This window comes from Symphalangus syndactylus, chromosome 24 (assembly GCF_028878055.3).
Source record: "Symphalangus syndactylus isolate Jambi chromosome 24, NHGRI_mSymSyn1-v2.1_pri, whole genome shotgun sequence".
Lineage (NCBI taxonomy): Eukaryota > Metazoa > Chordata > Mammalia > Primates > Hylobatidae > Symphalangus > Symphalangus syndactylus.
The window spans coordinates 51,084,974-51,214,506 of record NC_072446.2 but is presented as its reverse complement, the minus strand read 5'-3'; the positions used below and the strand labels follow the sequence as shown (position 1 = coordinate 51,214,506).

General features: G+C 49.3%; 3 protein-coding genes across 10 annotated transcripts; 1 reads left to right on the top strand and 2 right to left on the bottom strand.

Moving 5' to 3' along the window:
• Positions 1–11,097: 11,097 nt before the first annotated feature.
• Positions 11,098–66,146, bottom strand: ACSS1 (acyl-CoA synthetase short chain family member 1). 5 transcript variants are annotated; one of them, XM_063633454.1, is made up of 15 exons: positions 65,033–66,137; positions 55,385–55,481; positions 35,769–35,968; positions 28,378–28,553; positions 27,854–28,006; positions 26,316–26,463; positions 24,936–25,073; positions 20,049–20,141; positions 18,873–18,985; positions 18,447–18,573; positions 17,654–17,781; positions 17,443–17,506; positions 14,107–14,225; positions 12,628–12,803; positions 11,098–11,993 (listed from the first exon to the last, which is right to left on the bottom strand). In XM_063633454.1, the coding sequence occupies exons 1-15, from the start codon at positions 65,361–65,363 to the stop codon at positions 11,951–11,953; spliced, it is 2,106 nt and encodes a 701-aa protein (XP_063489524.1). In that variant the 5' UTR covers positions 65,364–66,137; the 3' UTR covers positions 11,098–11,950. The 5 variants fall into 5 exon arrangements, with proteins under 5 accessions (XP_063489524.1, XP_055121635.2, XP_055121634.2 ...); XM_055265660.2 differs by having other exon boundaries at positions 11,098–12,803; positions 18,873–18,979; XM_055265659.2 differs by having other exon boundaries at positions 11,098–12,803; positions 65,033–66,134.
• A 9,203-nt stretch (positions 66,147–75,349) lies between these two features.
• Positions 75,350–111,094, bottom strand: VSX1 (visual system homeobox 1). Of its 4 annotated transcripts, none has more exons than XM_055265643.2 (5): positions 86,140–86,608; positions 83,909–83,987; positions 83,296–83,419; positions 82,154–82,334; positions 75,350–76,485 (listed from the first exon to the last, which is right to left on the bottom strand). In XM_055265643.2, the coding sequence occupies exons 1-5, from the start codon at positions 86,561–86,563 to the stop codon at positions 76,388–76,390; spliced, it is 906 nt and encodes a 301-aa protein (XP_055121618.2). In that variant the 5' UTR covers positions 86,564–86,608; the 3' UTR covers positions 75,350–76,387. The 4 variants fall into 4 exon arrangements, with proteins under 4 accessions (XP_055121618.2, XP_055121620.2, XP_055121616.2 ...); XM_055265641.2 differs by lacking the exon at positions 75,350–76,485 and adding an exon at positions 79,941–81,023; XM_063633878.1 differs by lacking the exons at positions 75,350–76,485; positions 86,140–86,608 and adding exons at positions 80,506–81,023; positions 111,046–111,094.
• Positions 88,540–93,668, top strand: LOC129474429 (V-set domain-containing T-cell activation inhibitor 1). The gene is given in 6 exon segments (XM_055265715.2): positions 88,540–88,617; positions 89,034–89,366; positions 93,059–93,261; positions 93,263–93,534; positions 93,537–93,610; positions 93,612–93,668. Coding segments are annotated over 6 exon segments (1,017 nt in total).
• Positions 111,095–129,533: the final 18,439 nt, after the last annotated feature.

The window sequence follows — 129,533 nt, the reverse complement described above, 5'->3', positions numbered from 1 at the left end:
ATTAATTTGATCAGGTTTCTCAGCACCACTGATATTTTGGGCCAGATAATTCTTTGTTAGGAGTCGGAGGGGGGCCTCTCCTGTGTGCTGGTGTTTCAGCAGCATCCCTGGACTCCGCCCACTAGATGGCAGTAGCGTCCCACCTAGTGGTGATGATAAAAAATATTGCCAGACATTGACAGATAGCCCACGGAGGACAAAACAGCCCTTGGTTGAGAAGCACTGAGTGAGAACAACCAGAACTCTGCTACACCCAACCCTGGCACTGAGGATGAGGCTCACTTCCATCGGAACACTGGCCCACGTGGAGGGCATTTATCTCAACAAAAGCAGGCTCTGCCAGCATGGAAGAAGAAGCACATGATGCTGGCAGGGAGCCCACAGTGTGCCTTGCAGCTCAAACCAGAAGCAAACCCGACTTCTAGTCCAGTGCTTTTTCCCAGTCCCATGCTGTTTCAACTCCTTCCACAGAGATCTCCTGAAAGCCTGCCAGGTGCCAAGTGCGGTGACAAAATGAGGGTGAAATACAGTGAGCCAGCCTGCGCAGGCGTTATCATCTGGGAGGGGAGAGAGGAAGCGTAACGAAGGACACTATAAAGCACTGCTGCAGAAGAGCTGCAAGGTGCCTTGGGGCTGCAAGGAGGAACAAGTGCCATCAGATGGGACTGAGGAGAGATGGCTTCTTGGAGGAAGGGGCTTTGCACCAAGACTTAGATAAATAAGATTATAATGGGGGGGGGGTTGGAGGATAGAGAAGGACAAGAAGCAGGCTAAGAGGGAAGAGTGGGGTGCCCAGGGATTGTTATACAAGGGGGTGATGATCAGGGATGGACATCAGGGTTATTGAGTGATCAAGAAAGAATAGCCACAAATATATACGCCTGTTATGTATCCACAAAAACAAAAAATAAAAATAAATTTTTCTAGCAAAGAAAGAATAGTCTGAAAAGGGCAAAGCAGGGCAGCAAGTAGCTGAACCCCTTCTTGCCCACAAGTCCAGGACAGCGCAGAAGGCGCTGCCAACTCGGAAAAGGGCTGCAAGGGAAGTTGTTCTGTCGTGGCGGGAAGCTCCGGTTTTAATTCAGGTGGGACAGTGGAGACCGTAAAGTTAGGCAATGTCTACTAGTTTGTTCACCGCAGGAAAAGCACCTTAGAGATCATGCAGCTACCAGAAACAGACATCCACCAAAGCTGGCGGAGGATGAGGGAGGGATACGTTGGAAGGATCTGGGGATACCTTATGGAACTCAGGCTCAGAAAGTACAGCCAGGCCTCACAGGGACTGGAACAAAGACCTGGGAACACAGGGGCAGAGTCACCCTCCGCCTCCTGGTGCCTCACACCGTCCTGTCTCTGCACCCCTCCGTACTCACATGGCACGACCTGCTGGACTGGCCCCTTCTCTTTTGCTGCCCTCCCCTGGAGAGCTGGAAGAGATCAGTGTTACTCATCCAGCTCTCAAAGCTAACACAGCCATAGGCAGTATTTTGGCACAAGATAAAAACAGAAATATAGGGACTATTTTGACCTTTAGGAAAGTTTTTCCATTTCTGATAAAAGGGACAAATGGGACTAGCACTGCCCCTTCTTCTCCTGCCTGGAACCCGAGAGTTAAGCATGGAGTAGCAGCATCTTAAGACCACAGGAATACACCTTGATGTCTAAAAAAACACACCCAGAACAGAAGAACCTAGGTCCTTAATGGTGTCCCTGAGCTGTTCACCACAGCCAGCAACCACCTACCTCTGGGCTGCCTATCACATGAGAGAAACAGTCCTTTATGCATTGAGGCAGCTGTCAGGGGAGCAATTTGCACTGCCCCTCAGGGCCAACAGGCTAGCATTGTCTACCTGGACATATCCATGGTGAAAAAGCATCGCCTAAGCCGAGCTCTCCCTGGCTCTCCCATTTCAAGTATCCCACACCAACTAACTATGGTCTCCTTCTCCAAGTCTAGATTCCTGGACTGAGAATCTGATGTTCCCACCTTTGGTGAGGTTGATGATCCATGTTAGAGGATAAGACCCCATGGCCCATTGACCATTCATTGGGAACAACACAGCAGCCTCCCTGTTGTAGGCAGAAGGGCAGGACAGGCTCACTGAATGCATGGTCACCCCGTGAGAAGCAGGGAGGAACAGAGGTGAGCACTGAAGAGAGGCTGGCCAGGAAAATTGCCCTAATTGCCCATGTGGAGGATTCTTAAGGTCGACCTAGACTTGGCAGGAAAACTGTTCAGGAGGAAAGACATTCAGCAGTCCCCTCCACCACGGGCGTGTACATTCCTGATTGTCTGTTGTTGAAAAGTGAATGGCCAGCCCCTTTGTTCCCTTTGGAATCTTAACACTGACATTTCGTGATTAGCACAGATCACTCATTAATCATGTTTTATTACATCCAGAAACCATCTCTTGAGAGTAACTACACTTGACCCTTGAACAACATGGGTTTGAACTACACAGGTGCACTCATAGGAGAATGTTTTTTCAATAAAAGTTACACCAGCCTCCCCTTCCACCTCCTCCACCTCTTCTGCCTCTGCCACCCCTGAGACAGCAACAACGCCTCCCCTCCCTCCTCCTCCCAGCCTACTCAATGTGAAGACAAGGAAGATGAAGACCGTCATGATGATCCACTTCACCTTCATGAACAGTAAAAATATTTTCTCTTCCTTATGATTTTTAATGGCATTTTCTTTTCTCTAGCTTAGTTTGCTGTAAGAATACAGTATATAATACTTAGGACATACAAAATATGTGTTAATCCAATGTTTACAGCTATCAGTAAGGCTTCCGGCCAACAGTAGGCTATTCATAGTTAAGTTTTGGGGGAGTCAAATGTTATATGTGGATTTTCAGCTGGACTAGGGGTTGGCACCCCCAACCTCCACTTTGTTCAAGGGTCAACTGTAATCATTTCCATTTGATGATTCCTGTCCTGCTTTTTTTTCTGTTGGTTGAATAAACTTATGCATATTAGTAAGAGTTCAATGTTTCTTTGGCTCTCAGTAATGAAGAGATGTGTTGTTTGGGTGAGGTAATGTCCTTCTTTAGGAAGGGAATTGGCCCAATGTGTTTGTTCATTCAGAAGGCTGTGTGGCAAAAGTTTGGATCTACAGGAACAGAGAGACTAGAAAACCCAAGATTAACCAACTGATGGCTCTTGCCAGAAAAGTTCCACCCTGTTGCAAAAGAAGTTGGCAATGTTAGTTTTCTCAAAAGGTTTCCAAACTCAGGTGTGTACTGGTAACATCCTAGAGTATGGGACACCCAGCTCTCTTCCATCTTCTACTTCTGGGTTTGTTTGGGATAGGCTTCTTGCCCTCTGGCTTGTCACCTCCATGGCCAGGGGTGGCTCCCTGTGGTCCAGTTCCATGGGCACTAACCAACAACTTTTCTTGTATCTGGAATAAAGACTGGCACAGGTGGGAGCCTCAGTTTCACGATTAGCAACAGACACTGGAACAGAACCAAGTGCAAACTCAGGCACCCACAAGTGGCAAGTTTGGAGGGTAATGGCATTCCTATAGGATGGCTGATAGGGAGCAAGTTGACAGGGAGGCCTCCACTCTCCCATGGCCTTAATAGAAGGAGAAGAGGCAGCTGGACAACTAAACAAAAGCATGACTCTTCTCCCCCAGACGGATAAACTGAGCCTGTCTTCTCTGTTTCTTCCCTTTCTGCCCTCCAGAGAGCAGGGTGGGTGAGGACACCCTCATTTCCTCACTCTGATGCTTGTGAGCCAAGGCAGCAGGCAGGAGGATTTTCATGTCCCACATAGGTCTTGCCTTCTTCATAGGTCTGCCCTGTGCCTTCATAGCAATTCATTCCCCTCCCTCCACTGCAGAACTCCAGAGCCTGAGCCAGCGCCTCCGTCCCCTGCCTTTCTCCACCAGGCCAAAGCTCTGTCCTTCCCATACATCAGCTAGGTCAGTGTGACGTCTGTTCACTCTTCATTCTACAGATATCACTGGGCACTTGCACATGCTGGGCACTGCTGTAGGCACTGGGGATTCGGATTGGTGTTATTCGCCGTGTTTATCAGTATGTGACTGCAGACGCAAGCTCTGAACGCTCACTTTCACTTCAGTAAGTGCCACGGTGCTCCTAAGTCTTTATAGGGAAGCAAATCTGGAATCCAAGTCATTTATGAACTCACAGGAGGAAGGTCTCCTGAACTCAGTAACTGACTAAAAGCATTTGCGTTTTCTCAGGGGCCAAGTTTCTCGCTCCACTCTTTGTTTACATGCACACACCAGAGAGGCAATCCTAAGGAGACAAACACCTTCTCCTTCCCTTCCCACGGCTCAGGTCCTGCTTCTCCAGTTTCCTTCCTCCGAGTGCCCTGTGCCAGGAGGCCCTGACAGTGTTGGGCTCCATAGTGAGTGTATGGGCACCTTCACAATGGCAGCAACTGGACTCAGAGGCATTCCATGGAAGGGAAGAGGAGCTGCGTATGCCAGGCAGCAGAGGCAAAGCTTCAACCGGGCATCGTGAATTGTGGCTGTGCTCGATTGTGTCACCCCAGAGGGGCTGAACTTTAAGACAGTGGCTCTCAACTTTGGCTGCATGTTGGAATCATCTGGAAAGATGCCTGTGTGCCACCCCAGAAATTCTGGTATCACTGGTCTGGGGTACTGCTTGTGCATTGGGAGTTTTAAAATACTTTTAAAAACTAAATTTGAAATAGATTAGCACTTTAAAAGCAAATAGGAAATAGAGAAATACGTACAGCATTCCAATTTGGGGAACCTGAGTCCAGTGACTCTAAGATTGGAGACCTTGGGGAATCACTGCCGTCACTTTGTACTGGGGACCTGAGGGACTGCCCGCCTGCAGGAGACACCTGAGAGGCAGCTCTGGGCTGGGAGGGGCTGCAGGGATGCAGGTGAGATGCTGACGAAACACCCCTCTCCTCTGCTGGGCTGGCACTCTGCAAGGCTGTGATTTAGCCGTGGGACACAGATTATGATCAGGAATGGGTGGGGGTGGCATCTGAAATGCTGATGTTTTGTGTCATGACCTTGGAGGGGGTTACCTGGGTTTTGTTTTCCATCAGCTTGTTTAGCTGTATATTTATGTACACTTTTCTATATAAGTTTGTACACTTGTACACTTTTCTGTGTAAGTTTGTTATATTCCATCCCCTCCCCAAAAGTCTAAAAAATAAAACAAAAACAAAAACAAAAAAACCTGTTGCCTAGTTTGAAAGTTCTCTCTATCCAGGTCCCTATCTTAAGTTGAAATAAAACTTAGGCTTGTTCAGTGATCTCGAAACGCTGGTTGACTGGACCAGGGCCTCGCTAACTGTGCAAAACACCTGGGGAGTTGTTAGAATGTACAGATTTGAAGACCCAGCCTCCTGAGAGTGGAAGGAGTTGAAACAGCATGGGACTGGGAAAAAGCACTGGACTAGAAGTAGGGTTTGCTTCTGGTTTGAGCTGCGAGGCACATTGTGGGCTGCTTGCCAGCATCATGTGCCTCTTCTAACACGCCGGCAGAACCTGTTTTTGTTGAGATAAATGTCCTCCACCTAGGCCAGTGTTCTAATGGAAGTGAGTGCCAGGGTTAGGGGTGGATTCTGGTTGGTCTAACCCAGTGCTTCCCAACCAAGGGCCATTTTGTCCACCAGGGGACATTTGTCAATGTCTGGCAACAATTTTTATGATCAGGACTAGGTAGGATGCTACCGGCATCTGTGGGGGGAAGGCCAGAGATGCTGCTAAACATCAGTGGAACATTATGCAATATTTTCCATTTAGATGATGACTAATTAGATAGACTCACACTCCCAAAGGGGACAACAATAAACAAAACATTTAAAGCATTTGCTTGAAGAAATCAGAGAGCCTGAAACTGGTGTGGAATTGCTGGACCAGGATCCAGGAACAACAGAGACCCAGGATGATGAGCCTGGTGTGTAACCACTTTTGTTTTTTCACACAAGGTCTCGCTCTGTTGCCCAGGCTGGAGTGCAGTGGCACAATCAGGGCTCACTGCAGCCTCAGCCTCCCAGGTTCAAATGATCCTTCTGCCTCAGCCCTCTGAGTAGCTGGGACTGCAGGCATGTGCCACCATGCCCAGCTGATTTTTTTTTTTAATTTTTGTAGAGATGTTTAGTAGAGGCCTGTGTTGCCCAGGCTGGTCTCGAACTCCTGAGCTCCACCAATCCTCCTGCCTCAGCCTCCCAAAGTGCTAGAATTACAGGTATGAGCCACCACATCTGGCCTTGTAGCCATTTTTCCCCTGGGTGTGTATGCAGCTTCCACAGGAGAAAGTTGAGATGCCAAGCCGTATTTCTTTTTTTTCTTTTCTTCTTTTTTTTTTATTATACTTTAAGTTCTAGGGTACATGTGCACAATGTGCAGGTTTGTTACATATGTATACATGTGCCATGTTGGTGTGCTGTACCCATTAACTTGTCATTTACATTAGGTATATCTCCTAATACTATCCCTCCCCCCTCCCCACAACAAGCCCCAGTGTGTGATGTTCCCCACCCTGTGTCCAGGTGTTCTCATTGTTCAATTCCCACCTATGAGTGAGAACACGCGGTCTTTGGTTTTCTGTCCTTGTGATAGTTTGCTCAGAATGATGGTTTCCAGCTTCATCCATGTCCCTACAAAGGACATGAACTCATCCTTTTTTATGGCTGCATAGTATTCCATGGAGTATATGTGCCACATTTTCTTAATCCAGTCTACCATTGATGGACATTTGGGTTGGTTCCAAGTCTTTGCTGTTGTGAATAGTGCTGCAATAAACATACATGTGCATGGGTCTTTATAGCAGCGTTATTTATAATCCTTTGGGTATACGCCCAGTAATCGGATGGCTGGGTCAAATGGTATTTCTAGTTCTAGATCCTTGAGGAATCACCACACTGACTTCCACAATGGTTGAACTAGTTTACAGTCCCACCAACAGTGTAAAAGTGTTCCTATTTCTCCACATCCTCTCCAGCATCTGTTGTTTCCTGACTTTTTAATGTTTGTCATTCTAACTGGTGTGAGATGGTATCTCATTGTGGTTTTGATTTGCATTTCTCTGATGACCAGTGATGATGAGCATTTTTTCATGTGTCTGTTGGCTGCATAAATGTCTTCTTTTGAGAAGTGTCTGTTCATATCCTTCACCCACTTGTTGATGGGGTTTTTTTTTTCTTGTAAATTTGTTTAAATTCTTTGTAGATTCTCGATATTAGCCCTTTGTCAGATGGGTAGATTGTAAAAATTTTCTCCCATTCTGTAGGTTGCCTGTTCACTCTGATGGTAGTTTCTTTTGCTGTGCAGAAGCTCTTTAGTTTAATTAGATCCCATTTGTCTATTTTGGCTTTTGTTGCCATTGCTTTTGGTGTTTTAGTCATGAAGTCCTCGCACATGCCTATGGCCTGAATGGTATTGCCTGGGTTTTCTTCTAGGGTTTGTATGGTTTTAGGTCTAATATTTAAGTCTTTAATCCATCTTGAATTAATTTTTGTATAAGGTGTAAGGAAGGGATCCAGTTTCAGCTTTCTACACATGGCTAGCCAGTTTTCCCAGCACCATTTATTAAATAGGGACTCCTTTCCTCATTTCTTGTTTTTGTCAGGTTTGTCAAAGATCAGATAGTTGTAGATGTGTGGTATTATTTCTGAGGGCTCTGTTCTGTTCCACTGGTCTATATCTCTGTTTTGATACCAGTACCATGCTGTTTTGGTTACTGTAGCCTTGGAGTATAGTTTGAAGTCAGGTAGCGTGATGCCTCCAGCTTTCTGCCAAGCTGTATTTCTAACAGCTCATTGTGAGTGGGTGAGTTCAGGGACATATTTTATAAGATTCCTCCTGAGTCCTGAGATGGAGCCCGAGTTGTGTGTCGCACCAGCTAACTCAGTCACATACTTGTATTGGTTCTTGCTCCTTCCCTGTTCCACACCCCTCATTCCTCACATTTGTTCCTAGAATCATATCCCTAAGTAATGTACCTGCATGCAAGCCTTTATATCAGGCTCTGCTTTCCAGGCAACCCAGGCTAAGACAGCAAGAGATACAGAAATTAGAATGTGAGAAATTTCATCATATGGGAAGTTGGGGTCCTCAACAAAAGAAGAGAGAATAGGCAAAAATGATATTTAAAGAGATAATGGTTGAGATATTTCCAAAATGATACAGACATCAATACAGATCTAAGAAGTCCAAAACTGATACAGACATCAATACAGATCTAAGAAATCCTGCAGAACCCAAGCAAGATAAAAAAAAAAAAATCAACAAAAAATAAAACTGCAAAAACCAAAGACAAGGAGAAATATTAAGAGCAGCCAAAGGAAAAGTGGTAGATTACCTTTAAATGACCATTTGTTAGTTTGACAGCCAACTACTCAACAGAAACATGGGAAAACAGATACCAATGGAAATGAGATCGTTGTAGTGCTGAAAAAAATAATTAACAGGCTAGAGTTATATACCAGTCAAAATATCGTTTAAAAGTGATCATGAAATAAATACTTCCAAGTAGACAAAAATTGAATGAATTTCTTATCAGCAGACCTTTATTAAAAGAAGTGACAAAAGTCCTTTCAGGCAGAAGGTAAATTATTCCAAATGGAAATTTGGAGGTATAGAAGAGATACCAAAAAATGATAAATATATGGGTAAATCTAAGTTAATATTGTCTATATAGAACAATAATAAGATACATACAACTATAATAATACTGCCTTGTAGAATTAAAATACAGAGAAAACTAAAATGCATGATTTATAAGTTGGAAGAAAGGTTTATATGTTGTTAAAGTGTGTTCTTAAAGTCTTTGTATTGATTGGAAATAGAGTAAGGTACCAATTAATATTGAAGGCTGCAACTTATAATCTAGGGTAACAATTAAAATGTTAAGAGTTTATAACTTCAAGCTAATGGGGAGAGGGCAAAAATTAGAGTAATAAAAAATAGTTACTCTAAAGGAAGGCAAAAAAACAGAACATAGAACAAACAGGGCAAATAAAAAGTACTGAGTTAGATGGTGGATTTAAACCCAAATATATAAATAGTTACATTAAATATAAGTAGACTAACTGTATCATTTAAATGACAAAGATTGCCAGAGTGGTTTAAAAAACCAAGGTGAAGCTACATGCTGTTTAAAAGAGACACATCAAAAACATAAGGCTATAATAAGATTAAAGTTAAAGGAATGATCCACTGGACAATGGTTTCCTCCTGTGGTCCCAGCTACTTGGGAGACTGGGGTGGGAAGATTGCTTGAGCCCAGGAGTTCAAGACCAGCCTGGGCAACACAACAAGACCGTGTCTCAAAAAAAAGGAAAGAAAAGAAAATTAAAGGGATGGAAAAAATATTCCACACAAATATTAACAAAAAGAAAGCGATTCTCCTGCCTCAGCCTCCCAAGTAGCTGGGACTACAGGTGCCCGCCATCACGCCTGGCTAATTTTTGTATTTTTAGTAGAGACAAGGTTTTACCATGTTGGCCAGGCTGGTCTCAAATTCCTGACCTCAGGTGATCCACCCATCTTGGCCTCCCAAAGTGCTGGGATTACAGGTGTCAGCCACCGTGCCTGGCCTATTTCTAAAATTTCTAAACATTTAGTTTTTGTTATTTTATAGTTTTTGTTATTGGTATTTAGCTTATTTGTGCTGTGGTCAGAGAGCATGCTCTCCTATGATTTCTGTGCTCTGAAGTTTGTTGAGGCCTGCTGTGTGCCTCAGCCTATCGCCAATTTTTAGAAAGGTCCCATTTGAGATGGAAAAGAAGTATTCTGTAATCATTGGGTAGAAGATTGTATACATATCCACTGGGTCAAGTTTGCTGATCATGTTGTTCAAATCCATGTTCCATCTCACTTTTACTCACTTGTTTCATCACTTACTGAGACAGACTTGACCCGGGGAGGTGGAGGTTGCAGTGAGCCGAGATGGTGCCACTACACTCCAAACTGGGTGACAGAGCAAGATTCCATCTCAAAAAAAAAAAAAAAATTAGAAATATTTTTCCAAACAATCCATGATGCAAAGAAGTCATAATGTCAAGTAGAAAAGCCAGAACTGTACCCCCAAAAGAGCAGGTACCTCTGCAAACCTGGCCCTGGCACAGGATATCTGGGAGCAGGTTGGACAGCCAGTCTGTTTGCTCTGCAGAAATTTCTTTGTGGAATAGCAGAGGGGTATTGCAGCAATGCCAAATAAACATAGAACAGGATCCTAGAAGCTGGAGAAGGAGGAACCCTTGCCCAGAAGCCCTGGAGCAGCTCTGTTTGTTATTTCTGTAGCAACCAAGGGAACGCTGGTGAGCACCCCACAGAGTAACCACAGGTCAGCATCAAAATAGGCAAGTAGCTGGCTGGCAGTATTTCACAGCATCTTTACTTTTCTTCCCAAATTTGCAGTTTGAGAGAGGCGGCTCACCCTGGGAACTCTGCTGGTAGGGCATCATGCAGCACAGTCCAGAATCACTTTCTTTTTTGTCACAACCTCTGTACAATATGAAGTAGGAAAGTTGTATTCGTTTGTATTCATTTGCTGCTGTAACTAAATATCATAGGCTGGGTGGCTTAAACCACAGAAATCTGTTTCTATGGAGGCCAGGAAGTATAAGATCAAGGGGCTGGCAGATGAGTGTCAGGAGCAGACCCAGACCACTGAGATTCCACCTCTGTGGCACTGATTCAGTGTGTCCTGATGAAGGACCAGCCCACCCTAGCAGAGGGATGACCCAGGGACCGGGCCTTGCTCCTCATGCACGCTACTCAGAGCCGGGTTGTCCCTCACTCTTGCCTGTGCTCTAGCCCAGCGCTGCCTGCGGCCTCCAAGTGATGGTGGCAGTGCACCTATCTGACCTGCTGTGCATGGCCTCTCGGCACTTGAAATGCAGCAACTGCAGACTGGGAACCAAATTTCTATTCTGTTTAAGTTACAGTTAAGTGGCCACATGTGGCTGATGCATCAGTGCAGTCATAAGGCAGGTGAGCTCACCAAGGAGCAGTCAGGGCCGTGAGTGTGAACCCCCCAGGAGAAACCCCTTCTAATTTTGTCTGTAGGATTATATTCAGGAAAAAAAAAGAGTAGCATTATTGGACCAAAAAAAATCACCACAGACAGAAAATGAACAAAATAAAGCTTTATTTGAACTCCCTCCCCTACAGATCATTCAGATGCCTGGGACCATGTCCAGGTTCCTTTCAGCAACATGGGAAGCTAAGCCGTTTCACAAACGCACAGCTGTAGCTACACTACAGCCCCCCATGCCCAGGGCACAGCTTTGTTGCTAAGCCTGTAACAAAAGACCACCACTCAGTATTTGTGTGCGCTGCAGTCAACACCACCTCCTGGGCATCACAGGCTCACTCACCCAAGAGGCCAGCACAGCCACGACCGAGTGCGTACTCAGTAGCCCAGACACCCCCCGAACACTGGCACTGCCACAAGGCCCTGAGGGGTAGACTGTGGGGCAAAGAGGACAAACTCTCCCTGCCCTAAGGGACCCGGCTCACTGGGCCTCCTTCCCCTGCCAACCCTCAGCCCCTGCATGCCCAGCAGGGAGATAAGCACCCACTGGCGTCACGATTTCCATTATCTTGCTAATGTTGACAGCACCTAAGTCACATTAAAACAGAGAGAGACTGGATCCAAACCTCCAAGTCTCATCACTGGACCTCAGTGGTTCTCACCGCCCCAACCACAGAGTGAAGGTCAGGCAGCGTTTGCCAGGATTTGGCTCTGACCAAGTTAGTGCTCTAACAAGTCACCTGAGTTTCTAGTAGCTTCCCTGAAGAGCCCAACTATTTGAAGCATGTTGCCTCTCCTATCAAGAGGCATCTGGGGGCACAAAAATCTTTCTGGATCACAGCTTGAAGAAACAGAACATGACTGGAGTAGCTTCAGAACTAAGGTGGCCACATTCACCCCACCGCTTAGGAGTTAGCTCCATTATACACAACCAAGCACAGGAGAAACACTCACCAGGAAAGGATGCCGGAGGCTTGGAAGTTCTCAAGGGAACTGTTTAGACAGAGGTACAAACATGTCCAATTCAGACTTCCAAATACACTAACAATAATTAAAACTGTGGCCTCTGATCCTCATGTTTCCCCACCAGTAGAGGCAAAAAAGGAGATTTTCATAACTACATGTTAAAAAGAACATGTTCAAGTAAATCCACACACTACATGTGAGTGTTGCATGCTGTTCTTCCACAATATAAAAGTATAAAAATAAGATTTCTGCCCTTTGTATCTAGACAGATCTGGAGAAAACACGGTTGCTACTAGCTAACTAGCTCTGTGTTATCTGAGCAGGCATGCTATCCCAGGGCCTCACCTTCCTGTGCTGGCTCAAGAGGGCAGAGAAATGGAGATGGCAATGCCTTTTCATTCCAGGAAATGAAACTCAGGATGGCAGAACCAGCCCTAGCCATGTCGCATAGCCTCTCCATGGGTGACACTCCTGGGACCTCCAATGGATGGGAGAAAGGGCTCTCAGTCCAGCTTCACGTGAGGGCGGTGTGGGTCATGTGTGGGGTGGGGGCTGCTTCTGGGACTTAGGAAGACGCCAACCTCAGGGGTACCTTCTGGGAAGGACAAGCCAGGGCGTGGGTGCCCGCCCATCCCAAGAGCCCCACAAGGTGCCAGCTCACTTAGCGGCAGCCTGCTTGTCCTTGCACTTCTGGTAGGCACTCAGGATCTCTGTGATGATGCTGGGGTCCTCCAAGGTGGTAGTGTCCCCCAGCTCCTGGGCCTCACTAGTGATGATCTTCCTCAGGAGCCGCCGCATGACCTTCCCAGACCTGGTTTTCGGAAGACGTTTCACCACCTGGCAAGGAACAGGCGTGGTGTTAGAGCATGGATGGTGCCCAGCCTCCGTGCTAGCGTGGACTGCATTGAGATCAGAAGGGCTCTGCTCAGGGGGGATGCCCTTCCGGGGATCCACAGTAGATGTCTAAGCCTCCACCCCAGAGAATGGTGAGGCCCGAGGTCTTGGCTTTATCCTTCTACTATCTGGACCTAAGCTGAAATCCACCCCGATGCCCTCCGCCAGGCAGGGTCCACCCAGGCTGGGTTCACCCCGTACTGCCGCCCGTCTGTCCTGCCACTGTGCCACGTGCAGGCACCCAGGTGGCAGCAGGTCCAAGCACCCACTGGGTGCCTCATCTCCATTCCCTGGCCTGGGACTTAGCAGGTTTTGTCTTACATCAGAGGTGAGAACCACTTAAGAGAAAAATGTTGTCTTAGTGTTTGAAAAGCTAACATGGAGCAGCTCAAACAACTACAGCCCATTCACTGCAAATGGCAATGCACTAAGAGCTGTGTTTGGGATCTTTGACAGTCACTCTGTCTTTTGAAATAGTTCAGTTCACCTAGGGTGAGTCCGGGTCTCCTGAAACTCTGGTCACTGGGCCAAATGTGTCAACTTTCGTAATACCAAGTGGAGCCTGGCCCTGCTGCCTCCGAGGGCTACCAAACCCAGAGTCACTGTGCGCAATGTTCATAAAGGAGGCAATGAAAAGCTGAGGGCTGAAGAGGCAGCCCAATCCTCCCCTGATTCTGGCTCCCTGGGTTGGGGGTCTGCGATCTCCCTCACTGCCACCAGGAAAAGTGCTCAAGAACCACACAGGGGCTGGAGAACCCTGGTACTGTCCCCATGTCTCTAATGAAAATCCCTAAGGTTCTTCGCTAGCAGCCCCATTTCTGTGACTAGCCTGCACATGCCAACATACGAGAGCAGAGGCCTGCCTAGGTGACCTCCTGGACAGGTGAGCTGGCTGAGTGTGGAAACCTGCCTAGGTGGCCTCCTGGACAGGTGAGCTCACTGAGCATGTAGGCCTGCCTAGGCAACCTCCTGGACAGATGAGCCCACTGAGCATGGAAACCTACCTAGGCGACCTCCTGGATGAATGAGCTGGCTGAGCTTTTGGAACTACATCTCCCACCCTCTCTTCTCCCTCTATGACAACACAGAGACCCACCATCCTCACCACCAGCCAGGAAAACCAAACAGCTAGTGTCGGTTTTGATGCTAATTGGAAAAGAGTAATATGCTCCTAAAAGATCATTGTCATTTGACAATCGTGGGAAGCACAGCAGCACAGCCCCACCTTTGTGGGAGGCCCACTCACCAGGATCTCATCAGGCACAGCATATTTGGCGATCTTGGTGGCCACCATGGACTTGAGCTCCTGCACCACCACATCTGAGTCACCCACACTATCTTTCAACACAATGAAGGCAAAGGCAGCTGAAAATAAAGCCAAGTTTGGGGATGTATTAAATACTAGACAACGAGCCAACTCCTGAGGCAGGGGTGCTGTGCACAGACTGCCAGAAATCCGAAGGGCTTTTGAATCCTATGTTAGTAACATTGTAGCAGCTGGTTTCTTTAGTTGCAAACCCAAAGATGCATTGCAGTTTCACGAAAAGTGGCAGCGATTCTAACAGCTCCACAGATGTTCCAGGTGAGTGCACATGTGTGGCTGAGAGCTTGGCATCTCAGCCCTAATGCTGACTGGCTGTGTGTGACCTGGGACATGGGACCTCCCCTCTCTGTGTCCTCATCTGTGAAATAACTCATAATGTGGTTTGATGGAATGAGACTTCCATGAGAAGGTGCACAGATGCACAGCAAGTGGGCACCACCAGCCTTTGGGGGCATGTGTGCGACATGGTGCCATGGGCCAGGGTAGCTATTTCAGTTCAATTAAATCAGCAGCTCCCCGGCTGCATGAGCCACACTTCAAGTGCCATGCAGCAGCACCATGAGCAGCCAGAGGCTGCCACCCTCCATAACACAGACAGCTGAGAGGCTGCTGAGAGTTCTGCTGGGCAGCACGGGCCAGCCCACATTTTAGCATAAATACTAGGTTTCATTTTTCAGTACGCTGGCATGTTCCAGGAAGGGTTCACACTGTGAAGAGGGATCTAATTTGATTGTTTTCCATATAAGGAGTTGCTCGTCCTGGTGCCATCCCTGATAGCCTGCCCGTCCCCACTGGCCTGAAAGATGCTCTGTCTGTCCCTCAAAGCTTCTATATACGTGTGGCTCTCCTATTGCTCATCTGCCCCAGCCCCATGCCACCTTCACCCATTCTTCCCCTGGCATGTAGCACCTAACTGACTGTGTCGTTTCCTTGGTGATCATCTTTCTTGCTCTTTGTCTGTCTCTCTCCTCTACTGGACCCCTCCAGCATGCTAGCTCTATGGCGTCAGAGACCTTCTCACTCACTGCTGTGTCCCCAGCATCTAGAACCATGCCTGGAACACAGGAGGTGCTCAACACATGGTTGTTAAGTGCATGAATGGATGACTGGTTTTCTGAACAAGCTACGCTCTGTAAAGACCTACAGCCTTTGCCTGAAAGGCCTTCCCATATCCATGTGTCAAACTCCTATTCATCCCTCGAGACTCAGTTCAGCCACCTCCTGCTCTGTGAAGCCTTTCCTGACTCCACCCATGAATCTAGTTTATGGCACAAGCTATGCGGGAACAGCCGTCAGCCCCCTTGCTGCCACCCCACTAGGCTGTTAGATCTTTGAGGAAAGAACACCGTTTTTCTCATCTTGGTCGTTGATATGGGATCAGAAGTGGGCCTAGACTGTTGAGTTCTGAGGATGGTGCTGGAGGGAGGAAACCTTCTACATGGGTGGAGGAGTCAGTTAAGAGCCAGGAGGAGGCAGGCAAGGCTCAGGACACTGGAGACAAGAGAGACAAGAGCCTGGCCAGCAGCACCAGAGGCTTGTTGGGTCTAGGTCCTAGACAAGTCCAGGGGCTGCCCTTTTTCAGAGCTGGTGCAAAACAGAGAGAGTGGGGACAAATATACGATACTCACAGGCAGCTTTAGAGCCAACCAAGAGCTGTTCATCAGCTCTTCATAATTATAGAATGGATACTCAAATTCATTAGAAATCAGGAAAATGCACATCATCATACACATGATACACAAATTCTCCCCACACATCTGGCAGACATTAAGAAGCCTGGCCAACACCAGACTTGCAATAGCTCCACACACACAAAACATGCCCTGGGCAGCAGCGTCCACAGCAGACCATGCCCCAGCACCACCCCAACAGACCTAAGGCTAGGTTGCCCTATGAAAGACAGTGATTGCGATGCCCAAACGTTTGTCTAAAGGTCACTTCCATTGTCCTTTCCTTGATCTCGCACTTGCTTTATGGAGTTCAATCCAGGGGCTGCTGAACCCCCAGACACAGTGGACCATGCCCGGACCCCTCTCAGTGGCCCCAGAGAGTACTGGCTCAGCCACTCGACTCAGACATAGATGGGGCTTTCAAATCCCAGGACACATCAGTGCCCTGTGGACCCCCAGCCCAGAGACATGAAATGCAGGAGTCCTCAGAGGAGGGGCCCAGTCTCCTGCCAGAGCGAGGTACCCTCAGGGGGGCATTAAGTTACCCTAGTCACACCTGAGAAACTGTCCTCGTCTCCATCCTCTCTGACCCTCCTGATCACATCTGGACATGTCACCGGGCAGGGGTCCCTACCAGCTCTCTCCCACATCCCAGCCTTACCGGCATAGCCTTTCCATGGCAACTGAAAATGCTGTCTGTAAAGCACTGAAACAAATTCTCAATCTTGCAATGCGTCAATTTAAAGACAGCATTTAAGTAAATAATGGAACAACGGCACATAGAAGTGCAGGGAGGCAGGTGATACCTGGGACACACTGTGACACAGGGTGGCCTCCCAGCGAGAGGGCAAGCCTGACCCCAGGCCACTGGGCAGGGCAGGAGAAGCCAGTCTGCCCAGCAGTGCCCTGGCATGGGGTCAGTGTGTGTCCAGGTCACACCAGGCCAGGCAGCGTGCCTGGACAGACCTGGCATTGCAACACCTGGGTGCTCCTGCCCCTTCCCAGACCCAGCCACCAAGAAGCTGACAGACTTGAAACAAAGCGTGGCCTTGGTAAAGACCATTCTAGTCCCTCGTTCTGCATTCCCCCAGCATGTCGCTGTGCAGTGGGAACCACAGGTCAGATTCATCCAAAGAGTCCCAGTGCAGCACACAGCCTGCACGCTCCAGAGCACCCTCTGGCACACATGCGTGGCGGCTGCAGAGCTGGCTTGAGTGCTATGACCAAGCCCGTGAGGACACGTGAGGCTGGACATTTTCTCATAAACTCTCTGTAACGGGGCTGGACGTTGTCCCCACCAGATACCCCATGGACAGAGGGGGAAACCCCCCAAGCTTAGCCAAGCCCAACTGGGTCATGGCCACTGTGGATGTGCGTCCTGAAAGGACAGCAGAACCAGGGCATTTCAGAAACCTGACCAAACACGAGTGCTGTTCAGCCTCCTCCCCTACAGTTTCCACTTGAGAGAGAAGCTTGGCCCACAGTATCCCCTATCGCCCCACTCTCCAGAGTCTGCTCCTCGTACAGAGGTGCCCATAATGGGTGTGGGGTCAGGAATCAGGAAGGAGCTCATCTCCAGGACACTCACCTTCTCCTTTGATGTCGTGGGGGTAGCCAATGACAGCACTTTCCGGCACTTCAGGGTGGTCGGCCTGTGTACAACAGAGAACAAAAGGGCAAAATGTGGCGGCCCCGGGTGCTAGAAGTGACTCGGGCCAGGGACTCCCACCCCGACTTGCAGGCCCACAGGGGCATCATGGAGGTGCAGGAGTGAAAGGGGAGGCCCAGCCTGTGCTCACGATGGCATCCTCGATCTCTGCGGTCCCCAGCCGGTGGCCACTGATGTTGATGACATCATCCATCCGCCCTGTGATCTGGTAATAGCCGCCCTCAGTTCGGTAAGCCCCGTCTCCAGTGAAGTAATAGCCTGCACCACAGCAGGGAAATTCAGCACCAGGAACCCTGAGCCAGGACCCACATCCCCACCTCAGTCAGCATGAAGCTCTGCAGCCCAGCACGCGGCTGAAGTCTCGCCCATTGGCCCTCCTTGCAACTCCGATGCTTCCCTACGTTCTAGAGCATGGGCAGGCGGCTCCAAGACATCGAGACTTCGGGAAGCAGAAGGTATACAAGCAGCACATCCAAGATGCTTCTCCAAAACACTGAGTTTTGTTTACAAGCTTGAGACTGAAAATTACTGGTTCCAACAAGACAGAGGAGATAGCGCTCATATAAATTTCCAACCCAAGGACAAAAAGGGAAACTGGGAAAAAATAAAAGTAAACTGGAAGAAAACTCCCAGCCATAGCTAACAGGATCCTCACTGGCCTGGCTGCAGTGCAGGACTTCACACCCACACCTAAGTAGCCCCAAGAAAGTCTCCGAGTGGGGAATCCCTCCCACTGTCAAGATAAGGAAAGCCAGGGAGGTAAAGCAAAGGGAGAGCGGGCGGAGTCAAACTCTGGCCTCGGGAGCACTTGTTCCCGGTCACTGTGCTACGCTGCACTCAAATCCCATTAAAAATGTTTTCTGAGAATAAGATCCCAGCAGTCAGCTGAAAAGGAATGACAGGGCCCCTGACAGCCTGCTCACCTGGGTAGGCCTTGAAGTAGGCATCCACAAATCGCTGGTGGTCACCATAGATGGTCCTGGCCATGCCCGGCCAGGCCTGGGAGATGCACAGGGCCCCGGAGACGTTGCTGCCCTCCACGACGCTGCCCTGTAGACCCCGGACATGCACGTGAGACAGGGCAGGCTCTGGGTGAGAAGCGTGCCAAAAAAATGACAAGCCCTGCCCTCCAGGGAGCTGTCCATAGCTCTCCCCTCTGCCCCTGAGGAGGGCCCCAAGCCACCTGTGTGGCCACTACCCAGTGCACGATACCAGCTGCAGTGAACGCTGCGAGGTCAGCAGCTTCCTGCCAGGTACAGACCTGGGCACACAGAAGAGAGCTGGGCTGGGCAGGCAGGGACAAGGGAGGGCAAGCACATGACCCCCATGCAGGGGAGGCCCATACACACCTTCTCATCCAAGAGGACGGGGATGATGCCAAAGAAGGGCCTCATCGCCATGGCCGGGAGGATTTCTGCCCCTTCTTCTGAGGGCCGTGGTGCGATGCAGATGCCACCTGTTTCTGCAGGTATGACAAGAAAGAAATGCATAGTCAGCCCCGGACCCAGGGATACATGTATCCAGAATGGGTGGTGGGTGGGACTGTCCCTGTTGTGGGCAAGGAAACGCCTCAGGGACACAACGATCTTTGAGGCAAACCAGATGTGGGTCTGGTGCCCTCCACTGTGGATACGAGAGGCGGCCCCACAGTGGCCTCAGCCCCAGGAGCTCTGGCATCCCACAGCCGGGTGCAGGCCCCCTCACCATGTCAGGCCCTTGCTTGAAGTGGGAAAGGGCAGAGCCCACCCACTTGCACATGAAGACAGGGAAAAAGAACTGCTTCTGGGCCAGCGCCCATTTGACATGAACCCAACAACGAAAAAAGATGCCCTCAAATCTACCCTCACATTATTTCCAGCCTGTACCAGGGAAATGCCCCAGAGACTCAGCTAGAGAATCTCTGTCCCGGCTTTTCCCGGATGGATGGGGCTGTCCCATGGGAACACCTCATTTTCTGGCTGGAGGATGAGCCCTCAGATAGTTACATTCATTACCTCTATGGTGGTCTCTCACCCCAAGCCTCCTAATAAGTCAGATACCCAAGAGAAGGGGGGACAAATCCAAACAAAATGTCACAGGAAAAATTCCTTTTCCCACTAAAATTTAAATTTAGACTCATGCTCCCTTAGAAGATGGGGCCTGTCTCATCAGATGATCCCCTGTTCAGAAAGGGGCACTAGGAAGGGACACGGCCCCTGAGCTCCTGCTGCACACCAGGCCTTGGGCAGCAAGCTGGGCTGTGTCACCTCAGTTCACCCTCACCCGGGCGTGTGGAGGGCACCCCCACCTCACAAAGGAGGAAACCGAGGCTCAGAGAAGTCGTGACAAGAGGTCCTACAGCTGGGAAACAGCAGCCAGGCGACCTCTGAGTTCCCTCACTCTAGGCCCCAGGGTTTCCGCAGTCTCGGGTGTTGACGCGTCTTCTATCGCACCTGCTGCTGAGAGCTCAGACCCCAGTCCCAGCCTCACACCTGACCCTGCAGACCCAGCACTTAGACCGGAACCTGTTCCCCAGGCCTCCTCACCTGTCTGCCACCAGGTGTCCACCAGCGTGCACCTGCTGTCCCCCACCACCCTGTGAAGCCACTCCCAGGCCTCACAGTTGATGGGCTCTCCCACTGAAACCACACAGAAAAGAAAAAGATGTTAACAGGCTGCAAATAAACCTGAAACCAAAAGGAAGTTTAGTTTTTTTGTTTTTTGTTTTTGTTTTTCTTTGAAAACTGAGTCTCACTCTGTCGCCCCGGATGATCTCGGCTCACTGCAACCTCCACCTCCCAGATTCAAGCGATTCTCCTGCCTCAGCCTCCCGAGTAGCTGGTATTACAGGCACCTGCCACCACACCCGGCTAATTTTTTGTATTTTTAGTAGAGACGGGGTTTCACCATGTTGGCCAGGCTGGTCTCGAACTCCTGACCTCAGATGATCCACCTGCCTTGGCCTCCCAAAGTGCTGGGGTTACAGGTGTGAGCCACTGTGCGCAGCCAAATAAAGAGATTTTTAAGGAGAAAACAGCTCCGTAATTTTTGTTTTGGAAGAACATACAAGGAGATCTGAAAATGCAGTGAGACATACCACATTTATGGTCATCAAAGAAATGCACATGACCATGACATGTTTTTACCATTAGATGATTGATATCAAAAAGCCAGTAAGAATGTGGGGAAAACAGGATTTCACACACACCATTAGGAGGGTAGTTTGGTTCAGCAATTTTGAGGAGCAATCTAGATGTTTCTCTTAACATTTAAAACTCCATACATCCAATATAACTACTTTGAGCAACTGCTTAGGGCAGAATCTACTACAGCTAAACACCTCAAAACATGACCCCTGACGTACACCCCACAGAAATGACTGCAGATGCCACCAGAAGTGGCTATGTAAAGGGTGTCCTCAGCAGCTCTGCTCATGTTAGAAACCACACACATCCCTCAGGTAGGTGGCTAAATAAAACATGGCACACTCCTGCAGAGGAACGCCACATTGCAAAGAAGATGGCGAACCTCCACGACCCACAGCAGCATGGGTGAGTCTGAGGCATGACGCTGAGCAAGGAAGGGGTGCGCTGTGTGATCCCACCCAGCTGAGGTTCAAGTGCAGCCAGATCTGTCCATGGTGATGCAGGCCACACTGTGGTCATGGCTCAGGTAACTCCCGTGACTGGGAGGAGCCATAACGGGGCTTCTGGGGACTAGGAATTTCTGTAGCACTAATACATGTAAACATCTCTCAAGTTGAACACTTAACATCTGTACCCTTTAGTACACATTATATCTCAATAGAAAGGAAGAAGATATGCGTACACCCTAGGATTCTCAGTGTCTACCTTATGACATTTCCACACCAGGCCAGCACTCAGCCAGAACTCACCAGGCTAGACGTGCTGTCACTAAAACACTGAAATACTCTCGTGCTGGTGGTTGCCTCTTGCTCAGGACGACTCACAACCCACAGCCTGTCCCGACAGTGGCCCCCGCGTCCATGCTGCATGATCAGTGCTGGCCACATGGGCAGCTCCGTGTCTTGTGTGTCACACCTGCACTCAGAACATCCACGAGGGGCAGCGAGATGCCCCGCAGTGCTGGTGGACACGCTGGGACACTGCAACAGCCTGCACCCAGCCACAGGGATGTGACCACACAAGCTAGGGCAATCCCCACAGCAGGGCAGATCCATGTGGAAAAATGCTGATTCTACAATCTTAAAAGAAACATTACAGCATAATAGCATGGTGTGGTAACTTTGGTGTTAAAGAAAACATCATTTAACAGAGCTGCATCCACTACATGAACTTAACTGAGGAGACAGGGCCGAAGGCGCAGGAGCAACAATCCCTGGAGCACAGGTCCAGGAAAACTTCAGCTTTTTTTTTTTTTGAGAGAGAGACAAGAATCTTGCTCTGTTGCCTAGACTGGAGTGTAGTGGCACGATCATGGCTCACTGCAACCTCGATCTCCGGGGCTCAAGGATCCTCCCGTCTCAGCCTCCCAAGTAGCCAGGGGACTACAGGCATGTACCACCACGCCCAGCTCCTAAGGACATCAACTTTAAGTACAGTGCTCCAATTTCTTCTTTTCACAAGAGCGTATCCATGTATTACTTATGTAATTGAAAGTTTAAAAAAGCTTTGAGAAATACAAATTTAGGGGGAGTGTCTTGTGTGAGTGCGATTCTGATGACTCAATGGATTAAATGTTGTGAGGGCTGATCCCAGCTGCCTGGAATGGGTCTGGGCTGTGGAATTGCACCAACAGGTGTGCCAGCACAGTGCTGGCCCTGGCCAAGGTGTGGAACACACTGCCTCCAGCACTGCTCCGAGGTGCTGGGAGCCCCAGGTGCAAGACATCACAGGATGCCACGCTGCCTGCCAACACTGTATACCGAGAACAGAACAGTGAGGTGTGTGATTAGCACCTGGCCTCCTGCAGGGCTCTGCGGCTAGAACCAGTTATGCAACGGGAATAGGAATGTGCCTATCAACCAGCTAAATACACAAAACCCAGCTGAGCCTCTGCTGGGGGCTGGCCCCCTGGCTCAGAGGTGTTCCAAGTCTGTGGGACCCCTACGTGAGGCAGAGGTTGCTGGGATACACATACCACTCTAATGCAGCTGCCAGAGCACATCCCTGCCTAAATGCACTTAGGATATTACCCCTTGTCATTGGACCCCGTGAATCTTTCTTCAGGAGACAAATCCCATGAGTATATCTGGAAAACCAAATCTTGCCCTTCAGCCCTGTCCCCACCTAATGCCTAGGGCCCACTCAGGTGGCCCTGCTGACAACACCTAGAGGATCTGGGAGAGTTTCTATGGCCCTGGCCACCCTGCTGTTTGTTCCCAGTCCCCAAGCACTGCATGGCCCAGGTAGTCAGAATCACACAGGCCTCTCAAGCCCAGCTCCAGCATGCCAAGAGAGACCACCCAAACTCACCACTTGTTATGGTTTGAATGTTTGTCCCCTCCAAATCTCACGTTGAAATGTAATTGCCATTGTAACAGTATTAAGAGGTGGAACCTTTATGAGGTGATTATGCCAAGAGGCTTCCACCCTCATGAGTGGGATTGGTGCCATTGTAAAAGGGTGAGTTCAACCTCCTCTTGCTCTCTCTCGCCCTCTCTTTGCCCTTCCACCATGGGACGATGCAGCAAGAAGGCCCTCACCAGATGCCAACACCTTGATGTGGACTTCCCAGCCTCCAGAAATGTGAACCAATAAATTTCTGTTCATGATAAATCACCCAATTTCAGGGTATTCTATTACAGCAGCACAAAGCAAACTAAGATACACCATCTAGAAAGGAGTCCCATACTCTTTCTGAGAGGTGGAGGGGACAGTATGGCAAGGGAAGCAGAGTGAACCAGGACCCTAGGACCTGTTGAGGGTACAGGGTGGGGGCACAGAGCCCATCAATCAGGTGGAGGGCAGAGTGAGTTTTACGGACTCTAGAACCAAGTGCTGGGTTCAACACAGACTGCCCTACTTGCTGAGTGACCTCAGGCAGGTTCTCTGACCTCTCTGTGCCTCCTCTTCCTTCTCTGTAATGTGAAGCAATATCTGCTGTTTGCTCAAAGGACTGATGTGAAGATAAAGGCATTTAATACGTATTTGCTCTTATTAATAGTATTCAAACTCCTCCTGCTTTTTAATCTGGAAAGCTCTTTGAGAAACAGAAGGTTTTTACTGTTAATGGGGAAAACAAGGGAAAAGAGGAGGAGTAGTCATTGGATGCCTGTTATTCCTCAGGAGCTCTCCCCATTAATCATCTCCATGCTACACATTACACTAAGGCTCACATCTGACCCTCTGTGGCATCCTCACCACCCTGTAGGTAGGTCTCATCCCCATCTCACATTTGGGAACAAGTGGTGAGCTCTGCAGGGCACAGCCCCAGCTGCTGTGCCCCTCAGCCTGCGGCCCAGATGCCCACATGGCCTCATGGTCACCCAGCAGTAGTGGAATCACATGTTCACTGGGTGGTACATGCTCCCTTCCCAAGGATGCATGTGGCAGAATGGGACACTCTTCCATGGTCACTGCCCTGCATGCTTCCCTGGTGAAAAGCCACCAAGCAGGTGGCTGACCATGCACGACCACACATGTCAAGGCAGACATGAAATGTGGCAGGGATAGGAGAGAGAACAGCAGTCACCGGCACCCAGTCCCTCCCAGCACCAGCCCGAAGGACAGACACTGCTGATACTGTCGAAACCATGCCACCGTCACGTTTCCAAAATGTTTCCATGTGACTTGGCAATATTCATCAACATTACCAATAGGTCTAAGCTTTGAACTGTCTGCCTGGAAATGTCTACAGTAACAGCAGAGCAAAAGTGCAGGATGGTATCCACTCCACGGACTTGGAGACAATCAAAAGGTCCAACTATGGGGCAGTGTTTAGCAAACTGTAGTTATACTACTATTATTATTATTATTTAGATGACTGAGTCTCACTCTGTCACCAGGCTGGAGTGCAGTGGTGCAATCCTAGTTCACTGCAGCCTGAAACTCCTGGGCTCAAGCAATCCTCCCACCTCAGCCTTTGCCACCACACCCAGCTAAGTTATACAATTAAATCCCATGCAGCCACTAAAGAACTGACTTGGCCCTTAACTTATTGAGTGGTAAGTATTCCTAATGAAGATTAAGCTACAGAAATTGGGCACAGAAACAACGGCACAGAAAATGTCTGGAATGTTGTTCCCCAGACTGGTAACTGCTGCCAGCTCTGGGGAGCGGCTTACAGGTGGGAAGAGGTGCTGGTGCTTTCTACCAGATCCAGTCTAGCATTGCATGAATTCACACACACAAAGCCAGGCAGCTTCATGACTGGAGTCCTGCTGAAGCCCGTATTGGCTCTGAGGGTCTAGGGCAAGCACACCGTCTCCTGCTGCAGGGCAGGCCACTCACCTGACCCCAGGGTCCGCAGGGAGGAGCGATCGTACTTCTTCACCCAGGCATCACCGTATTTCAGCAACAGCCGGACAGCCGTTGGGGCGCCATAGAACTGATTGATCTTCAACCTCTCTACTGTCTCCCAGTACCGTCCTACAGAAAGGCCGAAATTCACTGTCAACAGGAGAGCTGACATGATTTACTTTAAACTCAGAGATCAGCCAAGACTTCCTGAGTGCTGGGCATGTGCAGACGCGCATATGTCCATATAAAAGGGATCCCCCCAACCCCCCACCCCCGCCAGTGAAAGATGGAAAGAAGCCCCATGGGACAGGTCCCCAATGGCCGCTCTCCTCCAAGCACTCCCCAGATCCATGGGCAGCACATTCAGGAACAGTCTTCACCTGGCTTAGGGTGATGGCCTAGTTCAAGGCAATACTACGTGGATTTAATAACCCATGGAGCGTTAACACAGAGCTTTCACTCGGCCACACTTACACGGGCTCTACAGTGGTGACTGGTGCTTCCCCTGGTGACGGTAGAGCTGCCACTGCATGTGTCACAGGCAGCAGGGCCATGTGCCCAGCCTGCACACCTCTGATTCCTGTAAACCCACCACCCACACCATCCTCTCCACATGGGACACCGAGCTTCCAAGGGCTGAAGTGGTGGCCTGAGACAGCACCTGGGCCATGGCCCTTAATCCCTGGTCTTGTCCCTACAACTTCTTCCTTGAGCACACCCAGCCCCCGAAGGCAGGGATGGAGCACTGGGAGGTGATAACACAGTCCATGCACAGTTGTCAGCGCCATGGAATGCTGGGGCAGCAGCCTTTGGGCAGAGCCACCATGATCTGCTTACATTAGAGAAAATATTTGAAGACACTGTGCTGTGTGGGAGGACAATGCCCAAGGGAGCCAGACATCACCTTGACTTCAAAGTGATCTCAATTTAATGGAGATGGTTCTAGGCCGTGCATAACATGGTCTGAGGGATGGCCCTGAAGGCTCAGGGGGCAGGGCTGGGGAAACAGAAGAGGCGGGCAGCTGGCCCTGGCCTCGAGAAAGGGCTGGATCTGGGCAAGCAGCCTAGAGGTGAGAAGGATGCCAAAGCGATGGCCCGAGGCTGGCAGTTTAAGTCAGAGGGCAGGAGTGCAGGAACAGGGGCCTTGAGATGTCCTCCAGCACCAAGTCAGACTCCCTGCCGCTGCCCGTCGGATCTTTCTGAAGACCCAGTGCCTGGCCCCACCAGGCATTTTGACAGCAGGACCTGGAGAGCCACACCCTCACCAGGGCCCAGGCGTCCCCCTTCCATGAACCTCTCCACAAGCCTCAAGCCTCAGGCTGTCTCCCCTGACACCAGCATGGGGTCCCAAACGGGGTTCACCATCCTTACCAGCATCGGGATAAACTGGGGTGCTCTCAAAAAGGACACTGGTGGCACCATTGCAGAGAGGCCCATACACCACGTAGCTGTGTCCTGTAATCCAGCCGATGTCAGCCACACAGCCGAAGATGTCACCTGGCTGGTGGTCAAACACAAGCTGCAGAGACAGGAAAGGAGCATCAGGAGCTTGTCCCCCCACCCCACCATGTTCACACCAGGTCACTAGGAAATGGGCATGCGTACGCTGCAGTCCATAGCTGTGAGAGGCAGCTGGCTCCTCAAATGGCCTCCAGCAGCAGGACAGGTGGGCACACTGCAGAGTCCGTCTAGTTGTATGTTTAACACATGGACACCTTTTTGATTACCTTATGCCACGATTTTTTTAAACCCCTTAAGAACTACAAAAAATAAAAGCAAAAAAGGCCAAGAATGGCATCAAGCATCATCAGCTTTGAGGAGCATGAGAGGACAGACATCCAAATCCCCTTTATTCTTCCACAGCAGCTGAGTGGAGCCTGATCCCATCTCAGGATCTAACTGCCCATGTGCAGGAAACACAGTGGCAGAGGGACAACAGGCACAACCCAGACCAAAGGACACCGGAGAAAAATGGCTGGACATGACAATGGCGAAGTGTAAGGAAATGGGGGAGCATAGGCTTAAAAAGACTTAAAAGACATATCAACAATATTTTAGGCTGGACACGGTGGCTCACACCTGTAATTCCAGCAGTTGGAGAGGCCAAGGTGGGCAGATCACTTGAGGTCAGAAGTTCAAGACCAGCCTGGCCAACATGGCAAAACCCTGTCTCTACTAAAAATACAAAAAAAAATTAGCAGGGTGTGGTGGCAGGTGCCTGTAATCCCAGCTATTCAGAAAGCTGAGACAGGAGAGTCACTTGAACCCAGGAGGCAAAGGTTGCAGTGATCTGAGATCACACCACTGCCCTCTATCCTGGACAACAGAGTGAGACTCCATGAAAAAAACAAAACGAAACAAAACAAAATCAATATTTTAATTGGCAACAGTAAGCTACAGTGCCCATGGATGCTCATATGGATCACAAAATTATCACAATAAACACACAGGGCAGGGGCACAAGACGCATCAGGACATGCTGGATGGGGCTGTGGCCACATGGGCCTGGAAGGGGCTTCTGAGAAACCAGCGGCCTTCCACTTCTTGATCAAAGTGGCATTTGCCTTATAATAATTCATTAAGCTACACATTTAATTTGGGCGGTTTTCTGTATCTGTTCTAAAAAGAGTTTTTAAAAATCTTTGGGCAAGTGGCCCTTAGTGTCCTGCTGCCATGTTACATGGTCAGATTATCTGGGAGTTTCCAGACAGTGCAGTGGGGGCTTGAGGCAGCCAGGGCCCTGAGGAGCTGTAGGGTGGGAGGATTCAAGGGGCCCTGCCCCGAATAGGCCAAGAAGAAACACTGACCTCTCACACCTACAGGCCTCGCTCTGCAGCCAGGAGGATTTCCAGCCCTGCCCCTGCCTGGAGCCCTGCCAAGGGCCCAGCACCGCCCACACAGTCCTGTACCTTGTGGGTCAGGGCAGCATACAGCAGGTAGCCTGCCTGGGTATGGACGATGCCCTTGGGCATTCCGGTGCTCCCTGAGGTGTACAGCATGAAGAGCATGTCCTCACTGCCCATGCTCTCTGGGGCGCACACAGGGTCCTCCTTGGCCATTTCCTGGCAGCGAGAAGAAACAAAGAGCCCACCGAGGGCACTCAGCCTCTCTGAGAGAGCACTCCCCTCTGCAGCAGGACTCCACACATGGGATTCAGAATTCACCTGCTCTGACCTGTCCAAGTTCAACTCCAAATGTGGAAAGGACACAAAACAAAAGGGTGGGTGCAAGCATTTGTGTTACAGTAAGTGTTCCAACATGCTTGTCGTATCGGAGTTTTATCTTCCCAGTCAGGACTCAAGCTCACCAAAGACCACAGAGGAACCCTGGGCACCTCTAGGGAACCCAAATTGAGAACCGCAACCCGAGAAGCCTCAGGGCCAGCTAACTTGATATGACCTCTCCTCAAACTGTGCAAAGCGAGGTAACCCACCTGCTCCAGCGGGACGTCCAGATCCCCCATGTGGACCTTGCTGTCTGTCCTGTGAGCCACCAGGACATGCTGCACGGTGGGGCAGTGCTTCACAGCCTCATCCACTATTTTCTTCAGCTCCACCACGCGCCCACCCCGGAGTCCTTGGTTGAAGGTGATAACCACCTTGCACTTGGCTAACAGAGACAACACAGACATTTCTGATCAGTCTCCTCCCGACTTGAACCCTCATAGCTCTGACTCACATAGGACATCCCGGCCTAGGAGTGTGAGAAACTCAATCCAATATTGAGTAAAAGACTCAGTGGAAAAAGTGAGGGGCTGCCTGCTCTCTAGCCTTTGTGTGCCATGAAGAAGCACCAGGCCTTTGTCCAGTTCTGAGGCTAAGGGGAAGGAACCAGAGATAAATTACTTTGAAGCTCAACTCTTCCTCCTTGAGTCAGCAGCATAAAGACAATTTCCCAACAAGACTTCCACCTTTCTCTCCTGTCTGCCCAGGAGCAAACCCCAGGAAAGGGGCCACCATGCCACCTGCAGCAATCAAGGTGACAGAGAAACACCAAGAGGCAGAGACCAAGAAAGCTGGACAACCAGAGGCCAAGCCCGAAGGTGTCCCATGTGGCCAGGCCCTGTCTAGAGTGACTTGTGTGGGCCAAGAGCCTTCACTGTCCAGAGATCAGGAACTACACCCCAGTGGATGACTGGGAGCTGCCTGCCCTCCTCACCTTCAGGAGAAGGCCCTCCTGATCCCACACCTGCTCTTCAATGACCAATGGTGCTCAGCCAGGCCCAGGGGGAAGCCAGGAGGACCCTAGCTTCCATGGCTAACCTAGGGGGAGGCCCAGAGCAGGGAAGAGGGGTGCACGCACAATGGGCCTCAAGACCCCAGGAAAAGGAGGTGTCCTCCATGCTGTGCCCCATTGCGGGATGACCCAGAGGGATCACAGCCACAGGGGGTTACTATACGGCCCCTCAGGAAGAGCCTGGGACAAATGCCCAGCTGTGACTCTGACTGGCAGGGCCTCACCCACATCCCTTAGGCCTTTCAGTCATTCCACACCAAAGTCCTCTTGCAGAGCTATGGGCAGAAGTGCTGGGGAACCCTCAACCAATGGCTCTCCATAGTTGGGGTACAAATCCTGCAACTCCCTGCCCTTTGCGTGGAGCCATTTGAGGCAGGTATGCCACATTCCCGTCCAAAGCCACCACTGCCCTACCACACTTCCAAGATAGACTCTGGTCTCAATGTCCCCTCTGGAAGAGTCCTACCTAAATAAATCTGAAAGCACTTTTGCACAACATGCCCACCCTTTCACCTCCTAAGAGCCCTGGAGATGTCATGGCCATGAGGGTTCCCTGAGAATTTTCCAGCACACACAGGGCCATCCAGGGGTCAGAGAGATACCCTAGACCTGCCCAGATGCAGCCACCCCTGCATCTGGCACCAAGAGCCGTGGCTACACACACTCTTTGCCCTTCAAGCCTCAGCGATAGCTCACCTGGGGAAACCAAGTCAGTTGGGTGGAGCCTATCAGAGACTTTCCAGACCTGCATCCCCAAGCAGGGGTTGGTCCAGGTGAGCCCCTATGGGCAAGGAAGGGAGATGGACCAGCAGGAAGGAATGAACCTTTCTCAAGGGGATGGGAGGCAAAGAAAGCTCATGGGAGGCAGGATCTCTCACGAAACAATGACCCCAGCCCATGCAACATGTTGAAGTCACACTACACAGCAGGCAGTTCCTTTCCCGCCTCCCGAGGCACACACCTCACTCCTGACTCGCACCTGTCCACGGCCTCCCTGCCCAATAGGCTCTCCAGGAGAGGCCTCTAGGAGGTACCCAGGAGCTTCCGAGCACCATGAGCATGTCTGGCCCACTGGCGCCCTCCAAGGCTGGGCCACAGCACGGGTGCTGGCAGGAACCACGTGCCACTCTGGGAGGATTCGATTTTCCCTCCCTGGTTTTGAGCAGGCACCAGCATCAGCGTTCATTTTCTGCTGCTTCCTTAACAAATGACCACAAACTTAGTAGCTCAAAACACTCATTTTTAGCTCACAGTTCTGTCGTCTGGACAGGCTTGGCAGGGTTCTCTGCTTACAGTCTCACAAGGCCAAAGTCAAGGACAGGGCTGGCTCCTATGTGGTGGCTCTGGGGGAGCATCCACCTCCAGGCCATTTCAGTGGTTGGCAGATCTCAGTTCCACACAACTGTGGGATTAAGGTCGCCCTTTCCTTGCCGACTGTCAGCCAGGGGTCATTCTCAGCGGCAACAGCCACCACCTGCCCTGGTTCGTGGCCCTGTTTATCTTCAAAGCCAACAACGGAGGGTAAAGTTGCTTTGAATCTCTCTGACCTCCCCTTCTGCTTCACTTCCTCTGCCTCTAGTTGGAGCAAGTTCTGTGAATTAAAGGCTGTGGGATTAGATGTAGACCACCTGGATATCCTATTGCCTTATTCATATGTGCAAAGTCCTTTCACCATGCAAGTGACATAGCACAGCTTCTGGGGGATTACAGTGTGGCCATCTGAGTGGGTCATTATTCTACCCCCATAGTCTCTCTCAAAGCCATTCTCCTGACCTCTACCCTCCCCTGCAACACTCTCCACTCCTCAAGCAGCCAGAAGCAAGAGGGAAGACAAATAAAGAGGGATGGTCCAAGCCTGGAAGCCAGGCCAGGGGACTGAACTCTGGGACTGCGCCTGCTGACTGAGGTGGCTGCCCAGACATGTGAGAGCCTGGCGGTCAGACTCACAATATGCACCCACCTCTCAGTGGCCAACTGAAGATGGCTCTACCTTCTTTCACCTGCTCTTATAGAGAAGCAGGATCCAGGTCTCCTCCCCTTGAATCTGGAATGGCCACGGACTGGTTTGGCCAATCTAGTAAGGCAAGAGTGATGCCAGGCCTGTGCCAGCCTGGCCTGTAGGACACTGGCAGTTGCTATTTCCTTCCTCTTGGAGCCATGTGCTGCCATGTGACAAGCCTGACTGCTGAAGCTGCAAGGCTATAAGGAAGCCCAAGTCAGCCACGTGGAGAGGCCACATGGAGAGAAAGACAGCCCCGCCAGTCCCCAACCCTTCAAGTCAACCTGACTAATGTCCCAGATGTCATGGAGCAGAAAACAGCCATTCCCCTGTCCCCATCTGATTCCTGTCCCACAGACCCATGAAATAGAATACTAAAACTTATTGTTTTCAGTTGTATTAAGCACTAAGTTTGGGAGTAGTTTGTGACACAGCAATAGAAAACCAAAACAGCCCCTCATTGACCCAAGAGGACACAGATACCCATCTCGACAGAATCTTGTCCCCAGGAACCTGGCACCTGCAGAGCTGCACAAAAAGGCTGAAGGATATCAGGGCAGAGTCCTCTTCAGGACAGAGTCCTGGCCCCTGCCCTCGCATGCTTAGTTGTTTAGGAATACTGAGGTTCTGGGAGCTGCCCCAGCAACCAGCTACTAAATCCCCACATGCTGAAGTCACCAACAGTCAACTGCTATTGCTTGTTTCAAACAATCTTAACAGAAGCACTGGGTGACCATGGCCACACCAGCAAGAGAGGAAAGGGGCAGCTTAGCATAATGCCGAAAGCATCAACTGTGGCAGCAGAATGTCTGTGTTCAACTCCTGGCTCTGTCACTTACTAGGTATGTGACCTTAGGTAAGTCACTTAAACTCTCTGCGTCTCAGTTTACCCATCTTCTTCCCTTTCTAAAGACCAGAACCAGATGACTTCACTGGTGAATTCTATGAAATATTTAAAGAATTAGCACCAATCCTTCTCAAACTCTTCCAAAAAATTGAAGAGAAGGAGATACTTTCAAATTCATTTTATGAGGCCTGCATTACCCTGATACTAAAGCCAGACAAAGATTACTACAAAAAAGAAAACTATAGACAAATATCTCATATAAACAATGATGCAAAACTCTTCCACAAAATGCTAGCAAACTGTATCCGGCAGTATATTAACAGAATACACCATGACCAATCAGGACTTACCCTAGGAAAGGAAGGGTGGTTCAACATGCAACAATCAATCACTGTAATACATCACACTACTACAATGAAGGAAAAAACACATCTCAATTGACGCAGAACAAGCATTTGACAAAATCCAATACCATTTGATGATCAAACACTTAAAACTAGGAATAGAAGGGAACTTAATTGGTAAAGAGCATCTGAAAACTCACAGCTAACATCATATTAATGGTAAAAGACTGAAGCCTTCCCCCTAAGATCAGGAACAAAACAAGGATGCCCACTTTTTACCACTGCAATTCAACATTGTAAACGAAGTTGTTGCCAGAGTGATCAGGCAAAAAAAAAAAAAAAGAAAGAAAGAAAGAAATAAAAGACATCCAAATTGGAAAAGAAGTAAAACTATCTCTATTCACAGATGACATGATCTAATATGTATAAATCCTAATGAATCCACAAAAAAACTATTTATTAGAGCTAATAAATCATTAAATTTGCAAGATACAAGATCACTATGCAAAAATGAGCTGTATCTCTATATATTAGCAATGAAAAATCTGTAAAGGAAATTAGGAAAACAATTCCATTTATAAAAATTCATAAAAGAGTAAAATACTTAGGAATAAATTTAGCCTAGGATATGCAAGACTTGTACACTGAATACTACAAAATATAGCTGAAAGAAATTTTAAAATACCTAAATGAATGGAAAGATATCCCATGTTTGTGGATTAATATTGTCAATATGGGAATACCTTCCAATTTTTCTACAGATTGAATGCAATCAAAATCCCAACATCTTTTTTTGCAGAAATGGAAAAGCTAATCCTAAAATTTCTATGAAAATACAAGAAACTCAGAAGAGCCGAAACAATCTTGAAAAAAGAAGAACAAAGTTGGGAGACTCACACTTCCTGTTTTCAAAACTTACAAAGCTACAGGGTCAAAAAAGTTTGATACTGAGATAACAATAGATACATAGGTAATCATATGGATAAATGGAATAAGATAGAGAGCCCAGAAATTATCCCTCACACATATGGTCAAATAATTGTTGAAAATAATTTGACCATATGTGTGGAATAATTTGACCATATGTGTGGAAAATAATTTTCAACAAGAGTACCAAGTCCATTTAACAGGGAAAAGAACAGCCTCTTCAACAATGGCGCTGGGACCACTGGATAGCCATAGGACAAAGAATGAAACTGGACCCTTACCTCACACCCTGTACAAAAATCAACTCAAAATTAAAGATCTACATGTAAAAAGGTAAAACTTAAACTCTTTGAAGAAAATATACGAACAGGGAGGCTGAGGTGGGCGGATCACGAGGTCAAGAGATCGAGACCATCCTGGTCAACATGGTGAAACCTGTTTCTACTAAAACTACAAAAATTAGCTGGGTGCAGTGGCACGTGCCTGTAATCCCAGCTACTTGGGAGGCTGAGGCAGGAGAATCACTTGAACCTAGGAGGCGGAGGTTGCAGTGAGCTGAGATCATGCCACTGCACTCCAACCTGGCGACAGAGCAAGAATCCATCTCAAAAAAAAAAAAAAAAGAAAGAAAGAAAAAAAAAGAAAACATAGGAAAAAAATCTTCACAGCATTAGATTTGGCAATGTTTTCTCAAATAATACAGCAAAGACACAAGCGACAAAATAAAAAATAGATAAATTAGACTTCATTAAAATTTAAAACTTTTATACACCAAAGTTTACTATTGAGAAAGTGAAAAGACAACCCACAGAATGGGAGAATATTTGCAAATCATATATCTGATAAAGGTCTAATATTCAGAATATATAAGTAACTTACATACTCAACAATAAAAAGATAAACAAGCAATTAAAATATGGGCAAACAGCTTAAGTATGCTTTTTCCAATGAAAACATACAAATGGCAACAAGTACATAAAAGATGTTCAATATTATTAGTCATTAGGGAAATGCAAATCAAAACGACAATGAGATACCACTTCATTCTTACTATGATGGCTATTATTTTTTAAAGTGAAAAACAACAAGATGCAGAGAAACTGGAGCCCGCATACACTATTAGTGGAAATGTAAAATGGTGCATCTCCTTAGCAAAACAGTTTTACAGTTCTTTGATAAGTTAAACATGGAATTACCACATGAGTCAGCAAGCCCACTCATAGGTATATACCCCCAAAATTAAAAACAGGTGTTCCTATACATGAACATTCATAACAGCTCTACTCACAATAGCCAAAAAATGGAAACAACCCAAATGGCCATCAATTAATGAATGCATATTATTCACCTATTGAAAATATGAAATACCGATACATGCCACAACATGGATGAATGGAGAATGTCTGCTTAATGGGTGTAAAGTGTACATTTTGAGTGATGAGAAACTTCAGGTACTAGATACTGATGATGACTGCATAACACTGTGAATGTGCTTAATGTGACTGAATTGTACACTTTAAGATGGTTACAACAGTAATTTTAGGGGAGGGGGATAATAATAGTACTATTGCATAAAATACTTATGAAGACTAAGTAAATTAAAGGACATAACCTTTGCAGAGTGCTTAGAACAGTGCCTGGTACACAGTTGGTATTACAGAGTTCTAGAGAGAGGAAGAAAAAGAGAAAGAGGTGGCAGCCTCACCCTTGAACGTGGGGGAAGAAACTGAAAGGAAGCAGAAGGGCTTCCCAGCCTTTTATACAGAGGGAGGTCAACAGGAGTCTGAGAACTCTACCCATTAGTTCTATTTTCTATGAGACACAAGAATTCTCAATGGCCCCTAGAACCTGGCACCTGCCTTGCGAAGCCAGCTCAGGGGACTTCCTCTAGGAGACAGCAAGGAGCAGAGATCAGACTGCATGGACATAGGGCCACCATCCAGACACTCAGTCCTTTGACAACAGGAAAACAAGGAAGTTATTGTTCTGCACAGTGTCCAAAACACACTGACCCACATGCAGACAGAAAGACCCCCTTCACCTGACTCCAGATCCCCAAAAATCGTCCACCCCTTCGCTCCTCAGGATAGAAGCCTTCCAGTTGTTGACCTGCGGGACCTTCCCTGTGCATCTCCAGCCTCATCCCACCTCCACACTTCCCTCCTGCTGCACTACACCGGCCTCCACTAGGCCCTCATGCTGCGCTCCTCCTCCACTTGGCCTCTGCCTCTGCTGTTCCTCCAGCTGGAACTCTCCCTTTTTCACCTGGCTAAATCCAATGCACTCAGCTCTCAGCCCACAGAACAAATTCTCATTCGGCCATGTGCCTGTCCCTAGTACGGTCTGTCATTTGTCTGTGAAACATTTTATTAATGTCTGCACTCTGATGGTCTCTACACCGATTGCCAGGCCCCCAGGAACAAGGATCAGGGAACTCCAGGGTTCCTCCCTCCCCATGCCCATCTCCTCACCATCATTGATCCTCCCAGCCAAGGACTCCGCACTGAAGCCAGCAAAGATGACTGTGTGGACAGCTCCGATCCTGGCACAGGCCAGCATTGCTGCCACAGCCAATGGGGACACGGGCATGTAGATGGCAACACGGTCCCCACGGTGGACTCCATGCGTCTTCAGTGTGTTGGCCAGGCGGCACGTGGTCTCCAGCAGTTCCCTGCAGCACAGGGAAGAGAAAGCCATCAGAGATGGAAGAGGGCCAAAACGCAGAGCAGTCTGGGGGTGGAGCAATACTGCAAATTTTATGTCATATACACCCAGCCCAGTGCCAGGATAACAGGCACTTGAATACTTGATGCATGGAAAGTACTTTTCCAGAAAAAGAAAAGTTTTTGACATTTGTAGATTGCTATTGGCAGAGATTCACTGCCACATTGCTAGGGTGACAAGGCTATCCTTAAGTCCACTTATGGCAGGGTTTTGTTAGGGGAACAGGAGCGTAGGGGAGCCATGGTGACAACATTTTAAAATCAATTCCATCTTAAAACTAGCAAGGCACATTCCTTGCCAGTCATGACCCACAGTCATAAGATGTTTACAGCTGAGGAAGCAGCTTAATACCTGCAAAGACAAACTTGCAACAACAGAATGTCCAGATGCCCCAATATTGCATAACATATGCTTTTAAGATGATTATAGGCATGCTTTGATGTACTTATGCACTAAAATGCCAAGGATAGCTTTATTTCAATCAACAGAGTAATAAATGTCACTTTGTCAGCCTACCCGCAGGGAGACATAGCTTAGCTTTTACATAGATAAGACTCCTATATAAGAAAAAAACAAAACAGAGGCATTCCTCCTCTTGCTGAGGACGCCCTACTATGTAACTGAGAGGCTTTCGGTAAACTGTCTCTTTTCACTGCGCTCTGCCACTCGCCTTGGATTCCTTCCTGGCAAGATCCAAGAACCCTCTCCTGGGATCTGGATGGGGACCCCTTTTTCCAGCAGCAGCTTCTCAGGGACCACAAGTGTCTGAGGCATAGATCACCACGGTTCCAAAACTTCTGAAAATGTTTGCCTCCAAAAGAAAGACTGATCTCATAAGACATTTAGTCAAGAAATGACAGGTCCCAGATTTCTGAATCAACGCAGTCGAGGGGCACCAAACAACGCTCTCAGGGAGCAGGCCCCCAAGCCCAGATAGGGCGGACCCCAGCTCTGCAAAGCCACAGTGAGTCGGGAGTGAAGGCCGCACGCAGGACAGCCACATCTCCCTGCAGCCCCGAGACAGCACTGGCGGGTAGAGCAAGCACCCTGCTTTCTCCCCAAGCTAGGGGACCATGGACAAGGGGAAGGGAAAGCACTGGGCACAAGGTGGGTGAGCAGCATCCCCGCCCAGCCCCCATGTCGTCCACCACGTCGCCTATGTCTATGAAGTGCGCGTGCCCTTCTTCTCTGGCCACGCTGGAGCCTATCACCAGGTTCACCCGCCAATCAGGGTGCAGCATCTCTCTGGGCAAGCTGATTGGCTCAGGGCTGACACGTGACCCAACCTGGTCCAGTCAGAGTCAACCATACTCAACTCCGGGAAAACTGGGAGCAGGCGAGAGCCGCCAACTTGCCGGTCATGCAGCGGGAAGTGGAGGAAGTGGAAGCGATCCCGAGGTTGTCTTTCCTTTCGGCGCCTCTTCCCTCTGAATCTGGACCTGGCAATTGCATTAACCATTTTCCCACTCTTGCTGTACTGACTTTAATTAGTTATTTGCAATAAAAAGAGCTAACACAGAAGCAAGAATGAGGGGAAGCCAAGGCCCTTTCTCTCTGGGCGGGGCATGCCACCAGCCCGCGACCCCTGCCCTCTGCAGGGGCCCAGAAAGCAGACCCTCCTCGGGCTCGCAAGGCCCCTTGCAGCGTATTTGCATAGCTCTCCTCTGTTCAAAGGGTAGTCAAGGAAAGGGCTCCCGAGAACAGTGAAGCTCAACGAGGCCACCCAGAAAACCACAGCAGAATGAAAATGAGCTGTCCGCATCACAGGCAGGGGCTCAAGGAGGCCTTTGTTTCTTCCCAAGGCCATCTGCAGAGGGGACCACATGAGAACCAGATCGCAAGGCCAGCCCGCAGTTCTCCCCGCAGCCAGCACGCCTGCCCAGCCTGGCTCCAGCGGCCTCTTCTGTGGGATTTCATCGTTTTCCGTTCAGGCTTTCAGAAGGAGGACAAAGGCGCCTTTCAGTGGCGTGCCACCCACCCCTTGCCAAGGTTTATGATAAAAGACAGAACACTCCCCCGGAAAACCCCCAGCACCAAGCTCTACAGAATCTAGGGCTCAGAAACACTCCTGCTACTCCAGGGAGGAGGCTGGGGTGGCCTGTGACCGGCTGAAGAGGGAGCCGTGGTCAATAGCAGGGAAGAGTCACTCAACATCTTCGGCCAGATTCCGTTTTCATAGCTCTGAGAGCTTAAGCCTCGCTGCTACGAGAGATGAAGGCTTGAATGTACGCTCACCAGTAAATGGCGATGAAATTCAGTCCCTGTTCTGCAGACGGAGGGCAGCAATCTGAAGCCAAGAAATGACACTGGACTGTCCCTACACAAAGGCCTGGGGTAGCTTTCTGTAGTAGCGCCTAGGCATGGGAGCTTATCTTTCTGAGCTCCCATGTGACCATCTGAGAAACAGCAAGCACCCTCCACCTTGTACAGCTGTCACAAGTATTAATAAAAAGCAAGACTGACTTGGAACTCTGCCAAACATTCAGTAGCTATCGTCTTTCCCATCAGATGGAAACTCGAAGAAATCTTTGTTTGAAATCGTTTTCTAAAATGGCAAAAATCAGCTAACTCACTTCAGTGAATGCCTGAGATGTTAAAAATCCCATTCTAGGCACCTTGGGAGTGAGTGGGGTGTTTGCATTGGAGAAAGGAATTGACAGGGAGAGTGTCCTCCAGGGGCACAGCTCCGATGAGGAAATGACGGCACATTTGAAGGTGTGCAGGGCGCTGAGCAGCTCAGCTTGGTGGTACAGCCACTGCGGGTGGCAGGGAAGGGCAGCAGGGAGTCCTTTCTAGATAGATTGGCTGTTGGGAGGAGGACTGGGGCAGAAAGAAGAGTGGATTTTCCCTATAGGGGCAGAAGTCACCCAGTCATTGGAGCTGGACAGCTAAACGACAGCCTCCAGGGAGGGTCTAGAGACCAGGTTTCCTTGGAAGACTGAGGGGCCTCAACATGGGCCCAAGAGCTGAAGCAGGGTCTGGTGAGTCTCACATTCTTGCTGCTGAGTCCAGAAGAGGGTTTCTGATGAAGGATTTGATCCAGGTAAATCTCAGAGCTCTCTCCCCTCCTATTTTCTCTGCCAAGGTCATAAACCTTGAAGTGGAAAGGATCCTTGGACGTCAGGCGGTGCAGCCTCCTTGGGGTTCTGAAATCTGGCAGCCACATTCTGGCCTACAGCAGCCCAGCCTCTGCTTAAACATCATACTGCCAGAGCTCACCTCATGGGGCCACCTCTCTGTCACTTTAATAGGGAAACAGTCTACCAAAAATTGGACCAAGATTTACAGCTCTTCAAACTCCACCCCTTAGTCCTACCTCCGACCTTTAAAGCTTCCCAGAATAAATCTAATTTCTCAATGACAGCCCTTCAAATTCCTGAATACTCCCCGCCCCTCGTCCTCTTGGAAGCTTTTCCTCCCCCAGGTTCTCTGGTCCAGCCCTCCATAATGGCACTCAATCTCAGTAGACACCCCCAGACTTCCAAATGGATCCCCACATTCTCATGGTGCCTGCCCAGAGCTGAATGTGGGTACCCAGACCCTTGACCTCAATTCTATATTTAACCATGTTTTCTTTTTTTTTTTTTTTTTTTTTTTTTTTTTGAGGTGGAGTTTCGCTCTTGTTGCCCAGGCTGGAGTGCAATGGCGCAATCTCGGCTCACCGCAACCTCCACCTCCCAGGTTCAGCCTCCCGAGTAGTTGGGATTACAGGCATGCACCACCATGCCCAGCTAATTTTGTATTTTTAGTAGAGACAGGGTTTCTCCATGTTGGTCAGGCTGGTCTTGAACTCCCGACCTCAGGTGATCAACCCACCTCGGCCTCCCAAAGTGCTGGGATTACAGGCATGAGCCACCACCGCGCCAGGCCGACCATATGGATTTTTTGTTTTGTTTTGTTTTGTTTTGTTTTGTTTTGTTTTGTTTTGTTTTTGAGATGGAGTCTCCCTCTGTTGCCCAGGCTGGAGTGCAGTGGCACAATCTCCACTGGCTGCAAGCTCCGCGCCCTGGATTCATGCCATTCTCCTGCCTCAGCCCCCCGAGTAGCTAGGACTACAGGCGCCCGCCACCATGCCCGGCTAATTTTTTTGTATTTTTAGTAGAGACGGGGTTTCACAGTGTTCACCAGGATGATCTCGATCTCCTGACCTCGTGATCCACCTGCCTCGGCCTCCCAAAGTGCTGGGATTACAAGCATGAGCCACTGCACCCGGCCGATCATATGCATTTTTAAAATACCTGACAGGTGGCTCAAATTCAACATGAGGTCACTAACCTGCACCCTCCCAACTCCTAATACATGTAACAGATGCCCTTTAACTAGGGCTTTCTCATATTATGGCCGTGGAAATGTTTTGTGTTTTTTTAAAGCAGGCTTTCCATTTATCCCAATCCAATTCTATCTCAATTTCTCCCCATCTCTCCAGCTGACTTTTTTTTTTTTTTTTTTTTTTGAGATAGAGTCTTGCTCTGTCACCCAGGCTGGAGTGCAGTGGTGCCATCTCCGCTCACTGCAACCTCCACCTCCCAGGTTCAAGAGATTCTCCTGCCTCAGCCTCCTGAGTAGCTGGGACTGCAGGCGTGCCCCACCACACCCAGCTAATTTTTGTATTTTTAGTAGAGACGAGTTTCACCATGTTGGCCAGGCTGGTCCCGAACTCCTGACCTCAAGTGATCCACCGGCCTTGGCCTCCCAAAGTGCTGGAATTACAGGCATGAGCCACCACACCCAGCCGATTTTTGAAGCCTGGATTTTTAAGTTTAAACTCTCTTTTTTCATTAGCAATATCCTCCAGACATATATTATTGGAAAATATGGTCAGCAAACCTAGGTCTTCAAATCATTGAAAAATAAATGTTATTCAAGTAAGTGATCCTGCCATTCCAAGTACTCAGGAACATTTGAAAGCATGTTTTTGGATATTCATAATTTCTCAGACTTCCACAAACCGAAATGCTACTGTTTCTGTATCAGAAAGATAATGCAGCCACTCAGTGACTGGTGCCTTGGGCTACAGTTGCAGGAAACAGTGGCTTCCTCACTACCTGCAGGATCCTCTTATGTAGCACCCTAGTGGGTTTCCAAAGCACGGGGACATGCAGCTTTCTGAGTCACTAAAATGAGTTAGAGTTTTACTTTTAAGTCCAAGAAGAAATATAACACTTGTTGTTCAGGTACTGAGCAGGATATTTAAGTTTGTCTGCAATGTACTCTGCCGGGTCAAGCTTTTGGTGCGGACGTATGCAAATGATGTGCACAAAAATACAAATTTGGCCTTGTGTTTCTGGTGCTTAACACTAGGAAAACGCTGACTGGCCTTGGGGAAGGAAGAAGACTTATTACCAACTCTTAACATCAATTGGGAATAACTTTTATCCAATGCTAAAGATACAATCTGACTGCAAGTAATTGTGACCAACATGATAACTGCCTGAACTCAGATGGTACAAATGCACCCCTGCCCCCCATCCCACGCCTCAGAATTTAAAATTAGTCCAAAACAGGAAACAGCTGGAAACAGAGTTCAGAGAAAAGAGAGGAAGAAATACACCGGTATTTATTTTTTTATCTATCTTTCAATCAGACCTAGTTTCGTCACGGTTAATATTGAAAGTGTCTTTTTCTCCTAGACATTTCCTGATGAAGGCCCAGGGTAAGTAAGTCCTGTGTGTGCTGCCGTGTTGAAGAAATAAACAAATTGAGGCTGGTCATAGTGACTCACAGCTGTAATCCCAGCATTTTGGGAGGCTGAGGCAGGCAGATCACTTGAGGTCAGGAGTTCAAGACCAGCCTGGCCAACCATAGCAAAACCCTGTGTCTACTAAAAATACAGAAATTAGCTGGGCGTGGTGCTGCATGTCTGAATCCCAGCTACTTGGGAGGCTGAGGCAGGAGAATCGCTTGAACCCGGGAGGTGGAGATTGCAGTGAGCTGAGATCCCACCACTGCACTGCAGCCTGGGTGACAGAGCTAGACTCTGTCAAAAAAAAAAAGAAGAAAGAAAGAGGGAAAGAAATTAAGAATGCATGATTGCTTATTGCCTACAATTATTCTGGCACTCAGTATTCACGAAATAAACACTAGCTCACAGACTTCTTTATTGTCCATCAAGTACAAGGTCTGCTTGGGTAGAGATGTGGGTTTTGCTTATTGCCTTCCTCCTGGCATCCACCTAGCTCATATAAGGTACTCAATAAATATTTGTTGAGCAAATGGGCACAGCAGGTGAGCATGAAGTGGGAAGGACCTCAGCCAAGAGCGACACCCACCCTGCAGACACCCTGTGTCCTCCTTCCCCTGAGGGGCTAGGCTGCTGTCACCTTGCATCACGCTGGCATGAAAATGTGCTGCTGCTCTGAGAAGCAAATGGGAAGGACCCCCCTCTGAGAAACCAGCCTACAGAAACGTTTCATTTTCTTCTGCCAATAAGAGAAGTAAACCCAGGTAATTGTCTTGATACGTGAAGGCCTCTGACAGACACAAAGCATTTCCTCGGGCTCAGTCACTTCTCTCCAAGCACCGGTGCTGACGGGGGCTGGGGAAGTTCAACTCCATGGTCTAGATCCAAAACTTGAAAGGACATTCCTATGCTGTCTCTAGAATTTGATATTTTCTTCAGCATGCTGTGTCAGGAAGGTAGAGGTAGTAAGAGAAGAAAGGATCAGCCTTAGGGAAGGGAAGCCTGGCAAGGCTGACCCCTTCTCACACAGGAGGAGCGTGGAAGGCCGCGCAAAGCATGGATGGCCAGCTCACGTCTCATGGACCCAGGCCTGGGGAAAAGACTCCTTCCCTCCTGGCAGCCTCCTCTGGCCCTGACATTACTGTACCCACCGACTGTCATTCAATGGTGGTAAGATTTGCTCACTCTGCTCTTTACTACCACTGAGAGAACAGAAGACCAGGAAGTCAGCTAGCAGGGCTCATACACCAAGTATGAAATTTCTCACGTCATTATTTGGTGTCATGACCGTGACATTTAGCAAAGAGAAGCTGCCATGAAAACATAAAGTGGCAGCTGCACTTGAACATGAATGGTCCCCTGGGCCAAGGCAGGCCCAGGCACAGCAAGGGCCCCCAGGAGACATGAGCTGAGTTGCTAGTAGTGATGCCAGCTCAGCCAGTAACAAGATCACTAAAGCTACGTGTGTTCCAAATTCCTTATGGAAAATGAAAGTCTCTTCCCTGAGGTTTTTGCTAGACTCTATGGAAAGTACTGAACCTGCAAGTTTATCACTCAGGAGTCTCACGGGAGGCCAAACAACGACTGATCAGAAAGCAGGCTTCCCAGCGCAGCCCCCCACACCACTGGGGCCTGTATTGTCTCATCTGTGAAATGGCCTAATAATAGGACCCACTACCAAGGTGGTCGTGGAGACCAAATAAGAAGTTGCAGGCACCTTTGAAGGTGACTTGTAAACAGCGGCCATAATGACTGCAGAAAATACAAGACATGGGAAAAGGAGAATTATTGAACACTAATGGACCTTTAAGAAAGGCGGGCACCTCAGGCACCTCCTTCTCAGGAGGGCAGGTGCAAAACGCTGGTTTGCCTTATGGAAGCTGCAGTCTCCATGTCACCGGCTCAGGGCACATGCACCTCAGCTGTGTGAATGCCTTGCAGGAAGCCCTCACCTGCACAGCCTGCCTGCTCCATGCCCCCAAGGCGGGTGCTGAGGGCGGGAGTAGATCTGAGAAGGATGCAGAGCCTCCTACAGTTGGGGTTGCTGCCAGTCTGGGGGTTCCAGGCACTCAGCCCGAGGCCTGTGCTTCCAAAAGGCCAGAGGGAAGGCAGGTCCACCCCACATGCTCTGCACAGCCTACCACCATCTGCCATGTTATCCTGTCACTGCCCCCCTGCTGGCTACCCAAGCTTCTCCAGCCATGACTGCCTGCCACTGCGAGCCCAGGAAACCTCCTCTCCAGGCCCATGGCCTCCTACCTCCTCAGCATCCAGGGGGTATTCCCTCCCCTGCCCCTCCTCCCACTTGCCCTCACCCCACCCTCAGTTCACAGCCCCATCCCATGGAACAAGGATAGAACAGCTATCAAGCAAGTATCCTGTACCCAGGGCTGCTCCCACGGAGCAGGTTCCCATGGAGAACCCACTTAACTCTCACAACAGCCCATAGGCTCCGAGCTCCCCTTCCCTTCTTCACTTTCGTGATGAGGAAATTGAGGCATAGAGAAGTTGAGCCACTTTCTCAAGGCTATGCAGCTGAAGGAGTCAGGGCAGGATTCAAACCCAGGCCCAGCTCCAGGGGCCTTGCTGTCAGCCAGCTCCTCAGTATCAGAACCACTCCTATCGCAAAGGCTCCCAAACTTCAAAAGATTTGCCATCTGCCAATGCTATAATTATTCATGTAACATTTTTCTGAGTTAGTTCACTTTTTTAATATAAATTTATTCTAAGAATGAACCTGAGGCTGATTCTCATTCAAAAGGGAAAGTTAGCAAGAGAAGTGCCCAAAGTCCCCACACTCATGGGGGTTCAATCGAGCCTTTCTTCTTGTCCCCAGAATGGAGGACAGGGCCAAGGGTGGGTGTGGAGCGGCGTTTTCCTTCATCATTCAGTGTTCAGGGCCACCTGCCCAGGGCATGCCTCCCCAGGCACAGCCAGGTCAAGTCCCACATCCTTAGTTTTTATTTTCTCCTCTGACCAGAGCCCAGGATGCAGTCAGCTTCTAAGAAAGCCTCGTAGGACGAAAGTACCAGGCCAGACTCCAGAGAAGCTCTGTCCTCATTCCTGTTAACGCCTGGTTTTCCCTTCATCCTCAGCACTTGGCCTTTGGCCCAAAGTCTTGTCTCTGGAAAGGAAGTTCTTTCCCTTCCATACAGAAAGCCCAGCTCACATGACTGCGGGAACCAGGTGTCAATGCCTGAAGAACTTTGGAGGCTCCTACAGGCTGGCAGCCCAGGACAAGAGCACACTGGGGGACTGAAGTCCTGGAAGCCAGCCCCGAGAACAGCTGGTGCCCTGGCAGAACATTCATCCCTGGCTGGACAGACTTGTTTACCTCCTGGGAGAAAGCCACAGAAGTGAGTCCTTTCCCTTGTGGAATTTGGAAAGGGACGTAGGTTTTAACATTCTGTAAACATTCACTTTCCCCTGTGGTTAAAAAAAAACCACAGGAGATTTCTCAGGTCCCACTCCAGGTTTGCACACCCCACATGCCCTCTGTTCCGCCTCTCCGAGTGGCTCTGCCAGAGCCCATTCGGCTGCCACAGACACAGCACAACACAGGGCAGCCAACTTCACACAGAACGCTCCAGAGCCTGGACGCAGGTTGGGGGTCCTTCTATTTATCAGGCTTTCCTGGGAGTCCACACAACATTCCAGATTAACACCTGGAGGAGAGTAAGCCCTGGAGGGGAAGTTCGCAGACACAGCCACACAGGTGGAAATCCAGAGAGCACAGCTGCTTGGCATACCTGCTTCGGGCCCGGCGACTTTCCCTGCCTCTTGGCAGCAGCCTAGAGAAGCATCAAACTCCTCCAAAGAACAGGAGGCTCCTGCTCCCCAGTGCTGTGCTGGATAGCAACCAGTTTCTCAGCAAAAGAAGCCCTGACTTGTAACATTCGCCAATGATCACGGTGCAAATATTTCCACCGCTGATTTTCGGCTCCTGATAGCACTGACTGGACAAGGAAGATATGCACACACAACTGCTCCACAGAGCCCGTTCGACACCAGCCCCAGCCTGGAAGCCTGCAGCCCCAACACCCAAACCACCCAGCCCCAGGGGCAGCCTCCTCCTCTCTCTTTGCAGCCACACCCCAGAAGCTGCCCAGATGCCCTATCCCAGGCCACCCTTAAAGTTCACTGGAACTAATTTTCCCCTTTATAAAACAATAATTGTTAATAATTTATGATTTCATTCCTTTTATTTAATAATTATTCATTTAATGATAAGTAATTGCTAATAAAAACCTTTTAATTTGGCCGGGCTCGGTGGCTCATGTCTGTAATCCCAGCACTTTGGGAGGCCAAGGCGGGCGGATCACGAGGTCAGGAGATCGAGACCATCCTGGCTAACACGATGAGACCCCGTCTCTATTAAAAATACAAAAAATTAGCTGGGCGTGGTGGTGGGTGCCTGTAGTCCCAGCTACTTGGGAGGCTGAGGCAGGAGAATGGCGTGAACCTGGGAGGCAGAGCTTTCAGTGAGCCGAGATCGCGCCACTGTACTCCAGCCTGGGTGACAGAGCAAGACTCCGTCTCAAAAAAAAAAAAAAAAAAAACTGTTAATTTGGAAGGAAGGGGAGGAGCGAAAGCATGCAGCTTTTTCAGTCCACCCCGTGTGACCTCCAGGCCACAGTCCCTCTGACCCTGGGTTTAAGATGGCATGGAGGGTCTGCATAAGCTCAGGGCTGGGCTTCCACAGATGGCACCATACTCCCGGGCATAAGACCATGGGCTGAGAGCACGCCCACAGACTCTCCACGGCAGCCCTTTTCCCCAGGCCACCGCACATGGCCTTGCAGCTCATCCCTGTTCAAAGGCACTACCCCAGGGATGCTGGAATCCCCACCAGGCTGAATACCCCTTTGGGAGGGGAGCCCTTCCACAAAAGTGGCCCCATTCGCACCGGGAAAACATGCCAGAAACCATACAAAATGTTAGCCTGGAAAACTGTCCCACAATTTAGTTGTGAAGCCCAAAAAACTAATGGGTTTCTAATGTGAAGATAGAAGACTGTTCGTGTTGAAAATGGGCTGGCCTGCAGGGAATCCACATGAGATGGGCCACCGTGGGTGGAATAAATACATCAGGGTGAAGACCAGAGCCTGTTAGTTACAGCAGATTTTGAACAGCTGTGGTGGCCAAAGGCCTTTGCACACTGGAGTGACTTTGAGGGTTTGGTCACCTGCATGAGGAGGAAGGACGCCAGGCTCCATTCGAGTGGCCTGGGATCTCAGAAGGTACAGGTGGGATCCTCCTGCCCTAACAGTGGGTTGTGGAGCCCAGGTGTCAGCCCAGTCAGGTTCCACAACCCACCTGCTGGCCTAGAATTGCCTGTGGTCACCACAGCGTCTTCTCCCTCCCCATCCACGCCAGCCTGGCATCCTCCACCAGAGTCACCCTTGCTCCCGAGGTTCTGCCTGTGAATCAGCTTGCATCAGACAGCTGCGCATGGGAGCGGCTGCAAGGCGTGCTGCTGCTCTGCTGCTGTGCAGAGTGACTAGAGGATGCTGGGTTTCCTGGGGCAGTCCCGCTCGCTGTGAGGGTGCCAAGACACAGGTAAACCAGCAGCAACGGTGGTTTCCTGAGCCCTGGACTGAAGCTGCAGCAGTGTGTTTGGAAACTCAGCAGTGCCAGTGAGGTCTCTGGAGGCCCTTCTGATTGTGCCAGAGGTCGGAGCTGAGGGTCCTTCCAGAGGCTGCTCCTCCTACCTCCCAGGGATTTGGAAGCACCCTGCCCAAACACCCTTTCCACTTAAAAGAACAGTGAATCCTGACAGATTTCTGACAAGCCATTGCGGCAGCATTCCCGGGGATGCATTTTCAAATACAGATTCCCAGGGCCTTCCCAGAAACTCAGAATGGCCCAAGCAAGGCCTGGGTACTGTCTCACTAGAAACCCTCCCCAGGGGACTCCGAGGCATGGCCTGCAGCTGGAAATCACAGCTGTAAATTCCAACCAGAGTGACACAGTTGCTAAAGCTGCCTGGCGATTTCCCTGGCATGTTTGGAGACCACGAGGACTTCCTGAAGACGTTCATGTCTGAGAAGATCCCACATGACCACTTCTGAATTCCCTGTCCACATGGCCTCCCTCTCTTGGTCGAGGCTGTTCCGCTAAAGGCTTCGTCCACGCAGAACCAGCAGGGAGAGTGGGACTATGCTGGCCCAAATGGGGCGGACACATTCACCATACCTGCCAATGGCCCTGAAACCTCTCTCCAGGCTTCTCAGGGGAACTAGACTGGATTTGTTGGTGGGAAATTGTCAAGCCCCCACCCATCCCGACCCCCTACTGTCACCATGTTCAGATGAGGTCAAGACAGCCATGGGGAGGGTCAGGAGAAAGAATGACAGGGGAGGCCCCTGTTCCAACAGGCCAGCAGCACCGTGCCACCACCCCCTGTCCCGGCGCCAGTAACTCCACAGCCTTTTACCCTACCTCCTCTGGCAGCCAGCCTTCAGTCCCTGAACCCTGCACAAGGGGTCCTGGAGTCCTCTGGCATGAGCCCCTTAAGCCTCAGCTGGTGCCAGTGTCTGATGAGTGTCTGCTGGTCCTCTGAGGCCCCAGACACCTGGAAGATATGGCCCTGGCCAGCAACAGGGCATCCTGTCTGCATGCAGCGGAGTTCAGCCTGGGCATACCAGGACAATGTTTATTTTGAGTTGTGTGAAGGGCCAGAAGCCTCAGCCGCAGAGCCCAGGGGTCCCATTCACACCTGAACTCCACTTCTGATGGGACTATAGACTCTTCAATACATCCACCACAGCCAGAGCTGGGGGACCTTTTCAGCTGCATGAACTCCCAAGTTCCTAAAGCTCTATTGATACCAGAGTCCCCAGCTTTAAAAATCAGGGTCCCAGGCAAACATTAATATGAACTGAGAACCTTGGTGTCAGCTCCTGCCCAAAGTCAGACCCACGGAGGCAGTGTAAGAGTGGCAAGGCAAGACTGGACACGGAGGAGACACCAGGTGACTTGAGGAGGATGGAGGGCTGGTGCCCCATCCATCCAAGGCCTTGTGTGCAGGCCTGTTACCAGGAAGTAGGGGTTCCTGGGCCAGCTGGGATGTCTAGTCCATCCTCACCCCACTGCCGTCCCCTACCCAGGGCTGCACTGGGCACCCTGCTACAGGGGCACACTCACTACTGAATGGGTTTTGGTTTCCATTCCATGCACCGGACCCCACATCTAACCCACGGTGACACCTTCACTCTGTGTCTGCCTAGCAGGGGAGGAGGCAGTGTCAAGGGCAGGAACTTGGGAATGAAGATGTAGCCCCCCTCATGGGGAAGGGATGGGGGTGAGCTGAGCTGACCTGCAGTTCTGGGCAGGTGAGAAGGTTTCACCCACTGGCCTCTGTGCTGCCCACACTGTGCTGGTGGGGACTGGACACAGGCAGGACCAAAGGACCCCACAGTGCAGCCCACAGCAAATTTGGGAGTCACTTACCCCCTGCCTAGTGCCTGCAGAAGCAGGAGGGAAAATGCAAAACAGAGGCCACAAAGCCGTGTCCTGGTCCTCGCAGACTCATCTCCAGGCATGGCCCTCCCCCTAGGGAGACTGTGCCCCCACCAGCCCACGCCCCCTCCCCCACCTCCTCACCATCACCCGCTAGCTCCCACCCCTCCCCTCGGCCAGCTCTTCCTTCCCGTCCCAGAACTGGGCCGTCCCCAAAGGCCCCTGCATGGTAGCAAGGGGTCACAAAAGCCGGGATCCAGCTCCACAGCAGGCATTTGCTCATATGTGTGCCCTTCGAGTTAAACCTCGGCACGCTGTGCCCCAGAGAATTCTCAGAAAGGTCCCGTCCCCATCAAAGAGGTCTCTGTGGACACAAACGCCCTCAGTGTGGGTCGCTGCACTGCAGTCTGAAGATGGGGCCTTTCTAAACTATGACGTGCCAGGACCTCAGCACCCAGGAGAATGCAAGGGAGCATGGGCAGTGTGCGTAGGAAGACCCCAAATATTCCAGTGGCAGCAGCCGCAGCCTGGGGCTGGAGGAAAGGTGGATGCTGCTTCAAAAACAGCCCGTCCCAAGTAACATGGGTTCCTACCAGATTCTGGCTGTAGCATGCGGATTCCAGACCAAGCGTCCCAGCCCGAGTCTCAGAGGCTGCCCAGGCGCCCTCCTTTCAGGTGGGGCAGCTAGGCCGGGACTCCACGCCTCACCCCACCCGGGGAACCCCACAGACCACACCGAGTTTGCCTTCCACAACAGCCGCTGTGTCACACACGGGTCAGCGAGGCTGTTCCCCCCACAGCCTCCCTTGAGTTAGGATCCTCCCCAGCTGCCCTGATGTTTTAATAAGGGAGTGTGCTCATTAGGGTAATTAACTTGGGAGGTGAGCAGGAGAGCAAGGGGCAAGGGTCATCCACTAGGGACATGGGGAGGGGGCACATTTTAGCTGATGCACGTGTCCTCCCAGGCAAAGTCCCACTTAGTACCGTCACCCCTGAAATCACCACCCACTCACTCTCGGCCCCAGCGGCCACAGGGCCACCCATGTCCTGCCCTTCTTCAAATCTGAAACCCTTTGCTGGCCTTCCTTCACCTGGCCCTGACCTGCAGCTGAAATGGACCCTCATCCTCCAGACACCCCTCTGGTTTTCATGCCACGTGCCCCTCTCCACCCCCAGCAGCCCAGTGGAGGAGAAGTGTGACTGCATTTTGCAAACGAGAAAACCAAGGGTGGGAGAGGTGGAGTGACAGGCTCTAGGTCTACAGCCAGGGTCAAGTTGGACAGGGCACAGCCTCCCGCCTCCACCAGTTCCTAGACCCTGGCCCCTCCCCGTGCCGTGTCCTCACCAGTCCCCCGCTCCTGCCTTCACCACACTTCCCCTTTCTCTGCCTCTCAAAACTCAACCCTCCACAAAGCCTTCTCCACCTAAGTGTCTGTGACAGGACTTCCTGCTTCCTGCTCCCCCCAAGGGACCAGACACTTCTGTGACCCCCCTAAATGGCTGTGTTTGAAGACATCCAGGGCTGACAACAGAAACAAGCCTCTCAGAGAGGTGGCCCCAGGGTCAGTCCCCGCCCCACCACAGCTGGAGTGTGTGACAGCTCCCTCTCCCTAGGGTGAACGGCCAGGCCCGGTCATGCACAGCCCTGCGGGCCTCCGCGTCAGGTGCCAGGCCGCACAGATTCTCAGTAAAGCCCCATGCCCAGCCCAGCACACCCAGGGAGAAAGCCTCCCTCAGCTCCCTGGGACTCTGAGGCAGGTGGGGTTGGGGGAGGCCTGACATCCCCTCTGCTCCTCTGGTCAGGGGTTTCTCACTGTGCATGACCCCACCCAATAAAAAGGCCAGGAAGGAACAGCCACAGAAGTCACCCCCACCAGTCGGAGTTTCCACAGGGGAACAGCTCCCAGAGCGGCACACGATGCCTGTGCTTCCTCGCAGACTCGGGGCCCAGCTCTGCTCCTCCGTGCTTCACGCACGCCTGCCAGGGCTGGAACACCAGGGCCATCGAATCCCTCCTTTTACAGATGAGGACACCAAAGCCCAGAGGGAGGGGTCCTAGGCCATAGGACAAGCCAGAGCTAAAACTTGGTCCTCTGGCTTAAGATGCTCTCATTGAAGTTCAAGTTCACGCCCCCCTACAGAGACCCTCAGAGAAGAGGTTCACTGATTTGGAGGCTCTGCAGGCACCCCCAACCTGGCATCCACAGTCCACTCTCTCCTCTGTATTGGGGCACACCCTGCTGGCTGAGAAGATCTGGACCCGCACAGGGCCTCAGGCTGCTTCCTGCACCTGGAGTCCAACCCTAGCCTGGGAATTCCTGGCCCAGACCCCAGGCTCCAGGCTCCAGGCAGGGAGAAACACACCAGCTAGGCAGCAGCCATCTCAAAGCCTCGTTCATCTACCTGGGCCACCCCTTTTCTGAAAGAGAGGAACTTGCATTTCTCCACATGGCCAACCCCCAGGGTCTCTAGAACCTGCCCATGTGAACTACAGTGTGAAGGACAGCCTTCTAAAACAGGCGCGGTGGCTTATGCCTGCAATCCCAGTACTTGGGAGGCCAAGGTGGGCAGATCACTCCAATCCAGGAGTTCCAGACCAACCTGGGCAGCACAGCGAGACTCCATCTCTACAAAAAATAAAAAGCTTAGCCAGGCTTGGTGGCACACACCAAGCTACTGGGAGGCTGAGGCAGGAGAATCACTTGAGCCCAGGAGGTCGAGGCTACAGTGAGTTGTGACAGCACCACTACACTCCAGCCTGGGTGACTTTTTGAGCCCCTGCCTCAAAAATCAATAATTAAAAATAAAATAAAATGGGCATCTGCTGGAGAAGTGCAGGTAAACAGCCAGAAAGAGCCACTGCCTTCCCAGAGTGCTGCCTGGCCCCACAGCCTCGGGGCCACCAGGCCTACAGCCTCTGGCAGGCACTGTCCTGCTCTGGGCTTTCAGCCTGCTGGTTCACCAGGGGAGAAGGGCTGCCTCAGCTGGCTCCGGGCAGAGGAAGACTGGAAATGGAGCTGAGCTGGGACCCTGGAATCGGGTGGCAGACTGCCCTGGGAGATGGGTGCAGACGTCCCAGGCTGAGCCCTTCACCTCCCAGTGGGAAGTGAGCACTGCACTTGTGAAGGAGGAAGCGGGGCAAAACCGTGGCAGGGGAGGGGCTCCTCCTTCCCGAGCCTTGCAGCCAGCCAGCATGAGGCCCAACCGCGCTGCCCAGTTACAATGCTGAAAACAGCTCTGGAATCCAGTGAGTACTCAATAAATAGCAGGTACATCATTATAACGGCCATTCTTACTTGCTAGTGCGTTCAGGCTGTCATCTCCCCGTCCTACTTTACAGTGATCTCCATTGTGATAATTACCCTGGGTGTACAGATGGGAAAGCCACACCGGGGGAGATGAGGGAGCTGCACAAGGTCGCAGGCCGGCAGCAGGATGGTACTAAACTGGAACTAGAACGTGCCTCTTTCTGCTGACCCTGTACCCCCGAGGACCTGGGGAAGCAGGGATTGCAAATCCTCCACTTGCAGGGTAAAGGCCATGGGCACCCGTCCCAGGGCTGCATCTGCCTGTGCTGACCCAGCGTCACCTGTGCCTAAGGTCACGGCGGGGGTCAGAGTCAGGAGGTCTCCCTTGCCAGGTCACCTGGGATTGTAACACACAGACTTCCTCACTGCCTGCAAGCTTCCTGCATCACCACCAGCGTCCCAACCTCTACCAGCCGCACGGGGTTTCTTTAAAGGGCCCGGGCTGCTAGTCTGGACATTGATCTTCCAGCAGAGGAGGCCTGCAACCATCCTAGGCACCTCGAGTGCTGTGGCACCAGGCCCGTGGGCAGAAAAGCACTGTGTTCAGCGGCAGTGATGTGTCTGTCAGGAGGACAACCAGTGCCAATGTCTGGGGGCTTTCCTCAGAGAAAGGAAGAAGAAAACCTCACATCAGAAACCTAGCATGACCAGGACAATGAGGAACTCACATCCCTCAAATACGAGCTGCAATTACAGGTAACACTTTTCACTCCAACAGTAAATGGAAATGGCCACCTGGTACTAAGCCTGGCTAAAGTCTGCAAAACCATTTTAGAAGAAGTCTGTTTATTTGTATTTTTTTTTTTGAGATGGAGTCTGGCTCTGTCACCCAGGATGGAGTGCAGTGGCACAGTCTTGGCTCACTGCAACATCCACCTCCCAGGTTCAAGCAGTTCTCCTGCTTCAGCCTCCCAAGTAGCTGGGACTACAGGCGCGCATCACCATACCCAACTAATTTTTGTATTTTTGGTAGAGACGGGGTTTCACCATGTTGGCCAGGTTGGTCTCAAACTCCTGACCTCAAGTGATCCACCCACCTCACCATCCCAAAGTCCTGGGATTACAGGCGTGAGCCACTGCGACCAGCCCCTGTTTATTTTTAGAGACAAAGTAATAAGTACTTTGCCAGGGCCATTTCAGTGCCATGGACCTGAAGCTGTCCTTAGCTTCCACAGGCTGGCTGCAGTCCTGAGAATTCTCACATGGTTTATGTTTAACCACACGTCTCCACAGGGCTCCAGCCCCTCTCACAGACTGAACCGCTACTTAGCACACACTCAGTGCGCCCACGGGCAGCGTCCAGCCGAGGGGGCATTGCACACAGCCCGCCTGCCCCAGGGTCCAGGCACACCTGAGAGACTGATAGAGGGAAACATGCCCAGCCGTGGCACTCCCTGCCGGACCTCCAGGTGTCCAGTTAGCTCCTTAGCCCCCGACCCCCAACAGAGGGTTCTCATCTTTTACTGAAGAACTACTCCCAGGGCAACAGCCTCAACTTCCTTCTCAGAAGGGGCTTTGTTCGCAGGCAAATGGAGCTGGGCCCACCGTGGTGAGGGGCAGCTGCAGCAGCTTGGGTCTTCACAGCCAAGCACGCTCCTGTGTGCAGGGGCCACCTGGGGGGCCGCTCAGTTGTCCAGTGGGGCCCGAGGCTCCCGGGCAGAAGAATGCTGCTGGCCTATGGGCCACACGGCATCTGCAACCAGGGACTAGAGATAAGAAATGCATGCTGTATATGCTGTGAGTCAGGCCAGTGGGGGAGACGGGTCAGCAAAGGAGCCCTGGCCGAGGCTAGTGGAGCTGTGATGGGCCTGAGGGCTCCTGGGGGCCGAGGGGAGGAACGAGCAGGACAGGGCCCACGGGGAGCCACAGCAGATCCACTAGCATCGCTTGTCTGCCTCCAAAAGTCAGCGTGAGTGCAGTTTTAGCAGGTTTGGTGAATTTGGTCTGTGATAAAATTGGAGTTCAAGAAACAAACAGGAAACTGCAAGTGCGCCTTGGCCCCCAGGTCACCCGAGTGGCAGGGCAGTGACCGCTGCTCTCAGGCTGCCCAGTGCGGACCTGCCTGTCGGAATGCTCCTCCACGTCCCCTCACTCCAGTGTCCCAGCCACGTGCACCTTCCCTCTACTTCTGGGACCCCTGCACCAGGTCTGCCCCTGTCTCCTCAGGGCTGCTCCTCTTGGCCCACAGGACCTCAGCTGGAACACTGCCTCCTCCAAGAGGCCTTCCTGACTATTCAGCTCACAGTGGCCACCCAGCCGTGCTCTGCCATGTGCTTGGGGATTGTTGGTTACTGTAACACATCCCAGCCCATACTGACAGGAAGGCACCCAGTGAAGACTTGCTAAGTAATTGGACAAGAAGACCCTGGAGCTGCCCCCAGGAGAGTAATCACGCTCGATGATTGTGTGTGATGGGGACTTAGGAACTCACAGTTTAGGGGCACAGTGGGCCTGAGGCATCTCTGTAAGGGTAAGGTGAGCCTCAGGCAAAGGCGATTTGCATGGAGAACCAAGGTGCTGCACAGAGAAGCCCCTACAGGAGGCAGCTTGGGGAAGGCCAGTGCAAACCCCCCAACGCACACAGCATCTGAAGCATGCTTGGCACATATAATCTGCTTGAGGAATCGGAGACTAAACAGATCAGCTTAAAAACAAAACAACTCTTCTAAAGACAATTTTATTTATTGTCCCATCCTCACAAGGCGCTGAGAGCGTGGCCAGGCAGGCTAGACCGGCTTTTACTGTGTTTCATTCTGCTTGCGTTCACGTTTACTTTTCCTGGATAAGAGAGCACTTGCAAAGCCAAAATGCACTCCCTGAGACTCAGACGGCCCCTCCCTGACAGCCAGACTCAGCACACAGGACCGGGCTGGGCGCCTCCCTCGCACCTTGAATATTCGAGGGCACACAGTACCTGTAGGTGATCCTCACTTCCGTTCCAGGCTCATCCCGTTCCCAGATCAAAGCAACACTCTCGGGGGACTTCTGAACATGCTGGTCCAAGCAGTTGACTGTACAAAAAGAGGGTTTGCAGATGTTACACTTGGTGCTTTTGGATGAGAATTCGGCCAGGTTGAGGGGTTGGAGCGGGGGTCTAGTTTACTGTGGCTCTCTCTTCCTCCACTGACAGAGACCCTGTGCTCATCAGTGATGATGTTTCTACCCCTTGCAAGGAGAAGGGTGAACAAACATGATCTCAGAGGTACAAGGTGATGTCCTGCAAATATTCTGAAGTGGTTGCTTCACACCAGTGGACCCAACCCTGGCTGCATATTGGCATCTCCTGGGCCACCTCTAGAAACCCCACCCAATGGGCCCTGGGCCTTCAAAGCTTCAAAGCCCCCATGGTTGGTTCTGATGTGCAGCCAGGGCTGGGCACTGCAGCCTTAGTTAGCTGTTAGTGCAAACAGGTTGTTCTTGTTTCAGGGCTTGGCTCCTGCAGTTCCCATGTGCCCAGTGCTGACCTGCCCCCAAAGTTAAAGGTGCAAGAAGGGACGAGGACCCAACTCCCCCACGTGTTCCTCCAGCACCCAGTAAACCAGCCTTGTTCCAAGAAGTGGCTCGTGATGGGGAAATGTCCTGGTTTTGCAGAAGGCTCTGCTCCCTCCCTCTCCATTACCCAAGCTCCCACACATGATGCCCCAGCAGAAACAGTCAGCTCTGCGGCACACCATGAGACTGAGGATTAGCAGCACAGGGCTCCTCCGCTGGCAGGCTGGTCACTATTCATTAGATTCCAAAGCTGAGCCCCTTCTGGCCACCCTCAAGCCAGCTCTCCTCACTCACTGGCCCATCAGTGGGTCCCCAGGTATGCAGGGACATGAGCCCCATGATTGGCTTTGGGGGCAGTAGCACCTGCCCACCTGGTCTCTCAGGGTCACCCCTGTATCCTGTTTGTAAATTATACCTCAAAAAATGTAACAAATGAAGACAGATTCCAGGAAAAAATTACTAATACTGGTAACGGACACAGGAAAGTTCTTTGAACTACTATTAATAGAAAAATAAAAGAGAAGACATGCCCAAAAAATAGAAGAAAATAAAAACAAGAAGACAAACTAAGAAGGGGCTCAGTGGCAGACCTGAATTTACACAACATCTCTGTGTGTGTTGCGGGGGGCGGGCGCGCTAACCTCTGTTCACTGTAATCATGCCAAGCGCAGCATTAACCCCACAATGTTTTGCTGGGTGTTGGGGAGTCTCTTAGGAACAAAGAGAAGGAGGATACAACCCTGAGATGGTTTAACCCAACCAGTCCTGGGTGCCAATCCTGATCAAGGCCCCACGCTGAGCACTGAGTGAAATGCCAGGGCAGATTCACAGCCCCTGCCATGGGTGCAGGAGACAGATGCAAACGTAAGAAACATGCAAAAGTGACCAAACACCTGCCTGGCGGCAGGCTCATGACACTTGTCCAAACAGGGCACTGGAGCTGAATTTACCCTGGGAAGGCAAACCCTACGAAGTCAAGAGCAGCCTGGGGCTGAAACAATAATTACTGCAAGAGCCTCCACGGAGACAGCGCCCGCAGCACCAGCATCTCCCATTATGGTTGGGAAAACAGAGGCCCCAAGAAGTTAAGCTGCCTGTCCAAGGTCACACACAGGCGGAGCTGGATTCAACGCAAGCAGATTGGCTCCACAGTCTGTCCCACCGCCCTACCCTCCAAAGTCACCTGAGAACAGTCCAGTCCTTCACCAGGAAGTGAAGAACTGCTCTATGCAACAAGTGGGAGGGAAGCGAGCTTTGCCAGTAGTGGGGGAATTGGGGAGGAGGGACGAATAAGGCTTGGTCTTACAGACGGGAGACAGAACAGTTGAGAATAGTGAGGCCAATTCAGGCAGGCGACAGGAACATGTAAACCCTGAAGGAGATGGAAAAACAACACAACTGCCAGGGAGAAAATTAATACACGGGTACAGCAGATATTAGCCAACGTGGTCCCTAGGCTGAGTCCAGCATACAGTTGTGCTAACCACCCTGACCAGGGTGTGCGGGCATGCGTGTGCGAATCCAGTCCAATATTTAAAAATCAAGAGCTTTCACGTGAAAGCCATGGACTTCTGGCTTCTGAATAATCAGCAGGAGACCATCCCTCCACAGAGGGTCCTACACCCCGCTGCCTGCCTGTCACCTCCAGTGACTCTGGGCAGTTATGACAAGCCTGGGAATGTCCAGCTGAGGATCGACACTGTCTGCACCCACCATCCCCCCTCGGGAGCTGGTCACAAACGCAAACCTTCAGCCCCACCCAGACCTGCTGAGTCACAACCAGCCTCATAAGAAGCCCCAGGAGATGTGAACCCACTCTCACATCTGAAAAGCTCTGCCTGACATACTTGCTCCTCTCCAAATTTGACCCTGGAGCCCCCCGGAAGAGTGGCCTGCCCAGGTGTAGATGAGCAAATGCCTCTGCATGGCTTGGTGAGCTGCCCAGGGCCCCAGCCAGGACAAAGCAGGAAGGGCTCGAACCACGCTGGACACTTCGCCTTGGCATTCATCTCATCGCCTCACCTGCTCCCACAGCAGCCAGGGCACCAGGACACTCTTCTCAGAGAGAGTGACTGCCCGACTTCAAACAGGCCCTCACAGCCTCCCAGCCCAGCAGGACATCCTGCACCATTTTATACCAAGCAGGAAGGCAGAGGTGAGGAAGGTGGAGAGGGGCAGGCCAGCCCCAGGATGGACAGCACCCAGGTGCAGCTGGGTGGCCCGTGAGATAAGCCCTGTGTCCCTGTCTTTCCAGGGCTGACAGGTGGCCTGAGTCCAGCAGATCAGAACGGAGCTCCAAACACAGTGTCCCCCAGGTGCCTCACCACATGCAGAAGGTGCTCAAAAAGTGGCCACCAAGGCCCCAATGACCTGCCTCTCCCTGCTGGCCGGGCCACATCTGGTGAGCTCCCTGCCCTGGGGCCTTTGCTGTGGCTTCTCCCTGCCTGGGGCGCTGTGCCTTCCTCACACCCACACTGCAGGTCTCAGCCCAAGGCACTCACTCTCCCAAGCACCTCACTGTCCTGGACCCTGCGCATCTCCCAACTCTTCCAGATGCTCACTGCCCGCTGCACTCCCTAGGGCGAGGGCTGAGTGCCCTGCTCAGATCTGGGTTCAGGTAGCCTGGTCCAGAGCACAGAGCTGAGGAACAGACCACTTGCATCCTCGAGCCAAAGGGTCATATTGGGGTGTAACTGGCACCAGGTGGTCGCCTCATGCCCAAGGGAGGGAGCAGACCTCTTCTGGTCTTTGTGGCTTCATCCCTCAAGTAGAAGACGTTCTCTTTTTTGGCCCAAATCAGTGCTTCTCAACCTTGAGTAGCATCAGAAGTCCCCAGAGGGCGTGTTAGCTGCAGCCGGTGTGCCCCGCCCCCGCTCTGGGCATCCTAGTGATGCAGCCGCTGCTGGTCCTGGGACCCGACTCTGACGATGTGTGCACATCGACCTACAAGCACATCCACTTTCTACGCAGATGCCAGATTTCCAATGGTTTTCTTTTTCCTTTGGGCCAGGGGTGATTACACATACTTGCCAGCCTCGTGAGCCACTGGCTGGCAGCCTGGAGTCACCACTAAAAACTCAGGGTCTAAAGTCCAGCCCCTGTCCAGCCACTCACTAACCACAGACAATGCACATATCATTTAATCCAAGCCCATTTCCTAATCCTCGGAGCGCGTATAATGATCCTTGGTCTGGGTGGGACTGGAAGGGTTAGGTGCCATTGGGTTGTTTCTGGCTGTGGGTCAGATGGAGTCAAGGTGTCCCCCAAGAAGACAAACAGAACAACCCTCCCCCCGTCTTTGTTCTGGCCACCACGGCTGGTGCTCAGACCACACAAGCACCTGGAGAAAGCTCCATGTGGGGTTTGGGGGGACAGTGGCCCTAACACCCATGTGCACATGGCTCTTCGCACATAGTTATGGTTCCTGCTAGTGCTTCAATTTCAGGATGAAAAGGTGGAAGGGAGGGGGAGGAAGGAGGTAAGAAGGTGAGGAAGGACGGAAAGGAGGAAGGAAGTGGGGAAGAGAGGGAGGAGGAAAAGAACATTTGAAAAAAACCTGCCCAAGGAACTGGGCAGTGAGACAAGAAAATTCCATTTCTCAGCATTTCCAAGAAGAGTTGGGCAAGGACCTATGGCAATTTAAAGTGTAGCTGAAACGCCACCTCCTATTTCCGGCCTTTCCCAAGTTTCCCAGCACATGATGGATGACCTGTCCTTCCCCTCTCAGGGGCCCACACCATTTCACACTGCCCCATGCTGCCCGGTAGTCCCCATTGCGGGGCACAATGCCATTCCCCAAGGGCAGGGACCGTGTCCCTAAGATTACTTTATCATGGAGACCGGCGTTGGGAATTACATCACAATTCCCCTCCCACCCCAGTGTGGACTTACTCATTTACTGACTTATGGTTCATCTCCTCATTAGAATGTGGGCTCTGTGGGATTGAGCATTTTCTGGATTATTCATTGCTGTACATGAATTGGAGCCTTAATTTCCAAATCTGTGCAGTGGGACCACCAACCACTTCATGTTGGTGCCATGAGGATGCGACAAGCCATGCGGAACAGAGGGCCAGCCAGCCAGGGCGCTCCATCTCACTCATAGACGCCCAGGGCCCCACCCGGGGCCTAACACAGCTGGATGCAGTCAGCCAATGCCCGTGGCTGGGGCAGGGGTTTGGTATTTTGTTTTAAAAAGGCATTATAAGAGTATTGGGATTTCCATTACAATCCTGACACACACGTAGGAATTTTCAAGTACTCTTGTTGGTTATTTAAATACATCCCTCACACTCACACACCCTAACTGAAAGTGGAACCCAGCATACAGAAATTCAATTTGAATAGGGAGTTACTATTCACAATGGGCTTTTTTTTTTTTTTTTTTTGAGACAGGGTCTCACTCCATTGCCCAGGCTGGAGTGCAGTGGAGTGATCTCAGCTCACTGCAACCTCCACCTCCTGGGCTCAAGGGATCCTCCTACCTCAGCCTTCCAAGTAACTGGGACTACAGGTGTGCACCACCGTGCTCAGCTAATTTTTTTTTTTTTTTTAGAGATGGGGGTCTCACTACATTGCCAGGCTGGTCTCAAACTCCTGGGCTCAAGCGATCTGCCCACCTCAACCTCCCAAAGTACTGGGATTCCAGGCATGAGCCACGGCGCCTAGCCCACAATGGACTTTCTTTTAATAGCAATCTTCCCTGGCAGGCTTTGAGATGTTACGTCAGTCACAAAAATTGTTTTGGACAATTTTCCCAAAGCATCTGTTATTTAAAGTAAGTCGTGCCCCTGGCAGCTGGGGAGGACTTGGATTCCTCAGGAGGATCCTCCTCCTAAGATTAGGGGTTCCTTTTTCATGTAGAGTTCCCTGAAAAACCTTAGAAAAGTTACTTTAATCACCGGAATCACTAGGAGGAAAATGAAGCATAGGCGCACAGCGTCTTACCGCTATCAGTGTCCTGCCTTCAGAACGATTGGAGGCATGCCACAGAGAGGAAACTACAGCAAACACAGAGGAACTACAGCAAAAGGGCCTCTATTCCTGCAATTAATCTCCAAAAAGCATCCGAGAAATTTCCCAGTGCTCAATGCTTGGTTACAAAGAGGATTTTTACACTCTTGCTTAAGAGTACACACACTGAAAAACATCACTTAAAATTGAGGGTTTTAAAAATAGAGCTTAGCTGTGCACTTTGAAAGCAACACATGTCATTACCCTCTGGTTCTGCATTTACAACTTCCTGACATCTTGAGTTGATATGCCACAGGGCAAAAACAGCTGCGGAGCCCTACAAAGGACAGAGCCAAATTTCACAGGTGGGAAAGAATCCCTTTTAGAAACTGGCTCTCCAAAGAACCTTCTGCAAGGCAGTTTTACACAACAGAAGCAAGTCACAGAAGGGCACAGACATTCTGTCTACCCTGCCTGGTGAGTCTCAGACACCACAACCTCGCCTGGCTATTGGAGTTGTGGGATGGGCAGGATACTATGGTGCTTTGAAAGCCACCTCAGCCACCTGCATGCTCTCCGAAGCCTATTCCCCACCTATCCCAGGCTGATCAGATGTAAGCTCATGTGGTCCAGTTCAGACGAAGCTCAGCTCTCTCAGCAGCGCTGCTGAAGGCCAAGCACAAGGTCACAGCCTCCCCACATGCTTCATTAATAAATAACAAATGGCCAGTGATTGGGGATGTATAATGTGTTAAGAAAGTGCTGAGTGCCTTACAAGCATTTCCTCATTTCATTCTAACAGCCCTGGGATGGGTGTGCTGATAGATACTCCCATGGATAACAAAACAGGTGCAAACAGTCAGGTCCCCTTCCCCAGGTCAGAAGATGCCTAATAACATCTGTGCTGGTCTCTTGGACCTCTGGTTGCAGGACATTGCCTGGGCCCAGCCACCATGCTGTGACAAGCCTCAGGAGGTGCTTTGGGCCACAATTCTGGCTGAAGCCAGCCTGCAAGTTGTCCCAAACCAGGCCCCAGACTTGGGAGTGAGAAACAGGCAGATGGCTCCAACCTCAGACACTGAGGAGCAGAAGCAAATGTTAAATAAAATGTATAAGAGGCTGCTAGTCTGGACTGAGCTGCATCAGGCCCAATAGATCACCTAAAAATGGAGTCACTCTTGCTAAAGTGCCAAGTCACCAAATGGAAACTAAGTTGTTTATCCGGCCTTCTAAGAAACAAGGAGAGTGAAAGATAGCTAAATCTCCAAACAAGCTGGAGTGATAAGGGAACTCCTTCCGCTTTCACCTTTACAACAAAAGTAGCTTTGAAATAACCAGTCCACTTTTTGTTCTCCATGTCTGCATTCTTCAGCCCCTTCTGTCTATAAAACCATCCTCCTCTGTCAGCTCATCAAACGTTCATTCTGCTTTATGGAATGGGGCGTTTCCCAATTCTATAATCACGAATAAAGTGAATTAAGATCTTTAAACTAAATTTGTGGTAATTTTGCCCTTTGACATGAGTCATCTCCATCGGGCCCTGTCCAAAGTCCTGACCCACAGACTCTGCGAGGAATATAAAATTGTTGTCATCCTGTGCCACTAAGCTTAGGGGTGGTTTGATGTACATCGATAGTAACTAGGACAGAATTCAGTTACATACTGCCCTTGTTTTACAGATGAGGAAACATGCAAAGTACAGTACAGGGAAAGCAAGAAATCAACCCGAGTCATGATTCTAAAGACACCTGGAGCCACGAAACTGTGTTGCACCATCCACAGCCCATTGTTTGCTTGCTGTTTGTTTAATAAGGCCAAGGCCGGGACACTAATCCCAATTCTGTTTTAGAAGTGCCTTCATCTGCCCTGGTTTGAGGCATACAGACCAGTGGTTCTCAAGCCCGAGTGTCCTCCGGAGCACCTGAAGGGCTCGTTAGAAACACAGGTGTCAAGTCCCACCCCAGGGTTTCTGATTCCAGATGTCCAGGATGGGCTCCAGAATTTGTGTTTCTCAAAAGTTCTCAGGTAATGCTGATGCTGCAGGTCTGAGGACCATGCGTTGAGAACCACTGGTATTCTTGAGGGGGTGTGGTGAAGCTTTCTTCAAGAGTGATATTCCTTTGGAACAAAGCCATCTGACTTTACCATACACAGCTGACAGATCAGGCCAAAGTGTTCTCACCCATCCCACGACTTTCTAGAGGCTCCCAGAAGAGTCACGGCCTGGCCTGGCCCTTTTTCATACTGTCCCCTCTATGGTTTGCAGACACCGGCAGAGGAAAGAGTTATTGCTGACCCATGTACAGGAGGGCACTCACATCCCAGGGGAGAAAGCTGATGAAAAGCTGTTTTTCAAGTTAGTTTTCTGAAGCTCAATTTCTGGCTAAGGTAGCCATAAAGGCCATATTATCAGGAGAAATAAGTGAAGGAAAAGGAAACAGAAGAATGCTTGCTGACCACACCCTGATCCTGACCGATCGAGGTTCAGAAGGTCCTTGCTGTTGGCCCCAGGAGGTCCGCCCCACTGTCTTATCTGAGTGGGGCTGCAACTGTGCACAAGCCAACTGTGAATGTTCCCCATGACCTTGGCCTCACAAGTCCAGAGCAGGTCACTTTCCACCTCTGTCCTTGGGCAAGCTGCTCTAGTCTCCTTCAAGGGCACATTGCCCCAACTCTGCAAACCAAAGGGTTTGGTTTTTTTCCCACTAGTTCAAGGGCACTTGCTGCTGACTCAATGTTAAAGAAAACACTTATCTAGTAAATGACTCATTTTAATTAAACCGGCAAAGTAATATACAATATCGGGGGGGGGAGGTCCGAAGTTCCTTTCAATTTCTTTGAAAAATAACTGCAAGACACTACCTATAATTGTATGACTATTTCTGAAGTTAAACTAAAATCGCTACTGCTTATGGGTCACCAGTAAGCGCCGGGTCTGCTGCACACCTTGCAGCAGTCAGCCTAACCTCTAAGCATGACTGCCCCCATCCTCACAATGAGGAGACTGAGGGCTGGGGAGGCAGAACAACAGGGACAACTGAGGGAGGAGTTGGAGAAAATGGGGCCCTGGTGACCCTGCCATAAAGACCCGCAGGTCCTTTCTTAAACACTCCCAAATCCAGCAAGCTGGTTATGGCCACCCTTCTGGCCTGCATCCCTCTGATCAACACCGTGTCTGCCAGCCCCTTCCCGCAGGCCCCACACCCAGGCCCACCCTGCATCCGGGGCCCACCTCACACTTGGCACCCACTCAGCGTGGCCAGCCCTGCCTGCAGTTCAGGGCCTCCCCCTCGCTGCCCAGTCAGCGCCTTAGGTGGGGGCGAGGGTGCGGTGTACGACCCCCAGCCCCAAATCTTAGCAGAGCAGCAGGGGCCTCTGCTCAGCAAGTTCCAAACAACTGACCACCGGCGGCTGCTGGGGCCTGTTTCCCGGGACCTCAGATCCCGCGGGTTCAAAACAGGCCCCAGGTCGCTGGAGTGCAGTTCTCTGAGGCCGAGAACGAGAACGGGGAGGCCGCGGTTACTTCCTTCCCGCCCACAGGCCCCAGGCCCGCAGCGAAGAAATAGCTGGTTCCAGCTGCCACGCTGGGTTTCCTCCTCCCCAGGTCGCCCGCCACAGCTCTGTTTACATGAGCAGGGCTTGTCCCCAGGCTGATCCCCGGGCATCGCAGCCCGCAGTGACAACCGCCACCGCTTTGTTTTTCCCTCCACCCCGGTATGGGAACGGGAAAGTCCCGACTCCGCGGCGCTCGGGTGCAGCCCGCGGCTCCCCGCCGGCTCTTGCTCCGCGGCGCTATGCACCCGGTAACGCAACTCTGGAGTCCGCAGAGCGCGGAGCCGCGCCGAGCAAGGCCAGCAGCGGGGCGTCCCAAGCGGCCCCCGGGTCCCCGCGGGCGCCGGCCCGAGCTGGGCACGTGGATCTGGGGCCCGATGGGATGAGGGACGGGGTGACGTGGAGCCACTGCTCAGAGCGGGCGAGGCGGAGGGAATACCGGAGGAGGGGCCCCTGCAGGGCTGCGATCCGCGCTGCCCGGAGACGGCTGCCGCTGGCGGGAGGCTCCGACTCCCCTCGGGACCCAAGAGTTGGGGGCGTCCTGGGTCTCCCGAAGCCCACTCACCAGAGACATTTAACTGGCCTCCCAGGAACCAGCCGATCTTGCCAGTGCTGAAGTCGCAGTCCCAGACGGTGTGATAGGGGGTGTCCCACACGAGAGTGTCCCGCGCCAGAGACCCCCAGAAGGCGGCCGGCTCCCGGGCTGCCTGTGCACTCAGCGCGGGGTACGAGCCGGGCTGTGCTGCTGCTGCAACTGCGGGGGCGCTGCCCGTGGGTCCCGAGGCCGCCCTGCGTGGCGCGCTCACCCCGCACGGCGGCCGCGCGGGCTGCCCTGAGAGCCCTCGCAGGCTGCCCAGCAGCCTCCCGACGCCTCGGCTCAGGGTGCGCGCGGCCATCTAGCCAGACTACCTGAGCTCTCTGTGTTCCCAGAGTGGGTGCCTCACGCCCGGGGCGCCCCTTGGAGTCTCCGCGGGCCCCGCCCCTGCTCCGCCCTTCGGCCACCATCCATTCCTCCAGGGCCCCTTCCCGGAGCCCGCCCGGGTCCCACCCCTTCTTCTGCTGCCCAGGAGGGGGGGGGCGCTTAGGAAGAGGGGAGCAGCGTGGGGAAGGGGTGCAGGGGAGCGCAGGGCGGAGCAGGGTCCCAGGCCCTGGCCCAGGCGCTGTGCTCCGGCGGGTCTGCAGTCCCACCCGGACGTTCCTCGCGTCGGCCTGTTTTGGTTTCAGTTTGCGCGCTCTCCTGCAAGCCCCGACAGCTTCTTCGAGCTGCCAGAGGCACATGCGGCCCAGGACGCAGGCTCAGGGCCTGGGGCGAGGGGACCCTCTGGGATGGGGAGGAGCCGGGAGGGAGCCGGCACCAACGTTAAGGGGGTGGTGCACCCAAGCGCACTGGTGGGTCCCAAGACAATAGGTCGGTCAGTTCCGCATCTCAGAGGCTGAAGCCAGGTTTTCATGCCTTCGTGCGCCCCTGAGAGTGAACCCTTCCCCTGGCGTCTCAGCGGCACGCGAAAGGGGCTGGCGGGGAGCCTAGAAGCCAGGAGGCTGCGCAAGCCTGAGTCCGTGGTCTGGGGTCCCATGCTCCAGCCCCCCAGCTGCCGGCCTCTGTCCTGCCGGGGGTCACGTCCTGCTGGGGGTCGGTGGTGGGTGATATGGGACCATGAGGACTTTCTCCAGTTGCTGCAGCATCTGTAGCCTGAGTTCAAACTGTGACCTTGAGCAAGTTCCTTAACTTCTCGGTGCCTCGTTTTCCTTTTGGGGAAGACGGAAGTAATATCTCCCTAGGGGGCGGGGACGGCGGAGATGGGGAGCTGCAGTAAGGAATACATTAGACAATGTCTGTCAAGCGTCTACCCTTGCGTGGCCCCATAGTAAGCTCAGTAGTGGGGATGATGTTTTTGCAGCTGTGGAGCCAGGAAGGACAGAAGGAAACGTATGAAACTGGTCTCCACCGAATTCTTAAATATTTTGACTCCCGAGAAGTAAATTCATAACAAAGGGGTAAACACAGGGAAGAGAGGTTTTGGAAAACTGGTTTCTTGAGTTCTTTGTGATGGGAAAGTTTCTTTCCTTTGAGCTGTAGGGCTTGCAGAGGGGAGGAGCCTGCCATTGGAGGAGCCTCCGCGGGGCCAGCCACCAGCCCCTGCTGGGGAATGCTGCTGTCTGCCAGAGAAGACAGGAGCGTACCTAGGGCTGGAGAATCAGTGGCATCTACTAGCATAACACATGCCCTGCACAGTGCTAGCGTTTGACCTGCATTTTCTCCTTTGTTTATTTATTTATGATACTTTTTTAGAGATAGGGCCTGTAGCCCAGGCTGGAGTGCAGTGGTTCCTATCACAGCTCACTACAGCCTGGAACTCCTGAGCTCAAACGATCCTCCTAACTCAGCCTCCTGAGTATCTGGAACTACAAGCGTGTGCCACGGCACCCGACTAGTCTACTTAATTTAAAACTTATCTAGTACTGTCCATCCCCACCAACTGTCAAACTCCAGGTGGAAAAAAATGAGGAAACTGAGCCCAAACAAATAAAAGGACTTAATAAAGAGCATGCGACTGGCTAAGGGAAGAGCAAGACTAACACCCAGTGCCCCCAGTGGGGAGCTTGTTGGCCTAAGTTCCCATTTGAATAGAATATTAAAGACACCCAGTACAGGGCACTGAGAGGCAGAGGTCAGTGAGTAGTAAAATTGTAAAGTGAGAAAGCTCCTAACTGTGGCAGGAGGTCCCAAAGACGGCCACCAACTCTTCCTTCCCGCGCCTGCACGTGATGGCGTACTGCTCTGTCCAGAGGAGGACCCTGGCTGGCTGTATTGCTTTGGCCAGTACAGCCTGGTGGGAGGGATGCTCTGACAGTTCCATGTGGAGGCCCTGAGAGACCCCGCAGCCCCAGCTTGTCCTCCCATGGAACCCAGCTGCGAGCTGTGAGGAAGTGGGGCTGGCCTTCCAGAGGAAGGCACCCAGGCAGAGGATGAAGCTGCCCCATCTACAGCCAGGACCAACTCCCAGACAAGAATGAGGCCAATGTGGAGGCTCCTGCCCCAGCCAAGGCAGCCTCATGAGTCACCCCAGATAACACCTGGGACGCAAAGGAACCTCCCAGTCCACTTACAGAATTGTAGAAGGAATGAATTGTTGTTTTAAGCCACTAAATTTTGGGATGGTTTGTAACTCAGCGGTGGTAACTGATACAACAACTGAGGCTGAAAAATGCATGGTTCTTTCACTCACTGGCCATTGCCTCTCAGTGCCCTGTACTGGGTGCCTTTCCTCTCTCTGCCTTCCAAGTGTTGAAGTGCCCAGGAGCTCAGCCCTCAAATCCCCCTTTCTCCCCTGCCCCCTAGGAAACAGCAGCCAGCTCTCTAGCCTCTCACTTTCATATTGACACCTCCCGCCTGGACCTTTCCTCTACGTCTCAGTCCTGTATTCAAATGTCTCATTCACATCTGAAACATACCACGTCCTGGGATTCTTCCCCACAGCACGGATCTTCCATGTCAGTGAATGGAAATGGCATTTTCCTGTTGTTTGGGCTCATACCCTTGTCATCCTAGATTCCTCCCCCTCGCACTCCGCATGCAGCCTGTCAGCAAATCCTGTGGCTCACCTTCAGAACACCTGCAGCACTAACCTCTTCCCCCATCACCATTCCCTCCTACTACCATCCCAACCACACCTATCTCTCTTAGGATTGTTCAGTAGGCTTCAAATTGCCTTCACCCTTGCCCCTAACAGCCTAACCAGCAGCCAGTGCAATTCCTTTAAAACAAAAGTCAGAGGAACTTGATCTGGAGCTTCGAACAATCCAAAGCCGCCCCAGTCTCCTCAAAACAAAGACCACATCATTCCCTGGCCCACAGGCCATAGCCTCACTACTCAACGTGTGGTCCATGGGCCAGCAGCATCACTTAGACACTTTGTAGAAATGCAGAATGCCAGGCTCCATCTCAGACCTGCTGCCTCAGAATCTGTATCTTAAGCCCCAGGGGAGCTGCATGCACATTCAAGTTAGAGAAGCGCTGCCCTCCCTGATCCAGTGTCCCCTCTTCCTCTGCTCTCCCTCACTCATTGGGGCTCCAGCACATCAGCATCCTCCTGTCCTTCCCATCACCCGGCAGGCTCCTACCTCAGGACTGCCACACGATGTCCCTTCTGCCTGGAATGCTCCACCCAGTTGTCCATAGAGACTGCCCCCCACCTCCTTCAGGTGTCTTCAAACATCCCTGCATCCAAGAGCCCTTCATTCCCTGTCACCTACGTAAAGTTACACTTCCGCCCTCATTCCCTAGTCCCAACCCCTGACTTGATTTTTCTCCATGGCTGTTACTTATTAGCTCTGTGTTTATCTTCCCAGTCCTTCTAGCAGGAGGGAGCTCTGTGAGAAAAGAGACCAGCTATGCTGCTTGTGACTGGGCCTGGCACCGACAGCCACCCCATGGAGAGTGCATGGCGATGGCTCATTCTTCCCACTACCTTCATTTCTAAGGTCTTCTACAACTGCAATGAAAAAAGTACACAGAACTAACCCTGTTCTAAAATAAATACTACCTTGTTCCTTCTGGTTGGATAAGAAGAAGTGATCATTTCAGAATCAAACATGTCAGAACCAACCAGGTGGTACAGAACTGCACTTCTTGCTGCCCGAGTTACCTAGAGGTGGCCTTGAGACCTTCCTTCTGAGTGTCACAGCCCAGGCCAAGGTCGTCCCCACTGCCTCCCTCCTGGCAGCCAGTCATCAACTCTCGCAGAACAAGCACAAGGTTGAACAAGCACAAGGAGCACCGGCTCTTGGCCCTACATCCCGGGGGGCCCTCAGAGGTTTGAAGGGGGCAGCAGGCTACCTGGGCAGCGCTGGTCACATCTTCTCCCTAAGAAGCCACTGGCCTCGACTTCAGGAGAGCTCACCTTGGAACGCTGGATGCTGTCAGGCAGGGGCTGCAGACACACGAAGGGCTTGGGAGGCAGGGTTCTTGGGAATCCGGGATTCGCTTCTGTCTCGGGACTGATGTTTAGGCCAGAAATGCCGACACAGCTGTGACTACTGACCCTACAACCTGCAGCAGTGAATGCTCTTGCCCTCGCTGTACATGTGTGAAAATAAGCAGGAGGACAGAAGCTCACCCGAGGCCACCAGCTAGTAGGTAGCAGAGCCATAGCATCCAGAGCATCTTAATTTAACAGCTTTAGGGACAGAGCCCACCAACATGGCCTTCGCCATTTGCCTTCATAGCTCCCGCCATGCCCATTACTCCAGAGTCGCAGTGCTCGGATGCTCAAGAAACAGTCTTGGCTGATAACGGATCCCCAGCCACTCCCTGTGCACTCAGTAATCTCCAAAGAGCTGGTAAAGCCCTCCCTTCCTCTTCTTTCCTCCCTCTCTCCCTCTTCCTGTTCTCTTCATTTGTCTCTGTGACCCCACACACACACCTCTTTCCAATGACACTCAGAAGAAACCTGTGAGCTTCTCCCATGTGCACCTCCAAGAGCTGAGGGCTGTCAGTTGGACAAGGATGGTCCAGTTATGGTCCCTGCAAGCAAGCAGGTCACAATTCAAATTGGGGAGAGACAGACACTGTTCGAATAGCTGAAATGCACAGTAAAACCAAAACACAGAATTTAGAAGAGCTTGGCAGAGCTCAGAGCAAGTACGGGACCCAGATGCTGGGAGTCTGGAATTGGCTTCATCACCAGTTCACTGAGTTCCTTCTGTACTTTGCATCAGCTACAAAGAAAGATCACCAGATCGGGGAAGAGGGCAAGCAGGTTTTATTCCCGGCCAGACAGTTTTATGCAAGGAGAAGGAGAGAGCGCTTGCTCTAAAGACAGCTTCTTCCAGAGCGGTGGGAAGCTGGGGAATGTAACAGGGTTAGATGTGGGGCAGGGGCTATGTAAGCTTATGTGGGGAGGAACTTCAGACACGCAGGTGCAGATCATGAACATGCTCTTCATACGACACGTGTGCAGAAAGTGGCAACGATTCTCTTCTATGAGTGGGGACTTTGGCATTATAATGATATGCTAATGATCTAAAGGTGACAGGGGCCACTGGTTCTGGTTTGCTCTGGTTTTGGGCAGGACTTATCTTCGTCTGGTAATTGGCGAAGCGTCCTGAAGTTCCCAGGCCACCCAAAGTTCTTTTAAGCAAGCTTACCTATAGATAAAGAGATTAGAAAAAAAATTGCGTAAGAAAAAATAAGGAGCTTTCTCAGCTATATCTCCAGGGCTGCCCTGGTGGCAGCTTCACAAGGTGACAGGGCTCGCTTCCCTTCTGGCTCCTATTTCTCGATGTCCCCACGAACTCCGGGTGAGGATGAGGCATGTGGAGTCTGCGCATACACCTGCTTCAGCAGGGGGCTTGAGGATCCCATATGGCTGCAACACACCATAGCCTCATGCACTGTGGCACTGTACACCAAGCCCTGCAGATGTGCAGTGCGCCCCTGACCCTGCGGGGTCAACCCAACAACACACAGCGAAGCACAGGATGAGAGGGTGGCCACAAGCACAAGAAGACCTGGGAAGTGGGAGTGCAATCCAGCAACTGCCCAGCATCCTTCCTGGGGCTGCAGGATGCCCAGCCAGGCAGCTATGCTCTCTGACGCTCTGAGGGCGGTGCAGGAGGCAGAACAGTCGGGCTCTGTGGTGGGGCAGCTCCCGGTCAGCACGAGCGACATGGTAACTCAATTCCAGCAGCACCAAATCCTCGTAACTCTTAATCACTCACCCCAGCCATCCATGAGCATGCAAGGCTGGGGACATCATCCATCCACCACCCATAGAACGGACTTCCCCACAAGACCCCTTGCAGCCCTCAGTGGTCAAGAAAGACACCACGAGAATCATTACACCTGGGAGAACAGTCCCTAACTGTCAGGCTTGCAGGGCCAAGGGGGGCACAGCAATCTCCCCCACATGCCAATGCCCTTCCCCATTCCCAAGCTGCCTCTCCTGGGGGTCCCCCACTGTGGTAGCCGCACTGCCTGCTCTCGCTCAAGGCCAGGCGTCACTTTTAGTGCTACTTGAGAGCTGTAAGTCTCTGAGATCACAAGGATATCTTGGGGTCACTCTAAGGGCAAAGCTCTGAGAACTTTGAGCTGTGGCCACCATCCTGCCTACTGTGTGGATCAAAAATGGCTTCCTCCTTCATGGAGCTCCTGACTGTACAGATCGCACTAGACAGGGAGCCAAGAGAGAGGCCTAGAACCCCTCCTGGCTTCTGCCCTCTGTTCTGCCTCCAACCTGCCATGTGGCAAGGCCACTGACATCTCTAGGTCTCAGTTTTCTCATCTGCAAAATGAACCAATGAGATCCAAATTCTGAATCCTTGAGCTCTAAAATTCCAAGAGGTGTATGAGTCCCATTAAGGACACGCCAGACTTAATAGCCAGAGTTTCTTCTCCTTTCCTAAAATCACAGCCTCTGCCAGTGTGGGGCCCTCCACAGATCTCCCTAAGGACCACCGGACTCTGGCTCTGGAGAACTCCTGCCCTCCTTCCTTCGGTTCAATGTCTTCTTTGTCTCACAACCGCCCCACCCCCATCAAAGGGGAGCTGTCACTCTGGGCCAGGGACAACCGCTGTTTCTCACACTACTTCAGGGCTGGAGCAGAGACATAGCCACCCAAGCCCATGTCTGAGGGATATAGACAGGAACACCCTTTGTGGTTTTCTTTTCATGTTAGTTCAACTAGAATTAACTTTATCCTGGACTTACATGTAAGAAGGCATTGACATTTTGGTAGATTTCCAGTCCGGTAGCTTCTAAGAATGGCAGCCAGCTCTGGCTGGGAAGGTTTAGATTTTGACTTGCATAAAACTAAAAATTGAGAGGTGAAGCTAGGAAATGGATCCTCAGCTAGAACTCGGTGTTTGCTTTAGTTTGAATTTGAATGACAACTAGAGTGTGAACCTTAGAGGAGGAGGCTTATAGTCCAGAGGACAAAAGGGTTAGTCCCAAGTTCAACGCTGTGCTCAGAGAAACAGACTCCCACACCCAGGCAGAGGCACCGGCAGCAGCAGGGTTTCCACTGTGCCCGAAAGACCAAGTGCCACCTGCCCTCGTGACTTTGTCTTGTAGTTTCATCGTCCAGCAGAAGCCTGAACCAGTCCCCACACACATGCAGGGCCAGGGGTCCTGATGCCTGCTGGTGGCCCACCCTGTCCCCTGAGTGGTCTTGGCGCCAGATGCACTGCTTGAGCAGTCACGCAGATATTGCTCGGTTGCTTGTTTTGCAGCAATCACCTGGTTTTTTGATCCTTCCATGATAAGAGGCTACAAGGGGGAGAGGGAAACCAGGGAACAGCCTTTGGCTAGATCTGAGCTGCCGGCCCCTTTGCTCTGTCCTGAGAAGGCAAAGGTCACTAAAACTGCCATCGCATCTCTGCCTACCGCCTCAGGAACTTCTTGGGCTTCCCAGCCTCTCAGCTCAAACTCAAGTGCTAAGGTTTATGATGCAGTCACAGCTTTGAGCAGAGACCACAGGCAGGGGAGGAATTTGTCTGCAAAGGCGCTGATCGCTAGGGCTGGACATGGCTTTCTCAGGGACCAGTTTCTGTGGGTCCCAAAGAGAGATGAAACATGACCCCAGCCCTGAAAACACCAGCGGGGACCCAAGAGGATGTGTATCTATTGATGAGGAACTAATAGCATTAGTCAAAATTCTTACCGGGCTGAATGTTGAGAAATTGTAAAGCTGGCCAACACTGCCCCCTGGCGCTGTAACTGATGCTGCTTTCCAGCCTATCTAAGCAATCTGTCCAGTCTGCCACAGGACAAGCCAACCAGAAGAACTCACGCATTCCTTAAGATCATATCGCCATCAAAGGAAGCCCAGGAGCATTTCCCTGATAATGAGCCCTCTCGAAATAGCCTTTGTCTCCTTAGTAAATTAATCAACACAGATTGACTATGGCCAAGGCAGTGTGATGGTCCTGAACTCGGGGAATTCTGGATGAGGATATGAGAAATCTGTTCGCCCTCGCAAAGATACATACTCTGTAAATGGAGTAAATTCTCTAGTTAAAGACAAAGATTTTTGGAATGGATTTTCAAAATCTCAACTATATACTCCTCAATAGACAAACCTAAACCTAAAACATATTTAGAAATGTTGATAGTAAAAGTATAGAAAACATTTACCAAATAAATATGAATTAAATATCAGACAAAATGCACAGTAAGACAAAATGCAAGAAAGTTAAAAGGGGAAACTTTGTATGATAAATGTTCACCAGGAGATCTAGAAGTTCTTAACCTGCAGACACCTAATAATACAACTCCAAAAATATGAACAAAAATTGATGGAAATACAAGGGGAAACTGAAAAATTGACCCTCATAGTATTTTCAGGCCATGTATAAGAAATCCCAAAATCATTTTTTTAATTGGGACAGTGACTGTATATCATTTAGATTCACAAAAGTGGCTATTTCACTGGATTCAAACTTTGTTTACAAAACCAAACTCTGTAAAACTAGTTTGTGTGTGCAGATGGAATTTTAGGTCACAATAGTTCTTCCAGATTCTGTGATGCATTCAGTCATGGCTGGGGTTGTTGTCCCTGGCATCCTCTCCTGCTCCTGCCCCCAGTCTTGTGGGCTTGTGGGTAGGTGCATTGACTTGGGAGAGGATGCAGGACTGAGGAGTGGGAGAGGGGATGGACAGAATGCCCAGCAAGTGTTCCTTCTCCAGTCTGTCACACCAAGGGCAACCAGGGCTAGGTGGCACCAGGATCTTCACGTTGCTGCGTAGAATGACTTCAGAGGTCTCCATCACAGAGGCAGAAGAGGAGAATTTATCACAAGAACTCCCCCGACTGGTCATGGGCTGCCTTGTGTGTGCTATGGACTTCTAGGAAGCCCTCCAGCATCCACAGGTGGAAGTACCAGGCAGCAGTACCTAAGGCATCCACATCTCAAAGTCAGAGAAGCCCCAGGGCAGTGTTAAAAGAAAAATCTTAGGCAAACTAAATGCAACAGAGTTTAATTGAGTAAAGGATGATTTGTGAATTGGGCAGCCCTGAACCAGAATAGGTTCAGAGAGTCACCAGTGCTGCCGCATGGCCAAAGAAGACTCATGAACAGAAAAAGGAAAGTGACACACAGAAAACGGAAGTGAGGTACAGAAACAGTTGGACTGGTTACAGCTTGATGTTGTCTTATTTGAACTCGGTTTGAACAGTTGGCCCCCTGTGATTGGCCAAAACTCAGTGATTGGTACGAGAGTATGTTATAGCCTATTTACGCATCCAGTTAGGTTATGGTTTACTATGTACAAGAAACCTTTTGGCCAGACTTAAATATGTAAGGAGGCAGCTTTAGACTAAACTGAATTTAACAGCAGGAAGCAAGACCAGTTGCTGTGGCAATGGCCGGGTAAGAGATATTTGAGGAGATGTGATCTGGGGCAGAGAAGTGTCCCACGCAGGAATTTCTTGTAAGATTCATTGCATTTCTTGGGAAAAGGAATGCCCCCACCGGCCCCCTGCACACACACACTCCTGTGCAATATTGGGCTTCACCTTGGTCATTGTTATGGAATCCCTAGCCCTCCAAGGGCTCCCTACATGGGACAGTAAAGGAGATCGCAGAATCTCCCCCACTTCCCAGTTTAGTTACTGCACAAAATTGACTGTGTTAAAGAGGGAAATAGAAAAGAGGCAGCCTGGTCGGCCGAAGGACCAAAAATTTCAGTTCTGCAGGAGGAATGAGTTTAAGTCCTGTGACTACAGTTAATAACAATGTACTATGTACTCGAAATCACTAAGGGGGTAGATTTTCAGTGCTCACACCACAAAAAAAACTGTATGTGAGGTAATGCTATGTTAATTAGCTGGATTTAGCCATTCCACAATGTATACACATTCCAAAACATTATGTCTTACACCATAAATATATACAATTTTTATTTGTCAATTAAAATTTAATTAATTCTTATAAAGAAAGAATGAAAAGGAGGAAGTACTTCTTTTTAGTAGGTGATCTTCAACAGAAGAAAGTGGAAAAGTCCTAAAATGTCAGTATGAGACAACAGATACTGCAATGACAGGAAGGGTGGGTAACGGACAATTATGTGAACAAACACATTTCAAAGCCCAGGTTGAGATCAGGGGTTAAAGAGGAGACGACTACGGCTGGTGACTTACAGGGTCAGTAAGAGGAACCAAGGCAGAAAAGCACAGAAACTTCTCCACTTAAAATTTCAGGCTGCAAACTCACATGGGTGCCAAGCTGAGCACCTGGGCAGGCACAGGTCAGCCATGCTGGCCGAAGGGGATGCCCATGTGTCATTCATGATGGAAAGAGAGGAGAAGGGCAGCCAGTCTTGGGGAAACTCTTAAGTTGGAGTAGCTGGGGCAGTGGCTCACGCTGTAATCCTAGCAACACAGGAGACTGAGGTGGGAGGATCACTTCAGCCCAGGAGTTAGAGGTTGTGGTGAGCTATGATCGTGCCACTGCACTCCAGCCTGGAGACAGAGTGAGACCCTGCCCTAACACTCGGTGTCTTTTTTTTTTTTCTTCAAGGCATTTTGGGTTGAGGAAGTCCAGAAAAGTCAGAACAATGCCCTGGTATGGACAGTTCCCTTTCAACAGATAATCTTGCGTACAAGCAGTTCCGAGTGATAGACAAAGCCTCTTAATAAGGAGGGGCGTTTCTGTAAGAGCAGCTTTCTGCACCACTTGGACCTAGCTGTCATGACTGCAGGTTTATTCTCATCAGCTGGTAACAGATATGGGAAAGAACACACTGAACTTGGGAGACCAATGCTTTCAACTCCCAGGTTGTTGAATTCCTTGCACATCGGGGTGCAAGCTGGTAGCAGTGATCATTGAGGATGACACAGGAAAATCGGCATGCTTCCTGAGGCAGAACAATGCTACCTGAGCACTTCTCCAGAGGGACAGACTTTAGCAGCATTACAGGGTTCAGCTGAATGTCATCAGGCACCACAGCGGGGTTTGGGGAGCCTGTGTGTCTCCTGCAAAGTCCAGTGAACGGGAGCCTCCAGGAGCAGAAGTTTGCACTGGAAAACAGGGAGAGTATTTCACAACAACTCTTGTGGATATGTAGATAGAAAGAGAGAGGGGAAGGTGGGACTGAGAGAGAGCGAGAGACTGTGGTTTGGTGAACCTAGCTGAAACAGATGCACACAATTGTGAGCTTAAAATGATTGTTTTAAGCTACAGTTTGGGGATAATTGAAAGACCTTCTAAGCCAAAGCATCTGAAAGCTTTATAGTTTTGCTTTTCACACATCCCACACATACACCATGTCTTTAATCCACCTGGAAGTGTTTTCCTGTAAGGTGTGAAGTACAGGTCCAGTTGTATGTTTTCCCACATGGACAGTTGTCCCAGTAACTTACCAAAAAGCCAGCCCTCCTCCGGTGTCAGCCACACCCTCTTTGTGTCCACACGTATGTGTGCTGCCTGATCCTTTTCCTGCTGCATGGGTCCATTTGTCCCCCGGAGCCAATACTATCCTGCTGTGATGATCACAGCCTTAATCAAAGCACTGACCTGGGACAGACTCAGCCATCACCTCGTTCTTTAAGGGTGTTTTCCCGATCCTTGGCTCTGAATTTCTCATCCATTTGACAATCGGCTTAGCAGGTTCACTTCATTTCTCTGCAGACCAGTGTCTCACCCTCTGAGAATGCAAAGAGATAATGAACTTGAACATGATTCATTGACCACAGAAAAAAATTGTGTTTTCATATATTGTTTTTATATGATTAAACCTAAGAAAAAAGCATTATTTGTTATATCTTGTCCTTCTATCATTTCTCAAAATATCACCTTAATTCATGAATGTCCTCAAGTCCTGAGGTGCTGCCTCCTGCTGCTACAGGGCCAGGAGTGTTACACTAGTTCCTATTAAGAATGTTTCCAAATTCGCCTTACTAAAATTGTAATTTTTTGAAATCTCCTTTTGGATTTTAACAGCCACATTTCAGCTGGCAAACAACTTTGAAAACTGGAAACAATTCAGTCCTGCTGTCAGTCTGTAGCCAGATTCCAATCTGATGTGCTGGGGGATTTGAATGAGGGTTGAGAGGACCACGTGTAAAATCCTGCTGGCCTCTCCATTCTCAGAATGGCACTGTGAGAACCACGCAGGAGTCACTGGCAAGATGTGAACTCTTTATCCTGAAAAATTTTCATATGATATTTTTAAAAGCGTTTTTGTCTCATGTGAATTTAACCCTATATTGAGAAAGCGGTGTTAATATTTTAATAATATTAATATTAAAAATTATTTTATTTTTACATACTAATTTTACAAAACTTAGAACATATTTAAAAAGTCAAAGTATCCATTTGTCCATGATCTGAAAAACGTTATGAATATTTTAAAGAATTTTCATCTATTTTTTCATCTTTATGCACGTTTCTTGTTTTCTCTCTTAATATCACACACACACTACTTTACCTCCTGCATAGGGATGACCTATTGGTTGGCTGGTTACCAGTCATACCCCTTTCTTTCTTCTTTGTTGAAAGGGGCCAAATTACATTAGTTAATGGGCAAAAAGAGCGGGCGCTGGCCACAACCCAGCCCCAGAGGTGAATTTTGATTGGACTAAACCAAACAAGGAATTCTGCCCACCTGGCTGGTGATGATTGGCTTAGGCCTGAGCGTGACATGCAGTGCTGACCAATGAGGAGTGAGAGAGGGTCTGCTTGCAGGTGGCCGTTTACTCCTTGATGAAGTGTGGCCATAGGTAGTCTCCACTGCGATGTCTGGACTTCAGGAGCCTCCAGTGACCTTGCAGGGACAAGCTTGAGTCCTGGATTCCTGATGATGTTCCTGAGCGGCTCAAAGTCCTCATCTCCAGACTCTAGTCACACAGGACAGCAGTGGTCCTCTGTGGGGCGTGGCCAGTTGAGCTCCTGGTCCTTGCACAGCCAGGGAGAGAGCAGCCCGATGACACACTGCGCCCTGCTCTTAGGGCGACGTTTTGCTGTGTTCGTAGAGTTCTTCTTGAGTTGTCGTTGCAGACCATTCCAACAAGCTATTATTCCATGATTTATTTGGTTGGTCCCATATTGTCAAATAATGATAATGATAACAAACTTCCTCGTTTGATTTTTGATATTAATAGAAATGCCAATAATTACAGTAATAATAGTTAATATTTAATTTGCTCCTTCCTCAGTTACACCAGAAACTGATCCAAGTACATTGCTCATGTCATCTCATTTAATCTTCAGAAAATGAGTGTTCTGCTGTTATCCCCATTTTACAGTTGAAAAACAGAGAGATTAGAAAGGTAGTGTAACTCATCCAAGGTCACATGGCTAGAGGTGAAAAAGCCGCCTCATAGACTCTGCTCTTATATATGTATATATAAACACGTGTATGTATGTATATATTATAAAATATTAACCTGCCATATTGAAGAGAGTTCCTTATGTTAAGAAAAGATCCTTCCATTTTTACTTTAGTGCTTCTAGCCCCTTTCTCTAGTGCGACTTCCTATTTTCTCCTTTTCCTTTGTAATATTACATAGAGATTTGTCCACTACTTGTATATTTTGTATGCAGAACCAGTTGTTAAGGTTATTCATTTCATTTTCATTCTGCTTTACATATTTGTTTATTTCTATCTTTTTTCTTTTTTTAGGGATTTTTTTTACTCAGCAAAATTTTGTCAGCATCATTCCACATTAATAAATAAGCCTTACTGTTAACAATTTTAGTGGCTGCCCATATTGTCTAAGTGTGATGTATATAAGTTGCACAGCTTACTGGTTCCCTCTCCCAAACTCAATCCTGGATAAGCTAAGGAAGAGGGATGGAAGCAACAACCGAGGAGTAAACATGAGGAAATGTGTTGAGAACTCTCTGGGAGGCAGAATCTGTGTGGCTACAGAGCCTGGAGCCAGGGCTGCTGTCTCCAAACAGGAAAGACAGAAGAACTAGAGTTCATGCCAACTGCTCATTATGGGTGCAGTCTCAGGCCTCAGTTATGATTTCTATTAGTCAGAATTAATACAAGAACATAAGGCTTATCATTTTCTGTTGCCACAGAAAGGAATTGGTGATGTTTAATTTTCCCAAGAGTATGGAACTAGGATGAGAAAAATAGGCCAAAGAGAGAGAGCTTCTGTTTTCTCACCTGCAGAGATGGGAGCACCAAGCCTAGCCCGACAGATCACTGTGCCATTTCCCAGACAAAGCCCTCACAATGAGCAGTTCCACACTTTCCTTGTACTGCCCTTCCTTCTTCATGAAGCACCACATTTTCCCATCAACTATAAGGTATCTCTCTGGCCTCTGAACTCCAAAGAGTGAATCAGACACAGCTGCTGCCCCAGAGGAGTTGACAAAGCAACACATGGTAAGAGCTGCAGCCTGAAGAATAAAATGTGTCACATGTCCCCAGATTGAGAAGGGGTGAAGGGAGAGCATGGCTGGGATCAGAGATAGTGGAGATGTACATGTGTGTAATAGAGGGAGTGCCTTGAAAAGCAAACACACCACAAAATGTTTATTTTTAAAGAATAAATAAATGGCAAAGGAAATGCAGGAACGGAAAGATTTACAAAATCCAAGTCACTAAAGTCTTTGAATCACAAATTTTGAAAGACCAAAAGCCTGGTCTGACCTAAAAGCACTGTTTCCAGCTATCCAACAATTGTTTAAATATGATCCCATGCTATTTTTAAAGGAAATGCAGAAACGACCAGAGTATGGCTTTCTTTGAGTTCCAATATGCATAGCCTATCAAGTGACACTCAGGAAAACACAACATTACTCCCTAACAAGAAAATTGAAATATCCAAGGCCAAGTTCAAGGTAAAGACAATATAATTCATTCATGTGTCTGTATGGAGTCTTCACTATAATGATATCAGATTCTTCTGGAGATTAAACAATTTTATATTTCCTAATTGAGAATGAGGACATCAGACCTAATCTATTCATCTATACAGTACATTGAACCACACATCTCAAATGATGCCCAGCAGTGAAATCATTTTTGAACTTCGGATCCTCCCTGCTCAAGCTACAAAAGAGAATCAAAAGTTTTGCACCAAGTTAACTGGTTAAAGTGCCATTAAGGAACCATTTCCATTCTAGAATGAAATGGAATTTTCCCTAGGTCACTCATCTGTCCTGTTAAAGCAAGTGGCATTGCATTTTATCTTGACATTGTCAGAAGAAAATCAAACTGAGAGTATATGTCTTGGACCATTTTTGTCTTTTGGAAAATGCCAGTGAGGAATATGCACATTTTCAGCCTTTGACAGTGGGACCTGTGGGTCTCATATGGCTCCCACCTTCCCTGGCTGGGGCCCCTCCAGTGCCGTGGAGTTGGAGCCTCCTTGAGCACCAGCCCCAGGGTGCACTTTCTTGGTCTCCTGCCGGGCAGAGCTGGAGAGGTCGATAGCCATATCTTCCAAGCCATTCTCAGGGCTCACTTTATCCAAGCCTCTCTGTGGTCCTGACTCACTCTGGCTAGAACCTTCTTTGAAGTGGTCAGAGCCCCAGAGTCCTGCCAACTTATCTTCGCTTCCTGGCTTCCTTATCATCCCCATGGATTTTTTATGCATCCCTTGCAAAAAAAAAAAAAGGAAAAAAATAAAAATTTAAATTCAGCAATGAAGTAAATTTCCTTCTTACTGTTTTCTAAATCCCACTAGAATTGTCCTTGTCAGTGCCTATCTCTGGGGCCTACAGGAGAGGCAGGTAGGTAACTCCCACCTTAGGGGTTTAAAGCAGGTGTCTGACCCCGGGTCACATCCAGCAAAGGTGTTTTGGATGACACAGTGATTGGCATTGGGCCCACTTTCCCCAAGGCTGCGGTTTCGCGGATGCCAGTAAGCGCCCTCCCCCACCTTGTGCAATTTCAGATGAGCCGGCTTGGGTCACTGCCCACAGTGCTCCCTCTAGTGTTTCAGTTCTTGAGAGCAAAGTCAAGACATATCTGTGATTGGAACCTCCAGTGCCCAGGATAGGGCTGCTTGGTAGCTGTTCAAAAACTGTTCGCTGAGCAAAGAACTTCCTCCAACTAAACCTAAAATGCCTCCATGATCCTCCTAACTAATCCCCCCGTGCCCGGAGGTACTCATCTGTGACTCATTCCCACAATCTGTGATCCCTGCCTGTTGGTTTCTGGTGACAGCAAACAGGGCAAAAAGGGTGGAGCATCCTGAGAGTGCTGGGCCTCAGCAGCGGAGACTGTTTGAGCACCAAAAATCTAAGGGGCAGAAAAGCCACTCGGCAGGTTGTTCATGGCAGAACCAAGCCCGGGGCCAGCCCTCCTGACTCAGATAGAGGGGCTCACTGTCTCCTGGGGTCGCTGCTCAGCACTGCCCTGTTTCCTATTACCAAGTGCCCTAAATTGTATGGTTTCTAAAAATTCTAACAGCATTCAACACTTGGGAAACATATTTCACATAACGCAATGATGTCATTTCACCCTTAAATCCCAAATACATATTTGGCATGCACAGCCCGGTGAGACTTCCACACAGCCTAGACAGTCTCTGTGAAAAATGAGGCAACCATCCAGCTGCTGCAAGCTTTGTTATTAATTAAAAATAATAAGAACTGTTCTGGACCTGAATCTCAGTAAACTGACGTTGCTTTGCTTTGGGAATGGCTGCCTCGGTGGGGACACCCGGGGATTCCCCCACCTCCTACAGCACCTCGAGCGGTGCGCTCCCGGGGGCCCTTCCTTACCCAGGAGCCAGGGCGCGCAGGAGCCCAGCAGGCCGCCCTCGGCGGAGTTGAGCACGGAGTCGGGCAGCGGGATGCAGTGGCGCACCATGGCCCCGTACAGCCCGTACTCGGCCATCACGCTGCTGCCGCCCCAGCGCTTCTCCCGCTTGCGCCATTTGGCCCTGCGGTTTTGAAACCAGACCTGGTTGGAGGCAGGAGAAGCAGAGGGCACACAGAAGAGACAGTGAAGAGGGGCGCCTGGAGGAGCGGAGGCGGCGTCCCTGGGCTCGGAGCTTCTCTCCCGAGCATGATCCCATGCTATTTCTGAAGGAAATAGCTCCCGAGGGCCAACCAGCCGCCCTCAGGGAGCGCGCCCAGGAGCCCCCAGCGGCGCCCAAGTGCGGTCCGGACTCACGGGCATTCAACGCGGTAGGGACACGCGTGACCACGTCCACTGAAGTTTCCATAGAGTCAGGAATGAAAAAAAACTAAAGAATCAAACTCACTTTTCCCACATTGTGTGAAGAGGTCAACTACAGTGTTTCCTGCTTTTTCTCATTGATTGGGAAGAGTTCACTGGGGCAATGGCTCCTCCCAAGCTTAGGCTATTGGGTTGCTGGTGATATTTCTCATTAAAAACATTACGTTAATAAAAGACTATTATGAAATAGTGTAGCTGTTAAAAAAGAGTTAGTGACATATCTTCTGACAAAACCAAGAGCAAAATTCTATGTATGCATGTGAGTGTATTTATATATGCACGTAGATATGTATATGCACATACATATTCAGGGGCAGATAATATACTCCACAAAGTGGAGAAAGGTCTCCTCAGGCATTTGTGTTGATTTCTTTCAGGGTTTGAGATGGAGAGGTAGTCTCTTTTTTTTTTTTTTCATTGACATATTTTTATAGTTTCTAGTTGCAGCACACATTATCATGTGATTTTAAAGAATGATTTGATACTAAATAATAATAAAACGAAAAAAGGCATGAGGGTCATAGGGACATGCTTTTGTGGTGCCTTCAGCTAAGGGACCCTCAGTTTCTATGCAAAGGGAGCGTGTTGGCTGTAGAGAAGGGACTGTTGATTGGCTCACTGAATGTGGGAATGACACGTTCTCTGTGGTATCTTTGGAAAGGAGAAAAGGGACCCCAGACACCTGTATCCGGTCTTCAGGGAGCTCAGTTTTCACAGCCAGCATTTCTCGGGCATACACATCAGGGTAGTGGGCCTCGCTGAACGCCTTCTCCAGCTCTTCCAGCTGGTGAGCAGTGAAAACTGTCCTGCAAGGACCCCAAAACACACACGTGGGCACGTGTCCCCTGGGGACAGCAGCCTCCCTGGCCTTAAGGACCACCGTGTCTACTTCCCCTGCTGTCCACACCCTAGAAGCCACTTCATGATAATGGAACACCCCACCTCTGAATGATTAGCCGAGGTAAAGTCCAGAAGTTTGATTCAAACAAAAACAGTTCTTTAGCTCTTTCTTAATGAATTCCGTCAGTTCATTCTGACAAAATCCATTTGACAGACCCACAAAATTGTCTTTAAAATGCTGCCAAAAAAAATGCTAGCAAGATTGTAGCATTTTCCCAGCCTCCTAGGAACTGCAGAATTATCTTCCCAAATGGCTTCTGTGCCCTTCCCATTGCCAACCAGGAAACCACTGAGCCTGCCATCATGCCAGGCCATAAATTCTCAGATGCAGGTGCCATAAACCTTGGGCTGTGTCCCAAGGAAAGGCAGGCAGAGGGGACTGCCTGGCCCTGTACCTGTGCCGCCGCTTCTTCCTCTTGCCCAAGGTGGGGGATGCCTTTAGGTCATTCCTGTCTTCAGACTGGCTGTCCTCATCTGCTGGCACAGAAAGAAGAAGAGGACTTTAAGGATGATCATATTATCCCCTCTATTTCCTGGATTTTAATGTGAGGATTGAAGTTATGAATCTCTTGGGTATTTGAGTAGTTTACAATATGAGCTAGCATTTTTAGTGCCTACTAGATCCCAGGCTCTGAGCTTAACACTGTCCATACATTATCTCGAGTATTCTTAATATAATAATAAAACACCAAAATGGCTATTATTATCATCCTATTTTTACAGATGAGGAAACTGAGGCACCGAATGGTTAAGTAATTTGCCCAAGATCACACAGGTAGTAAATGGTGAAGTTGAGAATTCAAATCCCAGATTATCTGAAGCCAAAACTACTCAGCCACTGATTGCACTTTCTATCCCCACACTGCTTCCAAACACATCCACCCCTATGCCCCTAGCCTCATCATCTTAACCTCTACACCAACATTTCCCAAAGGAAGTCCTGGGCTTGTGACATCAGAACCCTTGTCAGAACTGCATCCCTTCCCTGATGCACCAAATCAGAATCTCTGGAGGTGGGGTCTAAGAGGCTCATTCTTGACAAGTGTGCTCAGATGATTTGTAGTTGCCCTTGAAAATTTGAGAACCACTCCACTGTGCTTTACCTTTTTATGCCTATTACATCAAAAAGTCTAGGTGGAAAAGAAGGTTAGAAGACGAAACTATTGTGAGATTCATTGCTAGAAGGCATAATTGCCTCAAAATATCTATGAATAAAGGCAAAAATAAATAATACTAGTTTTATTCGTCCATCAATTAGTTCACCAGAAACCTGGCTTGGATTAAAACATTCTGTATTGGGCTGTCCAACCTGATGAGACACGAGACACATAAGGTTATTGAGCACATGAAATGTGGCCAGTAAGATCAAGACATGCTGTAAACATAAATCACTTAGTGGAGTTAGAAGACTTAGTGCTCCTAAAAAGTAAAATATTTTTGTATTGATTAGGTGTAAAATGATAATATTTGCGATCATTGTTGGGTTAAAATATAGTATTTAGATTCATTTCACTTTTAATGTGACTGTGAGAAATTTCCGTCAAACATGTAATCACATTTCATTTCTCTTGGACAGCTCTGCTCCAGACTTTCAGAAATGCTGGCAGAGTAGGATTTAGCTGCCTTTGGTTTTGCAAGAAAGAACCCATCCCATGAAAACAGTTTTTGCATTTTTAGTGACACTAATAGGGAGTTTCATTTTATCTTACGTAGAGGCTCATGAAATAAAGTCCTTTTAGAGTGGAGCAAAAATGTGCCTGCCTGTTGATCTGACATGCTTCCTTTTAGTATCAGGATACCCAGTGTACTCTTTTTGCCTTGGCCGCCTGGATGCTCAGCTCTAGGTTCTACCACATACCTTCGCCAGTCCACCCTTTCTTGTGTAATTCTTCTCTCCCACACCCAAAACCGCTAGTTTCCTTAGCCCTTGTCCTTTATAGAATTCCATTTCTTCCTTCTCTTTCCCCGCGACCCGCCTGGATTTCTTTGGGGAATGGGTAGGCCGGGAACACATCTCTAGGCGTAACTACAATGAATCCCCAAGGTTGCTTCTTTCTCCTGCCCAGGGGACTGGGAGGACGCTGCACCGGGAGAGGAGCGCAGTACCCGGGACTCTCTTTTCAGCACCCCGAGGGGCGGACAGTTCCAGGGCTCGAGGCCCAGTGCTCTTCAAGGACCCGTCAATAATTCGATCATTTCCGCCCGCGTTTCCACCTGGTACCTTGTTCGGTGCTGCTGGTGAAAAACACAGGCCCGGGCCTTCCCGACCGACGCAGCTGCCAGAGGCTGAGACTGGCGCCTGGCGCTGGGGGGAAAAAAGGCCCTCTGGAGATGGTTGTTGAAGACCCCAGGGTCTCATCAAAGGGTTCCACCCGGAACCAGGTGGTGGCGGTCCCACATCGCTGAGGGAACAGGACCCCGGATGAGAGGCAGGGATTTGGGATGCAGAAAGGGGCAGGCGGTGCAGCTCCGCGAAAGCCCCTCCCGGGACGGGGCCTCGCTCTGGGCTCCTCGCTTAGATCTGGGCCGCTGGGGCCAGGGGGGCGGTGGGGCGATGGTCTGTGACCCCTGCGCGGCTCAGAGCCTAGGGGACCGGGACAGGAGCGGAAAGCGCGGGCCTGATTACCGGACGTCGAGACGCTCTCGCTGCGCTTCTGGCGGCCGAGCGCAGGCGGCGGACGGCTGAGAGCCTGCGGGGCAGTGGGCTCGGGGTCCCTGGGCGGCAGGAACGGCATGTCCGCTAGGAGCAGGCAGGGCGCTCGAGCGGCCGCCGGCGGCTGCGTGCCGAAGCCACAGAGGAGGCCTAGTCCCAGCGGGAGGGCCCCACGCGCCAGGCTGGAGCCGTCAAGCCCCTGGCCTGGGCACGGCGCGGCCGCCGGACCCTCGCAGCCGGATCCCTGTCCCGGGCCGGCGGGCGCCGGCAGCTCGGCCTCCAAGCCCAGCAGGTCCGTGATGGCGAAGCCCCGGGGGCGCGAGCCCCTGGGGGAACCGCCAGGCACCAGCGCCCTGCTGCTAATGCGCCCGTCGGAAAGCGCGTCCGGACCGGTCATGGTTCCTTAGCAAGCAAGGCGCGATCCTCTCTGGATCCCGTTTGCTGAGGGCCCAGCTTAGAGGAAGCTTTATAGGATTGGGCTGCGGGTCGGGCGCGGGAGGCCTGAAGGGCTCCAATCAGCTGGGCGGGGGCGCGTCGCCTTTCCGGACCTCGCGAGATGGGGACGCCACCAGTTTCCCTCCCCTCGGTTACCGCCCACCCAGCTGCAGTCCCCTCAGTCACCTCCTTCTCCTCTCTTCTCTCCAGCCCACCCCACCCCACCCCCATTCTAGGAGGGAGGAAAGAAGGTAAGGGACAATGACTCCGCTGTCTGCCTGTCCCTCGAAAAGTCGCAAGTTCTACATCCTGACGTGGTCTTCTCCTTCCTTCCAGACTCTCTGGGTGGAGACCCCACTCCCAGCTGCCCTGAAGCTTCTCTGATGCGACCCAACTGCCTATTAAGACCTAGGACCCCATTCCCAACCACACCCCGATGGCTACCACCTATATGTCCCCAGCCAGCCCTCCACCTCCGCCGCCGGTGCCACGAAGGCCTTCCTGTAAGAAGGCCTTCTCTGAAAATCCCCAAGGGGAAAGGAATGAAAACCGTGTATTTAATCCATGGTCATTCTACCTCCATCCAAATCCACCCCCAGGTCCATCTCCAACACTCCACGGGCTGAACCGTAGGGGGTGGCAGACTCACACGAGCTGGGGAAAGAGAGAGAAGCAGAGACAGGAGTGGACTGCCCGGGGCTGAGACGGGCAGGGTACCAGGTTTAACCAACAAAACACGGTAGGCTCAATGAAATGTGATTTCAGATAAAAAAGGAGGGCTTTTTTTTTTTTTTTTTTTTTTTTGGTGGGAGTATGTATCAGTATTTTATCCAGCAACCCTAAATTGGGGAGGAGTGGAGTGAGGTAAATTGGAATAAAATAGATTCTGTCTACTGGAAAGCACACCTTTTCATCGGGGCTTACAATTTATTGTCCGATTTCACCATTATTCAAGGAAAGCCTGATTCTTAATAAAGCCTGATTCTTTGAATAATCAGTGAAACTTTCATATTCGCTAAAGTTGGCCCCAAAGCACGTGGTTAAGTCACTCCTGGTTCGCGCTTTGAACCCAACCAGCCCTCCTCGCTCGGAGCCCTGAGTCCCCCCTTCCCAATCCCAGAACCCCGGAAGCAGATCTCCTCAGTCCCACTCCCTGAGGGTCCTACAGTCCGAGGTCCCGCAGCAAGGGAGGAGCAAACGCCTGAGCTCTGCGGGAACCCAGCGCAGTTGCCTGCGCGCACGCAGGGACCGAAGCCTGAGCCTGGGCCCTGCAAAGTGGGTCTCCCACTCGCTGCGCGTTCTAGTGGGGCCTCCGCTAAACGTGCAGATTAAACAAGGGGCTTCCGATAAGGATAATTACAGGAGGCTACGCATTGACTTTCCATTACTAAAGGAAGACCCAAATCTCCCCTTGCAAGCTGTTCCCGGGATTACCAAAACAATCACTTTCCTTTGAGTTAATTGTCTTTTGAACCGCTCCAGCTCGGGGGAGAACGCTTTAGACGCCGGCGTTGTTTTCGGCTCGGCGAGGAATTTTCCCCCAGATTTACCTCTGGGTTTAGGGAAGGCGTTGGGCACTTGGGACTGCGTAGTCGTTTGTAAATCCGAATTTGGTGTCGCAGTTAAGGGAGATACCTACGCTTCCACATAGTTTGTAGCCCGAGACCGGTCAGGCAGGCAGGGTAGTCGATTCTAAGGTGGCCCGACAGGGGTCGCCCGCGAGTGGAAAGCCTAAGGGGCGCGGGCGGACGCGGGCGCCGCGCCTGTAGCCCTGGGTGCCGACCAAGTGGCCTCACCTGGGACAGGTCTTGGGGTCTCCCTCCCCTAGGTCTCCCTGGAAGGTAGGCGATCACGGGAGTGACAGACCCCGAGTAGATAGCCAGTGATCCAAAGACACCAAAAGGCCAGGCGGTAGGAGCCCAGCCTCAGACACTCTCTATGGTGAACGCGGCGCAGTGCCAAGAACACCCCGGCTTCCAAATCCTCGGGAAGGATCGTCTTAAACTCATTTTGCAGGTGAGAGCAACTGGGACTTATTAACCCAGTCACATCGGACACAGAGACGTGGCGAGGGCGACACAGAGCAAGAGACTCAATCAAGGGCCCCTGTTGGAGCTCTAAGGGGACTCAGAGATGCAGAAGGAACGAACTTCTAAGGGGTCTTGCAATTCCTGGACTGGGGCGTTCCTAACGCATCCTGGGACCCCAATGCCAGGGAGGGGCCTGCAGGACCCCAGCGGTGGGCGAGTTGGGTCCTGGGTCACCTTGTGTTTCGCAGCGTGGCGGTGGCAGGAGCGCAGCGCGGGAGGACACTTTGATAGCCTCCTACAGTGAGAAACGCCCCCCACCAGATGCTGCGCTAATCTGTGTCCTCTCTGCTGCCGGGGCTCTGGGATCCACTTGAGCGCCCTACGTGGTGGGGATCCACTCAGAGCCCAGCGTCAAGTTATACGGGCGCTTCGCTCAGCGTCAGCCAGGACCAGAGAAGGGCTTCTTGCCGTTTAGCAGACGTCTGCAAGAGATACAGAGCTAGCCCACGATCCACCCACAATCCTCGTGTCCCCGGGGTGCCCTCGCAGTTGCCAAACCTACGTGCCGCGTTTAGGGGACGCCTCCGCGTCCTGGCGGCCAAAAAGAATGGGCTTCTTCTAGCTTCCCCCTCCCGGATACCACCTGCAAATCTATTGCCAGAGGCGCAGCCCCCGCGAGCGTTCCCGCCCCGGGCGGCCCCCAGGAGTCGTTTTGGGTCCCTAAATCCGTTGAGGGTTCCAAATCTGTCTTCATCAGCCAGGATTACCCGGGATTTAACTAATCAACAAAGGTTTCTCCGCTCATTATTTTCTAGGGAAGATCTCCAGCCCCTCTGTCGCCGACTGCGAATGTGCCTTGGCAGCGCCAGGCTGAGGTTGGACCTGCTGTGGGTGGCTCAGCAGACACCCCTCTTGGGCTTCTCAGAGCCGCGGCTGGCCAGGCTGGCGGGATAAAGTGCTCAGACACAATGGGTGGGATGCCCGGAGAAGGTGAAACGGATCGCCCTTTGAGTCTGCAAAAATGACCCCCACGGCTCCGTTCTTCTGATTTTCCTCCCACCTCTGGCTGCTCCGTCTCGGATGCTTTTGTGTCTTCAGTTAAAAGTTGTAGCAGAGGCTGTTTGGCCCTGCCCACCTCCGGCCTGACCCCTCCAACTGCACGCCTGCCCAGCCTCCAGTGCCCGCCACATCTTTACCTGGGGACTTTTCCCGACCTTCAGAGCTCACTCTGCCCACTAGCCAAAGGTGCCGATAATTAACACGTGGAGAACTACTAGACCAAACACTGACGGGAATTGTGGTGTAAGCACCCCCCACCCCACCCCACACACACACACACCCCTGCACAGAGTGACTCTTAGAGGTGCCTTATACTCCGCCTCCCAGAGATCCTAGCAGGAGGACCTTTGGTTACTTGCTGATGATTGCATTCCATTTTGCCTCCTATCTAAATGCTGTTGTGCCTACCCAGACCCCCTTTCCAGAACTGTCGCACCTTCTTCCAGCTGTTGTGAGTGTGGGGCCCTCGAATAGGAAGAATTGCCCTCGGCTGACAAAGGCCCCTTAATCCAGAGCCCCCCACACCCTGACAAACACACACACTGTGTCATCAACTGACAGAGGGATGGTAGGAGGCCTCTCCTCTTGTTTCAAAGGACAGCTCTGCAGAGGCGCTTCTGCTACAAGTCCCTCTCCCTTCATGGATCAGACCAAGTCAGCTCCTTGCTCAGCTTGTTCCCACCCCATCTTAGCCCCTCATTCCTGAGACCTTGTCTCAATATCTCTCAGGCACCCAGACCCTGTCCCTGGCTCTGCTTCTAGCCACCTGAGCTCAGACACTTCCTGTCTCCATCTCGCTTTTACCTGGGTGTTCCTGGAATGCTCAGCTCAAAGTCTACAGAGCCCTTCTTTCTCCTCAGGTGGAACCCCGTGGGGCAATCACCATCTCCCTGCCCAGACCTCCAGAATCTTCTCCAATCTGGACCCCACTCTCGAAGCCCAGGCTGTTGTCTCAATGTACTCCTGCATGTCTGAACCAGTCTCCTGGGGCACTGAAATGCAGCACACCCAGAGCTGAACACAGCAGCCTCCCCTGCAGCCTGCACCTCCCCAGGTCTCCTCTTCCTCCACCCAGGGGCCCACACAGAATTGAATGTCATCCTCAGCCCCTCACTCTCCCCACAGGCTCTCCTCCCACGACTGAAAGTGATGACGATGGCCAACCTCTCTTGGCTTCTTACTGGGGGGCAGCTATTATTATAAACACCTTATCACAATGGCCACATTTCATCCTGACCAGAGCTCTATGGGTAGATAATATTATTGTCCAGATGCTTCAGATGAGGAAGTGAAAATTTCAAGTGATTGAATAATTGCATAAATTGCCCAAGGTCACTCACTATCCAGCAGCAAAGACAGGATTTGAATACAAGCAGTGTGAGCTCATGGCCTAACTCTGACTGTGGGGGACTTGCTGCCCTGCATCCCTCTTCAAACCTTCTCAAAGTGGCGTCTTCTCTCCTTTGCCTGCTCTGATTTGACTGTGTGCCCTGAAGTTCGTGTGTTGCACCTTAATCGCCAATGCAACAGTGTTGAGAGGTGGAGGCTTTAGGGAGTGATTAGGTCAGGAGGGCTCTGCCCTGAGGAGTGGATCAATACCATTGTTGCAGGAGTGGGTTAGTTATTGTGGGAATGGGTTAGTTATCGTGAGAGTGGGTTAGTGACCATGGGAGTGGGCACATGAGTTTGGCCCCTTCCCACCCCCTCTTCTGCTCTTCCTCTCTCACCATGTGACACCTTCCACCATGTGATGTGGCAGCAAGAAGGCCCTCACCTGATGTGGTCCCTTGACCTTGAACTTCTTCCCATTCTCCAAACCATGAGCCAAATAAACCTCTATTGTTTATGAGTTACGCAGTCTGTGGTATTCTGTTACCACAGCACAGAACAGACCATGACACCACCCATTGCCACAGGATGGCTCAGACCAATTGCTCACTTGCTGGAGTGGAATTTATTTTTTAGTCTAGGGCTACTCAGTATACAAATGAGTTTCAGAGTGCCCTAAAGAGGTGGCTTCTAAAAAAAAAAAGAAGAAGAAGAAGAAAAAAAAAAACAGCAGGTAAAGTCCTCCTTGTCCCACTCCTTGGCAGTTCTGTGACCTTGACCCAGGAACAAAAGGAGAGGGAGGGTTTTCTGCAGCAGCAATGGTGGGTGTCCCGTGGCTACCCTGCATGCTATGGCACACTCACTGCTGTGCCCTGTGGTGATTTGGTCTTGTTCCCAGGTGCCTGGGCTGCACATCCCTGCCCTTCCTCTCCAGCTGTCCATCAGTCTGGGGAGGGGGGTGTATGGGGGAGAAATAATGCCATTCAGTAAGGCAATTTTCTGTGTAAATTGGCTGGATGACATTTCTGTGGTTTGCATCCAATAACCCTGTCTAGGGTGTATGGCCAGGGCTCTGCCCTCTGGAATCTCCTCCTACCTCCTTCATGCCCCTCCTCACACCCTACCACTGCCATCTTTATTCCACAGCCACAGTGATCCTTGCCTGAGCACAGCCTATTGCTCCCTACTGCAGATTCCTCAATGGCTTCCCCTTGCCACCTGGGTAATGCTAACTCCTAACTCCTTCCTGCTAGTGACTGAAGAAGCGATGGTATCACATGCCCAGGTAGTCAGTGAACAAGTGGGCTCTTGAGAGTCAGCAATGTGGTATATCCTATAAAACCAACCCAGGGTGCTGGGATCACAGCTGTCCATCCTCTCATCAGCCCCATGAGAGCACCAGCCCCCGAGTTCCCTTTCTTGGCTGGATGTTCTGATTACTATTTTAAGGTAACACATTATCCCAAAGCTTAGCTACTTAAAATAAACCCTTTCATCTTGGTCACAGTTTTGTGGCTCAAAAATCTGGGGAGAGCTCAGCAAGCCGTTATCACTTAGAGCCCTCCTGTGGTTGCTGTCTGTGGTGGCAGTCATCTGAGGGCTCAACGGGGCTGGGCTGGGTGCTCAAGGCAGCCCGCTCACATGGCCCAGGCTGATAGGCCTTGTGGGCTCTCGGGGAGTTGGGAGCATCCCACAAGAACCAGGCAGATGCTGCACGGCCTTTGCTGGCCCTTCCGCAGAAGTCAGAGCATTACTTCCATCACGCTCAATCATCAAGGCCATAGTGTGAATTTTCGGGGAGTGGCACTTTTGCTTTCATGGGCCCCTTCTTCCATAAAAATATTTGAAGTTATATTTTGTGCCTATGTTGGCATAAAGGTGAATATAATCCAGTCTAGATTCATTATTGTATATTCTTTATTATTGTACTCATTTTTCCTTCTGATTTTAAAATATATTCAAGGGCATTACAAGCATAGGCCCTGGGCACTGTACCCAGGGCATTAGTGTGCACTGGCCCTGCTGACTGGTCTAAGCAGCCACAAGCCACCAGATTCAAGGACGGGACACAGATTCAAGGTGGGACACAGGGCCCAGGCCTGACGGCAGTGCTTGCTGATCAAGTGATAGTTGGCAATGCCTCTCTGCAACTGAAAAACATACAACTCACAGATGCTGGTACCTACAAATGTTATATCATCACTTCTAAAGGCAAGGGGAATGCTAACCTTGAGTATAAAATGAGCCTTCAGCATGCCAGAGGTGAAAGTAGACTATAATGCCAGCTCAGAGACCTTGCAATGTGAGGCTCCCTGATGGTTCCCCGAGCCCACAGTGGTCTGAAGAGCCCTAGTTGACCAGGGAGCCAAATTCTCAGAAGTCTCCAATACCACCTTTGAGCTGAACTCTGAGGATGTGACCATGAAGGTTTTGTCTGTGCTCTACAATGTTACGATCAACAACACATACTCCTGTATGATTGAAAATGACATTGCCAAAGCAACAGGGGATATCAAAGGACAGAATCTGAGATCAAAAGGCGGAGTCACCTACAGCTGCTGAACTCAAAGGCTTCTCTGTGTGTCTCTTCTTTTTTTTGCCATCAGCTGGGCACTTCTGCTTCTCGCCCCTTACCTGATGCTAAAATAACGTGACTCGGCCACAAAAAAAGCATGCAAACTCATTGTTACAACAGGGATCTACAGAACTATTTTTCCACCAGATATGACCTAGTTTTATATTTCTGGGAGGAAATGAATTCATATCTAGAAGCCTGGAGTGAGCAAACAAGAACAAGAAACAAAAAGAAGCCAAAAGCAGACAGCTCCAATATGAACAAGATAAATCTATCTTCAAAGACATATTAGAAGTTGGGAAAATAATTCATCTGAACTAGACAAGTGTGTTAAGAGTAATAAGTAAAATGCATGTGGAGACAAGTGCATCCCCAGATCTCAGGGACCTCCCCCTGCCTATCAACAGGGGAGTGAGAGGATAGGATAGTGCGTGTCCTTTGTCTCTGAAATTTTAGTTATATGTGCTGTAATGTTGCTCTAAGGAAGCTCCCAGAAAGTATCTATCCCAATATATCCCATCTTATATTCCACAAATTAAGCTGTAGTGTATATTCTAAGATGCTGCTAATTGACTGCCACTTTGCCACTCAGGGACGGCTGCATTTTAGTAATGGATCAAGTGATTCACTTTTTATGATGCTTCCAAAGGTGCCTCAGTTTCTCTTCCCAACTGAAAAATGCCAAAGATAAGAAAAATGATCATAATTATAGCATAAACAAACCAGTCTGTGACACCGATTTTATAAGTAAACTGAGCACCATCTTTTCAAACAAATGCGGGTTTATTTCTCAGATGATGTTCATCCGTGAATGGTCCAGGGAAGGACCTTTCACCGTGACTATGTGGCATTATGTCATCACAAGCTCTGAGGCTTCTCCTTTCCATCCTGCGTAGATAGCTATGACCTCAGTTTTCAATAGCATCTAGAGCAGTGGGACTCAACCGGGGTGATTTTCGCCCCCATCCCTGGGGGAATGTCTGAAGACAATTTTGGTTGCCACAATGAGGGAGTGGAGGAGGAGACAGCGCTACTAGCATCTAGTGGGTAGAGGCCAGGGATGCTGCTCAACCTCCTACCATGTACAGGACATCCCCCATTCCAATTACCCAGTCCCAAGGGTCAACTCTGTCAGGGCTAAGAAACTCTGATTTAGAGTAGAAAAGGGCCTAAAAAGAGGGAAACAAACAAATCTGTCTGCTTCCTCGCATTAGTCATTGGCAAATAAGCATTCTGTCTCTTTGGCTGCTGCCTCAGCACAGAGAGCCAAAACTGTCGGACACCAGGATACCATCTCTCAGAGAACAGAGTTGACAAGGCCTGTGGGAAATGCCTGATGGGATTATCTTCAGCTTGTTGCGCTTCTAAGTTCCTTTCCCTTCATTCTACCCTATAAGCCAAGTTCTGTAAGAGAGCTGCCTGAGTTCTACCTCAGGTTTTCTTACTCTGAATTTAGATCTCCAGACCCTGCCTGGCCACAATTCAAATTAAGGCAACAAACATACACCTTCCATGAAGCACACAGAGACTTTTGAAAGCAGGGACAATGACTGTTTGAATTGAGGCCTTGAGGAATGAAGCTTTGATGGAAAAGAATGCTTTGTTTCCAGCCCCCTTCCCACACTTTTTGTGTCTTAACCACTGCCTTCCTGGCCCTTGGAGCCACCGTGTCTGTATTACATTTTGTTATAGAAAACTGATTTTAGAGTTCTGATCGTTCAAGAGAATGATTAAATATACATTTCCTAAAACAAAAGGACACATATATTTTATTTAGCATTTCTAGAGAAAGTTTTCAGTTTAACCAGTTCACAAATACTATTAAAAATGGAAATCAAATACTCTCCTTCAGATAAAATTTTCAGGGTTCTGGTCGCAAGCATCAAAACCAACTGTCACTGATTTAGGCAAAAGGGGAATTTATTGGCTTGTGGAATGGCCTGTTAGTCAATTTGCATTGCTGCAAAAGAATATCTGAGACTGGGTAATTTATAAAGAAATGAAGTATCTTGTTTTGTTTTGTTGTTGTTTTTTGCTTTTGTTTTGTTTTGTTTTTTGAGACATAGTCTTGCTCCGTCACCCAGGCTGAAGTGCAGTGGCATGATCTCGGCTCACTGCAACCTCCACCTCCCAGGTTCAAGCAATTCTTCTGCCTCAGCCTCCCAAGTAACCGGGATTACAGGCACCCACCACTAAACCTAGCTAAATTTTTTGTGTGTATATTTAGTAGAGATGGGGTTTCGCCATGTTGGCCAGCCTGGTCTCGAACTCCTGACCTCAGGTGATCCACCTGCCTTGGCCTCCCAAAGTGCTGGGATTGCAGGCATGAGCCACCGTGCCTGGTGAAGAAATGTGTTTTATTTGGCTCTTGATTCTTCAGGCTGTACAAGCATGGCACAGGCAACCACTCGGCTTCTGGTGGGGCCTAAGGAAGCTTTTAGTCACAGCAGAAGGGGAAGCAGGAGCCAGTGTATCATAAGGTGAGATGGGGAGCAAGAGAGAGAGGGAGGGGATGCCAGTCTCTTTTAAACAACCAGATCCCATGTGAACTCATAGAGAACTCACTCATCACCAGGAGGCGAACACCAAGCCATTCATGAGGCATCCCCACCATAACCCAAACACCTCCCACTAGGCTCCACCTCCAACACCAGAGATCCCATTTCAACAGGAGATTTGGAGGGGACAAAACATCCAATCTATGTCAAATGGGACCCCATATGTGATAACTGAGAAGAGATCATAGTGCAGCTGGACCTGCAGAAACAATTGTGGGGAGCCCCCCTCCTTTGGCTCCATGTATAGGGGCCGCAGGCTCTGCCTCACTGAAGCATGCTCTCTGCCACCCTGCAGAGCAATGCCTCACATGGGCTCTATGCCCAGGAAGGACACTGTTGGGGCCACACACCCGCCCCTATGGGCCCTCTGGAGGGAGGGAGCATTTGAAGGAAGAGACAGCCACTGCAGGCACAGAGTGTATTGTGTCTACACTTTCACCTCTTTTCTACCTCCTGTGCATTGTGATGAAACTGTCCTGGGGAGAGAAGGAAAGGAGATGGATTTGGCCAGAGCTCTGTGGTCACAGCACATTGGAGGAGTGCAGGAGGCTGTAAAGTCAAAGGCAGAGAGGCTGGTCTGCCCACAAAACGAGAGGCCCTGGCACTGGAGCTCAGGAGGTAGAGGGCTGACCACTTCTTGACAGAGCAGGAGTTTCGCCATCTTGGACAAGCACTGTCATTTGAAAGTTCACCTTAATCAAAAACCACCTAAATCCAAAGGGCATCAGCCTAATGGCTAAGGTCAACAGGACCATAAACCACAAATAACATCTCTGATCAGAAACATTCCAAACTCCTCCCTGACCAGAGATATGCTAGCCCCAAGATAAGCCCCCTCTGGCCGGGAAGATGTCAGCCCCAAGGTAACAGACATTCGGACCCCACCATAAACTTCTCCCCACACAGAAATATTCCAAGCTTGTAATAAGCCCCCTCACCCTAAAACCAATATATACTCGTAGTCTGTAAGAGAAAGCACTCCTGACCGAAATCAGCCAGAAGCCCCTCTCGGATTTTTTTTCTTAAATAAACCTGTCTTTAACTGTTAAACTGTGTTTCGTGTTTCTTTCCTCTTTAACTCTTACACTTCTCTTCTAGCTTTGCTCCCCAGAGAGGCAGGCTGGGATGCCCAGGGTGGTACGGGGGTAGGACACCTCTATCAGTAGTTCTACCGAGACACCATGAAAGCAGGGTGTGTCCCCAAAGAGAAATGCAGGTGGCCCCAAAAGAAAGAGGAAGGATTGCTGGGCAGGCAGAGATGGCAGATGCGGTGTCAGAAGGATAGGGCCACTGCCAGGGCCAGGGCCAGGAATTAGGCAAGAGAAGGAATCTCTCTCCTGGTATAAAACTAGACAATGCTGTGTCCACTCACATGGTGAGACCTGTTTGAAAGAACTAATGGGGAAATAGCCTGGAGCTCTCCTAGAGGACAATGAACCTGAATCAGAGTTAGGAAAGGGCCAGAGCACAACTTTCCCCAACCCCAAGGCATAAGACAGAGCCCAGCCTCCTCCTTCCCCAGTGATGAGGCCAGAGGTCAGCCTCTTCTTTCCCCAGCCACAGGGCCAGAGCCCAGCCTCCTCCTTCCCTAGCCACAGGACCAGAGCCCAGCCTCATCCTTCCCCGGCCATGGGGCCAGAGCCCAGCCTCTTCCTTCTTCAGTACCAGGGCCAGAGCCTGGCCTCCTTTTTCTCCAGTGATGAGCCCAGAGCCCAGCCTCCTCCTTCCCCAGCGGTGGGGCCAGAGCCCAGCCTCCTCCTTCCCCAGAGATGGGGCCATAGCCCAGCCTCCTCCTTCCCCAACAGCAGGGCTGGGGAATTGCCCCAGGCCATCCACCTCAGAGTCAGCAAAGTCTGAGCAAATATCTCCTTTGCATCCAGCAGATACTGGAGGTTGGCAAGACCCAGAGAGGAGTACCTCTGTCACCTGGGGGACTGGGGAGGGTGGAGGGAATGGGAAACGGGGGGCTGTTGAGAGAGGAGTTCTGCTCAGGACCCCCTCCTCTGTCCTTTCCACCACACACGGCTTTTCTGAGGCCCTTCGACTCCTGGGTGAAGACTTTCATACCCTCATGGGACATGGGCCAGGGGAGCATTTGGGGAGCACTTGTGTGGGGGTGGGGCTCAGGCACAAATGGGGTTAGAAGGGCATGGGCCTGTGGACTGTCCAGGGCCTCGTGGGTCAGGAAGACCACCAGCATGAAGACTTTCCAGGCTCAAGACTAAAAGCCATTCCCTGCAGGGCTCAGCCGGAAACTAAGGAGCCCCATTGCTGCCCTCCATGGCCCCCCATTGTAACAGCTGCTGCTCACTCAGTAACCAGGAGAGCACAGGCAAGGGGGGACTCAGCAAGAGGAGCCGGGGGCTGGGGAGGACCCATCTCCGACATTCTGAGCTCCTGCTACCACATGGCTGGCAGCTGTGCTGCACCTATAGGCTCCACCACTCCCTTGAACCCTTGCCTGCTGCCCTTCTTCCCCTCCACAGCCAGGCTGCCCACTGCATCTGCAGCCCCATAGCAGGTGGCCTCATCGTGGTGGGTGAGACCAGGGCTCAGAGAGGCTCGGTGCTTCCTACAGTCATAAGGTGAGTGGGGCCTGGCTGTCTCCATCCTGAGGCTGTGTTCTCTCTGTGACACTCAGCTCCTCCCACTCCCCATCTGAGGATTAGTCATCAGTAGGGCCACCTTCAGCTTCTCCTGAGTCCCAATAGGAGGGAGCCCAGAAGTAATGTGATGTTGTTGTTTAAGCCACTGTTGTCTGGAATGGCTTTTGACGTAGCAATACGTCACTGAAAGAGTTCACGTTTTAAATAGTCACAAAGAATATTCCCAGCACACTGTCCATATGAAGAGCTTTAAGTGAAATTATTAGAGTGCCATTTTTAAATAAAAGGCAATTTGATGCCGACCATCATCCACTTTAGAAAATGCATTAACAAATATTTCCTGGAGAAGTTCCAAGAAGGCCAAATAGGAACAGCTCCAGTCTACAGCTCCCAGAGTGAGAGACGCAGAAGACAGGTGATTTCTTCATTTCCAATTGAGGTACCAGGCTCATCTCACTGGGGCTAGTCAGACAGTGGGTGCAGGACAGTGGGTACAGCCCACAGAGCATGAACCGAAGGAGGGCAAGGCATCACCTCATCCAGGAAGTGCAAGGGGTCGGGAAATTCCCTCTCCTAGCCAAAGGAAGCCATGACAGATGGCACCTGGAAAATTGGGTCACTCTCACCCTAATACTGCGCTTTTCCGATGGTCTTAGCAAATGGCACACCAGGAGATTATATCCTGCGCCTGGCTCGGAGGGTCCCATGCCAACGGAGCCTCGCTCATTGCTAGCACAGCAGTCTGAGATCGAACTGCAAGGTGGCAGCAAGGCTGAGGGAGGGGCGCCCACCATTGCTGAGGTTTGAGTAGGTAAACAAAGCACCGGGAAGCTTGAGCTGGGTGGAGCCCACCGCAGCTCAAGGAGGCCTGCCTGGCTCTGTAGACTCCACCTCTGGGGGCAGGGCATAGCTGAACAAAAGGCAGCAGAAACCTCTGCAGACTTAAACATCCCTGTCTGACAGCTTTGAAGAGAGTAGTGGTTCTCCCAGCATGGAGTTTGAGATCTGAGAACGGACAGACTGCCTCCTCAAGTGGGTCCCTGACCCCCAAGTAGCCTAACTGGGAGGCATCTCCCAGTAGGGGCTGACTGACACCTCACATGGCCGGGTGCCCCTCTGAGACAAAGCATCCAGAGGAATGATCAGGCAGCAACATTTGCTGTTCTGCAATATTCACTGTTCTGCAGCCTCTGCTGGTGATACCCAGGCAAACGGTCTGGAGTGGACCTCCAGCAAACTCCAACAGACGTGCAGCTGAGGGTCCTGACTGTTAGAAGGAAAACTAACAAACAGAAAGGACATCCACACCAAAACCCCATCTGTATGTCACCATCATCAAAGACCAAAGGTAGATAAAACCAAAAAGATGGAGAGAAACTGGAGAGAAACCAGAGCAGAAAAGCTGAAAATTCTAAAAATCAGAGCATCTCTTCTCCTCCAAAGGAACGCAGCTCCTCACCAGCAACAGAACAAAGCTGGACGGAGAATGACTTTGACGGGTTGAGAGAAGAAGGCTTCAGACGATCAGTAATAACAAACTTCTTCGAGCTAAAGGAGGATGTTCAAACCCATTGCAAAGAAGCTAAAAACCTTGAAAAAAGATTAGATGAATGGCTAACTAGAATAAACAGCATAGAGAGACCTTAAATGACGTGATGTAGCTGAAAACCATGTCACAAGAACTACGTGACGCATGCACAAGCTTCAGTAGCCAATTCGATTAACTGGAAGAAAGGGTATCAGTGATTGAAGATCAAATGAATGAAATGAAGTGAGAAGAGAAGTTTAGAGAAAAAAGAGTAAAAAGAGATGAACAAAGCCTCCAAGAAATATGGGACTATGTGAAAAGACCAAATCTATGGCTGATTGGTGCACCTGAAAGTGACAGGGAGAATGAAACCAAGCTGGAAAACACTCTTCAGGATATTATCCAGGAGAACTTCCCCAACCTAGCAAGGCAGGTCTACATTCAAATACAGGAAATACAGAGAACGCCACAAAGATATTCCTCAAGAAGAACAACTCCAAGACACATAATGTCAGATTCACCAAAGTTGAAATGAAGGAAAAAATGTTAAAGGCAGCCAGAGAGAAAGGTCCAGTTACCCACAGAGGGAAGCCCGTCAGACTAACAGTGGATCTCTCAGCAGAAACTCTACAAGCCAGAAGAGAGTGGGGGCCAATATTCAACCTTCTTAAAGAAAAGAATTTTTAACCCAGAATTGCATATCGAGCCAAACTAAGCTTCATAAGTGAAAGAGAAATAAAATCCTTTATAGACAAGCAAATGCTGAGAGATTTTGTCACCACCAGGCCTGCCTTACAAGGGCTCATGAAGGAAGCACTAAACATGGGAAGGAACAGCTGGTACCAGCCACTGCAAAAACATGCCAAATTGTAAAGACCATCGAGGCTAGGAAGAAACTGCATCAACAAACGAGCAAAATAACCAGCTAACATCACAATGACAGGATCAAATTCACACATAACAATATTAACCTTAAATGTAAATGGGCTAAATGCCCCAATTAAAAGACACAGACTGGCAAATTGGATAAAGAGTTAAGGCCCATCAGTGTGCTGTATTGAGGAGACCTATCTCACGTGCAGAGACACACATAGGCTCAAAATAAAGGGATGGAGGAAGATGTACCAAGCAAGTGGAAACAAAAAAAAAGCAGGCATTGCAATTCTAGTCTCTGATAAAACAGACTTTAAACCAACAAAGATCAGAAGAGACAAAGATGGTCATTACATAATGGTAAAGGGATGAATTCAACAAGAAGAACTAACTATCCTAAATATATATGCACCCAATACAGGAGCACCCAGATTCATAAAGCAAGTCCTAAGAGACCTACAAAAAGACTTAGACTCCCACACAATAATAATGGGAGACTTTAACACCCCACTGTCAACATTAGGCAGATCAATGAGACAGAAAGTTAACAACGATATGCAGGAATTGAACTCAGCTCTGCACCGAGCAGACCTAATAGACATCTACAGAACTCTCCACCCCAAATCAACAGAATGTACATTTTTCTCAACCACATCACACTTATTCCAAAATTGACCACATAGTTGGAAGTCAAGCACTCCTCAGCAAATGTAAAAGAACAGAAATTGTAACAAATTGTCTCTCAGACCACAGTGCAATCAAACTAGAAGTCAGGATTAAGAAATTCACTCAGAATCGCTCAACTACATGGAAACTGAACAACCTGCTCCTGAATGACTACTGGGTAAATACAGAAATGAAGGCAGAAATAAAGATGTTCTTTGAAACCGATGAGAACAAAGACACAATGTACCAGAATCTCTGGGACACATTTAAAGCAGTGTGTAGAGGGACATTTATAGCACTAAATGCCCACAAAAGAAAGCAGGAAAGATCTAAAATTGACACCCTAACATCACCATTAAAAGTAGAGAAGCAAGAGCAAACACATTCAAAAGCTAGCAGAGGGCAAGAAATAACTAAGATCAGAGCAGAACTGAAGGAGATAGAGACACAAAAAACCCTTCAAAAAAATCAATGAATCCAGGAGCTGGTTTTTGAAAAGATCAACAAAATGGATAGACCACTAGCAAGACTAATAAAGAAGAAAAGAGAGAAGAATCAAATAGATGCAATAAAAAATGATAAAGGGGATATCACCACCGATCCCACAGAAATACAAACTACCATCAGAGAATACTATAAACACCTCTATGCAAATAAACTAGAAAATCTAGAAGAAATGGATTAATTCCTGGACACATACATCCTCCCAAGACTAAACCAGGAAGAAGTTGAATCCCTGAATAGACCAATAACAGGCTCTGAAATTGAGGCAATATTTAATAGCCTACCAACCAAAAAAAGTCCAGGACCAGACAGATTCACAGCTGAATTCTACCAGAGATACAAAGAGGAGCTGGTACCATTCCTTCTGAAACTATTCCAATCAATAGAAAAAGAGGGAATCCTCCCTAACTCATTTTATGAGGCCAGCATCATCCTGATACCAAAGCCTGGCAGAGACACACACACAAAAAAATAGAATTTTAGACCGATATCCTTGATGAACATTGATGCAAAAATCCTCAATAAAATACTGGCAAACTGAATCCAGCAGCACATCAAAAAGCTTATCCACCATGATCAAGTCGGCCTCATCCCTGGGATGCAAGGCTGGTTCAACGTATGCAAATCAATAAAATTAATCCATCATATAAACAGAATCAAAGACAAAAACCACATGATTATTTCAATAGATGCAGAAAAGGCCTTCGACAAAATTCAACAGCCTTTCATGCTAAAAAAATCTCTCAATAAATTAGGTATTGCTGAGACGTATCTCAAAATAATAAGAGCTATTTATGACAAACCCATAGCCAATATCATACTGAATGGGCAAATACTGGAAGCATTCCCTTTGAAAACTGGCACAAGACAAGGATGCCCTCTCTCACCACTCCTATTCAACATAGTGTTGGAAGTTCTGGCCAGGGCAATCAGGCAGGAGAAAGAAATAAAGGGTATTTAATTAGGAAAAGAGGAAGTCAAATTGTGCCTGTTTGCAGATGACATGATTGTATATTTAGAAAACCCCATCATCTCAGCCCAAAATCTCCTTAAGCTGATAAGCAACTTCAGCAAAGTCTCAGGATACAAAATCAATGTGCAAAAATCACAAGTATTCCTATACACCAATAAACAGACAAACAGAGAGCCAAATCATGAGTGAACTCCCATTCACAATTGCTAAAAAGAGAATAAATTACCTAAGAATCCAACTTACAAGGGATGTGAAGGACCTCTTCAAGGAGAACTACAAACCACTCCTCAAGGAAATAAAAGAGGGCACAAACAAATGGAAGAACATTCCATGCTCATGGATAGGAAGAATCAATATCTTGAAAATGGCCATACTGCCCAAGGTAATTTATAGATTCAGTGCCATCCCCATCAAGCTACCAATGACTTTCTTCACAGAATTGGAAAAAAAAAAACCTACTTTAAAGTTCATATGGAACCAAAAAAGAGCCCACATTGCCAAGACAATCCTAAGCCAAAAGAACAAATCTGGAGGCATCACGCTACCTGACTTCAAGCTATACTACAAGACTACAGTAATCAAAACAGCATGGTACTGGTACCAAAACAAAGATATAGACCAATGGAACAGAACAGAGCCCTCAGAAATAATACCACACATCCACAACCACCTGATCTTTGACAAACCTGACAAAAACAAGAAATGGGGAAAGGATTCCCTATTTAAAAAATGGTGCTGGGAAAACTGGCTAGCCATATGTAGAAAGCTGAAACTGGATCCCTTCCTTACACCTTATACAAAAATTAATTCAAGATGGATTAAAGACTTAAATGTTAGACCTAAAACCATAAAAGCCCTAGAAGAAAACCTAGGCAATACCATTCAGGACATAGGCATGGGCAAGGACTTCATGACTAAAACACCAAAAGCAATGGCAACAAAAGCCAAAATTGACAAATGGGATCTAATTAAACTAAAGAGCTTCTGCACAGCAAAAGAAACTATCATCAGAGTGAACAGGCAACCTACAGAATAGGAGAAAAATTTTGCAACCTACCCATCTGACAAAGGGCTAATATCCAGAATCTACAAAGAACTTAAACAAATTTACAAGAAAGAATCAAACAACCCCATCAAAAAGTGGGTGAAGGATATGAACAGACACTTCTCAAAAGAAGACACTTATGCAGCTGATAGACACGTGAAAAAATGTTCATCATCACTGGCCATCAGAGAAATGCAAATCAAAACCACAATGAGATACCACTTCACACCAGTTAGAATGGCAATCATTAAAAAGTCAGGAAACAACAGGTGCTGGAAAGGATGTGGAGAAATAGGAATACTTTTACACTGTTGGTGGGACTGTAAACTAGTTCAACCATTGTGGAAGACAGTGTGGCCATTCCTCAAGGATCTAGAAGTAGAAATACCATTTGACCCAGCCATCCCATTACTGGGTATATACCCAAAGGATTATAAATCATGCTGCTATAAAGACCCATGCACGTGTATGTTTACTGCAGCACTGTTCACAATAGCAAAGACTTGGAACCAACCCAAATGTCCATCAATGATAGACTGGATTAAGAAAATGTGGCACTTATACACCATGGAATACTATGCAGCCATAAAAAAGAATGAGTTAATGTCCTTTGTAGGGACATGGATGAAGCTGGAAACCATCATTCTGAGCAAACTATCACAAGGACAGAAAACCAAACACCACATGTTCTCACTCATAGGTGGGAATTGCACAATGAGAACACTTGGACACAAGATGAGGAACATCATACACTGGGGCCTGTCATGGGGTGGGGGGAGTGGGGAGGGATAGCATTAGGAGATATACCTAATGTAAATGACAAGTTAATGGGTGCAGCACACCAACATGGCACATGGATACATATGTAACAAACCTGCACATTGTGCCCATGTACCCTGGAACTTAAAGTATAATAATAAAATTAAAAATAATAAAATAAAATAAAACAAAGTGATAGCACTGAAAAAAAGAAATGTCATATATCTGAAGTTGATACTCATGTGTAAGATAAACCTATATTGTAAGTTTCACAGTAAAGTTAAAAAAAGTGATACTTAGATTACAGCTGGTACTACTTCAAGTTACAATAAAAAATGAAATATAGATTTTGATACTCAATATTGTTTAATGAAAATTTATTCTGAAATAAATTACTTTTGGAAAATAAAGAAAAATTTCATTTTCAAAGAGAAATTTAACACTGTTCCTTTCACACCTTGAATTTGTATTTATTCTAGTTCCCCCAAAGAATTTGACCCTAATATATATGTTTTGTGCTTGAAGATCCTTCATTGAACAATGTCATATGTCTCTATAACAAAAATACATCATTTTAATTCTAATTTTAAAAAATTTCCGGCCGGGCACTGTGGCTCACGCCTGTAATCCCAGCACTTTAGAAGGCCGAGGTGGGCAGATCACGAGGTCAAGAGTTCGAGACCAGTCTGGCCAACATGGTGAAATCCCATCTCTACTAAAACACAAAAATTAGCCGGGTGTGGTGGTGGGCGCCTGTAATCCCAGCTACTCAGGAGGCTGAGGCAGGAGAATTGCTTGAACCTGGGAGGTAGAGCTTGCAGTGAGCCGAGATCATGCCATTGCACTCCAGCCTGGGCGACAGAGTGAGACTCAGTCTCAAAAAATAAAAAATAAAAATTTCCCGCAATCATATGTTTCTATGTACTTAAAATGTCACCTGGGTTGAATTATAACAATTATTATTAATGCACAGTTGAGCAGTAGTAAATATACTTAAAATTTAAAGAATGATTAAACATAAAAACTCCTATTTTATTGGAGGAACGTATCTTTTTTGAAATAGAACTTCTTTGATTGGTTCATCATGCATAGGTGGATGCTGTTTATTGCTAGCCTGACAATTTCATCACCCATTTCATCTCTTTTCTCAATTTTACAAATGGAGTATCAAGATGCCTGCTCACATGAAATCCATGGGACTGGAAGCAGTTTCTCTATAGCAACATCACTCAAATATTTGGTTTTTTGTTTTTTGTTTTTTTAGACAGAATCTTGTTCTGTCACTCAGGCTGGAATGCAGTGGCATGATCACAGCTCACTCCAGACTCTGCCTCCCAGTTTCAAGCGATTCTGGTGCCTCAGCCTCCCTAGTAGCTGGGACTACAGGTGGACGCCACCATACCCAGCTAATTTTTGTATTTTTTGTAAGGATGGGGTTTTGTCATATTTCCCAGGCTGGTCTCGAACTCCTGAGCTCAAGCAATCCACCGTCCTCAGGCTCCCAAAGTGCTGGGATTAGAGGTGTGAGCCACTGTGCCCAGCCCACTCAAATATTTGAACCCCTTCCCAGTTACATGCTGCAAACTCCGTTTTTGCTCGATTATCAGTTGACAACCTAATCAGGTGCTCTTTAGATTTGTTAAAACAAATAATGAGAAAACACCTGACATGCAAGCTTATTTCTTTTCCAGTGTTTAGAGCTTTATTTTTGAGGAATTATAACCAAAAAGGCTTTACTTAGACCTATCAAGTGTCAATAAATTGTACCTATTTTTCTCTTACTTAGCGGCACCTGGTTTATTGCCATATATTAAGATCTGTTAGTGATACTTTGCTTACGGAACAAAACAATGAAACTAAAATGAGGTAAAATTGGAAAAATGTACATTTCAGAAATGTTTCTGGCAGCTCTGAACAAAAATGAATATAAGTCAATCTATTTCCATTTTGTGTGTCACCTTAAAGTGCCTTAAAATGCATGACAGCTTCCTTCCTTCCTTCCTTCCTTCCTTCCTTCCTTCCTTCCTTCCTTCCTTCCTTCCTTCCTTTCTTTCTTTCTTTCCCTCTCTGGCGCAGGCTACAATCTACTCGGCTTGCTGCTGCCCGCGCCGCGGACTGCCTGGGACTGCCGGCGCCCGCCACCGCTGCCTGCCTTTTCTCCTTTGGATGCAGGCACGCGTTCGCCATCTTGGCCACGCTGGTCGCCAGCTCCTGACGCCGAGTGCTCTGCCCGCCTCAGCCTCCCGAGGTACTGGGACTACAGACGGAGTCTCGCTCACCCAGTGCTCGGTGTTGCCCGGGCTGGAGTGCGGTGGCGTGGTCTGGCCTCGCGGCAACCTCTACCCCCCGGCCGCCTGCCTTGGCCTGCCAGGGTGCTGGGATTGCAGCCCCGGGTGCCCGGCCGCCGCCCCATCTGGAAGGTGCGGAGCGCCTCTGCCCGGCCGCCCCGTCTGGGAGGTGAGGAGCGCCTCTGCCCGGCCGCCCCGTCTGGGAGGTGAGGAGCGCCTCTGCCCGGCCGCCCCGTCTGGGAGGTGAGGAGCGCCTCTGCCCGGCCACCCACCGTCTGGGAAGTGAGGAGCGCCTCTGCCCGGCCACCCACCGTCTGGGAAGTGAGGAGCGCCTCTGCCCGGCCACCCACCGTCTGGGAAGTGAGGAGCGCCTCTGCCCGGCCACCCACCGTCTGGGAAGTGAGGAGCGCCTCTGCCCGGCCACCCACCGTCTGGGAGGTGAGGAGCGCCTCTGCCCGGCCTCCCATCGTCTGGGAGGTGAGGAGCGCCTCTGCCCGGCTGCCCCGTCCGGGAAGAAATGAGGAGCGCCTCTGCCCGGGCGCCCCATCCGGGAAGAAGTGAGGAGCGCCTCTGCCCGGCCGCCCCATCCGGGAAGAAGTGAGGAGCGCCTCTGCCCGGCCACCCATCGTCTGGGAAATGAGGAGCGCCTCTGCCCGGCCACCCACCGTCTGGGAAGTGAGGAGCGCCTCTGCCCGGCCGCCCCATCTGGGAAGTGAGGAGCGCCTCTGCCCGGCCGCCCCGTCTGGGAAGTGAGGAGCGCCTCTGCCCAGCCGCCCCGTCTGGGAAGTGAGCAGCGCCTCTGCCCGGCCACCCTGTCCGGGAAGAAGTGAGGAGCGCCTCTGCCCGGCCGCCCCGTCCGGGAAGAAGTGAGGAGCGCCTCTGCCCGGGCGCCCCGTCCGGGAAGAAGTGAGGAGCGCCTCTGCCCGGCCGCCCCGTCCGGGAAGAAGTGAGGAGCGCCTCTGCCCGGCCACCCATTGTCTGGGAAGTGAGGAGCCCCTCTGCCCGGCCACCTATCGTCTGGGAAGAAGTGAGGAGCGTCTCTGCCTGGCCGCCCCGTCTGGGAAGTGAGGAGCCCCTCTGCCCGGACGCCCCGTGTCTGGGTAGAAGTAAGGAGCTCCTCTGCTTGGCCGCTCTGTCTGGGAGGTCTACCACGGAGGCCAGAAGCAATGTGGGGGCTGGACGTGGTGGCTCACGCCTGTGGTCCCGGCACTCTGGGGGGCGAGGCGGGTTGATCACTTCGGGCTAGGAGTTCGAGACCAGTCTGGCCAACTTGGCGAAACATGAAGAATACAACAGACAAACCAACCAACCAACTCAATGACAACAAAACAGGTCTACCCTGGAGTCATACTCTAATTTTTTCTATTTTCCTCCCTTTCTGATCCTTTATCCCACTTTCTTTTTCTTCCTCTTCCTTCTCCCTCTTCTTTGTCAAATAGAGGATTGAGTTATTATCACTGATCCATATAAAGTCCCTCTCTCATTTATTTTAACTCCCACCCCCATTTCTATTCCCCGACTTCCCATGTGCAACCTTCCTAATATGTTTGATATGCATCTTTTTGTTTGTATGTATTTTTAGAAAATGTTTATTGTTTTTGTATGCAAAAAAAATTAATAAAAAAAAAAAAAAAAAAAAAAAGAATGTCCATGAGTACCAACTCATGGTAATTGTTTCATGATGGGTACATGGGTGTTCATTATATTGTTTTGTTTGTGCGTGAGTCTGCTTGAAATTTTCCACAATAAAAAGTAGTTTTTAAAAACAAAACAAAAAAAAAAATGCATGACAGATGGACAGAAAGACAGATACAGCTATATACACATATACATAGGAATTGACTTTAATAGTTATGCGTCTGACAGATTTAGCACAGCCTCTCCTGATGCAAGTGGGAGGAATTAATCCTGCTCAAATGAAGCCGGTTTTCTCAAATTCAGGGACTTGATTCCTAGATTATGCTTTAGGAAGATGTTGATCCCGCCCATGTATACAGTATATGTTTGGAACTGCAGTGTAATCCAGGCTTACAGCATGAGTGTTAATGATTGCTAAGTGCTTTATTTACAGTACATTCCACAGGGCACTTCCTGAGAGAAAGTGGATAGAAATGGCTCCTGACTCACAAAAGGATGCTTGTGCCCAAGTTTTTTGTGTTTTTTGTTTGTTTGTTTTTGAAACAGAGTCTCACTCTGTCGCCCAGGCTGGAATGCTGTGGCACAGTCTTGGCTCACTGCAACCTCCACCTCCCGGGTTCAAGCAATTCTCCTGCCTCAGCCTCCCAAGTAACTGGGATTACAGGCACCCACCACTATGCCCAGCTAATTCCAAGTTTTAAAACTCTTTTTTACATCTTATGTTTTATGAATTTCCTCCAGTACACTTTATGCAAAAGTCAGTAAAAATATTTCTCCTATAAGTCTAAACAAATGTTTAAAAATATGTAAGATAGGAAGTTATTTCCAACATGCATATTCTTTTCACATGCAGAAGTAATGGTGAGAATTTTTCATCCCCTTTGCAGCAGACGCCCCTGGGCTGGGCCCTCAGCAAGCTCATTCCCGTGGCTGGGAAGGCTGGGGAGGCAGAGCTGGCTTCCTAGCAGCCTGGGGTTTCCTAGGGTGGTTTTTGTGAAAGTTAAATATGCTAAGAAAGTTTGGTTGTAGGATCGGTGCCTGACCGGACGCCTTTGCCTTTTACTGGCTGGTGCTGCCACACACACACACACACACACACACACACACCCCTGCTGCTGTGAGACTTGGCAGCTACAGGCTCACTGGGCATCTTTCCCTGGAGAACTGCCCGAGGCTGGCAGAACCACCTGGCTCCAAAATGCCTGGAGGCCCCAGCTTCCTCCACTCACCCTCAGCTGACCCAGTGGGTCCTCCACTGTGCCCCTTCCTCAAGGCAGGACTTGCTGTGGGACAATTCATCCCTCACATCCTTGCTCAGTTCCTTCCACTCTCCTATCCAGCTTTGCTCACTCCCTTCTTCTCAATAACACACAAGCACCAAATCCCTGCCTTAGGCTCTGCTTCCGGGAGACCACCTAAGCCAAGTGTCATTTGGCTTAGTCAACCTCCACGACTGGCATGTATATGGCTGTAACTGGTAGAACTGTACATTTAAAAGGGTGAACTTCATTGCTTTTCAGTTATACCTCAATAAACCTGCCCTTAAAAACAAGATGAACTTCATGGAAAAATAGTTACTGCTATTTTGGAGAAAACATCCAAATTTTCATGTCAACCAATGAAAAACCTCAGAAAAGCAAAAAAGGGAGGCAGGGAAAAGCTATCCTGCATTTAAAATATTCTCCTGGCCCACCAGCATGCAGCCGCCACAGGTGGAGGACAAGGCAAGGGGTGGGTCTTTCCAGGGTGCCCCAGGTGCTGACTGAGGGGCCAGTATGTGATAAAATCTCCTTCTTGAGAGAAAAGGAGGAAGCACAAGATGGAAGGGAAGCGCAGCTCCAGGAAAGGGGTGGGCTGAGGGTCTATGGTCTCTGCTGAGCCTTTCAAACGTGTGTCGCGGGGAGCTCTGAGGGCTGTGCTCTCATCTGCCTGGCTGCCCTGCTCACAGGGCCAGCATGTGATTATTTGGGATCTGGCGTGGGTTTTCTCTTGTTTGTTTTATTTTTCACTTACCAGCTGCGTGTTAATAGAAAGTCCCCTGACTGAAGGATTTGCCCGGGATTTCTGTAATAAAATAGAAGGATTTGTCACAAACGCTGGAAGGACCCTCTGCAAAAGTGGGATTTTTCACGTGATCATGAGCCCCAGAACATATTGTCATCCCGGGCTGCAAGCCTGGCCTCCTCGCTGAGTGGCAGTGACAGATGTCTCCTGTTAATGTCCAGTGATTAAATGTCACTGCAGAGGCCCCTCCTCGCCCACACAACCTGTTCCTTTCTTTCTGCAGCCACTGTGTCACGCTTGTCACAAAATCCACATTTTCTGCACATGGTTGGCCTTCTCCAGCGGTGAGCCCTTGTGCCAACCCTGCCCTGCCCTGCTCCCTCCTCGGCCCATCCCCGAGGACACTGGGGTACATACAAATAGTACCATCACTGCTAAGTGATAATAAAGGCTGGCAGGAACACATCCTCAGCTTGGGGCAGCTACAAGGAAGGAAAGAAATAAGGAAAAAAGCTCATGAAGATGCTGGAATCGAAGTCTCCTCCTGGGAATTCAGCCCAAGAAAACAATTTATCAGAAATAAAAAGCTCTATTTAGATGGAGATTTATTGAAGCACTTGCTATCATAACAAAACACTGAGAACAACTTGAAAATCCTTTTATAGGTAAATAAATGATGATAAATTATCTTGATTGATTATGGCTGGACCCTTAATAATTATGGGGCACTGGTTAAACATGGCAAATTAAGCAGCAGTTTTTGTTTTCATTCCTTCCCTAAGTGCTACCAAAATAAAAGCAAAAGGGAAAAGAATACAAATTCACAGAGACAAAGAAAATGGGAGGGGAGAAAAAGGCAAAGGAAACAGTAGACAAGGAAGGTCAACAAAGATGGAAAGAGCAGAAAGAACAGAAAAGGCCCGAGTTCCTGAGGAGGGGACACCACTAAAATGTGGGTCATCGTGTGCCCCAGAAACCCAGAAAGGCTCAGGAATTGGACTCCCCAAGTGCCAGGGAAAGCAGGATGAGGCCTGGAGCTAAGAGGGAAAGTCTGCAGGGGGAACAAGCAGATGCCTAGAAGACACTGCCAGGGCTCCAGTGGCCCCAGAACCATCCTCCCCTAGCCATCGGGAAGTGGGAGTGTCTTCTCTGGAGAAATGACTTTGATACATTTCCAAGGTGGAGACATCCAGTAGTGGGGGCAGGACTAAGGCACCAGACAGAAAGGGGTGATTATGAGAGAAAAACGTGAGATCACTCAGGCCCAGGTCACTAGCCTGGTGCCTAATGACCTGCAGGAAAACCCACAGGTCAGCAAGTGCCCCCACCACACTCATGTGCACATCCTCACATGCACTCATACAGACTCTCACGCACACACACACTCTCATGCACACACACACTCTCACACACGCACTCTCACATGCACACATACACTCTCACACGCACACACACTCACGTGCACACACACTCATGCACACACTCACATGCATGAACACAAATGCACACACAGACTCTCATGCACACATACTCACATGCACACACTCACGTGCACACACAGACTCACGCACACACACACATGCACACTCTCACATGCACATACAGACCCTCACATGCACACACACTCACGTGCACACACAGACTCTCATGCACACACACTCACATGCACACACACTCTCACGTGCACACTCACACACACACTCTCACATGCAGCACACACACTCACATGCACATACAGACTCTCACATGCACACACTCTCAGGTGCACACACACTCATGCACACACTCTCACATGCACACAGACTCTCATGCACACACACTCTCACATGCACACACTCTCATGCACACACACTCTCATGTGCACACACACACACTCTTATGCACACACACTCTCACATGCACACACACTCTCATGTGCACACACACACTCTCATGCACACACACTCTCACATGCACACACTCTCATGCACACACACTCACATGCACACACACTCTCACATGCACACTCACATGCACACAGACTCATGCACACACACTCTCACATGCACACACAGACTCATGCACACACACTCTCACGTGCACACACTCATGTACACACACTCACGTGCACACACAGACTCTCATGCACATACACTCTCACGTGCACACACAGACTCTCGTGCACACACTCTCATGCATACACCTGGACTCTCACACACAGACTCTCATGTGCACACACTCTCATGCACACACACTCTCACATGCACACACACACTCTCATGTGCACACACACTCACATGCACACACACTCTCACATGCACACTCACATGCACACACAGACTCATGCACACACACTCTCACGTGCACACACTCATGTACACACACTCACGTGCACACACAGACTCTCATGCACATACACTCTCACATGCACACACAGACTCTCATGTACACACACTCTCATGCATACACCTGGACTCTCACACACAGACTCTCATGTGCACACACTCTCATGCATACACCTGGACTCTCACACACAGACTCTCATGTGCACACACTCTCATGTGCACACACACTCTCATGCACACACTCACATGCACACACACATGCACACACACTCTCACATGCACACACTCTCATGCACACACACTCTCACATGCACACACACACTCTCATGTGCACACACACACTCTCATGCACACACACTCTCACATGCACACACTCTCATGCACACACACTCTCACGTGCACACACACACTCTCATGTGCACACACACACTCTCATGCACACACTCACATGCACACACTCACATGCACACACACACTCACATGCACACACTCTCATGCACACACACTCTCACATGCACACACACAATCTCATGTGCCCACACACACTCTCATGCACACACACTCTCACATGCACACACACACTCTCATGTGCACACACACACTCTCATGCACACACACTCTCACATGCACACACTCTCATGCACACACACTCTCACGTGCACACACACACTCTCATGTGCACACACACACTCTCATGCACACACACTCTCACATGCACACACTCTCATGCACACACACTCACATGCACACACACTCACATGCACACACACTCTCACATGCACACTCACATGCACACACAGACTCATGCACACACACTCTCACGTGCACACACAGACTCATGCACACACACTCTCACGTGCACACACTCATGTACACACACTCACGTGCACACACAGACTCTCATGCACATACACACTCACGTGCACACACAGACTCTCATGTACACACACTCTCATGCATACACCTGGACTCTCACACACAGACTCTCATGTGCACACACACTCTTACGTGCACACACACTCTCGTGCACACACACAGACTCTCACGTGCACACACACAGTCACATGCACACACACGTGCACACACACACTCTCACATGCACACACAGACTCACATGCACACACAGACTCTCACACGCACACACACTCACATGCACACACACTCTCACATGCACACACACACTGTCATGTGCACACACAGACTCACACACACACACTCTCATGTGCACAGGCTCTCACACACACAGACTCTCACACACACTCACGTGCACACACAGACTCTCACATGCACACACACAGTCACATGCATACACACACAGAACTTCCACTTGCTTTTTGTTTACTCATTCTTAAATACGAAAATGTAGCCGAAGAAAGCCTGTAATGTTGGACACAAAGACTAAAACAAACAAAAAACAGGAGACCCAGTGGAAATAGAGACAAAGCATAGAAGAGAAGAAAGCTTTAAAAAGAACTACAATTAATGTCCTAGAAGAGATGAGAGGGGTTGTCTCTATGAAACTAATAGAAATCAGAACTGATCTTTTTTAAGAAGTAACAAAAAGTAAGAATAACCAAACAACCTCTTGGAAATGAAAAGTGTAATAGCCAAAACAAAAATTCAGTGGCAAGAGTTTAAGATAAAGTTGAAGACATCTCTCAGAAAGTGGTGGGGAGAGGCAAGGAGATGAACAAGAAGAGAAAAAGGTAAGAAAGTGAAAGATCACTTCAGAGATGTACCTCTGAGAATCACTCTGAAGTGATTCTGTAAGTCTTGGAGAGATGTCTTCAGGTCTTTCACATATGGTTGATCAGAGTTCTAGAAAGTACAGGAAACATGGAGGGAATTTTCAAATGAAGCACAAAAGAAAATGTTCCACAAGGGGAGAACTCGTCCCTCTATCCAAAGGCCCACCAGACACCCAGAAACACAAATGACTAAGGAACATTATCAGGAAATTACAGAACACTGGGAACAAAGAAAATACCCTAAAAGTTTCCAGAGAAAAACACAGGTCAAATACCATGAGTGAAGACTCCGAAAGGACTTCTCAACACAACAGCAGAAGCCATGGGAGCAGTGCTTCCACATCCTCAGGGGAGATTATTTTCCATCTAGAATTCTATCTCCAGCCAAACTGTCAATCCATTGTGGAGTGATGTGAAATGTGAAAATAGTGATAATTTTAGACCTATAAGGTCTCAAAAAAATTATCCCAAATCATCCTCTTGGAGGAAGCTACTAGAAGGAGGATCCAACAAGATGAAGGCCACAAACCAAGAAGGAGGAAGACATGGGACCCAGGAGACAGGGGTCCCACAAGAGGGAAGCTGAAGGAGCTGCTGGGATGCTCAAGGGGATGTCCCAAGATGGTTCCTGCACAGAGCCCAGGCTGGAGAGGAGACTGGAGGGCTGCAGGAGATATGTTTGTAGGAAAAATAGATCAATGAATCACAAGATGATCTGATGTACTTGGCAGCATTAAAAAATTTTCATAGCAGGTGAGGGAGGAATTGGTATGAGATTCCTGGAATGCAAAGAAAATGAAAAAGAAGGCAATGATTAACTCTAGAGAAAATCAAAACTTTCTACAAGAAATGAAATGTAATTATGGCATGGTGTATAGTCATAATAATGTAAATATTATCAGTTTAACAAATATAAAGAGGATGTGAGAAAGAGAAGTAAGGAAAGATAGCAAAGTCCTCATACAGCATAATTTCTAAAATGGCTAAATAAAGAAATGGCTATATAGAATATTATTCAGTAATAAGAATACACAATCTGGAAACAGGTAAGAGGATTAAAAGTGATTGCCTCAAAAGTGGGAAATAGCGAGATATCTTATCCCAGGATCCCCCCAAACAGACCCTGAGACAAGCATTTGGCACAAGTCATTTGTAAGATGATTCCAGGAAACACGGGTAGATGATAGGGGGCAGGGGTGGAATGGGGAAGGGAGGGAGCTAACAGAAGATGAGTCAATGATCAGGATGTCCCTGTGAGCAACTGGGAACTTCCGGGAGACAGTGTAGGGCACACCTGAGAACTGTCACAACTCACTTTCCTCACTAGCTCAGGGCTGCTCTGTGGGCACCAGCTCCCTGGAACTGTGTGCCTCCTCCATGCAGGGGCCAAGCCCACTTCATGGTTGGATAATACCCCCAAGCAGAGGTCTGCAGGTGCTCGAGGTAGGAAGTCATCAGTGTACATGGAATTGTCCACTGAGACTTCAGATAACCTCTGAAGCAAGAAAATAAAAAGAAAGTAGATAGCAATAGGGTACCAAAAGAGTTGCTACACTGACCAAGGTCCTTTTGTACATTATAAACTATCTGGTGTCCTTGAGTATTTAAACTACAATGAAAGCTCTCTAAAATGACCACTAGTCAACCAACAGACACTCTCTCCTCCCACCGTTCGATGCCTATTGCACAGTGAATGTTCATGGCTACTGTCAAAAATGATGTCATACTTCATTCCTACCAATCCAGTAGTATGCCTACCAATTGTCAGTAGAGATTCTTCCCAAACCTGTTTATGACAGTTGTAGTTGTTTGCATTATACAACTTAGTTAATAACATGTAAACCATTTAAATAGGAATAATATGTAAATCAATGAGATAGAAATGCAAAAATAGAGTTTATTTTACATTAGATGTTGAGGAAACATTTGTAAACGATTAGGAGGGAAATGTAAAAATCTAGAAGAGCTATCTTGATTTCTGCTTCTGGCAGTACAGTAAACTCTCCATTCTCCATCCTGGTCTGAGTGGGAAAAAAAAATAGTCTCTCCTGAAAATTGAAAATCAGATGTGGTGTTCTTACACCACCATAACCATGAGGGTATCCTGACCAGACCCAAGAGACTGAAATAACATAATTGCAGTTAAATTAAATTAAAGAATTTCTAGATTGGTAGCATTCTATGGTACCCAGCTTTGGAAAACACCAATCTTCTACAGGGAAAAACATTCTCAATCCAATCTCCTAAGAATTTCCACAGATCAAATTAAGCTAAGTGGGAACTCAAAATAAAAATTTATCAGTCAGTGGAGAAAATAAACATAGGATTTAGATTCCTTCCCCACAAGACTTCAAATATTATAATTATTAAATACAGTGTACAAAATAGGTATGAAAAGTTTGAAGTTATAAACCATGAAGTTAAAAAATCAGCAAGACTGAAAATACTACCAAAATTGAACAATCAAGAAATGTTTTGTTTATTTATTTATTTTTTAGAGACAGGGTCTCGCTATGTTGCCCAGGTGGTCTTGAACTCCTAGACTCAAGCAATCCTCCTGCCTCAGCCTCTCAAGGTGCTGGGACTACAGGCATGAGCCACCATTCCCAGCCTAATGAAGATTTTTTTTAAGTAACAGTCATGGTTTAAAAATAGAACTCTTGGACAAAACAAAATAATCACTAAAGTAAAAATCTCTTTGTCTAGGTCAACAGCAGCTAAAGATGGAAATCATGAGCAAAAAGACAGAGCTGAAGAAGATGCTCAGATTGCAGCACAGGAGAGCAGTGAGGTGGAAAATATAAGAAGGAGATAACAAGGAAGACTGAAGAAGATCTAACTTGTGTCTAATCAGAGCTCCTAATGGAGATAATAGAGCACACAGAGAAAATGTTTGCTCTGATAATGCTAAGCATTTTTCAGAATTAAGGAAAGGCTTGAATCCCACCAATTAAAAACTGTAATATTTACCCAGCAGGCTTATAAAAAGACGAAGAAAATATCTTAAACAGCAAGTAGAGACAAAACACAATTACCTACAAAGAAACAAGAGCTAGACTTCTCTAGAGCAACAATGAAAGCCTGAAGACAGTGGAGTAATATCTTCAAAAGCTGAGAAAAAATAACTATCAGCTTAGAATTCTATACAACTGCTATAATATTTCAAGAGTGAGGGCTAGTTCACAGACGATATATATATGTGTGTGTGTATAGATATGTGTGTGTGTATATACACACACACACATCCTAAAGGTTTCACACAATACTACATGAAATAATAAACGATTTCAGCAGAGTAGCATGATACAAAATCAGCACTCACAAGAAATTAGCTGACCAGCACAGTGGCTCACGCCTGTAATCCCAGCACTTTGGAAGGCCGGGGCAGGTGGAACTTTTGAGCTCAGGAGATCGAGACCAGCATGGGCAACATGGCGAAACCCCATTTCTTTTTTTTTTTTTTTTTTTTTGAGACGGAGTCTTGCTCTCTCGCCCAGGCTGGAGTGCAGTGGCGCAATCTCGGCTCACTGCAAGCTCCGCCTCCCGGGTTCACGCCATTCTCCTGCCTCAGCCTCCGAGTAGCTGGGACTACAGGCGCCCGCCACCACGCCCGGCTTATTTTTTGTATTTTTAGTAGAGACGGGGTTTCACTGTAGTCTCGATCTCCTGACCTTGTGATCCGCCCGCCTCGGCCTCCCAAAGTGCTGGGATTACAAGCGTGAGCCACCGCGCCTGGCCGAAACCCCATTTCTACCAAAAGAAATACAAAAATTTGCTAGGCCTGGTGGCATGCATCTATAGTCCTAGCTACTTGGGAGGATCACTTGAGCCCAGGAGGTAGAGGCTGCAGTGAGCCATTGCCCTCTAACCTGGGCAACAGTGTGAGACCCAGCCTCAAAAAAAATTAGCTGCATTTCTGTTAACTAAAAATGAACAATCTGAAAAGGAAATTAAGAAACAAATCCATTTAAAATAACATCTAACGTCAAAAAGAATAAAATACTTGGAATTAACTTTAGGAAGCTAAGAATTTTACACTAAAAACTACAAAGTATTGCGGAAAGAAAGAAGACATTAATAAATAGAAAGACACCCAGTGTTTATGGCTTGAAAGACTTCATGTTGTCGGGATTTCCATACTACCCAAAGTGATTGACAAATTAAATGCAATCCCTATCAAAATTCCAATGACATTTATGGCAGAAATTTTAAAAATTCATCCTAAAATTTATAATGGAATCTCAAGGGACCTGGAATAGCCAAGACGATCTTGAAAAAGAATAAAGTTGGAGGCCACGTCCCAATTTCAAACTTACTACAAAGCTATGGTAATCAAAACAATGTGAAACTGGTGTAAAGACAGACATAGAAACCAATGTGATAGAATAGAGAATCCAGAAATAATTTCTTGTACACATGGTGGAATGATTTTTGACAAGTGTGCCAAGAACATTCAATGGGGAAAAGACGAACTTTTCAACAAATGGTGTTGAGAAAACTGGATATCCACAAGCAAAAGATATGCAACATTACCTTCACCATATGTAAAAATTAACTTGAAATGGATCAAAGACCTACATATAAGACCTAAAACATTAAAACTTTTAGAAGAAGATAAAGAGAAAGCCTTCATGACACTGGATTTAGCAACAATTTTTTGGATATGACATCAAAAGCACAGGGAAAAGAAAAATAGGGAGATTGGATTACATCAAACTAAAAATTTTATCCTGGAAGGACTCTATCTAAACAGTGAAAAGATAACCCATAGAATGGGAGAAAATATTTCTAAATTACATATCTGATAAGGGGTTAATGTCAAAATTATATTTTTTTAAACTCCTATATCTCAGCAACAACAACAACAAATGCAAACCAGTTCAAAAGTGACAAAGGACTTGAATAGACATTTCTCCAAAGAAGATATACAAATGGTCCATAAGCATCTGAAAAGATGCCAAAAATCACTAATCATTAAGGAAATGCAAGTCAAAATTACAATGAAATAGCATTTAATACCCATTTGGATAGGACTATTTTAAAAATGACCCAAAAAACAGAAAATAACAAGGGTCATGAGGATGTGGAGAAACTGGAACACTTGCATGCTGCTGGTGGGAATGTAAAATGGTGCAGTCACTATGGAAACCAGTGTGATGGCTCCTCAAAAACCTTTTACCACCGTGACTGTGCATTGAGGAAAAGGAGATCTTCAGGCCTTCAGAGACCAACAGACACTGGCTCTGAGGTAACACTAATTCCAGGAGACCAAAACATCACTGTGGCCCACAACTCAGAGGTCAGGTGATCAATGGAGCTTTAGCTCAGATTCATCCCACAGTGGGCTCAGTGGGTCCACAAACACATCCTGGGGTTATTTCCCAGTCATAGAACGGATCATTGGAATAGACATACTTAGCACCTGGTAGAATTCCCACATTGGCTGCCTGACCTGTGGAGCAGAGCTACTATGATGAGAAAGGCCAAGTGGAAGCCACTAGGACTGCCTCTGCCTAAAAAAATAAGAAACTAAAAGCAATGCCGCATTCCTGGAGGGATAGCAGAGATTAGTGCCACCATCAAAAGATAGCTGGGGACTGAGCAAGGTGGTTCACACCTGTAATCCCAGCACTTTGGGAGGCTGAAGCAAAAGGATTGCTTGAGGCCAGTTCAAGACCAGCCTAGGCAAAAGAGTGAGACCCCATTTCAACAAAAAATTAAAAAATCAGCCAGGCAGTGTGGCATTTGCCTGTGGTCCCAGCTACTCGGGAGGCTGAGATGGGCAGATCCCTTGAGCCCAGCAGTTCAAGGCTGCAGTGAGCTATGATGGCACCACTGCACTCCAGCCTGGGTGACAGAATGAGACCTTGTCTCTTAAAAAAAAAAAAAAAAGTAGGGTGGGGTGAAAGATGCAGGGGTGATGATTCCCACCATATCCCACAACCCCATTCAACTCATCTATTTGACATGTGCTAAAAACAAATAAATATTGGAAAATGACAGTGGCTTATCATAAGATTAACCAGGTGGTGACTTCAATCGCAGCTGTTGGACCAGATGTGGTTTCATTGCTTGAGCAAATCAACACATCTCCTGGTACGTGGTATGCAGCCATTGATCTAGCAAATGTTTTTTCTCCCTCTCTATTAATAAAGCCCACCAGAAGCAGTTTGCTTTTAAGTGGGAAGGCCAGCAGTACACCTGCACTGTCCTGCCTCAGGGTGTATCAATGCTCCAGCCCTCTGCTACACTTTATTTCACAAGTGAACTGAAGGATCTTGATTGCCTTCCCCTTCCAGAAGATGCCACACTGGTCTGTTACATGGATGGCATGCTGATTGGTCCTTACGAGCAAGAAGGAGCAACTACTCTAGACTTATTTCTAAGACTCTGTCAGAGGGTGGGAAATAAAGCCAACAAAAATTCAGGAGCCTTCTACCTTAGTGAAATTTCTATGGCCCTAGTGGCCTTTCTAAAGTGAACGATGCATTGTTTCTTCTGGCCCCTGCTATAACAGAAAGAAAAAAAGCACAATGCTTCGTGGGTCTCTTTGGATTTGGGGGCAACATATTCCTGACTTGGGCAGCTACTCCAGCCCAGGTACCAAGCAACTAAAAGAGCTGCTAGTTTTGGGTGGGGCCCAGAACAAGACAAGGCTCTGAAACAGGTCCTAGCTGCTGCACAAGTTGCTCTGCCAGGTGGGCCATGCAACCCAGCAGATCCGATGCTGCTGGAGGTATCAGTGGCAGATGGGGATGCTGTGTGGAGCCTTTGGCAAGCCCTTCTATGTGAATCACAGGGAAAGCACTTGGGATTTTGGAGTGAAGTCCTGCCATCTTCCTCAGATGACTACTCTCACTTTGAGGAGCAGCTCTTGGCCTGCCACTGGTCCTTAGTACAGGCTGAACACTTAATTAACCATGGGCCACCAAGTCACCATGTGCCCTGAGCTGCCTATCATGAGCTGGTTGTTATCTGACCCAGAAAGCCATAAAATTGGGCATGCACAGCTGCACTCCATCACCAATGGAAGTGGTCTATACAAGATCAGGCCTCAGCAGGCTCTGAAGACACAAGTAAGTTACATGAAGAAGTGGACCAGATGCCCAAGATTCCCACTCTTGTTACACTGCCTTCCCTCTTCCAGACACACTAATGGCCTCATGGGGAATTCCGTGCAATCAGGTGACAGAGAAAGAGAAGACTCTTGCCCGGTTTACAGATGGCTCTACATGATAGGCAGGCGCCACCTGAAAGTGGAGGCTGCAGCACCACAGCCCCTTTCTGGGACATCCCTGAAGGACAGTGGTGAAGGGGAATCCTCCCTGTGGGCAGAACTCCGGACAGTGCATGTGGTTGTGCACTCTGCTTGGAAGGAGAAATGGCCAGATGTGTGATTATATACATATTCATGGGCTGTAGCTAATGGCTTGACTGATGGTCAGGGACTTGGAAGTAGCCTAATTGGAAAATTAGTGACAAAGAAATTGGGGAAGAGGCATGTGGATGACCTCTGAATCAGCAAAAAGGATGAAGATAGTTGTATTCCATATGAATGTTCATCAAAGGATAACCTCAGCACAGGAGGCATTTAATAATCAACTGGATAGGATGACCCAGTCTGTGGATGTCAGTCAGCCTCTTTCCCAGCAGCCCCTGCCATAGCCAATGGATTCATGAACAAGGTGGCCATGGTGGCAGGGATGGAGCTTACCCATGGGCTCAGCAACATGGACTTCCACTCACCAAGGCCAAGCTGGCTACAGCCACTGCTGAGTGCCCAATCTGCCAGCAGCAGAGACTGACACTGAGCCCCCAGTATGATACCTTGCCCTAGGGTGATCAGCCAGCTACCTGTGGCAGGTTGATTAAAGTGAACAGCTTCCATCATGGAAGGGGCAGGGCAATGCTTTGATCTTATTGGAATAGACACTTACTCTGAATGTGGATTTATCTTCCCTAAATGTAATGTTTCTGCCCAAACTATCATCAATACTATGGAATGCCTCATCCATCACCATGGTAGTCCACACAGCATTGCTTCTGATCAAGGGACTCATTTCACAGCAATGAAGTGTGGCAAGGGTCCATACTCATGGAATTTACTGGTCTTATCATGTTCCCTACCATCCTGAACAGCTGACTTGAGAGAATGGTGCAATGGCCTTTTAAAAACTCAGTTACAATACCAGCTAGGTGGCAATACCTTGCAGGGCTAGGGCAAGGTCCTCCATGAGGCTGTATATGTTTTGAATCAGCATTCAATATATAGTGCTGTTTCTCCCATAACCAGGATTCACAGGTCCAGGAATCTAGGGGTAGAAATGGGAGTGGCACCACTCACTATTATCCCCAATAACCCATTAGCAACATTTTTGTTTCCTGTTCCAGCAACTTATGCTCCGCTGGCCTAGAAGTCCTAGTTTCAGAGGGAGGACTGCTTCCACCAGGAGACACAGTGATGATTCCATTGAACTGGAAGTTAAGATTGCAACCCTGCCACCTGGGGCTCCTCATGCCTCTAAATCAACAAGCAAAGAAGGGAGTTACTCCGCTGATTGATCCAGACCACCAAGGAGAAATTAGACGGCTACTTCACAATGGAGTCAAGGAAGAGAATGTCTGGAATACATGCAATCCCTTAGGAAATCTCTTAGTGTTACCGTGTTCTGTGATCAAAGTCATTGGAAAACTACAACAACCCAAGCTAGGCAGGACTACTAATGGCCCAGACCCTCAGAAATAAAGGTTTTTGTCACTCCACCAGATAAAGCACCACCAGCTGAGATACTTGCTGAGGGCAAAGGGAATACACAATGGGTAGTGAAAGCAGTTAGCTATGAATACCAGCTATAACCACATGACAGTTACAGAAATAAGGGTTGTAATTGTTGTATTTCTCCCTCATTGTATGTTATGAATAGGTTTGTGTGTGTGTGTATATGTGTGTGTGAAGCAAATGTGTTTTATTACCCTTCTTATTCCCTTATCATATAAACAAGCTGTATTGATTTTATATCATAGTGTTTATTATTAACTTTTTATCTTAGATTGGGCTGCATAACAAATTATAGCTGAGTGACTTAAATAACACTTTATAAACCATCAGCTGAGTGACTTAAGAAACGTTTATTCCTCACAGTTCTGGAGGCTAAGTCCAAGATCCAGGCACCAGCAGATCTGGCATCCGGTGAGGGCCTGTTTCCTGGTTTGCAGCTGACCATCTTCACATTGTATCCTCCCTGGCTGAGAGCAGAGAGGAAGTGAGTTCTTTCATGTCTGTTCTTATAGGGCACTAATCACATTCACAAGGGCTCCACCCTCATGACCTAATCACCTCCTAATTCCATCACATTGGAGGTTAGGACTTCAACCTATAGATTTTGGGGGGACACATTCAGTCCATAACAACATCAAGTATTTAAGTTACAGAATATCAAGAAATCCTGCCTTGATCTTTCCGTGACCAGCCCCCTTCTGAAGTGCTCAGTCAACGTTAGCGTACAAAAAGACATCACTTTGGAGATCCCAAGGATTTTAGGAGTTGTATGCCAGGAAATAGGACAAAGACCAAATGTATATATTTCACAATATCACATGTACACTTATAATGAATTTTATGGTATGTGGATTGTACCTCAATTAAGCTGTTTTTTCTTTTAAAGGCCAAAACATGTTTGGATGTAACCCAAAACATCACGACTTCAGGTGCCTCCTGACCCTAACCACGGCTGGCACCTTTTCTTCCTTCTGCGTCATGTCCTGTGCTCTGTGTTGAAACTGGGTTCCCATTAATTATTAATTTTTCTCCAGAGAATACTTGTTAAAGACGAATTAATGCTATTGTTTTAGAGCAAATGCTGCCCAAATACTGTCTTTAGTAGAATTGTAATCAGCTTTACCCACTTTCCATCTAATCTGATTGAATCAGATTTTCTACAAAATCTTTTTTTTCTTTTGTTGCTATTAAAAGGTCACCTATTTGATCTGCCTCAAACTCTTAACTTCTTGGGATCCATTTATAATTATAAGTTCACAGGTGACCTAACCATGGATTGAATTACAATACTTTTAATTAAAATAGAAAAAAGGGAGGGGAGAGAGGTGGACATTCGCCATAGTGGAATTTGGGGGAATGCTGGGTGCTGCTCAGCTGAATCTATTTTAGCCTGTCTTCTCTAGCCCCTGGTTAGAAGTCTGTTCACCATAATGCCTTCTGACCCTCTGCACTTACTCCATCATAATTATCCTTTAATACTCTTATAAATGAACTTTTAGCTTATCTTCCATTAATTCTCCAGAACAAGCAAAGCCATCTAAATAAAGTGTTTAACCCTTTCCTGGCCTTCCCTTTCCCAGGGGTCTGTGGAAAGTTGCTAGGAAGGGAATTTCTTTTTTTTTTTTTTTTTTTGAGACGGAGTCTCGCTCCGTCGCCCAGGCTGGAGTGCAGTGGCACAATCTCGGCTCACTGCAAGCCCCGCCTCCCGGGTTCATGCCATTCTCCTGCCTCAGCCTCCCGAGTAGCTGGGACTACAGGCGCCCGCCACCATGCCCGGCTAATTTTGTGTATTTTTTAGTAGAATCAGGGTTTCACTGTGTTAGTCAGGCTGGTCTCGATCTCCTGACCTCATGATCCACACGCCTCAGCCTCCCAAAGTGCTGGGATTACAGGCTTGAGCCACCACGCCCGGCCTAGGAAGGGAATTTCATTACCCTCCTGTGTAGAAGTGAACTTGAATCAGTCACCTGTCTCTTCTCCCGACCACAAGTGAGGCTCACAAGTTGCATGTGGAGTCAAGTGGTTACCCCAAGGCCTCTGGGCATCAGGCACGGGAAGGACACAGCTGCCCCAAAGATGAGAAACACCCAGGGCACCGCAGGAGTCCAGGTGCTTGGCGTGGAGCACTCGTGGCCTCTGCGGTGTTGTGTGGGCCCCAGGACACACTGGCCAGGAATGGTGGTCCACAGAGGACTGGGGCCTGCTCTCGTCCTCATACTGTGTGGGGAAGCTCCACCTTGGGAGCCAAGCAGCTCAGTGGGGGCAGGACAAGAGCCCCAGGCCAGGCCAATGTGAGGGTCCAATCTCCACCCTGCCACTTCGTGGCTGTGTCCTTGGGCAATTAACTTGGCCTCCTCAGTCAGTTTCCTTGTCTGTAAAATGGAAATGGGCTTAGTGCATATTCCACAGGGGTGCGGTGAGACCTAAAGGAACCAAGGCAGCTAGAGCTCAGTACAAGACCAGTAAAATCCCCTGCATGGCGCTATGGGGCCGAGCCTTGCCTGCCCCACTCACCTGCACGCCCTGGTGGTGCTTCCTGCAAATGCCTGTAAATAGGATTTTTGGCCTGAGAGCTCACAAGCTCACGTGGCAGCCAGGAGTGCCAGAGAGTGAATGCCTGGCCCTCAGGTGCACATCGCTCATCCCTCAGGTGGACGCCCCTCAGATGGACACCCTTCAGGTGGGACTCTTCTCAAGTAGGACTCCCCTCAGGTGTGTGCCCCTCAGGTGGATTCCATTCAGGTGGACCCCCCTCAGGTGGATGCCCCTCAGGTGGATTCCCCTCAGGTGGATGCCCCTCAGGTGGATGCCCCTCAGGTGGATTCCCCTCAGGTGGATTCCCCTCAGGTAGACGCCCCTCAGGTGGATTCGCCTTAGGTGGACGCCCCTCAGGTGGATGCCCCTCAGGTGGATTCCCCGCAGGTGGATTCCCCTGAGGTGGACGCCCCTCAGGTGGACTCCCCTCAGGTGAGATTCCCCTTAGGTGGATGCCCCTCACGTGGGATTCCCCTTGGGTTTGTGCTCAGTCTCCAGGGTCCCCAGAGCTCCCTGTTGGAATGAGGCCCTGGTCACCTACCACAGTCACATTGCAGAATGATGCTTGTATTGGTTCCTCCTCCCCTGCCTGCCTCACTTTCCAATCCCTTACTAGAGTTTCCTGCAGTCACCAAGAAATGATTAGCTATGTCCGTTTTGTCCCTACCCCATCTCCCACTTAGCACCAAAGCTGGGCTGCGGTCAGCTGCCTCCACTCTGTTTTCCAGCTTCATGTTTGGGTTGCACCTCCCTTCCCAGCCGCCAGTCGACCACCTCTGGTCAAACCATACCAACAGGTGAGCTGCCCTGCACATTGGGAAGACTGCAATCATCACCTACCATCTTAATCAGGTGGGCTTTTCCCAAGTAGATGCAGCCACTGTCTAACCAGTGTCTACACTGCCTCTGAACTCCACGGAGGTCCCACACTGTGCTCGACCTTCAGGAGGTTTTTTTAATGCCAGTTCATACTCCCTGCCCCCAGGAAGTTAGAGAAACAAAAATGACTTGCATCTCTGTAGGGTCAGCCAGAATGGACATCACGGTTTAGAGTCCACAGAAGCAAAGCCAAGTCGGGGATTCACGTGCATGTGGTTTATTGGAGGGTGCTCACCAGAAGAGAGGGAAAGGAGGGGGCAGGGACTTTGTATCCCACCCACGCACCTCTCCACCCACCCCTCCTGGCATTCAGAGGCCACAGGCAGTTGGAGAGGTAGAAATTGCAGCTCTGGGCCAGGCAGCTTCTGCTCCCAGAGGGGTCCAGAAGCAGGTGGCAGGAGTGAGGCCTGAGCCCCTACAGCACCTGGGAAGGACACAGCTTTACATGAAAAGGGTGTCAGAGCAGGGACCAAAGGCATGTGCTATAATGGCCTAAAGATTCATAGTGTGTCTTAGTCTGTTCAGACTGCTGTAACAAATACCTTAGCCTGGGTAATTTACAGGCAATACGAATTTATTGCTCACAGTTCTGGAGACTGGGAAAGCCAAGATCAAAGCACAAGCCGATTCAGTGTTGGGTGACAGCCTGTTCCTCATAAATGGTACCTTCGAAGTGTCCTCACATGGTGGAAGGGGCCAGAGGCTCCTTGGAGCCTCTTTTATAAGGGCACTACTCCCATTCATGGGGGAGGGGGGAATCCTTATAACCTAATCACCTCCTAAAGTTCCACCTTCTATACCATCACATTGAGTATTAGGTTCCAACATATGAATTTGGGGGGTGGGAGTGTATCTGAGTCCAAACTCACTCTGCTCACCACATGACAACCAATAAGTCAAGAGCAAGGAGCTGGGGCAAAGAAAGTCACTTATTTCAGAAAGTCAGCAAACCAGGAAGATGGTGACTAGTGTCCTAAAGCACCATCCTAAAAGGCGTGAATCCCAAGCTTCTTTTTATATTGGGGAAGGGGGAACAAGAAGGGGTTTGAGATCAGGAGATGACCGGTGACCACAGACATCTTGGAAGCAATGAGGATCTGAGGAGGTTGTGAAACATCTGTCCTTGGTGAGGTTACAGTCCTCCTATAAATCCTTAACACAAAATTGATACTTGTGTGTGCACCCTATTTATCTCCTTGGGGGTTAGTTTTGTAAAGGAACTATTGTCATCCTTGCTTTAGTTTAACCAAATTCCTCTCATAGTTAGCTTGGCCCATGTGCAAGAATGAGCAAAGACAGTTAGCTGGTGAGGGTAGAAGGCAGACGGAGTCAGCTATGTTCCATTTCTCTCACTGTTACGGGGGCACCAACACTCAGACCAGAGCACAAGCAAGGGTGTGTCTAGAACTCCAGGGCCAGAGGTCCCAAAGGATCTAGAAGGTGTAGAAGGACCAAGACTCAAGGTCAACACATAATCCAGACAAGGAGAGCTTCTGGTTCAGTCATGTTGGTTAACATAAAAACATTGTGTACAAAGTGTTACGTAGAAATAGAAATACATCACATTTAGCGTAGAAATAGAAATGCATCACATTTAGTTATACAGCTGATGAACCCAATCCTACAGAAAAATGTAAAATGTTATAAAAGTCGGGCTGTTCTAGGAAAGCCAGAGCATCGGTGACTACCCGTGCCTGTGAGAGGCTTCCCTAAGAAACCGGAGTGTTCACAAGAGGGCAGGCGGCGCTGGAGGGCTGGGGCTCAGGAGACCTTTAACGCTTTTGCCTGCTGACCTTGGAAGCAGCCCCCACAGCCAAGGCTCTCCCTCCCCGCAGCTGCCTCACATCTGGGCCCTCCCTGGCAGGAGACTCTTGTCTCTGTAGGGTCAGCCAGTTTCCCCCATGTTTCTACTACAGGAGAGCAAAGCAGAAAGGTCCCCATCCTTGGTAAGTAGAGTCCCTCTTGGTCTTGGGTCCTGCCCTGGCCATGCACTTTCCTTCCTTCAGTCTGCACTGCCCTTGCCCCACTCAGTCCCCGGGCTTCAAGCTTCCTGCAGCTGAAGCTGCACGATGAGATCCCAACAGCTGGCACTACCTGAGCCTGCCCTGGGCCTGTTTCTCTCCTGACCCTCTGAACATTCTCTTGGGCATATTCATCCATTCCAAAAGGTTCAGCCAGTCTCACCACACCTGCCAGTGACTCCCAAACCCAGACCAGCAGTCTGGTCTCTGT

What these genes read in the sequence shown, in the direction of transcription:
- ACSS1 (XM_063633454.1), bottom strand. Translation starts at nt 65,363, where the DNA reads ATGGCCGCGCGCACCCTGAGCCGAGGCGTCGGGAGGCTGCTGGGCAGC. An exon ending in ATGCTGCCCTGACCCACAAG is followed by an intron (nt 26,464 to 27,853) that starts GTACAGGACTGT and finishes CTGTCTCTGCAG; the next exon opens with CTTGTGTTTGACCACCAGCC. An exon ending in GGACACCTGGTGGCAGACAG is followed by an intron (nt 18,986 to 20,048) that starts GTGAGGAGGCCT and finishes TCATACCTGCAG; the next exon opens with AAACAGGTGGCATCTGCATC.
- VSX1 (XM_055265641.2), bottom strand. Translation starts at nt 86,563, where the DNA reads ATGACCGGTCCGGACGCGCTTTCCGACGGGCGCATTAGCAGCAGGGCG. An exon ending in AGGAAGAAGCGGCGGCACAG is followed by an intron (nt 83,420 to 83,908) that starts GTACAGGGCCAG and finishes GGGTCCTTGCAG; the next exon opens with GACAGTTTTCACTGCTCACC. An exon ending in CTGCGCGCCCTGGCTCCTGG is followed by an intron (nt 81,024 to 82,153) that starts GTAAGGAAGGGC and finishes TTTTTTTGCAAG; the next exon opens with GGATGCATAAAAAATCCATG.